The 121,896-nt window shown below is 42.9% G+C and overlaps 1 protein-coding gene across 1 annotated transcript; it reads left to right on the top strand.

Moving 5' to 3' along the window:
- Positions 1–260: 260 nt before the first annotated feature.
- On the top strand, positions 261–78,780 carry B4GALT5 (beta-1,4-galactosyltransferase 5). Its single transcript, XM_063146118.1, has 9 exons — positions 261–385; positions 52,241–52,375; positions 62,899–63,012; positions 65,045–65,169; positions 66,371–66,487; positions 69,090–69,277; positions 69,472–69,594; positions 70,362–70,463; positions 75,766–78,780. Exons 1-9 carry the CDS (start codon positions 262–264, stop codon positions 75,911–75,913), a joined length of 1,176 nt encoding a protein of 391 aa, XP_063002188.1. The 5' UTR covers position 261; the 3' UTR covers positions 75,914–78,780.
- The last annotated feature ends 43,116 nt before the right edge of the window (positions 78,781–121,896 follow it).

Below are 121,896 nucleotides of genomic sequence, written 5' to 3'. Positions count from 1 at the left end.
GGGGACGGAAAAAGGAAAGCGAAAAGGAGGGTTTGGCTGAGCACCGCCGGCGGCCGGCTCCTCATTCATGCAGCGCCGGCGGAGCATCCGAGGAGGCAGGCGCGGCGAGGAAGAAAGGCAGGCGCGAGCGAGCGGGTAACCGAGGGAGGAGCCGCGCTCCGGAGCCAGCCGCCGCCTCAGCCAGCTGCCACCACCACCGCCGCGGCGTCCTCCTCCTCAGTCGGGTCGCCTGGAACGCCGGCGGCGAGGAGGGGCCGGACCATGCGGTGGAAGCGAAGCCCTCGGAGGCCCTGGCGGCTTCCCCGGCGCTCGCTGCTGGCCGCCCTTTTCTTCTTCTCGCTCTCCTCTTCCTTCCTCTACTTCGTCTATGTGGCGCCCGGCATTGGTAAGGGGGGCTCGTCTCTGTCTCTGTGTGTCTGTGTGTGTGAGGAGAGCGAGAGAGAAGGCAGCCGTGGCGAGTCGCTCGCCTCAGGGAGCCCCGTGAGGAGATTGCTGAGCGAGGTGGCGCCGCTCTCTGAGGGGAACGTGCGCGCGCTTTTATGTGTGTGTGTGTGTGTGTGTGAGGGGGGGGATTTCTCCTTCACGCCTGAGGGGGGAGGGGCGCGCGTATTTTGGGTTGGGGGGGAGGGTTTCCCCCTCAGCCTAACGGTCGACGGAGGGGAGCGGATGTTGAGGGAGGGGAGGGGAGGGGAGGGGATGAGTTGCGGTGAGCCCCTCACTTGGGCCTGAGGCCCGGCTGCTTTTTCTTCCCCTGCTGCCGGCGCTTCGCACTGCCCCTCTCTCCTTGCCGCCAGCCCGCCCTCCGTTGCCGCAGCCTTGGGGCGGGCTCGACGTCTCTCTGGCTCTCGCTCTTTCAACCCCCTCGGTCCAAATCACCGCCAAAGCAGCAGCAGCGGCGGCAGGGGGGTGGGGGTGGGGGTGGAAGGGCATCGTCCGCGTCTCTTCGTAGCCTCCCACTTCCTCCCCCCCCCCCCAATAGTGTTTGCATACGTAGAAGCGTCGAGAGAGGCTGCCCGGCCAGTGTCCTCCTCTTCCCACCCCCGCTCTCCCTTTTCGCTTCCGCGCCCCGTTCTAAGAACCTGGGATGTTGCTCACCATTCTCTCCCCTCCCCTCGAAAGCAGCACCTCTAGCCTATCAGGGCGTTTCGTTTCATCTCAGCTGCATTGTGGCACACCTGTAGTGTCGCTATTTATAACACATATCATTTGTTAGTTGGCGTAGGTATGTGCGCCTCTAGATATGTGCGCCTCTAGATATGTGCATACCTATTTAAGTATAGAGCTCTTCTATAATGGTACCTCTATACTTATAAAGCAGGAAATGTGCATCGTTTGGGTACACACACACACACACATATATATATCGACAGATATGAGAATTGGTTGTCTGGCTATTTGTTTTATAAATAGATAAGAGAGTTCCCTGACACCAACAGGGCCACTTCCTCCCACCAAGGCGTGATCTCTTCCCTTCCTCAGCGTTCTCCATTGCTTTCTGCATGTCTCTTGTATTGATGACCTTGACTAATTCACCACTTTATCCTCTCTAGTTCTAGGTACACAAGGGAGGGGAGAAATTAAGGGTTTACATGGGAGTTGTGGAGGGTGAGTGAGAGGGTGTAAATCCCCCCAATCCAGGTGTTTGTGCAGGTGTCATGGACAGAATTATTCTGCTGGTTGATGGGGAGAGTAGACTTGCTTCTGAGTAATCCTCAAAAGGGTACTTCTTAAAAAAACAGAAGAATGCATTGAAACCTGTAGATTAGCGCTGCAGGTTGTGATCAGCAATAGGATCAAATGCTGGATGGTAGTTAAAAGCAATGAATGGATTGATCAGTGATGCTTGTTGCTCTCATCTTTCCCCACCCTTCCAAATCCCACGATGTACCAGTATTTTATACTTAGGTTTGCTTAATCAGGATGTTCTGCAAGGCATCTTTTGAAAGAGACTTCTGTTTACTGAAAGCAAGAAGCCTGGGCTTACTGTATTTGTTTTCTGACAGATCTCGCTTTCTGTAACGATGGTATTTGCATATATCTTCTGAGGAACGTAATGGAGTTTTCGATAAGCTTTCTCCTTTACACCTGCTAGTTCATTATTGCTAAATGTGATTTAGGACTACATCATTCTGCCTGGGAATAAAAGTATTTAAGCCTTGATGGTTGTTGTATATAAGGTATGGTTAAATGCTTTGGATTGTCTCTGACTGTTTTCACACTGGGAAAGCTTTCATAGGTAATAGAGCTTATTCAGTGTTAAAGTAATGGACTGAAATGGATCAGTACTGAACATGGCTACTTGAGTGTGTGAATGTTGCTGTGTAAAAATCTATAGGATAACAGTTGGTCTTACTTCAGATATACAAAGGTCTGTTATCTAAACAGTTACTGCAAGGCAGTAAAGTGCTTACGTTGCTTTGTACTTTTTGCTATTCTCATGGTAGTACAGGGCATATCTGGACTGATAAGAAATGGCTTCTAACTCAGGGTAAATGCCTTTAAAACTTTCTCACTCCTTATTGATGCAATGCTTCCCCACAGATATGCAGGATACTTCCCTCTAAAAAATAGATGCAAAATTAATCCATGCAAAGTAATATTTAAAGTTTAATGCTGCTGAATACTATTTTCAGTACTTCTACAGTATGAATCTTGCTGTTTGTAATATTCATTTACTTTATTTAGCTTTATTTAGCTTTTGTTGATACATCGCACAATAAGACACCAGATCTATACACCTGTCCATTTAAAATGAAAGTCTCTGATACTTAGCTAACTTCTATGCAGAGTAGTCTAATTGGTCCTATAGTCATTGGTTACTTCTACTAAATGTAGCATTGCTGCAATTGTAAAACATAAAGGTGGATTTAGTGCTCTTTAAGGAGTTAGAGTGGTTGGCCTATGAAACTTTGTAGTGGACAATGCAGCTTAGCAACATTGTTGTTGATTTTTCTTTATTTGTACTTGTTATATAATACTTAGCAGATATGTGAAACAAGCTGTCTGTTTCTTGTAACAGCTAAGAATTTATCCATGGTCAGTTCATATGCACTGAAAACAATTATAAAAGCTTAATCATACAAGTAAAAAAGTAAAATGAAGTAAAAATAAAAAGTACATAATAATTAGCAGAGGAAATAACCAACCAGTACAATATCTGATAGAAACCAATACTTTTAGCAATTATGCACCTGCTTATAAGACACACTTCTAAAATGGCCACAAGATGTAGTGATGGCCACATTTGGATGGCTTTAAAAGGGGGTTGGATAAATTCCTGGAGGAGAAGGCTATCAATGGCTACTAGTCATGATGGTTAAGTGGAACCTCCAGTATCAGAGTCAGTAAGCCTGTATACACTAGTTGTTGGGTAACATGAGTGGGAGGGTGCTGTTGCACCATTTCCTGCTTGTGGTTTCCTGGTTGACAGTTGGTTGGCCACTGTGTGAACAGAGTAGATGGACTAGATGGACCTTTGGTCTGATCCAGCATGGCTCTTCTTACATTCTGATGGCCAAATGGTGTTTATACTAGGGGTGTGCACGGACCCCCCGCTCCGCTTCATTTAGAGATTCGCCATTTTCGGAGCGGCCCGCTTCGCCCCGCCCCCGCTCCGCCCACTTCCGCTCCGCTCCGCTCGGAGCTCCGGATCCGGAGCTCCGTTTTTCCCCCCCATAGGGTTGCATTGAAAGCTAAAAAAGTATACAACTTTTTTTCTGTTCAAGTTAGAAACCTCACGTTTGGCACCATGACACCTCATGGACGTATACATACGCACGCCAAGTTTCAAGCAAATCCCATCATCCCCTGATTTTTGGGGAATTTTTGAAAATCGGGCACCCCATTCACACCCCTTGGGATAGCTCCGTCAGTTTGGATGTTAGAAACCTCAAACTCGGCACCATGAAAGCTTATCCATGTGTCCACATGGACGCCCAGACTCAAGGCAGTCCCATCATCCCCTGATTTTTGGTGCGGCTCTAACCTCTAACGCACCACCCATAACCCTAATTCACACCCCTTTCGATAGCTCCGTCAATTTGCACGTTAGAAACCTCAAACTCGGCACCATGATAGCTTATCCACGTGTCCACATGGACGCCAAGTTTCAAGCAAATCCCATCATCCCCTGATTTTTGGGGAATTTTTGAAAATCGGGCACCCCATTCACACCCCTTGGGATAGCTCCGTCAATTTGCATGTTAGAAACCTCAAACTCGGCACCAGGACAGCTTATCTATGTGTCCACATGGACGCCCAGACTCAAGGCAATCCCATCATCCCCTGATTTTTGGCACCCCAAATCAAGTCCCATTCTACAGCTACGTCAATTTGCACGTTAGAAACCTCAAACTCGGCACCAGGACAGCTTACCCATGTGTCCACATGGATGCCAAGTTTCAAGGCAATCCCATCATCCCCTGATGTTAGGGGAAGTTTTGAAAATCGGGCACTCCAGTATGTCAGGGATTTAAAGTTGCAATGCAGACAGCTCAATGGGGCCAGTTCAAAGGAAATCCCAACATGCCATGAGATAACCCTAAATCTTCTTCCACACTTGAAAAATGGATTATTGAACTTGATAAAGTCTAAGTGAGCGCAGGAAGGACTTCTCCCCTGAGTCAAAGCAAGACACATACACCATCCCTGCAAGGCGGGAAGGGGAGAAGGGAGGGAAGGCAGGCAGGCAGGCAGGCAGGCAGCATGCATTGTAGTGCCGCAAGGATGGCTTGAGCACTAACGCATAGCAAACCAACCCGTAAGCGGGCGCAAGGAGCAAGTGAGGCAAAGATGGCTGGTTGTTTCTTTCTAAGCCAGCAGTTACGCATTGAGGGGCACAGAGGAGGATGACTGGGAGCAAGCGTGCCGGAGGGTGCTGGGCACGAACCGCAAAGCCCATCTCCCAGGCACCAGGCGGGCAGAGAGGCAGACAGAGCAGGCGAGGAGTCAGTCCTGGCAGATGCCCCACCACAGCAGCACCCTGGGGGAGGCGGGCAGGCAGGCAGGCTGCGGGCATTTCTTGGGGCACAAGGAAGTGAGGCAAGGATGGCTGGTTTCTAAGCCAGCACTGCAGTTAGTCACGCATTGCAAACGCAAACCATCCCAGCGAGTCGGTCACCGAAGAGGACAGGCTAGCAGAGGGGCAGGCAGAGTGAAATGTCATAGATCTAGCATTGGGGAGGAGTCAGTCCCGGCAGATGCCCCACCTCAGTAGCACCCTGGGTGGGCGTTGGAAAACGCCATCTTGTGGGTCCATACTTCCCCCACCCCATTTCCGGCAGGGTTGCCTGCCTAACCCTTGTGGGGATGGGAGATGGAGAGCTTAGAGTGGCAGTGCCAGCAGCAGTCTTCGGCTTTCCCCTGGAACCAGTCGCCTTGCCCGCCTCTTTCCCCAGCAAGATCGCCTGGTGCTGCCTATGAAGATGCATCTTCATGCTGCTGGTTCCATAATGCCCTGTAGATGAACCCCTGCTTAGGCTGAGTTTGCAGTGGCGACAGACAGCAAAGCGGGGATCCGCTCCCAACTCAAAGTGGTCCCACACTATACTTGTCTTTCGCTTCCGTGGTGACACCACCAATTGCTCGCCTGAGCTCTCTGGTGTTGCCACAGAAACAGGGGTGGCAGCGGAAGAGGTGTGGGATGAGACTGGGGAGAGAGCCTCGGCCTGCTGCTGCTCCTCCTCAGCCCCCACATCCTGGAGGACCACCGCCGCCTCCTCCTCCCCCTCCACTGTGCTGAGGACCTCGTCTAGGTCCATCAGCGGGCTCATGGGCTCAAAGGATAATGAAGGAGATACTCCTCCTCCTCCTCTAATGACACTGCTGCCACCTGCCTCTTGCCACCTGCCTGCTTACTGGTGCCAGCCTGAGCCTTGCTGCTTTCAGCACGCCTGCTCCCTCTTCTCATGATGACTAATAAAATATTAATACTACTAATAATATGTATGAGAATATACTAATATATATACTACTAAGAATATGTAAAAGAATATAATAATATGTTTAAGAATATTACTAATAAATGTAGGGAAATGGGACAAGAAGTGTGTGTATGCTTTCAAAAGAAAGCTTTCACAAAAGCAGAAGGAACACAGTCAGGCTTTAAGAAAGGGAAGGGGGGGGGACAACCAACCAAACAAACAAACACATACTCCAAAATTTAAAAATAAAGTTTATATTAAGTCAAAGTAAGGGAAAAACACAGGGCAAACTAAGCTATAAGTCAGAAAGAAGCAAACAAACACACACACACGCGCCAAGCAAAATCCTAATCTATCTCCAAAGTCCAGCAGCACTAAACTAAGTCTTCCCTCCACGAACGCCAACCCACAAAGAGACACAAAGCAGAAAGCTCTCAGGTGGGTCTGCCTTAGTCCCCCCTCCAACGCTGGGATTGGAGGATGATGGTTCATGAGGTGATCAATTCTCATCAGGATTGGGAGTTGAATGTGCCTGTCATCGCTTCAAAAAAAAAAAAAAAAAAAACCCAAACCCCGATTTTCAAAAAAATATTGCACATGAACCACAGGACGCAGAAAGTTGAGAGTAGTCTCAAAATGACCCCCATCCACGACTGTCTAAGCACAAGAATTTTCAGAACGATAGCTTAACCCCCCCCCCCCCAGTTATCCCCAATTCTTTCCCGCAATGCAATCCTATGGGCGAAAAGCCGAAAATCACCGTTTGAGCCGCGCTGTTGACCCGATTTTTTAAAAATTCTAGCACGTGACCCGCACGACGCAGAGAGGTGAGAGTAGTCTCAAAATGACTCCCATCCACGACTCTCTGTGCACAAGAATTTCCAGAACGATAGCTTCAAAAACAACGTAGTTATCCGCGATTATTTGCCACAATGCAATCCTATGGGCAAAATGTTTTCAAGATGGCGACCGGAGCGCTCCGCCTGAACTAGGAGCTCCGAAAAATGGTCGCTTCTCTTCACCTTGCTTCTAGGGGTCCGCGGCCCGCTTCTACTCCGCCTCTGGGTAAGGCGGAGCAGGCCAATCCGCTACTGCTTCTCCGCTCCTAATCGGAGCGGAGCACATGCCTAGTTCTCATCACCATGCTCCCAAGGAGAGTCTAAAGATACTGACAGCTGTGTTGATCTTTCTCTCTCTCTCTCTCTCTCTCTCTCTCTCTCTCTCTCTCTGAGTATATTTTTGTACAGCTTATGGGTCTTAATTGCCCATTCAAGATCAAACCACCCCAAAATAGTTTGCATTGCAACAAGGATCGTTCACAACCATATACTGTTGCTGGAAGAATCCCTCCCTTCCCATCCCCAACTATTAACTGGGTTTGCACAATCATAGCACCCCACCCTGGCACCCCACCCTAATCGGAGCGGAGCACATGCCTAGTTTATACAATAATAACTTTTAGCAACAGGTTAACTCAATTTGATACACACAGTTAGAAACTCACATAAAAATGTTCAAAACATGACATCTATATGTAGAATTTGAAAGGAGTCAAAGAAGAATAACTTCCACTAAGATTGGATATTCTGTAGTTAAAGCAGAGCTGTACAACCTATGACTACCAATTGAAGCACAGCCCAGAACTGTATTGTGGCTTGCTGGGTGCAATCCCAGCTAGCAATGAAACACATGAAACTTTTGTCTCTATAAGGCAACTTCTATGTCCAGGCTAGTTTAAAGCATCCCTGAAAAATGTCTGTTCCGTTTGTAGTTATTGATTCTCCCCACAATTACATACCCCAGTCCTTTAGATCTTTGTCAGTGGACTTTTTTTTGGTGCCCTGGCCAGGTGGCTCTGAGTGAAAGAGCCCTCTTGGTAGTGGGATCTCAGTAACAGAATGCTCTCCCCAGAGAGGCCTACCTAGTGACTAATGTGATTTCTTTTTTTCAGTAAGCAAAGATCTTTTATTTTTTTATTTTTTCAGGCCTTCCAAATGCTGTAGCATTTAATAATCTAATTTATCTCTTAATGTTTTATTCTCGGCTCTTCATGTTTGATCTTCATGTTTGATCTTGTTTTTTATTTTAATTTTTTGTATGATTTAATGCTGCATCATTTTTTGGCACATTGAGTTCTAGAACATTTAGCTTGATTCATGAGGGGTAGATGGTCCTGAGTTGCAGCTCGAGATTGGTCCACATAGCTCTCTGTTTTCTCTTAGACTATAATCCTTGTGCATCCCTTGTGAATTATTCCAAGCTATTACTTTATACTGCAGACTTTATACTGTTAGTTTTACCCTACCCTGTGCCTGCTTACCCTACCCTGTGCCTGTTGGCATTCTCTTCCCCTCCTTATTGTTTTACTATGATTTTATTAGATTGTTAGCCTATGCGGCAGGGCCTTGCTATTTACTGTTTTACTCTGTACAGCACCATGTACATTGATGGTGCTATATAAATAAATAATAATAATAATAATACTCCTTGAACTATAATAACATTAAGTTAGCACAGTCACAAAATGTAGTCAATGGCTAACTAGAAATGATTACAATGACTTCATAACTGCGTGTAGATCATAGGGAATATTATTGTATCCATTTCATATTTGTATAACATTGTCTTTTATACAATACATGTCTAGATTATAGTTTCAGAAACCCTGCTTTAAATTTGATTAGCTACCAAATGTCACCTTTTGGAACAGAAAGCTGATTAAGCATCAGGGGACAGCTCTTCAGCTTTCTTTAGTAACACAGCAACTCTGTATGCTTATTGGAGCAAACTCACTAAGTGAAATCTCCATGTACTAGCCTCACATTTTATTTGCGTCCATGCAAATATTGCCCCATAATATGTATCCTCTTACAAAAACTGTCTATGCAACTAGCATAGCCATAATCTGAGGAAGCCGACATTGACTGCACCAACATCATTGATAATCTGTTATTTTAAGACAAGCTGCAGTCAGTTGTACACACTAATTTTTATTATTTTGATTAGTCCAAATTACTGTTAATCAGAACAAATTTATTCCATTGCTACTTTTCTCACTGTATAAACCTAGAGCCAAGCTGCGAAACGTGGTGGCTTCAGCACTACATAAATACACATCTGTTTCACGTATTCTAGTTTTATGACCATCAGAGCTGTCAGACTAGTTTTATGTGTATGTTGTTACATACAATATTCTTAAACTTTCAGCCTTTTGAAAAATCTTATGAAACAAATAATCATGTAATGTGTTACATCTTTATTTCCTTACTGCATGATACTCAACCCTGAAATCCTATAATCACTTACTTGGGCATAGCCCCCCATTGAGCTTACTGAGACTTACTTCTGAATAGATATGTATTGGCTTGCCCTGTTAAATGTCTTTTTCTGATGCATTTTTCAAAGTACTTTCTGCTATTGTTGAAGCTAGAAGTAGAAACTTTAAAAAAAAATCCATGTTGGTATTCAGAGGCTTTTAAGAAGAGGTAAAAGACAACAAGACATGTATGGGAAGCTGTCTTTATCCCACAGAGTATGTTGCCTACTCTTTCCTGTTTCTAGGGATGGGTGAGAGATTTGTTTAGTTTGCATTTAGGAATGTAGGAGCTGTGGCCTCAGTACTACGGACCACTGAGCTATGGTCTCAGTGTGAACTTAGGAAATTCATGCTTCACAAACCTAAACATGAACCGTAACACAATTTGTTGAAGAAATCCATACATTTCTGATGTTTGTGATACAGTTCCAAAAAAGTGTTGGAAAAATGAGAATTAATGAAATCCAGCTTGAAAGATTCACCCAACCCTACCTCTTTCAAGATATGAAGAAAAGCAACTAACCAGTGTGTACTATCCTTATTCTGCATTAATATGGGAGATGTCCAATAGACTGGTTTACAGATTTTATTTCTGGGTTGTTGGGTTAGTTGACAAGCCTGTGGGTTTTGGGTGGCTTGTCAACCACCCAAACAACCCACCCTTGCCGGATTTGCATATAACGGCAAGCTATGATGCACCCCTGCCACGGCTCGAATATTTAAAATGGCAGTGGTTGCCACAGTGAGGAAATCCATCTACAGTGGCTTCTTGTTACATGTGAACCAGGTCAAAGAGAGAAAAGCATGCACCTCTCTCTCAAAAAAAAGCATTTTGCTTCCTCTAGGAAAAGTAATGTATCAGTATTAAAATACTGTGGGCCCAAGATTGAACAGCCCACTGTGGCTGTGGTGTGTCAAAAACTGCCCAGCAAGTCATATAAATGTTGTCAGTATATGCTTTATGGATCTTTAGGGGCAGCCCCTAGTGGGAGAGCAGTCTGTGGAGAGGCAAGCCCAAAAGGCCAGAGAAAGTTCTGAAAGTAAGAAGGCCTATGTTTGTATGCTGTTTAAAAATACATAAAGCATGCATTGTCTTCATTATGTTACTTATCTTGGTAGGATCTTAGAAGTTCTGTATCTTTGAAACTTTAAAAGGTAGAATTATTTGTATAATTTGAATTCAGAAAGATGAAATATCTACAGGTTGAATTGCCATATCCTCTTCTCTCTTGCTCTGTATTGGCTTATATCCTTGGCTATTTTTTCTCTTTGTAGTGCTACCTGGCTACTGAATAATGCCCTTCCTTGATTTCTACTTGAATTGAAGCCTACTCCTATTCTTTCCCACTCCTCAGCATATTTCAGTAATCAAAATTCTTTCTTGGGTCAAAGTTCTCTTTCCAAGGCTTTACTGCCCAACATTTTGCTTATGATAAGAACAGTGAGAAGGATATACTGTGGTAGATTAAGTTGTATAAATACTGTACTTTGTATAATGAGCAGTTTTACCTTGAGGCAAGATCAAAACTAGTCTTTAAGGAGTCAGTATTTGGATTTTTCAAGGAAAGAATGTTAGAGGATGGTAAAGCTTTTATCCAAATGACATACCATCCATCTGAGTAACTGTTTCTTTGCGGCTAAGGAATCTTACTATGTGCAAAATAAATCTTTATCATGATAGTATTGAAAGACAAAGAATTTATTATATCTACATAAACAAGTTATCAGTGCTATGGCGGGATGGGGGCTGTTGCAAAGGATCACTGAATGACCTTGGGCAGGCTTGTCTTAGTTACCATTGAACTGAGGAATGTTAGCCCTATTTAACTTCAATGCTAAGTCTGAAACCTGGTTAGAAGCAGGTTTCACTGTGCAGCCTGGTGTTTTTCAGCCTGGGTTGCACTGAAAAGGGATTGGGGAGAGGATGAATTCAGATAGGAGAGGAGTGCATATATAGGAAGAGTGCATGAGTCTGAGGGGCATAACCAATCTCTTTAATTACAAATAAGAGATTGGGAAATATTAAAATTAGACTAAGCTGTATTAAGTGGTCAATATATACTCTTTACCCCACCTGAAAGACAATTGTTGAAATAAAATGGGCAGGTAAATTATAAAGATCTCAAATAGTAGGTTTTGTTGGAAGTCCTCAAATTATTGGAAGTGGTGTGTATGTTTAAATTGGTTGCAGTTTGTTTATTACCTGTGGTATTTGGCAGGCTAACACCCACCCACCCCAAATAAAATACTACTATAAGAAGTTGTGTTCAAGGTAGGAGGCAACTGCTTTTTTTCTGGGAAGAATCAGTGAAGTTCTTGAAAACAAATAGATATGTTTGCTCCTTCCTTTCTCCTCTATTCAGCTGGAATTTTAACTTTCAACTCTGTGGGAGCAGTTACAATACATTGATGGGATTAATTTAAATGTCTGCTAATGTTGCATATCTAGTCTGCAGCCATGGGCCTGATTCACATATGCAAGCAGTTACATGAGACACTACTTGAAAACAACCATGTGGGTGCATTCATACATGACAAGTTGCTGTTGTGGCAATTATAAAGATGACATCGGACCTGGCAGCTACAACTGTATGCCAAATCCCTCTATAAGTCACCATGTGGAGCTATATCTATATGAATAGGAATTCTGACTGCAGTCCTTGCTTTATACTTCCAGAGGCAACAGTTTGAGCATTTAAGCCATAATTCCCATTGAAAACAAATGAAGCAGGAATCAAAAAGTACAGTAAAGCATTGTTTGTATTTGGACTCTTCTTTAGAATGAATCTGCTTTATCTCATATTTCCATGTGACCCTCAATGACCTTTGTTCTGCAGAAACAAAGCTGCCCTTAAATGCTGGAAATGAGTAGAGAGCTATGTGTGGATTACTGTGAAGCGCAGTAATTGGGACAATTTAGCATGGCTTGTGCATGTTGTTGATCCTGTTTATATGTGTGATGATGATTATTAATTTCATTCCTGTACCGCCCAATAGCTGGGGCTCTCTGGGTGGTTCACAAAAACACAGACACACCAGAAACCACGTTATAAACACTCTACAACACTGCATAATACAATTTTATAATTAAACATAGTCTAAAAATTGTTAACATACAAAACTTAAAACAATCTAAATAGCTAAAAACAATTTCAGTATACAGTTTCAATAACAGATCTGCTCAAGACAGCTGACCTAAGTGCCCCATCATATAAATACCCGGGAGTAGAAAGCAGTCTTAACCTGGTGCAGAAAAGATGACCATGTTGGCACCAGGCAGGCCTTAATGGGGAGCTCACTTCAGTGGGGAGCTCATTCCCTATACAGTTATGGAACAGAGAATGGTCAGTCATTGTGGGGTTTTTTTTTATGTATACAAATATTGAGGGGAAGTATGTGTAATTATTTCAGTTACACATACTTTGGTTTAGTTACAATAAAGTAAAGGGAAAAGAGAAATGACCCAAAAGCTTCTCAGAAAAGATGAGTTTTGAGCAGGAATATAAAGGAAATAATGTCTGTGACTGCAATGAGACATTGTGGGAGGCAGTTCAAGGCATGACAGGCAGCAAGAGAAGAATGGGTGGAGTTTTTTCACTGAGTACTAGGTTTTTGGATGGTGGAGCTGGATGAGAAAAGGTCGCAAGCTTCTGCAGGAACTGGGAGTGCACAGGAAGCCAGTATAGGGATTTAAGATGTGGGGCTACATGGTCAGAACAATGAAAGAGATGAGTAATGTTGGTAGGACAGTGATGGATGGGATTAGACAACGATAAGACAACAGAAGATCAGAGAAGAAAAGATTGCAGTAGTCAAGATAAGATGATTAGGGCAGAGAAAAGAGTTTTCACTGAAGGGATATAGAAAGAGCCATATTATTATTGTTGTAACAGGAGATTTGGGAACAGGCTAAATTTGAGGGGGCAAAGAAAAGAAAAACTCCAAAGAGAACCAAAGCTTTAGGATGGATATTGATGTCTGTGAATAAGAAGAATGTTTTAAGGATGTTTTAAAGATGTTTTAATCATGTGTGGTATGTTTTTAATCACTTTTTAACATGTATTTTATATCATGTTTTTATACTGTTTATTTTATTCTTTGAATGGTTTTAGTTTTTGTGAACCACCCAGGGAGCTTCGGCTGTTGGGCAGTATAAACATGCAATAAATACATAATAAAATAACAAGGAGATGGTTATTTGGAAGGAAAGTTTGGACTTGAACCCATTGAGCTTGAAATGATGAGGAAGCTTCCAAACAGAAATATCAGACAGGCAATTGAAGATGCAGGATTGGATGGAGGATGAAAGATATGAGGTAAAGAGGCTGGGTTTCATTGGTACATAGGTGGTACTGAAAGTTAAGGGATGTGATGAGGCTAGGGACAACTGTATCAAAGGCAGCAAAATGGTTGAGTAGAATGAGGTTTGAGGAATTTGGGTATAGCAGTGGGGAGGTCATCAGTTATTTTTGAATGCATTATGATCTGATTGGACTTTTACTTGGACACCAAAAACATACTGATGGAATTTTGACATTGCAAAGACGATTGCCAAGAGTTCCTTTTCTATTTGTGCATAATTTTGCTCTGCCTTGGATAAGGCGCGAGAGGCATATGCAATTCGCCTCTTTTTCTGGAACAGGCATGCCCCCAAACCATCCTTGGATGCATCAGCTTGGACCCTTAGTTGCTCCTTAGGGTCAAAATACTGCAAGACTGGTGCAGTTGTAATGGCTTGTTTTAGTCCATCAAGAGCTGCCTGCTGTTCAGGACCCCATTGCCACATAATATCATTTCGCAGAAAAGTCCTGAGGGGAGCTGTTAGACTGGACTCATTAGGTATGTATTGGGCCAAGTATTGAATGGTGCCCAGAATTCTTTGGAGACCTTTCTTATCTTCAGGGGGAGATAATCGGATGATTGCTTCCACCTTGCTGTCATCTGGATGTACACCATCCTTAGAGAAGATGTGGCCCATATACTTGACAGTATCCACCAATAATTGAATTTTGTCCTTATTAAACTTGACACCCTTTTTCCGCGCTCTGTCAAGTACCTGTTTAAGTATCTTATCATGCTCCTCCTTGCTGGATGCTGCAATTATCATGTCATCGGCAATGATGTGGATGTCAGGAATGTCCCCAAAGCACTCATAATTTTTCTGTTGGAAGACTTCATTTGTTGACTTAATGCCGAAGGGCAGTCTATTAAAATGATACCTCCCCACGGGGTGTTAAACGTACATAGTTCCGCTAACGCCTTGTCTAGGGCCACTTGCCAGTAGCCATCCTTCTCATCTAAGATGGTAAACAACTTTTTGCCAGCAAGTTCTCTCTGCATATCCTCAACTGTAGGGATTGAAAAATGTTGTCGCTTCACTGCCTTGTTGAGATCCCTGGGATCAAGGCACAGCCTGAGTGAACCATTCTTTTTTCTTTTTCTTTTTTCTTTTTTGCGTTATCACCATGCTGTTGACCCATGCTGTTGGATTAGTCACCTTTGTAATGACTGCCTTTGTCTCTAGGTCTTCCAGTGTTGTTTTCAAAGGGGCAATGACTGCATATGGAATCTTTCTGCATCCATTTATTTATTTATTACATTTTTATACCACCCAATAGCCGAAACTCTCTGGGCAGTTCACAAAAATTAAAACCATAATAAAACAACCAACATGTTAAAAGCACAATTATAAAATACAGTATAAAAAGCACAACCAGGATATAACCACGTAGCAAAATTGATATAAGATTAAAATACAGAGTTAAAACAGTAAAATTTAAATTTAAGTTAAAATTAAGTGTTAAAATACTGAGAGAATAAAAAGGTCTTCAGCTGGCGACGAAAGCAGTACAGTGTAGGGCCAGGCGGACCTCTCTGGGGAGCTCATTCCACAGCCAGGGTGCCACAGCAGAGAAGGCCCTCCTCCTCCATGCACCACAGGTGATACTGTGAGATCCACATGAATATGATGCACACCTGGGAAACAACCCAGGCCTTCAAAAACATCAGAATAGTGTGAGGAGATCCTCCATCTTGGTAGGAGAATGTACTGGTAATACGTGCACATGTCTGATCAAGTCAAGGGCTACACAAGCTGACCGACCCAAAAGTGGTGGATCTCCAGTTTCTGTGACATAGAAGGTTAGATTTAGATTCTTAAGACCATTTTTGCAAGGAGCTACAATGGTACTTCTTGGTTTGACCTTTGCTCTACCAAAGGCAACTAGTGTCACATTTGTCATTGCTGTATGCACTTTATCCTGCAAGCACTCTGCAATGTCTTTTGGAATTGTGTTAGCATCAGCTCCAGAAACTAACTTGAAAACAACTGGAAGTCCTGCCACACTGCTGTGCTATACCAGGCTTCTGGGCTTCCCATGAGCCTTGCTTGATGGCACGTAGTCCTTACTACCATGAATAAGGCATTTACAGCTTTGGTGAGACTGGAAGGCTCAGATTGTGTCCTACACATTTTAGCAAAGTGATTCCTTCCTGCACACCTATTGCAGGTCTCTCCAAAAGCTGGACACTGCCTGGGCCTGTGAACATAACCGCATGTACTGCAGGAATTGCCCCTTGCTGCTGTTGGTTTAACTGTTGCAAAGGACTGCCTTGGGGCCTTTTTACTTTCTTGGTAGCTTATGATGCTTCCACTCTTACGTTGGATGGCTAAGATGTTTGTTTCTGAAGTCATTGCTGTTGCCTGAGCCCTGATAAGAGCCTTTGCTCTGCAGATAGTAATAGCTTGCTCTAGAGTCAACTTAGGGTCTTCGAGAAGCTTTTCTTTAAGCTTGCTGTCTGAGATGCTAAAAACAATTTTGTCTCTAAGCATCAGGTCTGTGGACGCCCCAAATTCACAATGCTGAGATTTTTCTCTGAGGGCTGTAACAAAACAGTCTATGCCTGCTTCCTCATTATAAGGAAGCTGCCAGAACTGGTACCGTTCAAAAACAGGGTTTCTCCTGGGCTCACAATAATTTTTGAATGCAGCAAGGGCTTCTTCAAGTGTCTTACTTTCAGGATCTGCATAGATATTAGGAATGTTGTTGTAAATTTCTAAAGCCTTTTCTCCTATGCAGTGCAACATTACAGCAATTTTGTAGTCTTCTGACTCTTTCTCAGCTTTTGTAACTGTAAGGCAGAACTTTCCAAACTGTGTGTCTCGACACATTAGTGTGTCGGCTGCAGCGTGTAGGTGTGTCTCGTGAACATATTACAATTTATGTATGTGTCCGTATCTCTTATAAGGGGTTAGTTTAACCTCCGGTTTGCTAGTAAAACTGAATTACTGTGTCGCGAAATGATGCATGTCTAAAAAGTGTGTCACCAACATGAAAACTTTGGAAAACTCTGCTGTAAGGTATACATGTAGTCTCTGTTCCCATTTCCTTCAATTTTCTCCTTAAGTTCCCAATAAAGCTTAGCTCAGAAGGAGGTTTAAAATGCTCCATTTTTTCTTCTAATATGGCAGCGGGCACTAAAAACCCTTCTTCAAGTGGTTTTCTGAAGGGGATAGTCCACTTCTGACACCATGTAGTATCCCTCAGGCATAGGGGCCATACGGGTGAGCTTACCTGCTCAGCCTGCCACCTGCCCCTAGACTACCAGGCAATAACTTCAGAGCCTTTTCCTTGCTGGATTCCTTTATTATTGAAACCTCCTGGAACAGTGACACACCAAACTCCCTGCAGCAAGGCTCAAGCCACCAAGTAGATGAAACAGGCCCCGTCCAGGCCTTCGATGAGGACCTGGAGACTAGCAGCCTCAGGCCTCTTAAAGGTACATACATCCACATATCACAGGTACATAGGTGGTACTGAAAGTTAAGGGATGTGATGAGGCTAGGGACAACTGTATCAAAGGCAGCAAAATGGTTGAGTAAAATGAGGCTTGAGGAATTTGGGTATAGCAGTGGGGAGGTCATCAGTTATTTTTGAATGCATTTTCAGTAAAGTGCAGGACTAGATTGGAGGGTGTTGAAAGAGTCAGATGACAGAGAACTTTAAGCTAAAATATGCTGGTATTTTGGGCGTTTTGTCCCCAACCCTTTAACCTGTGGTTCTGCTCCTTTTGCCTACAACCCCACCCACCACTAGAATGCGGCCTTTGAGAGCTTCTTTAGTCTTTGTGTTGAAAGAGTTTCAGCAACTCTGTTGTACTGGATCAGACTTTCCTCAGACTCCATGGAAAAGCAAGGAGCCCCAAATTAACACACCAAGCCAGGGAAATGCAGATTTACCCACTTCCTCTTTATCTGCCTTTTCTTCTTCCACACAGGCATAGCTGCCTTTCCTTGGTCTTTTCCTCTTCTTTCCTTAGCAGGCATCTCTCCTCCAATCAAAATGATAGAAGGACCTTACAGAGAGTCGAGGAAGTGGCCATGTTTCTTCAACTTTGTACTCATAATTTGGTGAAGAACAGAGCATTATAGATACCTGTAGGCACTTTGTTGGGAAACTCTGTGAAAGGGCAAGGGGGAAAGTGTGCTGTGAAGGCAGCATGTGAACTGGGAAAATGCTGCTTTCATATCCTCTTGGGCTGGAAGGAGTATCCTAGCATTCTCTCCAACTTTAGGAAAGCTTATTGAGCCAGTCAAGAGGTACTCCACTTCTCTGCTTGCTCAGGAAAAATGGCTTACTTGCTTCAAGTGAGAGGCAAATTATACCTCTTGATTGGCAGTAAAATACTAATTTCGGTATTTCTTTTTTTCAGTGCAGCCAATCCCTAGCATGCTTCCAGATGGAATATCCTCTAGTGGATAGAGTGCCAACACAGGAAGTGAAACAACAGGAATAACCTTAGAATTGAAACTTTGTACTCCATTTTATTGACTAACACTTGCATGACTGGGAAATGTGTAGCACAATATTACATCACATAAACATTACCAGGCCGGTTGGGGAGGGCTTGGGGAGTATAAGGAGACATGGGGTGTCTGTTTTGGTTGCAGCCTTTTGATACAATGTCTGCTTCTGGCTTAACTTTGCTAACTCAGATAACCCCTGCAGCCATGCAAGCAAGTTTCAAGTTGAGAAAACAAGGGCCAAGAGAAAAGGAGTTTAAATATATATACTTCACAGGCTGGTAATTTTTGAGTACATACTTACAAGGCTGTGTTAATTGGATTTGTGTGGGGAGAGGTATGGTTTATCTCTAAGAAGTTTTGTTTGGGAAAAGAGTTTTGTGTTCTCTGAATTGCAACCAAATATGATTAGAGGTAATATGCAGTGTTTCTTCCCCCCCCCCCACTGATTGCTCTGAATCTCAGATAAATCTGTGTATCAAATACAGCCCATTTTCTCAATGATTGGTGCTCCCTTGTAAACTGTGTTGCTTTTGAGAAAAAGCTATACCACACTTCTCTGTTTAGATTTATCTTCCCAGCAGAGATATCTCTGGAGAAATATAGGCATGATCATCTTTACTAGCATAGTCCCAGGAGCAATTAAAGGTTTCCATGTACTGCAGACTCCCTGTAGGAGAAATCTCTGGAGTGTAGATACTGTGGATAATAGCAGGCTGCAAAATAATAACTCTACTTGGAAATGGAGGAAACTCTGAATTTTATTTTGTGTGTTTTAGTTAATATCAAAATGTCTCTTTCAAATATGCCAAAGAAAAATTGCAGACAACATCACATCAAGCATTTTGTGTCACTAAATTTGCCAAATTAACAGAGGAAATAGCTAAGAGCTGTGTTTTCTAGGACTATCATTTATTCTTGAAACTGGTGCAGTTTCAGTGTAGTGCAGAATATGGAATAAGGTATGGGATGAACTTTGAAAAGGATCCCAAGAGCCTCAGTGTTTTCAACATATGTACTGGTAGAGAAACTTTGAATGTGTTGGTAGTTTGTTAATTACCTCCTTGTTGAAAGAATGGATGTGGATTGCAGTAGTCCTGCACTGATCCAGTCTTCTGCCAACCACTTTCCATGTCCCCTATTGCCATTATCTATCCAACTTTCCATGTCCCCTATTGCCATTATCTGTCTCTGTATATAGAAGCCCAGAATGCTCCTCCAAGCCAGTTATAGTTTTTGCCCTCTGGCACCATCTATGGACGTTCCTCGGAACAGCGGCCTTCTATGGAACTTCCAAGTTCTGAGAAATTGTTTTCATCTAGTGACATTTCTTGGAACTGCAGCCTTCTATGGAAGTTCCGAGAAATAGTTTTTGCCCTCTGGCACCATCTAGTGATGATTCTCGGAACTGCGGCCTTCTATGGAAGTTCCAAGTTCCGAGAAAGATAACTGCCAGGAGCTTCCAGCCTAGTAGAGGGGCCAAAACCCACTAACCTCCTCACCAGACTGCTCCTCTACACTTGTCGTATGACAGGCTTTTTTGCTAGTCTATCCATAATTTCCAATATGTTTCCCACTTCCAAGTTCTTTTCTATTTCAAAATTGAACACAGTATTTCAAATTTTGTGGGGAAAACTTCACCAAAACCATTGTTCACCTATATGCAAACTGTACAGTTGAAGCACATTTGAGTGTAGTTGGCCTCCACCCATGGGAATAAGTATTTAATTTATTAGCATAATTCCTATGTACTTGTTTATGCTATAACTCTGGAAACCTAACTTCCCATCTTAGTATTGCCAAATGCTTTGTTTTATAGAATACACAAGGCTCCACTAATGTCAACACCAGGGTTAACTGTCTCCCCACAGGACTGGAAGCCCAGCAACTCATCTCACACTGAGGTTTTGAGAGGGAAACAGTGTAACACACTCCAAAGGCAAGGCCTCTCTCCAGCCCTCTGCTTTTCAGAGGATTCAGCAGAAGGATGAGTGGAGGTCTCATCATGCTGGTTTTTGGAGTAGTCAGAAGCAGAATGAGTTTCCCCAGTACTCTGCATAAAATGAGATCCTATCCATTCATTTTATTTTAGTAGTTTTTACCCTCCCTTTAACAATAAAAAGGCTCATATCATTTAAATAACTTAAATCATTTGTTAAATAACAAAATAAGCCTTATAATAATAAAATAAAAGACAACATTATATAAAAATTAAAATATCAGGATCAGCTCTTAAAAAACAAACCGTGCAAAGGAAAAATGCTTTTTTTGAGTAATAAAATAGCTCTTAACTAGGCGGCAGAATATAGGCAGGGAGCTAAATGGGCCCCCAAGGAAAAGAATTCCACAGCCTGGGGGAGGCCACAGAGAGGTTGCATGTGCCAGAAGGTTCAGGGAGGGGTTAGTGGTGACAGCAAATAATGACTGGCTACAGAGTCAAGCCAAAATTTGTAGACCCTTGAAAAGATGTAAAATTCAGGTTTGGAGAGTTTCCAGTTGCATCTTTCTTTCAGTACCCATATGAGAAAGCTACTTTTAGATCTAATGGATCTTGGCAACATGGATGGATGATTTGGCCCATTGTCACAACCATCAGGAGTGCAAATTGGGGTCAGAGCTGGAAGGATGTTAACAGATTCTGTGCAGTCTCTCAAGGAAAATTCAATGGAAATAGCTAGGACTAAGTACATGTGGTCTAACTTACTTAATTTATTTTTTCCCTCTAAGCAAGTTGTAGACAGGCAAAATACTTAGGCTGCAATCTTATTGACCCTCAGATGGTATCCCAGAGGCCATAGCATAGATTAGAAACCCCCCTCAATGGTCAGAGACAGAGCTCCAATGTTGGAGGAGAGGATCAACACCTGTGTCAGATGCTCCAATGCCATCTATAGGATTGCTCTGCCTGATGTGTGTATTACAAAACCTTGATGTAAAAATGTAATGTATGCTGAAACTCACTTTATAGTAATACACTTAAAATTCTTTACATGCTTCTTGCCCAATGTTTCATGTTTGTAGGGAGCATGAATTTAAGTTTTTGGACAACTTAATGACTATTTAGTTCAGATGGTTCTATTAATTCTTTCTAAATACACTCCAAAGATGATGATTGCAGTGTTAAATCATCTTGCAGCACAGCATACTGTGGTGTTACCCACATTTCTATTCCCTTAGGTATGTCCGCATGAGTATATGGAATGTTGGACTGAGTGGGTGTGGCTGGTGATGCTGTGGAAAGGGGGAGGAGTATATATATGGGGGAGCTGAGTGGTCTGAGGTGTTCGCTTGGTGATTGGGTTTGGAGGGTAGATGTGTTTAGCTGTGTGATTTCTTGTCAGGAGATGTGTGAGGAGTGAGTGAAAATAAGATCATAGGGACTAAGGATTGTTATTATTAGATTTGTTTCTACCAGTATTCTTAAGAATAGGCAGGAGTTGAATAGAATTTGAAGGAACTAAGAACTGTAAACAACAATAAACATTTTCTTTATTTTGCTACCATAAAACTATGTGTCAGTTTGGCTGTGTCTACTGCTCTATTAGTTCATCAATAATCACATTACATTAAACCTTCAGCCTGCTATATTCACAGCCTTTTCCAAATTTTACCTTTCCCCTCTGCTATAAGGGAAAGGTTATACTTTTCTTTTTACCCCTTCCTCAGGTATTTAAGTGGTGGTGCTTAGCCTGAGGGAGGTGTGCGAGTCAAAGCCTTGTGTGTGAGGTGGTGGCGTTGCACATACCTGTATGTTCATTCAAGATTGCTTTGTTACACAAAAACAATGGCTTACAAACAATTCTTCACTCCTATATGATGCTGATTAAAGTCCACCTTTGATTCTTCTCTTGATACAGTAAATGTACTGTAAAGTACATCTCGGTAGAGAACTCAAGCACTAGTTTATTCTAGAAAAGAGTGGGTAATATAACTGGTTGAAATCATGCTTCCACAATAAATTCACTGTTGCCTTAGACAAGTCATTATTCATTTTGTCCATTATATTTCTACAACATCCATTAGCCAAAGCTCTCTGGGCAGTTTACAAAGATTAAAATCCTTAAAAATATAATATTTTACGTAATATAAAAACCATTTACATATTAACATATAAGCACACAACACACATACACATATACAAGCAATTTTAACACTCCAGAATAAGAAATTCCAGAACCCAATTAAAAACGTTATCATATACTGCCAAATACCTGAGAATTGAGGAAAATCTTAACTTGATGCCAAAAAAATGACCATGTTGGCAATTTATGAGCCTCTCTGTTGAGAAATTAGGGGCCATCGCGCAGAAAGCCCTTTCCATTATTGCCACCTTCCAGGCATTCTTCAGAGGAGGGTCTCAGATGATGAGCATACTATTCAGTTAGGTTCATTACCTCAGATTCAAACGCATTCTTTTGATCTGTAACATGGGGATTTATTTATTTAAATTTATTTATTTATTTAAAACATTTATAGCCCGCCCTATATCAATAAGATCTCAGGGCGGCATACAGATGCTAGTAGCACCTTGCACGGCAGCTAAACAGATTGCCGAGAGTGTAGCAAAGGCACTCTTAAAATTAATTAGGAAGTATAGAGTTCTTGTGATCTTAAACCAAACAATGCCAAGTTAAACTACAGTAGATCACCTAAGGAATGTCTTCTCAGGAACAAGTTAGAAGTACATGGTTTCCTATCTCTTTTATTTCATGGAAGCTTTGTTTGAATTTCTCCATGGGAAGATTATTAATGCAGACAAGCTTCCCAATAACAACAACAACAATAATAATAATATTTCTTACCCGCCGCTCCATTCTGATCGAGGCGGGGAACAACAATAAGCGATAAAATACATAATACTCAATTAAAACATAATATACATTGTTAAAAAAATCCTATAGGACAGTTTGTTCACCAGTATTGATCTGCCACCAGAATATGCAGTTGCATGTGGACGTTGGGTGTGTTCTAGGTTAGAGTATGCTCCCAATTCACGTAGGATGATGGCAACACCCAACAGGCTGAACTTAATGAATGCCTTGGAACATAGCACATTTCAAAACATCTGTAGCGAAACTTAATTTGATAGCTTTTTACCTGTGAATCCATTTGTTGCTGTGTGCTTCAAGGTTGAGTAGAATTGACTCTGAAGTCTTATCTTTTGATAATATGATGCTCTAACATCTCATCACATTTATCCTTTCAGTAGCCCTGTGGGACAGATCATTACTATACTCATTCTACAAACAGCATAGAATGATTTAAGTGAGCTACCTGTGAGTTAATGAATTGGAGTCCTGAATTGGGATACTTGTTTCTTTATTTTTCTTCTACCCCACCCCTCAAACTATCAGGGTGTCTCATAAGAACATAAGAATCGCAACTTTTAAAGCTCAGCTAAAAACTTTTCTTTTTCCTAAAGCTTTTAAAACTTGATGTTGCTCGGACTTTATACTGTTAGTTTGACCCTACCCTGTGCCTGTTTACCCTACCCAGTGCCTGTTTGCATTCCCTTCCCCTCCTTATTGCTTTACTATGATTTTAGTAGAATGTAAGCCTATGCGGCAGGGTCTTGCTATTTACTGTTTTACGCTGTACAGCACCATGTATATTGTTGGTGCTATATAAATAAATAATAATAAGAAGAAGAAGTGCCATGCTGGATCAGACAAAGGGTCCATCTAATTCAGCACTCTGTTCATACAGCGGCCAAACAGTCATCGGCCAGAGATGAACAAGCTGGACATGGTACAACAGCACTCTCCCACCCATGTTCCCCAGCAACTGGTGCACACAGGCTTACTGCCTCAAATACTGGAGATAGCACACAACCATCAGGGCTAGTAGCCATTGATAGCCTTTGCCTCCAGGAATTTATCCAACCCCCTTTTAAAGCCATCCAAATTGGTGGCCATCACTACATCTTGTGGTAGTAAGTTCCATAATTTAACTATGCACTGTGTGAAGAAATACTTCCTTTTATTTGTCCCGGATCTCCCACCAATCAGCTTCATGGGATGACCCCATTGGGTTCTAGTATTTTGAGGGCAGGAGAAAATGTCTCCCTTTCCACATTCTCCATACCATGCATAATTTTGTACACCTCTATCCTGTCTCCCCTTAGCCTCCTTTTTCCCAAACTAAACAATCCCAGTTGATGTAACCTTCCCTCATAGAGAAAATGCTCCAGCCCCTTAATCATTTTAGTTGCCCCTTTCTGCACTTTTTCCAGTCCTCCTTTTTAGGTGTGGTGATTTATTGTTGTATGTGGCAGACAGGTACTTTTAGTATGCTATTTGGTAGTCTGAGACTTATTAGCCAGGGCCCTTGAAAATGAAGACCTTGAACCGGTCTGTCATTTATACTTTTGTAATTAATCTTTGACCATAACTGCAAGATTCAGAGCTATATACACTAGTAACACTATTGAGAGAGTAGAACCAGTGAACAAAGTCATATGCAGATTTATTGCATCATTTGATTAGGATACCTCGGTTATTCTTCCTTGGGCTAAATGCCTTTGGAAAAGTTAGGTCTTTTATAAGGGAACAAAAACAATATCAGCAGTGTCTAAAGTAAAGTTATAGGTACAAAGCCATATGGCTTTTGGCAAAATCCTAGTAGCTAGAAGACCGATCCATACATGATTCAGATGGTTAATCTATCCATGATACAGGGACAATGCACTTGCCCCCACCACATGAATAACCCCTGAGGAGAAATGGGGCCTTCACATGCAACTGCCAGTGTATGTAGGTCTTGGCTCTCAGTAAACACACTGTGAGGGAGGGTACATATTCACATTCCACTGCATGGATAACCTATGCTCCCAGGTTGTCTCTGACCCAGCCTAGTTAGAATATAGATAACTTCAGGATTCTGTCCTCAGTGGAGATAGGCAAAAGAACAGAGTCAAAGTATATGTTAAAGTCATGGTGTAAGACTGTAATCGGGCACTCAGTAAAGCTGTTAAAACAATTTTGTGTTGCTGGCAGGCACTTAAGAGACAATCTAAATACCAAATGTAGATGTAGCCTAAAACCATCTTCTGTTCATAACGTGCATATTAGCTCTGGAGATGAAGCTGACTTCAGTGTGGTTTAACACCTTCCTTCAGCCAGAAATGTAATGCAACTTGTCAAGTGGGACTGGAAGGGGAGTGGAGTCCAGAGTTGAAGACAATTGTTTAGGCAGATTAGTATACGGAGAAATAAAATTACAATGCCCTTATTTACCGCTGAAGAGCCCTATAGTTAGAACTAAACCATAAAACAGCATATGAACATAAGAAGAAACATCCCAAATGAATAAGTTAGTGAATGTAAGAAGGGGAAAATGATCCATTTTTACTGCTGCCCTTCAACCAGAGAAAGAAGCTGAGTCAAATGCTTCAGGAGGAATCCGATTTCACACACCACCAGGTACTCTTAACAGTGAAGATGCAGATCATGTGCAGTTTGAAACACATTGACAGGAGCTCTTAAACCCAGGCAGTGTTGTTTATTCTCTGAAGTCTTTCCCTTCCTTCCCTCCTCCCTGCCTGCTGCAGATTTGGCCAGTGCTTCAGACAACTGTGAAGTGCAGCCTGAATCTAAATGGGAAATGTAAACAGAATTGTGTGAAAAGCTTAACTAGGCAAAGGCCAGCCTGCCTCTCCATCCACAATCATGTTTTCCTCAGTGTTTTTCCAACTTGTGGCTGACTGCCAGCATCCACATTAATAATGTATGCCGTTTTTATGGTGCTCCCTTCCCAGCATTCCTTTCAGCTGCTGAGTCAGAAAAGATTGTTATAGCAGCAACCTCCAAAGCAGCAGAGAGCAGAGAAATCCCCCTGCAATGCTGTCATCTATTATGCATGTTTGCTCTGCAGGAAAGTCTTTGCTAGAGATACCCAGGCTTGGGAAACCCGAAGGATTGGAATTGTTTAATCTGCTAGTGACTAAAGAACTTTTTATATATTTAGGGTGGATGATTTTACTTTAATCTTTCCTTCTAGAATCTGACTGGGGGCGGGGGGAGAACGTTTCTGCAGATTGCTGCTATTTTAAGAAACCTTTAGAGGAAAACTTGTCTATTCAATTGCCCATATTAGCTATTTTACTGTCTGATTTGTTCAAGGTAATTGAGATTACAGACCTCACTTAACTGTAGAAAGGAGCTAAATTGATCAAAATTTAAGGCAGCTGGAATGTGTCTGGTTAATAGTAGCAACCAGTATGTTGTGTGCATGTGTGGGGGAGGAGAGAAACTACAATGAGAACATTTTTTTCTTCCAAAGGGAATGTTGTGTTAGTCTGTTGCATCAAAAAACTTCTGGTACCTTGAAGACTTAACATATTTATTATGAGTATGAAAATATGTCTGACTGTACTGGCCAGCCAACAATTTGTTATCTCCAGAACCCCCTTCCTACAAGGATCAGGGTCATGTCCATGCCCTCATGCAATAACTCTGAAATGCAGTCAGGGGGAAAATCTCTTCCTATCTCCTGGTCTGGGGCAGGGTAGAGACAACAAGCCCCTGCCCTCTGTCCACAGTCAGAACTAGGAATAGGGAGCAAAGCCTTTCCCCCCCTCTGTGCTCAGTGGCTGCTCCATTGTCTAGCTCACTGGTGTTCAGAGCCTCTGGGTCCAGAAACCAGCCGACATGCCTCCACCTCCCGCCTCTAGCTCTGAATTTGAGATTGGAGGTGAGGCCTTGTTACAGCATTGTGCTATTGTCTGATAAGTAAAGGGCCCAAGCTTCAGACGAAGTTTGGCAGTTGGTAGGGGTGGGAGGCATCCACTCTTTTCTTCAGAAGAAGGCTTGCCTTCCGCTATAGTGAGGGGGTGAGTTAAATTATTCAGTCCTGATTCTGGCATAAACATTCATGGACTAGAGTCTGCCATTAGATGCATTGTGGCAGGTACCTATATTGCACGGGTAGAGAAAAAAGTTAATGGTGGGGTAACTGCACATGAAATGACAATTAGGTAAAGTCTAAATGAATACAGGATAAACAACAGTTCACAATGCCAGTATTTTCTTTATATTCTGCCTTCAGATATATTTTTTTACAGGGTCAGCATGCCGCCACCCCCACCCCCCACCCCCAACACAGTTCACCAACAGACATTTAAAGCATCAAATAAACATAGCACAAGATCAATCATATTTCAGGGTTGAAAGTGCTTTTTAAAAATCTAGGTGGGGGATGTCTCTGCTTAGTGCTGAAAAGGTAGCTGTACAGGCCATTAGGGCAGGTGAGCCATTCTGTGGAGTGCATTCTACAAACAGGACACCATTACCAAGAAAGCCAGTCACCACCTGTTGCACCTCAGTCAGTGGGTACACCTGGAGAAGACCTCTAAAGATGATAGGTTTTTTTTAATATTTATTACATTTATATCCTGCTTTCCCACCAAAAATGGCACTGCATATGGACGTTTCTTCCCCACCCCCAGTCTTTTTATCTATAGTTAGCTGTTTTTCATCTATGTCCACACAACCATGATGGATGAAAATAGATATACAACAGGCTTGTGTGTTCCCTATGGCACAGGCGACCGGACTGCTGCTCATAGGAGATAAATATGCAATTTCTGCTGTTTTTTTTGAGACATTTAAAAATGTGCTTAATCTGCAACAGTACAAAATGGGGACATTAATCAAGTTGTCCATTACTTTTACTTGGGCCTTTTCTAATGACTTTTCATAGAAATTGTATATTTATCAAATTGCATATTTTGTGTCAGTTTTGCTGAGCCAATACAATTGACTAATTATGTTTCTTCCAGTGCACCAATGTTTGTTGACTAGGTTTCAGCCTGTTATGCCTCTGTGAATTTGTAGGTGGTGGTGAAGGTTACTTTGGCTGACAGAAACAGCCATTGTGCTGGGTTAAAAGAAAACACATGTGGCTCTCCTTTGCAGGGACTAAAAAAATCACCTAGTTAGGCATATGAGCTCACACTTCTTCTGAACCCCGCAATATGATCAACAACATGATCAACATAAAAATCCAAGCACCTACTATACATAGTGTGGCTGGAATCTAATACTGTAGTTCTGCTCATGGAACAGTTTTTGATCCAGTGGATGCCAGTTCTAATGGAAGGGGAGGGAAGGCAATTTTCTCTAGTTCACTTGATCTACCCTGTTCTGGAGGCACCCCAGGTTGGGGGGTGAAAATCACCCCCCTTGCCATTAAGATGCATCCAGTGGATCAAAAGCTGTTCTGTAAGCAAAATGGTAGCATTGGATTCCACCCCTATTATTCATTCAGTAAATTTTTATGCAACCCTCCAATATGAACCTCCCAAGGCAGTTTAGAATAAATGTGTTTATTTAAACCAAATAAACACATTTATAAATAAACCAAATAAATACATTTGCTGATTAGGTTCCATTACATTAAGACTGGGTTTAGACAACATAATAACCAATGGTGGTTTAAATAGCTGATAGTTGGTTATTTAACCCATGCGAAAAGAAGGAAAACCCCGTAGGGGAGTAAAAAATAAGCCAAATGCAAGAGCGGAACCAAGGAATTTTCTACAATAATATTATTAGTAAAAGGTTTATTAAAGTGCCAGGTGCCTACGTGTTTTGAACGCGGTTGCATTTTAGGCTTTATCTAATATATATATATATATATATATATATATATATATTACGCGTAGGTACCTGGCACTTTAATAAACCTTTTACTAATAATATTATTGTAGAAGATTCCTTGGTTCCGCCCTTGCCTTTGGCTTATTTTTCACGCCTCTAACTGGTTATTTAACCCACCATGGATTATCATGTTGTATGGAGGGAATTTTTTAACAAACGGTTCGTTATTTGGTCAAATAACCAACACTGTGCAGAGTTGACAATTTGAACCACCATTGGTCATCCTGTTGTATGGAGGGCACCATTGGTTATTTTCTCGGCCACCATTGGCTATTTTTGTCAGCCACAGAGTCGCAAGGCAAGAGAAGTCAAAGCAGTGGCTGCTGCTCTAGTCCAGCTGGCAGGACAGATTTTTAGCAGCAATGGCTAATGGGAAACTAGTGAGAGAGGGCAGGGGATGAGGCAACTCAGTGTGGACTAATAGTCAACAACACTGATCCTAACCCACACCATGGCTGATTATTATCATGTTGTGTTGGGAGTACCACCTAAATAAACTGTTGAGTTGATTACCCTACTGTTGACTTAACATGTTGTCTGAATGCAGCCTAAGGGTGGGCAGACTTCAAGCTATATATATTTAGAACCCTGACCAAACCCTCGTGCAAGAGATACTTAGAACTAAACAATTCTGAGCCCAGAAATTTATTTTGTTTACTAGAACTGAACTGAGCTTGCTCTCTTTTCACACAAAAACTGATTCCTTGTTACCCCTAGCTTTCTTCATTTCAGCAGTATAATTAGGGTGTTGCTGTTTTTTTATTATTATTATTATTAATATTAATATTTATTTATATCCCGCCTTTTTCCCACTACTGTTTAAAAAAATGGAGTCAGAAATCCTTGCTGATCTACTGCAAATCATTTAGAGATCTACCTTCTGTTCATCCTTGTAATACATTGTGTTCAGAGTTATTGGCAAACAGTATTGAGAGCTTTGTCTTAGTTTAAATCTGTGCTGTGTATGTTTTCTGCATATCATCACTCTATTAGTAAGACAATTATGAATAGTTTGCACAAAATGCTAGCCCATGGTTCTTTTTCGAGTGATCATCTGTGAAATCACATGATGGACTTAGAACTGAGAAGCAGGTAGGAGCCACATCTGAAGCGTGCACAGAGGAGGTGGGTGGGAGTCACACCTAAACTCTGATCAGCTCTAGACTGTCCCGGATGACTGTTCTGTGTAGGTGCATAAGCCATATGTGTGAGTTGACAGATGACCACTTGAAGAACTACAGTAACAGATAAGCAACCTATACTTTATTTAACACATGGTTTGTTGCCCTATGCAGGATTTGTCTAGCAGACTTGAACAAATCACAGTTTGTTTTCTCACTCCCTGCATTGTTTGGTTTTCTTCTCTTCTCCTTTGTCTGCTCCACCTCTGTCCCTCAAATGCCTTTGCAGTGCTGTAGTACTGGGATGTGGAGCAGCAGGGTTTTTAGCCTGGCAAAATAATCCATGAACAAGCCAGAGTTCTGGATTCACATGTAGCAACAACCTATGGAGTATACAGCCCAGAGTTTACAACCCAACAATAAGCCATGGGTTCTCTTTCTGGGTTGTTCATGCCTAACAAATCATGGTTTGTTAGGGCAACCATGTTCACACATCACATCAGCCCAGAATTCAGCAACCCAAACCATGGCCTAGTGTTATGTTTGAAACCAACCTACATATTTTTGTAGTAACAGCTGCATTTTGTACATCTAATTTACAGTTTCAAGTTGTAGAAGAGAAAGTACAGAACCAAATCCTGAAATATTTTTTCCTATTGCACTTACATTGAATAATTATTGCTAATTCAGCCCTTGTTAGATCCTTAGTTTGGAACAATTGTTTGCGTGGTCAGCACTTCCTTCATTGTGTCAACATGCAGGTAACTTTCTCAGGTGTGATTTCAGCCAAGGAAACCAAGCGACCCCAACTCCCCCACATACCAGCAAAGTACATGCTGGGATAGTTATATACCTATAACTACAGTCAAGGGACTTAGTTCCTAGCTAACAAGATTTAAGTGGATTATGCTCTGTATTTAATCAAAGGATAAGCTCACTGCCTTACTTAAAATGAATCAGCCCTTCTCACCATTCAAAAATAGAAGCTTTCAGATATGAACATGTGATGGTATGACTCTTTTAACAAAGGGGAAGGGGAGAGGGGAGTTGGTTTCAGTATTTTTTAAAAAAACGTTTTAAGATAGGTGGTATAAGAAACTGTCTCCTACTAAGTGAAATCAGTGGGCCATTTAGCTGAGTAGTGGTTAACGTTTCCAATGTGTTGAGGGTAATCCAGTGTATGAGAGTATGCTGCGTAAGTATGCACCCTTCCCCCAGTGCCTTGGTATGGTTTTTCCTCTTCCCTACCAGTGGACTGATTTAATCAAGTTTCCAATATTGTAATTCATGCATTTCCAGAACAAAAACATACATTGACCTTGTCTGTATGACATGATGCAGCTTGTTGTGGGTTATTTAACCCATGATGAGCTGTGGTGCCTGCAGGTTCCACTTTGCATATCCAACCCCTGCTCACTGTTTTTCATATCTTGTGAACCCAGTGAGCGTGGGTTATGTGAGGGTTAAACAACTCTTGCATAACACTTGGGGTTTGCTGGAATTATTCGAGTGTTGTTTAACTTTCGCATAACCCTTGCTCAATGGATTCAGCTGCAACAACAATCTCCGAGTGTGGGTTGGATATGCAAAATGGTGGCTGCACAATACCCCACATGCACTGCAATCTCACTGTGGATTAAATAATTCACAATGGGCTGACATGTAGTGTGAAACATCCTATTAGTTGATTGCCTTAACAATATTTATGACTGAAAGGCTTTGTACTATCTAAGAAAATAATCCAAGGCAGGAGTCTATAATTGTTGGCTAGCTTTACCTTCTATGATATCTGTATATTGTACTGGTATGTCTAGTGTTCTTACAAGTGTAACAACTCTTCATCACTTCTCCAAAAAGATGTAAATATTTATTCAGGAGATAACAGCTGATCATTGACCCTGACAAAAAGTTGTTAAATTTGAAATGTGTTAAGGCATAGCAATAGAAAATTGGATTGCTTTCGTTAATTATATCATTGCCTTCAGCACTTTGTGAGGTTTACCTGCATCTTTTTTTCTTGCCTGAAATTAGTGCTGCCCTCCTTCAATGCCTTCTTAATCATTCAGACTCAGCTTAAAGAAGCAGTAGGCAATCGATGTGCCTCCAGACACCTTCCCTGATGCCCACCCTATTTTTCCCAATTTTTATTTAAAATATTTTAAAATTTTCTTACTGGAAGCTGGAATTGCTTCAAAGTGATGCCTCAGACCAGGCTGAAGCCTTTTATGCATTGGCACCGAGAGCCCCCCTGCCTCAGATGCCCCTCCTGCCTTGCAAAATAGAAGGCCTTAAAGGGGCATGCCTCTGGCCTGGAGCCTAACACTCCTTTGTCTCTCCAAGAGCTCATGCCAGGTGTACTGCATTGGTGCACCATGGACTGTAGAACTTTTAAAGGTTGGTGTGTCTCTAGTGTCAGGCTTGGTGCCTGCTCCACTGGCACCACTGTTTTCTCAGCCCCTGAATAGTGTCCAACTGTGCCTTATCACTAGTCATGAACATTGCTATTTTCCGGTGAGCGCATGGCCCCTCCCATCAGCACTGGTGATGTAGCACTTCTGGGCCCAGCCCCCAAATGAAAATGCTAGTTTCTGGAAGGCTCAATTTGCCCCTTCCGGAAACTTGGGTGCTTGCCCCAGAAGTGCTACATTACTGTTGGTGGAAGGGGCCGCACATTCACTGCTGGGGCTGGCTGTGCGCGCACCAGGAACCAGCGGTGGTCACCACTAGCAGTAGGGCACCATTGGATCCTACCCATAGTGTCCATGCCTAGGTTGTTACTAAACTGTGGGTTCATGGCATATACGTTGCTGTTACTCAGTTTTTTCTTGATTCTTTCTGAAATGGTGTTGGCTAGATTTCTAGAATTTGAATCTTTACAATGACAGCAATGACAGCATTTGACATGGATTTGGCTTTGACATGAATTTGGCTTTATAACTCAACTAGAACCTCTTGTAGCACTTATATGAGAAAATAGGGTTCAAATATTAGTGACAAATTTATTCCTGCTGCTCACATCAGAAAGACAAGGTTGCAAGGATGCTTTTAATATTCTTCTAGAAGCTCCTATCTAGCTTTTATTTTTGCATCATGCAGAGCTGTGCCAGAGTGAGCAAACACGCTGCCACCCACGCTCTTCCACTTTGCATCCGCTTTCATCAGTGACCCAGATATGCCTCATCCCTAGGTTATTTGATGCGATATGTGGTTCCCAGAACTTTGGGCTGTTGAGGGATGAACAACCCAGAGTTTAACCCAACAACAAACCATGGGTTCAAACTCTGCGTTTGTTTCTCAAAAGAGTTTTGGGTTTTCACATTACATCAACTGGATGCAAGGCTTATCATGCCTCCTAATGTCTGGGATATTCCTCCTCCTCCTTGCCAGCTCATCTACCTCGCTTGTCACTTTCATCAGCCAGTATTGTCTGACTTGACCAAGAATATTCAGGACCAATTTGTTCCATCAACAAAACCAAGTAGCAAAGCTTTGCCTGGTCTGTACCACTTCTGGATGCAGGGGGGATTACATTTATTTATTTATTACATTTCTATACCGCCCAATAGCCGGAGCTCTCTGGGCGGTTCACAAAAATTAAAAACATTCAAATTATAAAACAACAGTATAAAACTGTTTGAATTACATGCTTGAATCTTATATATATGCTTTTAATATGACTTTTTTTGTTTTTGAATATTTTGTAAATCATGTTCAAATTATCTCTTTAAAAAGTGGTATAGAAGTTTGATTATTATTCCATTTACTTTCTCACATTTTTGCAAGAAGATTGGGTTTTTATTTTTAGAGGAACAGCAAACTGATAGGTTCCTACAAAAGCACCACTGAGTAGTAACTTGTATTACTCATTCCAGATAAAAAGCTATAGTTGAGAAACCTAAAAAGTGAGACATTTGTTTCCCCGCAGTCTCCATTCTTTTTAAGGCAGGGGAGGGCAACTTGTAGCTCTCCAGATGTTTTGGCCTACAATTCGCAAAATCCCTCACCATTGGCTATGCTGGCTAGGGCGAATGAGGTTTATAGGCCAAAACTAGGGGTGTGCACGGACCCCCCGCTCCGCTTCATTTCCAGATCCGCAATTTTCGGATCGGCCCGCTTCACTCTGCCCATGTCCGCTCCGCTCCGCTGCGGAGCTCCGGATCCGGATCGGAGCTCCGTTTCCCCCCCCCCCATAAGCTTGCATTAAGCTAAAAAAGTATACAACTTTTTTTCTGTGAAAGTTAGAAACCTCACGTTTGGCACCATGACACCTCATGGAGGTATACACACGCACGCCAAGACTCAAGGCAATCGCTCCAATTTCATCTCTCCCAACTTAGTTCCTATTCGGTGTCTCCCCCCTTCCCAGCTGCCTTTCTCGTGTTCCTTATGGAACTGTCGCTCTATTGCTTCCAAGGCCCCTGTCATCCAGGACTTGTTTTTCTCTAGATCTCTTCACCTCCTTGCTCTAACTGAAACCTGGCTTCCTGCCCATGATACTGCCATCTCAGCTGCCCTCTCTCTTGGAGGACTCTCTTTCTCTCACTCGAGTCGCCCAGAGGGTCGAGGTGGTGGTGTGGGTCTTTTATTATCGAGTTTGTGCCAGTTCCAGCCTCTTTCCATTCCACCTTCACACTGTTTCTCCTCCTTTGAGGCACATGTGGTGAGACTCTTCGCTCCGCTGCGACTGCGGGTTGCAGTTCTGTACCACCCCCCTGGCTCATCCTCTAAATTTCTCTCTGATCTCGACTCGTGGCTGTCCTTTCTCCTCTCTGACAACTCTCCTACTCTGATCTTGGGTGACTTCAATATCCATGTAGATGACCCTCACGATGCTGCAGCTCTACGATTTCGCTCCTTATCATCCTCTTACGATCTTAAGCTCTGGTCTGAAGCACCCACACATTCCCTTGGACACTGTCTGGATCTTGTCCTCACTCGGAACTGCTCTGTCCTGGACTTTTCTATTGTTGACTTTCCTCTGTCAGATCATCATCTTGTCTCTTTCAATATTACTCACAATCCCCCTCCTTCACGTCCCGCTTCACGCCCTTGTCGTGACTTGCATTCTATCAACTATGAGGCTTTCTCTCAGTCTCTAGCCTCCTCTCTTCCTTCTGTCTTCACAGCCGTCTCCTTGGACTCAGCCGTCTCCTCCTTTAACTCCTCCTTATCTTCAACTCTTGATAATCTTGCTCCATCTACAACTCGGATAGTTCGCCCCTCTCAACCCCAACCGTGGCTCACCTCTTTCCTCTGCTACCTTCGCTCTTGTTCCCGGGCAGCCGAACGCCTGTGGCGTAAGACCAAGGACTGGGCGGACTTTGTCCATTACAAATTTGTTCTCTCCTCCTTCTCTTCTGCCATTTCACTGGCCAAACAACAGCACTACTCAACGTTGATCCAGTCAAATGCTAGGCACCCTCAGCGGCTCTTCGAGTCCTTCAATTCTCTTCTGAAGCCTAATCCACCATCTCTCCCTGCCTCTCTGTCTGCCAATGACTTTGCCTCTTTCTTCAATACTAAAATCCAAACTATTCGCTCCAATCTGGCCAGCTCTGACCCGCTTCCAGCTCCTGTTCCTCACCTGTCAGTTCCTCCTGCAACTCTCTCGGCATTCCCTTCGGTCACAGCTGATGAACTGTCTAAAATACTGCGCTCGTCGAAGCCTTCCACTTGTTCCTGTGATCCGATTCCCTCTCGCGTCTTTATTAATCTTATCCCCGCTATCCTCCCGTCCTTGCTTCACATCATTAATTCTTCTCTGTCCTCTGGTTCATTTCCTTCTGCTTTTAAACATGCTACAGTCTCTCCCATTCTCAAAAAACCCACTCTTGATCGACTATCTCTGTCTAACTACCGACCTGTCTCTCTGTTGCCCCTTGTCTCAAAGATTCTGGAACGTGTGGTCTACTCTCGTTGTCTTGACTTTCTCTCTAGTAACTCTGCTCTGGATCCCTTTCAATCTGGATTCCGTCCTTTGCATTCCACTGAAACAGCCCTTACCAAGATCACCAATGATTTTCTTACTGCCAAGTCTAAAGGCCATTATTCCGTTCTTATTCTTCTTGATCTAACTGCAGCCTTTGACACGGTTGATCACGATCTTCTCTTAGATTCCCTCCATGACCTTGGACTCTGTGGCTCTGTCTATAACTGGTTCGCCTCCTATCTAGAGGGTCGCTCTTTCAGCGTGTCGGCTTTCAGTAGGGGTTCCGCAAGGCTCGGTGCTTGGCCCGTTGTTGTTTTCTCTATACATGCTGCCCTTGGGTAAGCTTATTCAATCTCACGGCCTCCAATATCACCTGTATGCCGATGATACCCAATTATTTCTCTCATCTCCGGAACTCTCTCCTGATGTTCGCGATCGTATCTCGGCATGTCTTTCAGATATCTCGGCCTGGCTGCTTCATCGTCGTTTGAAACTTAATATGGCAAAAACTGAAATGCTTGTTTTCCCTCCTAAACCTTCTCCTCACCTCTCATTCTCTCTTACTGTCAACGATGTCACGCTCTCTCCGGTCAAGGAAGCTCGTAGTCTCGGCTTTATATTTGATTCCTCGCTCTCCTTTATTCCTCATATCGAGGCAGTAGGTAAATCCTGTCGTTTCTTCCTGTATAATATTGCCAGGATTCGACCATTTTTGTCTGTCTCTTCTGCCAAGACTCTCGTTCACGCACTGGTTATCTCTCGGTTGGACTACTGCAACCTTCTTCTCTCTGGCCTTCCTTCGTCTCACATCAGTCCGCTGGTCTCTGTCCACCACTCTGCCGCTAAGATCATCTTCCTGGCCCGCCGCTCTGACCATGTCACTCCACTTCTGAAATCTCTTCATTGGCTTCCAATTCACTCCAGAATCCAATATAAACTTCTCCTGCTGACCTTCAAAGCTCTTCACGGTCTAGCCCCTGCCTATCTCTCCTCTCTCATCTCACACTATCGCCCCGCTCGGGCTCTCCGCTCCTCTGATGCCATGCTTCTCGCCTGCCCAAGGACCTCCACTTCCCTTACTCAGCTTCGTCCTTTTTCTTCTGCTGCCCCTTACACCTGGAACGCTCTTCCAGAACACTTGAGAACTACAAACTCAATCACTACTTTTAAAACTCAGCTAAAAACTTTTCTTTTCCCTATAGCCTTCAAATATTGAGTTTGTTCTGACTCTATATTGTTAGCTTCACCCTACCCGGTGCCTGTTTACACTTCCCTGTGCCTGTTTGCATTCTCCTTCCCTCTTTATTGTTTACTACAACTTATTAGATTGTAAGCCTATGCGGCAGGGTCTTGCTATTTACTGTGTTATCTGTACAGCACCATGTACATTGATGGTGCTATATAAATAAATAATAATAATAATAATAATAATCTTCTTGGCCCGCCGCTCTGACCATGTCACTCCACTTCTGAAATCTCTTCATTGGCTCCCAATTCACTCCAGAATCCAATATAAACTTCTCCTGTTGACCTTCAAAGCTTTTCACGGTCTAGCTCCTGCCTATCTCTCCTCTCTCATCTCACACTATTCCCCCACTCGTGCTCTCCACTCCTCTGATGCCATGCTTCTCGCCTGCCTAAGGACCTCCACTTCTCTTACTCGGCTTCGTCCTTTTTCTTCTGCTGCCCCTTACGCCTGGAACGCTCTTCCAGAACACTTGAAAACTACCAACTCAATCACAGCTTTTAAAACTCAGCTAAAAACTTTTCTTTTCCCTATAGCTTTTAAATACTGAGTTTGTTCTGACTCTATACTGTTAGCTTCACCCTACCCGGTGCCTGTTTACACTTCCCTGTGCCTGTTTGCATTCTCTTTCCCTCCTTATTGTTTACTACAACTTTATTAGATTGTAAGCCTATGCGGCAGGGTCTTGCTATTTACTGTGTATAATCTGTACAGCACCATGTACATTGATGGTGCTATATAAATAAATAAATAATAATAATAATAATAATAATAATAATAATATTTATTTATTGCATTTTTATACTGCCCAATAGCCGAAGCTCCCTGGGCGGTTCACAAAAATTAAAACCATTCAAAGTATAAAACTAACAGTATAAAAACATTTTATAAATACAATATAAAAGCACAACCAGGATAAAATCAGCAGCAGTGCAGAAATACAAATTTAAAATACAAATTTAAAACAGCAAAGTTAAAATTGAATTTATAGACTGTTAAAATGCTGAGAGAATAAAAAGGTCTTCACCTGGCTTCTGAAAGAATATAGTGTAGATGCTAGTTTAAGCTCCTTAGGGAGCTCATTCCACAGCCGGGGTGCCACAGCAGAGAAGGCCCTCCTCCTGGTAGCCATCTGCCTCACTTCCTTTGGCAGGGGCTCAGGGGCTTACAAGGTTCATTCTTCAAAGAGTTGTGATTCTGAACATATTATATTTTTATGCCGTTTATGTACAGTGTATTATAATAATAATAATAATAATAATAATAATAATAATAATATCATCTTACCCGCCTGTCCCTTTGGATCGACGCAGGGAACAACATTAGTACAACAATACAATATAAATCAAATACATAAAATTAATTAAAAGAGCATATATTAATTAAAAGAGAAAACATAGACACAGCTGAGGGATAAGACGGGCTTTGTAAAATACTATTTTAGGGTGAACCAGCCGTCATACGTGATCTGGTAGAGATGGCTAAGTTCAAAAATTTGGCCACATGCACTATGATTAACTTGTTTGTACCTTGAAGTGATTATGAGAAACTCTGTAGAGCATGCTGCAACGGACTGAAAGATAGGATAAAGAAGATCCTTTCTTGCCCCTTGGTAGTAGCTACATTGGAAAAGAGCATGTGAAATTGACTCCACCTTATCGATGTTCGATGAAATTTTCAGGTATCTTCCAACAAGTAAATTAGAGGTGAGGTCATCGAACCTTGCTAAAGAAAATTCCCTTCTGTATTTTGGAAGGTTTTAGTAGGTATTTGCATTTTTGCATGATATTTGTCTGAAAATAATAGCTGCTGGGATATAAGGTCACTTTTTTCTTTTCTTTAATACCACATAAACTGTGAACCACTTCCATAGCAAGTCACTTTCAGAAAAGGGTTCTTTCCATGTTTGGAACATATTTAAATTGTTTCTTACTAATTTTTGGAATACTTTTACTACTTTTCTCAAGGTGACTTACAATATATTTAAAATATAGTAAAATAAACAAGAATGAACAGGGAGGGCCAAAGCTTACTCTGCTGCTGAATTTCTGGGCCAGGGAAAGAACCATGGGCCAGAAATGAGCGGCCAAAGGTGTTAGTCCATCACAGCCACATTAGGAGCCACTAATTCAATAGTTAACTCCCATGTATTCACAAATCATAAATAATTTATTCGATTTGAATTAAATATATTTTACATGTAAAAATTATATCAAACGATGTTGTGTATGTACTTTTGAGTTTCTGACCCTGCCAATGAAGTTTCAAATTTCTATTCACCTTAACGGCTGGAATGTTATCCTTTCTATTATGAAAACTGGGATTTCCAGGTTTTTATGAAGAGACTGTAAATTACATAAAACCTGTCTTGGTACAGTGTGCTTCCTACTTCATGGCCTCAGAGGGCTAATCATAGTGACAAAAGCAGATTGCATGTGACTTACCAGAACTTTCATAATAATGTTGCTGACACTCTGTGCTTGAATGAAATATTTACCATTTCTTTGTGCATTTCTGAAACCCCCTTCACCATTGACAATCTCCCATTGTGTACAATCCTCTCTTGGGTAGGGAGATATAGGAATAAAATGTTCAATCCTTCATACCAGGTCTAGAAACAAACTTTCCTGGAAGATGAATCTCTTTCTTCAAGGATTTGTAGGAATATAACTACTTTCTGTCTACAGCAAATCCTTACTTTGATAGCTGGTGCACAGGGCTTTTCCACCACATGTTAACTCACTGTTGGGCAAGAGTCTCCAGTCTCAATTACAGGTGCTTTAGAATTCTCACTGCCTTTCCCAGTCACAAACTGCAGTAGAAGCCAAGCCTTTGTGTTCTTTTAGCATTTTCTTATGAGTGAGAAGTCCTTGTGATGAGTCCTTTCTTTCTGGTTTTAAGCAAGAGGATTTTTCTCCCCTTCCTTCCAAATTACTGTTTTGGGTTTGACTCTACTATCTTGCAATCATTCTGAACAACCACAACATTTCCTTGTATTAGCATCAGGTGACTTTATCTTACTTGCAGTGTGGTGACGTTTTCCCCTGTAACTTTGGCTGAGAAGTATGTGCCCTTGTATCCGTGCAGTGTCAGGCAGTTCCCCATCAGTGCTTGTGTAACGTTGTAAATTAGATAAGGTTGTCCACTTCATATTAAATCAGTGAACTTTCCCACTTACTTAGTGATGCTGTTGGTGTGCACTGTGCTTGTCTCCAAGGCTGCTAATGAGGAAATATTATTTTCATGCATGGAATACGATCATTCATAATTATCAAATGCTGGTTACCAGATCCAAAGATACTTGAAAGGTCTGTGATATTTAGTGACTTGCACAGGTACCTCCAGACCTAACAGTCTTATATTTTGTCTTATTGCTTGGCCTTTGACATTTCTTGGATTTGTATTCAAAGAGTTGCTGAAATGTCATCTAAAATGGTGACTACTGTTCAAGGAAGCAAAGATTTTAAGAAGTGATTGCTAATGGATTGTTAATTACTCAAACTTCAAGTTGTGTTAGGAAGGAGTCTAGAAGCTACTATAACTAGACATATTGCTCTGCCAGTTTGATTAGAGCAGTTTCTGCAATCAGTGTTAGCTATACTTTGTTCCATTAGGGAGGACAGGCGTACATAACTCTTTTGGAAATCTGTTGTTACATGTATTAATAACTGCTAAGTGGCCAAACAACCAAATATCTTAAAGAAGAAATGTTCCATGGCTATGTTTAGAGAATGACATGTACAACTTGAACTTCCGGAATAAGAAAACTGACTTTGGATGATAGCCTTTGGAAGGACTTACCTTGTGTGACAATCTAATATTGCTACTAATAGCTTCATGTCTTTAAAGGTTGCTTAGTCACTCTATAGTAAGCTGGATAGAAATTTGCAAAGATAGACTGACACTGGATGCAACCCACTGGATGCACCCCTATTTTTACAAGTCCATTCAAAGGTGAGATATAAATGAAATAAATAAATAAATGGGGACTTTAGTTGGACTGACACTGGATACAATCTTAACTTAGGCCCCCATTTATTTATTTATTAAATTTATATCCCACATTTTTTCCAGATTTGGACCCTTGTCCTGGTATTCAAGTTACCATTATTTGAGAGACCAGTTTTTGTTGGATCCTGCAGGAACAGGAGTCCATGGCTCAGTTCAGACAACACATTTCTCAACTGTGGTTTTAGAACTCCGCAGTGGTTCCGCAGTGAGAAATGTATTGTCTGGCGGGGAATACTCCACGCAGAATATCCACGCTGTGCAGAGAAAAGTTCTTTCACAACTGTGGCGGGCTCCATGCAATTTTCTGTTGCGTTGAGTTGAATTTTCCCACTGGCTACAGAGTTCCCTGGCAAGAGCAGCAAAAGGAGCGAGTGCTGCTCTAGGAGAGCCGCCGGGATTGGTTTTTTGCAGGAATGGCTGATGGGATACCATCAGGAGGACCGGGGAGGAGAGAGGTTGGAGGAACTGTCAATCAAATGTCACAATGGATTTTACTCAACTCCACGGTAGCCCACAGTCACACATGTTGTGTGGGGACTACCCCGTAAAAACTCAACCGTTGAGTGGAGTTTTCACACTTTGTAGACTAATGTGTTGTCTGAACTGAGCCTCCCTCTCATAGTATACAGCTGAAGTGGTCTTCCTGATACATCTGCCAGATGAGGTAAGGCAGGTGGTGTCTGGAGAAAAGGGGTTGATTGTTTTTCACCTGTGGTAATTTGCTTGTAGAATGCTTATGCAGCTATCTTTATATTCATCAGGAAAGGACTTCTTTGTTTTAAATCATGGATGTTTTCCGTGTTTGATACTGCTATTACTTTTTGCTTTGTTTTGTTTTTTATTGCTACGTTGTGAACTGCTTTGATTCTCCCTCTTCCAGTTAAAGTGGGGGCATATAAACTTTTAAATAAACTCTCTTCCAACTATATGAATGCTTATCCTGAGTTGTTGCCTGAAAGTGATTTTCATTCACAGGAAACCAGGCAAATGGATATGTTTTATTAATCTTTGTAAGCTGCTCTGGCAGCCGCCTTTGGCTGAGGAGCAGGGTAAATATGCTTTAAATAAATAATAAATAAATATTTACAGGTTTGGAGTGAAGCCATACATTTAAATTACCTTTATTAGTTTCCGTTTCAAGGAAGGAAAGCTGGATATTGAATCATGCTGGTATTTAAAGAGCCATGCTCTGCCCACCCCCCCATGACCACCCAAAAGCTACTATTGAGGGTTAGGGAACCTCTTGAGCCACATGCACTGTGGAGCTGAAGAGGGGAATTGTCCAACAGTGTCCTATGTGCACATGTAGAAATGCTTTCAGATAACCCACAGAGCTCTTTGCTTAATTTTATAGGCTGGGATTTAATCTTTGTACACTCCCCAAAACAGTCATGCAGATCATGAGCCCTTAAAATATTGCAGTGGTCTCCTGAGTAGAATGAGTGCAAAAGCATTTTCCCTAAAGATTGGTCTAAAGATGACCTGGAACTGGGTTAAATCATTCTGTATTCTGTCAACATTGATAGATAATAATGACTGAAAACTTGAAACAGTTTTTCATTTTTTTGGTACTAGTCCATATAATTCTAAACTTTACTTTTCCTTTGCACATCTGCCTTTTATTAAAGAGACTAGTTACTTCTCTTAGACTACAGTGTTTAGACAGAAAAACATTGTACAACTCCTAGCATTCTCCAAAATAGCCCTCAAGTTGTAGGACTTTTTTCTTTTTAAACATGCATAGGATTGCACCCTTAACAGCTTAGTATGAGTCTCGCAGAATAGTTTCTAATTAAGCACAACTTTATTATCTCCAAGCTTTCTCCTTTAACTCAGCGGTGAGTAAAAATCTTGATTTACTTGGTGCTATACTACAGCTTTTAGCCCAGGTGAGGCTATAAATAACACAACACAGAATTACTTTGATTAATATAACTAAGTCAAAATGTTATTGGAGTGGCATGCTCCTTGAAAATAAAACTAACTTAGATCTCTAAGACTGCTTGTAATGTGCTTAAGTGGAATAGTTTTCCTCTCACCCCAGCTAAGCAGTTTTTTTAATACGATTGTGCTTGCTTCCAAATCCTTGTATATATGTGTATGTGTATTGCTTGTTGCCGTGGGGCACATATGAGGCTTGTATGCATTAAAGTATGTCGTAATGATTTCATTTCATTTACTTTTAATTGTAGTATTCATGTGTTAGAGTAGTCAGCTCTTTCTGTCTTGATTTGCATGGATATAAAAACTAAATTATTGCCAAGGTCCAAAGGATTTGAATTGCAAATTTGATTTTATTAAATTTCCAGCCCATCCATGGGCAGGATTCTCAAGGGCATTATTAAAATACATATAAAATATGAGAGACTTGCACTGGCTTGATAACTGAAAGCATGCTCAAATATTCTAACAAGTCTTCTGGTAATATCCTATTTTTTCGATTCTAAGACACACTTTTCCCCCCATATAAACATCTCTAAAAATGGGGTGCGTCTTAGAATCGTGGGTGTGTCTTAGGGTTTGTTTGTTTTCCTGTTGGTAGTACTGAAATTAGTGTGCTTCTTACAATCGATGGCGTCTTACAATCGAAGAAATACGGTATATGATTGTTGTCCCTCAACCAGGGATTTAAAGGTCCACTACCCCGGCATGTTAATAGCCAATCAAACACACGAGGCTGGAGAATACACTTAATCCATTTACTTCTGATACTGCAGTATGGGGGTGCTCTCTGGTTCCATAAAATGGAGGCACCCCAAACAAAGGAATCTCACAGTATATATTGGCCCTGACTACAAGAGGGTGTTAGTCTCTTTCTAAACTTTCTATTGGTCAGTTCTGGATCAGCAAGTTAAGTTACATTCAATTTTCAAGTTAAGGTGCACAATCTCAATGAGTCATAGGTTACATTCAATGCTCTATTGGTCAAAAGTTTTTCCCTTCGTCTGCTAGGACATGATGTCCACCATGAAGGAATGCAAATCTGGCATGTAGCCACCTGTAGCCACCCTTTGGCAGAGAAGCCATCTTTTAACCCTTGACACATTACATTCATCAGAGAGATGAAATCTCTCCCTGGGGCTATCATGATTATGAAGGATAATGTCTGACCTATGCAAATAAAAACAGCAAGAATCTCTACATATAAAGCGGAAAGTATGTGTGTGTCACATATGTCCAGAAATGTTTACCCACTTCCACATATGCTACTGCCTTAATGCTGTTCACCCAGACAGGTCTTCGTGTACATGGATCAGAAAAAAATTAAAAACATGAATTTTGGGGGTTTCAGTATTTTTAAAGAATTTAATAATGATGGAGCACTTCGCGGATGAGAAGTGTGGGCTGAGGCAGTCACAAAAGGACTTGGCCGGGGTTGTGCGTGTCCACTGACAGCCGCTTACCTCTCCTTCTTGGCGATGCTACTCCTGGATGCTCTGTCAAGGAGCAGCATCAGCCACGAGAAGAGGAAAGTGCCTCTCAGGACATGGGCACCTGAAGGACACCAAAGGCATGCTAGGAGGTGTACTGGCATCATTATCTCTCAGTCCTAGCTCAGCCCCTACTAACTGACTTTTCCCAACTGCCACTAACTCCGCCCACCATTCAATTCTAGCCTTAGCTGTCAGTCATTCTTCCATTCACTCTTCTGTTTCAATAGCCTTGGTTGGGAGGGAAGATTTATCAGGCTGTGGCAGCCATCATCTGGAAGTGGCTTGCCATCCTGGGCCTGAAGGGAGAGCACCTGGGTTGGCTGCCTCAGTTACTAGGCCCCATCAGGAGCAGAAGGGAAGGAGGTTGCAGCTCTGGACAAAAGGCATACTGGTTTTTCTTTTCTGCGTGGACAAGGAAAATCACAACAACAGCTTCACGACCGCCCTGGCCAGGCATTGAGGGCGGGAGAGAGAGAAAAGAAACTAATTTAATTTGTTTAAAAGTTACCTCACAGGCCTAGGACAGGCCTACCTTGCAGGGTTGTTGTGAGGGTAAGAGACGGGGGGAAATTAATTTAATTTGTTTAAAGGTTAACTCATAGGCCTAGCACCGGCCTGCTACTTTAAGATGGTGGATCCGCTTCCCTACTATATGTTACTCAGATATCTGGGCAATGCTGGGTAGATTTTGAAAACATATTTTTAGGTTTGCATCTTTTTTTAGCTGGTGGAAAGGGTGTTGTGTGTCCTGATTGTTTTTGAAGTTTAGACAGCTGCTCTGGCCAAGGTATGATGGGAGGTGTAGGCTTTTAAGGTAAAACAAAAAATGTGGTTTATCACAAAGCTCTAATTTAAAATACAGTTCTTCTTAACACAATTTTACATTTATTCTAACAAAACTATTTACTAACTCAACCAAACTAAAAAAAACAACCAACCTAAAAATCAATAAGTTGCATAGAAAATTATTATATATCAAATAAATGTTATAAACATTATTTGAGCGCCTGGGTTGGCTGCCTCAGTTACTAGGCCCCATCGGGAGTACAAGGGAAGGTGGTCACAGCTCTGGGCATGCTGGGAGTTATAGTTTTTGTTTTCTGTGGGGACAAGGAAAATCATGATGACAACTTCAAGACGGCCCTGGCCAGGCATTGAGAGGGAGAGAGAGAGAGAAGAAACTAATTTGTTTTGAAGTTACCTCACAGGCGTAGGACAGGCTTACCTTGCAGGGCTGACGTGAGGGTAAGAGAGGGGGGAATTTGTTTAAAGGTCGACTCACAGGCCTAGCACCGGCCTGCTACTTTAAGATGGTGGATCTGGTTCTCTACTATATGTTATTCAAATATCTGAGCAATGCTGGGTATATTTTGAAAACAACCTTCCCTGTAGAGCTGGAAAAAGTGCAGAAAAGGTCAGCAAAAATGATCAAGGGACTGGAGCATCTTCCCTGTGAGGGCAGGTTACAACAGCTGGGATTGTTTAGCTTGGGAAAAAGGAGGCTAAGGGGAGACCTGATAGAGGTGTACAAAATTATGCATGGTATGGAGAATGTGGATAGGGAGACATTTTTCTCCCTCTCTCAAAATACAAGAACCCAATGGGGTCATTCCATGAAGCTGATTGGTGGAAGATTCAGGACAGATAAAAGGAAGTATTTCTTTATACCGTGCATAAACTTTGAAATTCACTCGCACAAGATGTAGTGTTGGCCCCCAATTTGGATGATTTTAAAAAGGGGTTGGATAAATTCCTAAAGGCTAAAGTTATTAATGGCTATTAGTCGTGGTAGCTGTATGCTACCTCCAGTATCAGCGGCAGTAAGCCTATATACACCAACTAGCTGTACCTGGCGTAACATACGCCATTGTAGCATATCTTAAAGTTTATTAATTAAATATCGCATTTTATTTATTCATTCGCAGCAGGCAAGCAGCCTCCCACCTGGCCACCAAGGGCCCCGGCCATGCCTCGCTCATGCTCCGCACCGTGGCGCTGCCCCTTTCGTGCGGGGGGGGGAGTGAAAAGGCAGAAAGGGGGGTAGGATTACCTTGGAAAGGCTGCAGCCAGAACGTCTGGAGGGGGCGGTGAGCTGCTTGGAGGCTGCTGATACAGCGCCATCTGGCAGACCTGGGGGTGGGTGGGCAGGGAGGTCAGAGGGAGGGGGAGCAGGTGTCCCCCTCTCCCCGGGGTTCCTGTCAGCCTTGGGCCGCCCGCCCAGCTTGTATGAGATTAGGCCGGGGCCTTGGCTTGCAGCAGGCGAGCGGCCTTCCACCTGGCCACCAAGGGCCCCAGCCGTGCCTCGCTCATGCTCCAGACAGTGGCGCTGCCCCTTTCGTGGGGTGGGGTGGGGAGCGAAGAGGCAGAAAGGGGGGGTAGGATTACCTTGGAAAGCCCGGACGAGTCGGGCAAGGGGCTTAGCAACCTGTATCAGCTGACGTTACACGTTGTTACTGTTGTTTAGCAACCTGTATCAGCTGAAGCCATTCTAGAACTCCTGAAGGCAAAGTGGGCATGGCAAAACGGTAACATAGCGTTTTATATATAGAGAATTGCAGGGGGAAATGGGTGGCAGCATGCTGTTGCACCACGTCTTGCTTGTGGTTCCCTGGTTGACAGTTGGTTGGCCACTGTGTGAACAGAGTGCTTGGTCTGATCCAGCATGGCTCTTCTCTCCTACATACTACTTAAGTTCAGAGATCTGTGAGCACTCCCTTGCTCACCTCATCAAAAACTGGGAAGAACTTAGATAATTTTCCAAGCCAATCTGAACAGTTTCCTGGGGCAGCCCCTAGATAAAGCAATGCTGAACCTTCCCTTTTACTTTGTGTAGGGGGCTGTTTTGAAGGGTTGCTCGAAAAAAACTAGGAGGTGGAATTATTATTATTATTATTTATTATTTATTTATATAGCACCATCAGTGTACATGGTGCTGTACAGAGTAAAACAATAAAATAGCAAAACCCTGCCGCATAGGCTTACATTCTAATAAAATCATAATAAAACAATAAGAAGGGGAAGAGAATGCACCAAACAGGCACAGGGTAGAGTAAAACTAACAGTATAAAAGTCAGATCAAAATCAAGTTTTAAAAGCTTTAGAAAAAAGGAAAGTTTTTAGCTGAGCTTTAAAAGCTGCGATTGAACTTGTAGTTCTCAAATGTTCTGGAAGAGCGTTCCAGGCGTAAGGGGCAGCAGAAGAAAATGGACGAAGCCGAGCAAGGGAAGTAGAGATCCTTGGGCAGGTGAGAAACATGGCATTAGAGGAGCGAAGAGCATGAGCGGGGCAATAGTGTGAGATGAGAGAGGAAAGATAGGAAGGAGCTAGACAGTGAAAAGCTTTGTAGGTCAACAGGAGAAGTTTATATTGGATTCTGAGGTTAATTGGAAGCCAATGAAAAGATTTCAGAAGTGGAGTAACATGGTCAGAGTGGCGAGCCAAGAAGATGATCTTAGCAGCAGAGTGGTGAACAGAAACCAACGAACTGATGTGAGAAGAAGGTTGCAGTAGTCCAACCGAGAAATAACCAATGCATGAACAAGAGTCTTGGCAGAAGAGACAGACAAAAATGATCGAATCCTGGCAATATTATACAGGAAAAAATGACAGGATTTAGCTACTGCCTCAATGTGAGGAACAAAGGAGAGCGAGGAATCAAAAATAAAGCCAAGACTACGAGCTTCCTTGACTGGAGTAAGTGTAACATCATTGACAGTAAGAGAGAATGAGAGATGAGGGGAAGGTTTAGGAGGAAAAACAAGCAATTCAGTCTTCGCCATATTAAGTTTCAAACGACAATGAAGCAACCAAGCTGAGATATCTGAAAGACATGCCGAGATACGATCGTGAACATCAGGAGAAAGTTCCGGAGATGAAAGATATAATTGTGTATCATCGGCATACAGATGATATTGGAGGCCATGAGATTGAATAAGCTTACCCAAGGGCAACACGTATAAAGAAAACAACAACGGGCCAAGCACTGAGCCTTGCGGAACCCCTACTGAAAGGGGAAAAGAAGAAGACGAGCTGCCACTAGCCAACACGTTGAAAGAGTGACCCGCTAGATAGGAGGCAAACCAGTTATAGACGGAGCCACAAAATCCAAGGTCATGAAGGGAATCCAAAAGAAGATCGTGATCAACCGTGTCAAAGGCTGCAGTAAGATCCAGGAGAATAAGAACAGAATAAAGGCCTTTAGACTTGGCAATAAGAAGATCATTGGTAATCTTAGTAAGGGCTGTTTCAGTGGAATGCAAAGGACGGAATCCAGATTGAAAAGGATTCAGAGCAGAGTTACTAGAAAGAAAATCAAGACAACGAGAGTAGACCACACGCTCCAGGATCTTTGAAACAAAAGGCAACAAAAAGACAGGTCGGTAGTTAGACAGAGAAAGCACATCAAGAGTAGGTTTCTTGAGAATAGGAGAGACTGTAGCATGTTTAAAAGCAGAAGGAAATGAACCAGAGGACAAAGAAAAATTAATAATATGAAGCAAGGAAGGGAGGATAGCAGGGATAAGATTAATAAAGTCCCGAGAAGGAATCGGATCACGAGAACAAGTGGAAGGCTTCGAAGAGTGCAGTATTGTAGACAGTTCATCAGCTGAGACCGAAGGGAATGCAGAGAAATTTGCAGGAGGAACTGACAGATGAGGAACAGGAACTGGAAGAGGAGCAGAACTGGCAAGATCAGAGTGAATAGTCTGGATTTTAGCATTGAAAAAAGAGGCAAAGTTATTAGCAGACAGAGAGGCTGGGAGAGATGGTGGATTAGGCTTCAGAAGAGAGTTGAAGGACGCAAAGAGCCGCTGAGGATGCGTAGCATTTGACTGGATCAACAGTGAGTAATACTGCTGTTTGGCCAATGAAATAGCAGAAGAGAAAGAGGAGAGAACAAATTTGTAATGGACAAAGTCCGCCCAGTCCCTGGTCCTACGCCAAAGGCGTTCAGCTGCCCGGGAACAACAACGAAGGTAGTGGATGAAAGAGGTGAGCCATGGTTGGGGTTGAGAAGTGGGGTTGAGAAGTGGGGCCGAAAATCCCGCCCATACTGGAGTCTTGGCATAAGAAGGTCTCCTGCAACGGTGGACTTTTGTTCCCATCCTGTTTTCCTGGGATCAACTTTTTAACAGAGACACAATCCGGGCATTTTTTTTGTTTTATTCTGTTCTGGAGAACAACTTGTGGGCTTCTAATGTTCACATTTGTTGATTGAATTTCTTATCCCTTTAGCATTTCTATTTAGGAGCCATTGCATGACAAGGTGGGAAACTACAAAAGGTGGGAAATAAATGCAATAAATAAAATAAAAATAAATAAAGTAGATGTTTTAGATTCGTAATGTAGTACATTTTTTTCCCTAGCTTCTATTTTCTAAGGTTTAGAAGAGAACCCTGCGTAATGGAATGTGAGGGCAATAGCCTCAAGTAACCTGCCTAACCTTTGTTCTGTCTGTCTAAGTGGGCGTATATATAATGACCCTTGGAGCTTCCTGATACCAGCATGTGTCAATCTTTGTTCTCAAGTATAACAGGCTGAATGCAATGCATGATGCAGCAGCACTGCGTGTTTCCCTCAGGCAGGATACCGTATCACATATTATGCTTATATTAAATGTTACCAGGAAGTTTGGAAGGAGGGAGCGATGAGGGAAGGGCAGTGGGATTTACATCAAGCTGTCTACCCTTACAGTTTTATGAGTACTGCCTTCCTAGCCTCCAAGATTTGAATATCACAGTGGGCCAGTTCAGACATAACATTCCGGGTTAAATAAATAAGTTATGTTTGAAATGAATGTTAGGGCAGTGCACTCCCCTCTCCCTTTGCTCCAGCTTTAGTACTTTAATCCTGGACTCTTTTAAATTATTATTATATTAGTAGTAAGAATAGTGTTTAATTATTTATTCAATTTATGAGTCTCTATAGTTGAAACTCTCCGGGAAACATATGTGATAACAGCAAATATAATTAAGCAGTGATAAAAGCAATAATATATGAAAATATTTTAAAAAAAATGTTTTAAAAGCAGCTACAATAATTTTAAATCATTTTAAAGGGGGTAAATATTTAGGCAGGTAAAAAATGAAATTATTTTAAAACAGCATTAAATTTAATATAAATATTTAAAAGCACAAACAGCAGTAAAGAAGGCAAACTCCATGTTAAGCATTATAACAAAAGGAATTGAGAATAAAACAGCCAGTATCATATTGCCCTTTTACCAATACTATGGTGCGACCACACTGAGGCCTTAGTTAGACCTAAGGTTTATCCTGGGATCATCCCTGGGTCATCCCTGTTCATGTAAATGACACACAGGGGATCCTGGGAGCAGGCAGGGACAACCCTGGGACGATCCTGGGATACTGTGTACTGTTCTGGTCACCACATCTAAAAAATAATATTATAGAGCTGGAAAAAGTGCAGAAAGGGGCAACGAAAATGATTCAGGGGCTGGAGCATCTCCCCTATGAGGGAAGGTTACATCAACTGGGATTGTTTAGCTTGGAAAAAAGGAGGCTAAGGGGAGACATGATAGAAGTGTACAAAATTATGCATGGTATGGAGAATGTGGATAGGGAGACATTTTTTCTCTCTCTCAAAATACAAGAACCCAATGGGGTCATCCCATAAAGCTGATTGGTGGGAGATCCAGGACAAATAAAAGGAAGTACTTCTTCACACAGTGCATAGTTAAATTATGGAACACACTATCACAAAATGTAGTGATGGCCACCAATTTGGATGGCTTTAAATGGGGGTTGGATAAATTCCTGGTTAGCAAAGGATATCAATGGCTGATGGTTGTGTGCTATCTCCAGTATTTGAGACAGTAAGCCTGTGTGCACCAGTTGCTGGGGAATATGGGTGGGAGGGTGCTGTTGCACCATGTCCTGTTTGTTCATCTCTGGCCGATGGCTGGTTGGCCACTGTGTGAACAGAGTGCTGGACTAGATGGACCGTTGGTATGATCCAGTATGGCACTTATTTGCTGAAGATCAAGGATTGAAGCACCAAAGTCACCACATGAAATGAGGGAGGAGAGTCTGAGTCCCACGTGTAATTTTGGTGATCAATCCTTGCTTTCTGGCTCAGGGAACTTTAGCTCCAGTTGACCAGCCTCCTACCAGCTTAATGTTTTAAGCCTCAAAAGATAGAGGAATGGTCACACATTTCTTCTTTGTGCACAGTACTCTGAAAGACTACATTTTTAAAAAAAATAGCACCACCATAATCTAAAGAAAAATTGGGTTCTTGTTTTGAAAATGGCTTCTCTAAGTCCTGGGGAGAGGGGGTAGATGGGCAAAGCAATGAAAACTCATCCTCTGATGACTAATAGAAATCCTCTTGAGGCCACCTTGTATTATATTTTCAGGGTGAAGTCTGGAGTCATAAAGATTAGAAACATTTTTTAAAAAATAAGGTGAAAACTTTCTGGTGGGGAATTCTGTGCCAGATTTGCTATGGACATGTGGGGACCCTTGCATAGTTATTGCAGTTTTTGTGGATTATTTAGTAGCTGCTAAATGTTTCATTAGGCGTTTTCTTCTCCATTGCTGAACATTTTAGATGTGTTGAACAGTCTTCTAAAACTATTCCTTTGAACATAGCTATATAGTGTTTTTTTTGGGGGGGGTTGCTTTGAAATCATTCTGAAATACTGGAAAGACTGCAGTCTTGAAAGGTAGATAGGAAATAACAATAATAATAATGTAGAAGCATTTTCTAAAAGACTTCAGAATTTGTTTTCTCTTTCTACAGAGAGACAGTAACTAATTTAATCTTCATTTTCTTGCAGTGAACACCTACTTCTTCATGATGCAAGCTCAAGGCATCATGATTCGTGAAAACATGAGAACAATAGGAGCTCAGGTTTATGAACAGGTGGTCCGCAGTGCCTATGCCAAGAGGAACAGCAGTGGGAATGACTCAGGTATACTTATAACCCTTGTCACCAATGAGAAAGTCTGAGGGAACTAGCAAGTTTAAATGAGACTTCCCCTTGCCTGGCCCTATCAGAAGCATGGAACAGCTTTCAGCAACTGCAGAATATTAAGAGGCATATCTGGATTCTAAGGGATTCAGTGGATGAAAGATGGCATTTGTAAAGATGCTGAAGTATGTATTTTCCATTTAAAGATAAAAGGCAGAACCTTGCCTCTTAAATCCCGTCTCCCTTCAGATAGTGGGTATCCATGTTCCTGACTCATGTTTTAACCTGAAAAGAATTTACACTAATATGGGATATTTGTCCATTATGTTTGTATGAGAAAATGCACCTGCAGGTACTGAAATGAACTGTGTTAAATCTTAGACCAGACCCTTGGAGGCCACTTCTCTCATTGCTTGTGAAAGAGCCATAATAAAGGCACAAAAGATACAATTAACTGAGCACACATAGTCAAGAGTTCCGTCAAAATGCAATTCCTGAGCTATAATATGTATATCTCATTTTAAAAAAGGTGCATTTAGGAAACAATCCCCAAGTGGTTCTATAATTTATATATAATTCCTATTCGATTGATACAAAAGTCACTTTGTAGTTTTACCAGTAGCCAGTACAGTGATTTTGCTTGCTGATAGTACAATTGACACTGTCTAGTCTATTAGACATAGCTAGATGGTACTGGCAATGCTATGAACAATTGCTTTATGACTAAAGGTGCCCTGAGGGCTAGAGTGGAAGACTCTGTGTGTTTTATTTATTATTTATTATTTATTTAGAATATTTATATACCGCTCCCCATTGAAAAATTTCGGAGCGGTGTTTGAGATAAAATGAAAATAAAAACAGAATAAAACAGTTAAAACAAAATTTAAAAGAAGCAAAAACAGATTCAAGGCTGCATATTAAGGAAAGGCTTCTTGGAATAGAGATGTTTTCAGGAGGCGCCGAAAGGAGTACAAGGTTGGCGCCTGCCTGACCTCCAGAGACAGGGAATTCCACAGGAGGGGCGCCACCATGCTGAAGGCTCTTCCCCTGGTGGATTCCAATCAGAGGATGGATCTATGTGGAACCACCAGGAGCAGGCCCTCAGATGACCTCAGTGACCGAGCAGGTTGGTAAGGAGGAAGATGTTCTCTCAGGTATCCTGGTCCCAAATAGTTTAGGGCTTTGTATACAAGTACAAGAACCTTAAACTTGGCCTGGTAGCAAATAGGCAGCCAGTGAAGTTCCCTCAGCAAAGGAGTTACATGCTGGAAAGGGGCAGCTCCAAACAACAGCCGAGCTGCAGCATTCTGCACTAGCTCCAGCTTCTGGAGCAGCTTCAAGGGCAGCCCGACATAGTTGCAGTAATCCAATCTTGAGATTACCAATGCCTGTACCACAGTGGCCAAGCTATCCCTGTCCAGGAGAGGCTGTAGTTGGCGAACCAACCGAAGATGGTAAAAGGCACTCTGAGCCGTGGTGGCTACTTGAGCCTCCAACGACAGAAATAGGTCTAAGAGTACCCCCAAACTACGAACCTGTTCTTTCAGAGGCAGTGCAACCCCATCCAGAACAGGCAATGAGCCTGTCTCCCGGACTCAGGAACCACTCACCCACAGGGCTTCCGTTTTGCCAGGATTCAGTCTCAGTTTATTGGCCCTCATCCAGCCCATTAATGAGTCTAGGCACTGGTCCAGGACCTGCACAGCCTCACCTGATTCAGTTGTCACAGGGATATAGAGCTGCGTGTCATCAGCATATTGATGGCATTTAGCTCCAAATCCCCTAATGACCGCTCCCAACAGTTTCATATAGATGTTAAATAACATTGGGGACAAGATGGTGCCCTGCAGCACTCCATAGCTCAATTGCCAAGAGGCCGAGGACTGGTCACCCAATGCTACTCTCTGAAAACGACCCCGTAGGTAGGACAGTGCCTCCGATGCCCATCCCATGGAGTTGATCCAGGAGGATACCATGGTCAATGGTATCAAAAGCCGATGAGAGACCGAGCAGGATTAACAGGGTTGCATTCCCCCTGTCCCTCTCTCGATAAAGGTCATCCATCAGGGCGACCAAGGCTGATTCAGTCCCGTAACCAGATCGGAACCCAGACTGGAATGGGTCTAGATAATCAGTATCATCCAAGAGTGCTTGCTGTTGCTCCGCCACAACCCTCTCAAGTACCTTCCCTAAAAAAGGGGTGTTTGCAACTGGGCAGTAGTTGCCTAATCCAGGGTGGGCTTCTTCAGGAGCGGTCGCACTACTGCCTCCTTAAGGACAGCAGGGATCACCCCTTCCTGGAGGGAAGCATTTATCACCCCCTGGACCCACCCAGTCAGACACCCTCGGCTTGCTTTTATAAGCCAGGAGGGACAGGGATCGAGAGGGCAAGTGGTTGGTCGCTTTGCTGCAAGCACCTTGTCCACATCATCAGGCCGCAATAACTGGAACTGATCCCACAAAATCGGGCAGATGGTGGCATAGGACACCTCAACTGGAGCTGCACTAACAATGACGTCAAGCTCATTGCGGAGAGAAGCGATCTTGTCCTCAAAGTGTGATGCAAAAAGGTCACAGCGGGTCCTCGATGGGGCCAGGGCCCCATTTGCTGGGGAGGATGTTAGCAGCCCCCGAACCACCCGGAGTTTTATCCCCTAGTCCAATTGTTCAGGATGGGGCAGTACTCCACCTCCCTTTCAGGTGTTAGGTCTTGAAAGATGGGGAAGATGCAGGAAGAGGGATGCGGAACCTTGAAGATCCAGTCTGATTATGGGGGCAAGCTGTAAGACCTCAAGAGGCTCAGGTAGTTATTCCCTTACCACCCTCGCCGAGACGTACACCGAGGTGTGAATGGGACAGGGCTTCCCAATATTCTGACCCCCATCCTAGACAAGATTATTACGATTGGGATCGTTACCGACCACAAAGACACTTTCAAGGTGATCAGGGCTACCAATACCCACCGGAAGAGTATTATGCTCAGCCTCCACCAACATCGAGGGTCTGCCAGTTGCCGCTAGCGCCACCTTCTGCTCACCAAATGTCCCCAATGTCGACTCATCGACGCCATAGCCACTCTTTGGTGCCGGCCGCTGCTACCGCCACGGTACCGATGCAGCAAGAACAACACCAGCTGCAAGTGGTCACTTTATCCTCACCTGAGGATAATTATCCCTCCGACTCCGATTCGGGACTGTCGCCTACGCCGTCGATACCGTCTCCAGACGATGCTGTTCACGACCAAGACCCCTCATCACTTTCGGACGATATGGTCAGATTTTCCGATCATATGCTCAGGATGGCCCAGGCACTTGGATTGGACATTCGGCAAGCAGACGAACCTGTTGACGACCCAATTTATGATGTTTTCCATGCTAAAACTAACTCGGCAATTGCTATTCCTCTTCCTCCTGCTCTAAAACAAACAGCGCAACTATCATGGAAGACGCCGGCCGTGACACAAGCTACATCAAGGAGGTTAGAAACCCTCTATCGAGTTCAGGAAGGTGATGCAGGATTTTTAGCCCAACACCCAAAACCTAACTCTATCGTTGTGGAGTCAGCTCAAGGCCAGTCACAAAAAGCCCATTCCGCCCCTGTGGATAAAGAGGGCAGGAAGTTAGACCTTACAGGCAGGCGGATTTACTCCTCATCCTCCCTTGGTATCAGGGCCTCGACCTACCAGGCTACCATGGCCCGATACCAACTCTTCCTCTGGGAGAAAGTGGGGTCACTATGTGACTATCTCCCAGAGGACAAGAGAGAGCTGGCTCGGGTCTTTCAAGCTGAAGCCTCTGCTATAGCGAAGCAGCAGCTATCGACCGCTAGGCATCAAGTCGACTGCCACTCAAAGACTATGATGGGGGCCATATCTTTGAGGAGGCATGCCTAGCTAAGATCGGCTAATCTCGCATACGAGACCAAGTCCAGGATCGAAAACATGCCCTTCAATGGCGAGGGCTTGTTTAACAGCAAGACGGACGAGACCTTGGATTCCATCTACAAGGTTCGTACAACGGCGAAGAAGATGGGTTTTTCTGCTCCCCTTGGACAGTATAAGCCGAGACAGTGGACGAGGCCACCTATTCAACAACAACAACAGCGTCCTCATTACCAGGTACAGCCAAGGCAGCAACAACAGCAGCTCCAAAGAAAGCGGCCATACCAAAGCCGTTTCCAACAGGACAAGCATCAGCCTGACTTTAGCAAGAAGCAGCGGGTTTGACTCCTCCATCCCAGATCCACCTCCCTTTGCGAACCGCCTAGCACCATATTACCATCAATGGGAGTCAATAACAGCAGACTCTTGGGTGCTCACTATCGATGTCCTCCCTCCTTCTTCGGGGGTGAAAGTAACAGCGCCATCCCCTCCTCTGCTTCTCGAGGTACAGACCCTCCTAGCGAAGGGAGCCATCTCTCCCGTACCCGCAGAGGAACTCAACCAGGGATTTTTCTCGCGCTACTTCACGGTCCCGAAGAAAGATGGAGGTCTTCGACCGATCATGGACTTAAAGCAATTAAACAAATACGTCACCCCGAAGAAGTTCCGTATGATTACGGTTACTTCCATTCTGCAGCTCCTACGCAAAGGGGTTTGGTTCGCTGTGGTGGATCTGAAGGATGCGTACTTCCATATCTCCATCAGGAAGTCACATCAAGCTTACCTGCGATTCTCAATCGGTGCGTCCCAGTTCCAGTTCACCGTTCTCCCCTTTGGGTTGGCCACGGCACCGAGGGTTTTCACGAAGGTGATGGCGGTGGTCTGCGCCCACCTAAGACAAAAAGGAATTTATGTATACCCGTACTTAGATGATTGGCTTCTGGTAGCGGACAGCAGTTACACGCTCCAGAAGGACATTTTAACCACCCTCAACCTGTTGGACTCCCTAGGTCTATGGGTCAACGAGGAGAAATCCGTCTTGACCCCACATCAGAAACTGGACTTTATAGGGGTAACCTTATCGTCTCGACACGGGAGAGCATACCTGCCCTTGACCAGAGCAAACACTCTTCAAGATTTAGCCATCGCTACCGAAAGCCGTCAAAAGGTCTCGGCATGGACGATCCAGAGACTATTAGGTTTGATGGCAGCAACTACCGTAGTCATCAGATTTGCAAGACTCAGAATGAGGATCTTGCAAGCCTGGTTTCTAAGAACGTTCGATCTTCGACGCGATGCCCGACGAACTTACCTGTCTATCCCAAGGCAAGTAAGAGCATCCCTGAAATGGTGGTTTTCGATGGCGACTCTCCTAGAAGGGGTTCTGTTCCAACAAGAAACCCCTTCGGTAACGATCACGACGGATGCATCATTGACCGGATGGGGAGCACACTGCGATTCTCTCACGGCTCAAGGCCGCTGACCTCCTTCTCAGAGAGAACACCACATCAACCACCTAGAACTCTTAGCGGTGGAGAATGCAATAAAGACCTTCGCACAAATTAACGAGGGCCGAAACATCCTGATCGCGACGGACAACACTACCGTAGTGGCATACATCAACAGACAGGGTGGAACAAGATCACACCCCCTGAACCGATCGGCGCTCAGAATTTGGAACTGGTGCATAAAAAGAAAAACTTACCTGACTGCAATCCATGTAGCGGGGAAGGAGAACACTGTTGCAGACTCCCTCAGCAGGTCCTTCCATGTCGACCACGAGCGGGAGCTCGATACCGAAGTCAGGGACGATCTCTTTCGGTACTGGGGCCGCCCTGCTGTCGATGTCTTCGCTACCGAAGAAAACGCAGCTTGTTGCAAGTTCTGCAGCAGAGCAGGAAGGGGAAGGCACTCTCTAGGAGACGCTTTCACCAGAACTTGGAGAGGAAATCTTCTTTACATCTTCCCACCTTTTCCGCTGTTAACGAAGGTACTAGCCAAGATTCAGACGGACAGGTCGGATTGCATCCTCATCACACCATGGTGGCCTCGACAGACGTGGTTCTCCCACGCCCTTCGATTGTCGAGCGGGAATTACATCAGACTCCCCTCGATACCGACGCTGCTGTCTCGACACCAGGGCAGGGTTCGACACGCAAATCTGTCGACCCTCAAGATGACCGCGTGGAGGATAACATCCACTCCTCCCCTCGTACCAAAAAGTTAACTGTAGACCATATTTTATTAGCATCACTAAAACCTTCAACAAGGAAGTCTTACGCAGCAAAGTGGCAAAGATTCCAAAAGTTTGCCTTAGAGAATAATCAACCATCAGAAGCTTGCCCTATATCATTGATTCTTCAATACTTATTGACGCTTTATCAGCAGGGACTCAAACTCACCTGAATCAGAGTCCACTTAGCTGCTATTACGGCCTATCATCGTGGCATGGATGGTTTTTCACCCTTTACACATCCAACAGCCAGAAAATTCCTAACGGGACTTAAGAATACGATACCGACAGTAAAGTGTATCGTTCCGCCATAGAGCCTGTCAGTTGTATTACAATCGCTGACAGGGAAACCCTTCGAGCCCATGGCCTCAACAGACCTTAGGTTTCTGACATTCAAGACTGTCTTCTTAGTGGCCATCACATCGGCTAGACGTGCAAGTGAGCTTAGAGCGCTTAGGATAGATGCTCCTTACACTATTTTTCACAAGGATAAGGTTGTGTTACGCACAGACCCTGCCTTCCTGCCTAAGGTAGTGTCAACTTTTCATCTGTCCCAGCATATCACTCTGCCTGCTTTCTTCCCGAATCCTACAACACCTGTCGAGTCTTCGTTACATACACTGGATGTAAGGAGAGCTCTTGCCTTTTACAAAGCTAGAACAGAGGATTTTAGGAAAACAAATCAGTTGTTTGTTTGTTATGGAGAGCCTTCTAAGGGACTCCCTGTGTCATGCCAACGGTTATCGCGCTGGATTGTGGAAACAATTGAACTTGCCTACTCTATCTCTAAATTAGACCTCTTAAAGCCTGTGACAGCTCATTCTACTAGAGCCGTCTCAACATCTGTTGCTTTCAGCAGAGGTGTTCCATTGACAGATGTTTGTAGAGCCGCAACGTGGTCCACTCTGTCCACGTTTGTTAAACACTACAGTTTGGACACCCATGCAAGACAAGACTGCTCATTTGGGAGGACAGTGTTGTCAGAGATCCTGAGATGATGCACCAACCCACCTCCAAGGTATGTCAGCTTGCTACTCGCCCATATGTGTGATGCATAGAGACCACGATGAAGAAATGCAGGTTGTTTACCTGTAACTGTAGTTCTTCGAGTGGTCATCTATGCATTCACACAACCCACCCACCATCCCCACTTGGTGGTGTGAAACTTACAAATGACACAGTTGTATGTGGAATGTACTTTATTGAATTTACACTCATGTTTATGGGGGCACAATGTCGGACTCCTGTAAACTGAGGTAAGGGCGGGAACCCCATGGACATGCGCGGTAGCGTGGAGGAGGGGTTCCCGCCAAAAACATTTCCCTAAGCTATAGAAGGTTCCGGTTCGGTCTCTGCGCAGGCGCAAAGCCCATATGTGTGAATGCATAGATGACCACTCGAAGAACTACAGTTACAGGTAAGCAACCTGCATTTTTGCCTAATGCTGAAATCTAACAAACCTCAGTTTCACAACATTCCTAGGATGCTGAGCAAGTGTAGGGAAGGGAAAGGTTCATTATGTCTGCACTAGACACAAAGGAACACACACCATACCTTCTGTTTGTCTTGCATGTCTGTAAAGTACTTGGCCATGTGTATGTTATGAACAGGAATTAATGGTATTGCCTTGGTGTTCTAACTGCTATTTGTGGATATTAAACCCCAAAATAGGTAGATATACTTTCATAGAAACTGTCCTTTCTCAGTGCTAGGAACAAACATAGGAAGATCCCTTATACTTAGTCAGACCACTGGTCTGTCTAGCCCAGTATTGTTGGAACTGACTGGCAGTGGCACTCCAGGGTTTCAGGCAGGAGTTTTTCTTAGCGGTACCTTGAGATACCAGGATTGAATTTGGAACCTTCTGCATGGCACGTTTTCTACCACTGTGCAACAGCCCCTCCCAATAAAGGGATGTGTTGACAAACAACCCTTGATTGCAATATCTGCTTGGTCTCATTTGTTAAGTACTGTGTCCTACAATAGTGTTGCTTAATTTCCCTCTAACCTACCACACCCAGGTAGAGGGAATCCTTTCAGATCCCTGCTCTGTAACACTCAGACTGGCCTCTGAATATGACCTTTGAAAATGTGTCACACTCTTTCAGATTACACAACCAACCCAGTCCTCTTTGGAAATTCCAATTTTCTCAGTTTTTCCTAATACTATTTATAGATGGTTTGAGAAATGGGTTATGAAATTTGGCATCCAGCATAGGCAGTTGTCAAAGGATTATTTACTGTTAGGGTATAGATGGTTATTCAGGTGCATTTGAATGAACCCCTTTAACCTTTTCCTCTTTCTGCCTATGGAAGAGGAACAAACAAACTAAACTTTATATGAGTGGTGGAACTGCAATGTATAGTAACAAATGAATAGAGTGAAGATGTATGATATTTGTGGAAAGAATATCATGATAACTATACTCCATCCAGAGATGCTTCTGCTGCTACTATTACTGGTCTCTCTAGCATTTTCTGGTATGTGAAGCATTTCACCATTCTTAATCTTGTTATCTTTGGACTAACTCTGAGATAAGCACTGGGTTAGCATGATTGTGGAGGTAAGAAGAGCCATCATGCCTTCTAAGCCTGTCCCCGCTGGTATTGCTTGCATGCCTGTAGTTTACGTAATTATGCATACTGCAGCATGGGTTGGTGTGCTATTTGCTGCATGTCATGGGTTGTAGGGTGGGTATGAAGCCATTCCTGCTTTGCCAGTTTCAGATGACATGCCAACCCATGATGTAGTACGGGTAATTTTGTAAACAACAGGCGCGCATGCAGCATCCATAGGGGCGGAGGAAAAGCCACGATGGCTTCTTTTATCCCTGTGATCTTGCAAACCCACCCAATTTAAGCTTAGATAGCAACTTTATCAAGGAAACCCAGAGTCCTTGATAGTGGAGGATTTGAACCTGAGGTGCCCGGACTTAGCCTTATCTTCAGTTACATCGCTTCCACATCAACAACTTTCCTAGTCATTCTTGCATATCTGATATCTTCACAAAGATCAACGTATTTGCCCATTAAATTATCGCCCCACTAATAAGAGTGCAGCAGTGGCATCTGAAGTGGAATAGAAAAGCTATTAATGGGTATTGAAAGTGATTAATTTTTACTTCTATAATAGCTTTTAATGTACGAAGAACAGGAAGTTCATGAACTGAAGTGATTATTGTCCAAATAATTTTTTTTATCCAAACTGGCAGGCATTTAGAATATAGTAATCTTCTTAAAAAGGTTTAAGAGTAGAACAAAATAGTAAAATAAATACTGTATCTGCTACTTGCCTGAGATAAATAGGAATAAATATTGCTATGACATTAACAAGTAGGCATGATAAACTGGCTCATCTAGGTGCTAATGGAATGCACTTGGCTGTCATCTATTTGCAATTCTATATTGCCCTCCCTTACACTGGGGTATGAATAAGCTGCTGCAGTTATTATACCTTATGACTGCTTAACTCCATTAATGGCATGAGTTGGAGTGAAGAAGGGTAACAATATCTGTCTTGTAAATTCTGCATGTCTTTACAGACTTAATTTGCTAGCTTGAGGCCAGTGAATTCTGCATTGCAAATGCAAGGAAGTGCACCCGTCACTTAAAGCATTTTTATAATTAGTGCTTATGTAAATATTTGTAACTGGGTAGAATAAATTGTTCACATTTGTCACAGAACGTATAGTGTTTGAGCAGTGAGCATGGGTAAAGCACTGACTGAGTGGAGCTAGGCAGTGGGGAAAGAGGCTGTATCTATGCTTGTGAACCACATGAAAATCATTGTGACGATAGCATCATAATTTGCACTGATGACGGATGGAGTGCAGCTTCCTGTAGGGTAGATTACTTGTTTGGGCCAGGTACTTGTTGCTGCCTTATAGAATCTTAAACTCTGGTTGTAGTGAGCAAAAGAGTCCAGTTTGGGGTGTATGAAAGCTTCCTCAGTATATTAAGACAGATTAGGATTAAGTCAACAGATTATTGATGAGTTGGTGGGGCTTTGGCAGCAGAAGTGTTACCTTTTAGTTTGAACAGCCCATATTCACTCTGTCTATATTTCCCATTTTTCATAATAAGAATATTTTGTCTTTCATGGCACTGATGTACAAAATATGAGGGATACAGCATGGTAGATTTTAGAAAGTGACTAGAATTTCTCAAATGCATTAGGTGAAAACTCGATTGCTTCTGTGGGAGAACTGTGTGGCTTTATAGGTTTTTAGCCCCTTAATTCCATAATATTTTTTTTAAAATGGAATGAAATTGTATGAAAATGCTTGTTTGAACTGTGTAGCACTATAAATGTGAAAAAAATGTTGATTAGCAGCAGTTATTGGTAATGAAGGGAAATGACTGTAAACACTATAGCCTAAGCAGAACTCTTCTTTTCTCTCTTCTCTCCAGATTATCCTCTTGATTTGAACCACAATGAAACCTTTCTGCAAACCACAACTTTTCTTCCTGAAGATTTTACCTACTTTCCAAACCATACCTGCCCCGAAAGACTCCCTTCTATGAGTGAGTACCGTTGTAACTTATGTGAATGTATGCTTTTCTTTCCCATCATGCCTTGCAGTCAGTATTGAATCCAAGATCAAGTAGATGGGTAAGAAGGAGGTTATTCTTTATCTTGGTTTTCCTTTGAAGTCTTCATTATTATTCATAGTTGCTAGTAGTAAGTATGAAAGCCCTTATTTTCCATCCATATGTGGATGTTCCTTTATTCTTTGATAAGATTTTAACTATTTTCCAGTCCAGTGATAAGGCAGTGTGGTCCCATGTATGGAGTTGGTTTTATTGATAGATTCAGATCCAACCACAACACTGTTGTAGAGAGAAAAAGACAGACAGATAGACAGACAGACAGACAGACAGACAGACAGAGGCCATTCTCTCTCTCTCTCTCTCTCTCACACACACACACACACACACACACGCACACACACACACACACACAGAGAGAGAGAGAGAGAGAGAGAAAGTTTGAGGCTTGCAGAGGCAAGGTAATAAAGTCAGGCTTAGTAGTTTCATTTCCCAGCTAAGTTTCATTTAATTCCAGTTAAATTTAATTTTTTTTCAAGGTTTAAACAGTACTTTCTCTTTTGGGGAAGAGGGTATAAAAAGAGCATAAAGCCAGCCAGAGGGAGAGCAGGTAAAGACAATCACTGAGATATGCATGGCCACAATTCTATAACAAGAATAGAAGCATTGGTTGTATGTTGCTACAGACCCATCTCCATCAGTAATACTGCTGTGAAAAAGGCACATAACGTGTTAGGCATAATTGGAAAGAAATTGAAAAGAAAACTGCTGAGATCATACTCCCCTTATAAAAATCTGTGGTGCTACCACCCTTGGAATACTGTGTAAAGTTCTGGGCATTGCATCTAAAAGAGGATATTGTAGAGTTGAGAAAAGGGGAGAAAAGGGCAACTAAAATGATAAGTGGCTACAGCAAATCTGGGATTGTTTAGCTAAGAAAACGGCGAGTAAGGGGAGACTTGATAGAGATGTACAAAATTATGTATGGTGTGGAAAAAGTGAATAGGGAAACAATCCATGAAACTGATTGGTGGCAGATTTAGGACAGACTGTGCATAGTTAAACCTTGGGATTCACTACCACAAGATGTAGTGATGGCCACCAATTTAGATGCCTTTAAAAGGGTATTGAACAAATTGATAAAGGATAAGGCTATCAATGGCTACTAGTCCTGATGACTATGCTGGGGAACGTAGACAGGAAGGAGGTTGCTCTTGCACTCATATCCTGCTTGTGGATTTCCTGTCCCTGTGTGAACAGAATGCTGAACTAGATGGATCTTTGCTCTGATCCTGCAAGGCTCTTCTAATGTTCTTATGAAGTTTCCAAACCTTAACATAGAGCTTGGTGAAGGTACTAGTTTCTATATTTGCCTCATTGTATGATCACATAAACACAGGATACTTTGGCCTAGCCTTTACATTTGCCAGTTGCTTGCTCATTGAGTAGCAGTTGCCCCCTGGCAAGATTGGCAGATCAGGAAATACAGCACAGTTATGTGAGCTGCATGTGCACATTTTCATTTTCCTCTTTCACACTCCCTGCCACATGGGGTAGTGTTCACAATGAGGGAGTGATGCTGCCATCTTCCCTGAATCTTGCCACCCCCTCAGGGTGGGGGTTCTGAAGCAAGGGGCAAATGCTTGTGCTTCCTTACCCCCTAGGTGAAGTGCCCCATGCGCTGTTGCCTCTGCTGTTTTGACCTAGGAGGCCCCCAAGTCTTAATGCAAACAGTTGTAAGGAGTTGATCCTTCCAGCTTTGTTTGAAAGGCCATGGTACCCCTTCATAATTTGTAGCGTTGTTTGCCCTTGCACTGTACTTCAGAAAGCAAGATCTAAAATGGTAGAGCTTTGAAAGGGAACTGAAAATCAATTGCTGATGACAAACTGTAAGAATTGAAACAGACTGCAATGTAATGTGGTAAGGAAGATCAGTAATTGCAAGATACATATTCTTAGTCAGAGCTATGCTTGTTTCTCACCTTCTGCTGTTTGATTGTGTACACAGAGGGCCCTATTGATGTAAATATGAGTGAAATTAGTATGGAGGAGATTCACCAGTTCTTCTCTCGAGACTCTACTATCAAAGTAGGAGGACACTGGAAGCCTAAAGACTGCCTGCCTCGTTGGAAAGTAAGTTGGAGAGAAGGAAAATTGATTGATAGATTTCATTTCTATGCCACCCAATAGCCAAATCTCTCTGGGCAGTTCACACACACTGCTTATCTTCTACAAATAATACTGCTAAATCCTAAGGGAAACCATGGATTTGCGTAATTAAGGGATTTAGATCTTCATTTTAAAAGCTACCATTTTGAAAGGAGCCATTTCCAAGCAGCCGAAGGATCTCCCACTGGTCTTATCTTCTCCATTCATTGTACAGATAAAAGAACACCATACATCTCTCCTAAGCCTTCCTTGTGTGTTAGAGGATACATTAGGCCAGATTGATGGTGACTACAAGTAATGTTGGGTAGTAAGCCAAGCCAAAATTTGTAGATCCCTGAAGAGCTTTTAGGTGGATTCTTCGGAGTTCATTTTACAGATTTTCATACAATGCAGTCAGAATGTCTCAGCTGTCATAATTTCCATGAATTTCACCTTCATGGAGCCATATTCTTCCAGTACCCTGATTATATGTCCTACCAAGTGAATAAGACTTGTCTCCAAAACACAGATGGGGCTCTGACAGGAATAGTGAAAACCATTGTTAGTCCAAAGGGTAGAAAGGAACATTTCAAAATAAAAGCATCTAACAGATTGTAAAAGAAGTTGGTAAATCTGCTTGTGAAATCTATATGGTGCATCCTTATATAAACTTCCTGAACTCCCAGTCTTGCATACTCCTGGGAGCCCAAGGAATGATCCAGATCAAGCCAGATACTACTTCCTCAGGTTGTGTACTACTCCCGCAGGAGGCTAGGAATCTGGCCTCCTGGTCCATGTCAGTAATAGGTAATTGTCAAGGCTGAGGCTTCTCATTGGTGTGTACAAGACTCGAATATGTTGAGTCCATCCTTCCTTGTAAATTCGAGCTGCCTGGACTTGTCCTGAGCATTCTGAAATCCCTGTTTAGATAGAACTTCTAGCTCTGACTATATAACTGAATCTAAAATCCTAGAAAAGGGCTTTATGAAATCCTAGTTTAATTTCCTAAGATATGGTAGAGGATGTTTGGACCAGCCAGTTGCCATTCTTACTGATTTTATTCTTAAAAGATTATATCCATATGACTGTCACGTACTTGGTATCTTGCATTGGTAGCTTGTGAATTGCTTAGGGTTAGGTTGCTCCCAAGATCTCAGAAGAGCTAATGGTAATTTTGTCCCTCTAGGTAGCAATCCTTATTCCGTTCCGCAATCGTTATGAGCATCTGCCGGTCCTCTTTAGGCACCTTATTCCAATGCTGCAACACCAACATTTACAGTTTGCATTTTATGTTATTGAGCAAGTAAGTAAATTTGTATATATTGTTTTTGTTCCCAAGGTTAATTCCTCTCCAGTGGAAATAAGATGGAGTGGCAATTTTTTTCTTTACAGGATTATGTTGTGTAAGAGAGACAGTTAATTGCTTTTTCCATAGAGTTGTTGCACAACAATATTAAATTAAATCCCCAAAGTGTGCCCAGTGTGTGACTTAGTTAATACCTGCCAACTTGCAAAGCCTTCCAAATCGGGTGCTTAGTGGGGTAGTGGTCTGTTCATGTGACTGGCAATTAGGAACCCAAGAACTACTATAAAGCATCTAGAATAGCTTTCCCCAACCTTTATTATTATTATTATTATTATTATTATTATTATTATTATTATTTATTTATTTATATAGCACCATCAATGTACATGGTGCTGTACAGAGTAAAACAGTAAATAGCAAGACCCTGCCGCATAGGCTTACAATCTAATAAAATCATAGTAAAACAATAAGGAGGGGAAGAGAATGCAAACACTTCCTATCATGTAATTTATTTATAATTCAATTTATATTCTACCTTTTTTCCTCTTGCAAGAAACCTAATATTGTCCTCCTCCTTTCCATTTTATCCTCACAACAACGTTGTGAAGAAGTCTAGATTGAGAGCCAGTGATTGGCCCAAAGTCACCCAGTGAGCTTCATAGCCGAGTGGGGACTAGAACCCAGATCTCCTGAGTCCCAGTGCAATGCTCTAATCATTACACCACACTGACTCTCAAATTCCAAAAGTTTTTTATGGATCTGAAGAAGAAAGAGGAGATGTTTGCCATTTGGGAGGAGGCTCTGTGGAACCTTTCCTAACATGTATCACTAAACAAATTGTTTTCAGGCGTTATACTTTTCTCTTGATTAAGCTGTTGTAATAATCTCATGGGTTTCTGCTGAAATTGCCTGTTTGTCCACGGTTACCCATATCATATCACTTTTGAAGTCAGTTCTTCATGCTATGTAACACGGAGATACTTAATAGGTGCAACTCCTCCTATATCTATGTTTGCCACCCAGTAACTGGAGAAGCCACACCCAACTAACTAATCTTTGCCATGTTGCTGTTTAAAAGACACAGTTGCACTCTTCAGAAACACCCTTTGTTTACGTAGAAGGCAGATATTATTTGTTGGTGGGCAAGAATAGGGCAAAATGTCTGTCATGGGCAAACCTGACAAACTGGAGTAATTTTGGAGTAATAAAAACCTGACAAACGGGGTAAACATTGTATTGGAAAGTCTCCTTTATATATCTATACTATATGTACTCTTAAATTTGTGCTTGTGCAAGACCTCTATAGTTCCTAGTCTCCAGGTGGGGGAAAAGTGACACAACCCCAAAGTGGTCAGTCTATGTAGCCAGATGGGATCTGAGAGAAGCCTAACCTGTTCAAGCAGTGTTGCAAGTAAAACATACATGGATTTAATCTGGAGAGCCTCCCATCCTCAGTGTACCTTCTAGGTTTAGAATGGATTGTTCAAGTCTTTTCTGAAATTAGTTCTAAGGAGCTATGCCACAGCAACATAACAGCACTTTACTTATCCTTAACTACTCATTGTTTTTCTAACAATGTAGGGTTTGGTTTTTATTTGTGAAACTGAGATACATACTGGGCCAGTCCATTGGGCCAGTATTAAGGACCCAAATCGTGCCCATAGTGTGGCTGCAGTTAACAATTGCCAGAATTCTCAAGAGTCTCAGGCAGAAATTTTTACGAACACCTGCTATCTGAAATCTGTAACTGGAGATGACTGGGATTATAACTGGAACCTAGTTATAAAGCATATGTTCTTCCACTTAACTATGGTCTCTCCCTAAATAATGGATAGAACATTGGTAAACAATTGATAAGACATTGTTAAGTAGTGGAACACTTTATTTGCCATCCATAAAGTTCTAGGTTCTATCCCTGGCCAGGCTGGTAAAGACCTTTTGCCTGAAACCAGTCCCAATGAGAGCAGAGAGTAGTGGCCTAGATAGACCAGTGGTGTGAATAAGGCATTTTCATGTGTTTGCTCCAGAACCAGCTAACACAATTTTTTATAGGCATTCTTTTGCAGAGCCTCTCTCCTATCCTACTGAAAAAAATAGCACTTCCCCAGTGTGTCCACTCACAAAGGATCTCCTTGCCTCCCAATCTTTTCTATTGCTGCACTGAAAGGACCAGCTCCTCACAGGAGCTTGCAATTCGCATGGCCATCTAATCGTCACTTGTAAAGCTTCTAGGGCAACCTTAAAAGGCCAGAGAAATGAAAAGTATAGCAACCTCTAATTTCTCTGACCTTTTAAGTTTGCCCTAGAAGCCACCATGGACCTCCTGTATGGCCTTGATCTGTTTGACCTGTCAGAAATGAAGAGCATTGCCAGCTCAGTTTTCACTCTAGCAAAATGCAGAATTTAGTTTTGGAAAGTCTTTCTCACTTTGTGAAACTAATCAGAATATAAGATATCAACCGATGTTCTGAGCAAATGAATAAACAGACATACACAATACACCTATTGCAAGTATATGAATGCAACATGACAGGCAGTATATACAAGCTCTCTTGTAAATAAACGTGAATGTAATTATCATGTTGGGATTCTCTCCCAGGCTGGCAACCAACCCTTTAACCGTGCCATGCTCTTCAATGTTGGCTTTCGGGAAGCAATGAAGGACTTGGACTGGGATTGTATGATCTTCCATGATGTGGACCATATACCTGAAAATGACCGTAACTATTATGGATGTGGGCAGATGCCAAGACACTTTGCAGCAAAGCTGGATAAATATATGTATCTGTAAGTAACTGTAGTCCCCTACTTGTAAAGTTAAGGTATCTAACTATGCAGAGAAATAGAGGTAGACATTGCTATAGCTAAAAATGGACTCTGAAAAACCACTATGTGACAGGCTGTGAACAGGCAGCCAAATCTGCCCTCAATAAGCACTATTCACCACAACCTTGACTAAAACTTCTTTTTTTTAAATATAGCCTCCCTTACAACGAGTTCTTTGGAGGAGTGAGCGGCTTAACAGTGGGACAGTTCAAAAAAATCAATGGCTTTCCAAATGCCTTCTGGGGCTGGGGCGGAGAGGATGACGACCTTTGGAACAGGTACCTTGCATACAGGGAGTGGGGTGGGGATAGATTATGCACAAGTTCTAACTGGTATAGCTCCCCATGTGCTATCAGATTCACACTATACCAGACGAAGAGTGGAAATTGCAGTGTATAATGTAGAATTGTGACAGGATGTTTTTGGCTGGCTTACCTTAGGAATGTTCATGGGCTGGGGACATATCTTCCTGGGCACACATTACACACCCTTCTGGCAGTACAAGCTGCCTGAAGGCTCTGCCTAGTTCTCCGTTGTTGTTACTTGGCTGAGTGCCTGCAACTGCCAGTCTTGCGAAGTAACATTTAGGCAGTTCCCATTTCCACGTGACTTCTAAAGAAGAACTTCCATTACCTGTGATATAATCTTAAACTGTTTCCTCTCCTTCGTCTCTGCGTAATCTTGATTGATTTTGGGAATAGTGTTTGTTTCTGCAAAGTGTGCTTTTTATTCTACAAAGTATGCCTTTTGGGATGTACAGCCAAAAAAATACTAGTTATAGCTCTAGACAAAAGCTGTGAACTGCTATGTCCCAGTGCCTCGTGCTTGTTAGTTTTTTAATCGCTCATTGCATTTCTTACTTAAATTGTGATCAGTGGACAGCTGCTCAACCTGCTTAAAATGGAAAATAATTTAAATACGGTCACTTGGTTGAGCTGGATTTTTTGGAGTGCTCGCTTGTTAAATCTTTTGTTCAGTTTGTACAGTCCTGAAAAATGCTGAAGTCAAAGCAGCTGAATGATTCCTCTCTTCCTTCTTCTTCCAGAGTGCACTATGCAGGCTACTTGGTGACTCGGCCAGAAGGAGACACAGGAAAATACAAGTCAATTCCCCATCATCATAGAGGTGAAGTACAGTTCTTAGGAAGGCAAGTGATTTTTTTTATCATAAATGCTTTGAAATTGCAGACTTCCTAGCACTTCAGATGTGTGCATGTGAGTTGCTAGCCTCTTTCATCCAGAATTCTTAAAATTCTACAATTTTAAAAGCCCAAGATGAGTTCAAATGAGTCTTTAAAGCTTCCGTTGGAGTACCTTTAACCATGTGGGAAGGCTGTTGTCTGTATTCTCCAGCAGTACAGCTCAGCTTGTTAAACTGGCCATCTTTAGAGATCCATGTAGGTCTTAACTTTGTGGGATAAGTTTACACATTATTGTCTATGATTTCTAATGATCCAAATCCATGCATAGCCATCCAATGTTGAAAATGATTTTAGCATATAGCTGATTTGCTCTGTCTCCAGTGGAAATTCATGTATGTATGGTAGGAACTTGTGTTGGAGTAGTTCAGATTGAACAACTTCAAAGAGAGGCTACCAACCCACTCTTTCATGTGCAGTTTCCTTGTCCCTACAATAAAGGAATTCTTGTCTTCAGTCCAGTCCTTGCCCAAACCTTTGGAATGCTGCCAAATCTTCAACTGTTTCAACTGGATAAATGCCAATCTGCATTATTACTTCTGAGTGCAGAGTTTGAGTACTTATACAGAATACAGGCAGGCTTGTCCAAAGTCTTGGTTTTGTTGTCCTTGACCATTTTTAAAACCTCATTTAAACTTTAACCTCTTTTTAAGCAACCCCCGTAGCAGCCCGCCACTTTTTAGTAGGTGGGCACCATGTTTCTAAGAATGCCACTTCAGAGGATGTAGACAATCAGAAACTTTCCTGTGCCAGCTACAATGAAATTAATGGGAGTTGTGAAAGTCCAAAATAGAGCTTCTAACCTCAGACGAGCTGCAGGTAGCCTCTTTGAAATAAATTTATGCCATCATTTTGCAAAACACATTCATTACATGGGGCTTGAACAGAAGAAGCTAAGAGTAAATTGTGTCCAAGAGTAAATGACATTAATTTCTATCTCCCTAAAATCTCTTATCTAGATCAGAGGCAATTGTGTATACCTTACAAAATGACTATAATAGGATTCTCAGAATTGAATGTTACAGCTACTACAGTGACCTCTGCACTTGTTTGTTAGATACTGTTTGCTGTGGCAGAGAGGTGTGTGTGCGTGCATCTGAGTTTATTTGAAATTGCATCACAAATATATTATTCGTGTAGAAGTGATTTGTGACTACTTCTTGACTTATAACAGTTTTTCCTTTGCATTGCTGGTTTTGTAGCTTTGTATCATGTTTTTCACAGTTCAAAGGCAAAAAACAGGATAGTAGTAGAGACATAAATGTAAGATTTTTGGAAGTGTGTTTTTAATGCACATTAATCTTTTGTAATTAGGCACATGAATATTCCAAGCTTCACTTAGTTGGGTTCGTAAACTTAAGTTCCAAAAGTGATAAAATAAGACACTACTTTTACTGTTCTCCAGTTTTTAGAAACTTCCCTCCGGCTTACAGCTTCAGACCTCTTCCCTATAGTTTAGGATTAGCAGATGTTTGTGTGAACATGCCAGTGGCCCAAGTCACTGCAGTGATTAAATTCTAGTCATTGTTCTCCATGGGGATATAAACGTTCCTTAAATCCAATCAGGGGTGGGGTAGCCATATCCTTGCTTGTTTTGGAGGTATGGGGTATTTTGTGGCTGTAGTCTTTTGCTGGTGTTTCTTCCCTTTCAAGGAGCATAGAATCGGCCATATTTAGAGGCCGCTACATTAGCTTTACTTGGAAGAGGTTCATACAATTTTATTTGCTTTAGGAATGCTTACCACAATCAAGAATTGAATAATGTTTTCGTTTTGGAAAATATAGCCTAGGAATGCTGTCCTAACCACTAGACAAAGAAATCTTAAAAATGTATGGATGAGAGACTTCCAACATTCACCATAGATAGATACCTGGATATTTTGCACATCTGTTGTAAGAAGATAATGCTCTCGGTGACTTACCAGTTTTTTTTGAGACAGCTGCAGCAAAATGCCAGTTGCTGTTAATAAACGCCGGATATGACAACAAAGAAGTAACTAAGATTTTTGGAAGTGTGCTTTTAATATAATAGGAATGTATAAATAAAATATAAAAATCGGTACTGCATTGTGCACTCTAAATTAACTGAACACTCAAGCACAGAAAGAGCCTGCAGTATGTAAGGTTCTGGGCTGCTTTCCAATCTCCCCTTTTTTCTTGAGCAGCCATTTAATGGAATGAGATAAAGACTTTCTTCCTCTTTACCTCCCAGCTCTCATTTTGCTGTTGCAGTTGGCAGCCAGAAATTAGGCTTAACTTCTAAAAACAGAGCAATTGTGTCTTGGAACCCTTCCCCCCTCCCAACACCAGATGTTTGTTTTTGATTGTGGCTGGAAGATAGGTACTTGGTGCATGAATCCAGAGCATTGAAAACAGTTTTTTCTGGGCCTAAGCTCTTGGCTGTGTTAAGTCCTCATGAAGAATTTCCCGTTTAGGAAATCTGAAGCATGATCTAAAAAACCATTTTGTAGTAAGGTAGCAAAATTGTACAGTTCCTCTGGAGCACCAAAGGTCAAAAATCTCACAGCGGCAAGAGACTGAGCTATGCCTCCCCTGTTTCAACAGACTGGAGATGGTATCAGCTAAAGGACAGTGCATACCTAGCTTCCCTAAACTGCTATTGTTTATTTGCTGTCATGCCTTAGTGACAGGCACTTGAGGCACAGGGCCTCCTGATACATTCCATTATATTGTGTATTAGCCTTATTATTTGAACTGTTTTCTGTGCTATTTTCAGGTGACAGTGCTTCTCCATCATGATTTAAATAGTTGTTTAGCTACAATAAGTTAAAGGGGTATTGGTCAAACCCTCATAACCTAATGTATCGTGCCATACTGGAAAACTGGAAAGCCACCAGCTCCATAGCTCATGAACAAATAGCTTACATGAAAAGAGGGAGAAAGATACATTTCAAAATATCTGACAGAATTTTTTAGAACTCTTTATGGACTGAGAAGTAGAAGACTGATTCGGTCCCCTTGTATTACCAGCATCATTTTTACAATCTTCCTTTTCCCTTCTTTCTTCTCCCCCCTCTTTACTTTTTTCATAATCTTTCTTCACTTTTATACTTACAGAATAGGCATATCAGTATATGTCTAAGCTACAACTGTTACAGAAAAATCCAATAGTCATATTTCCACCAGAGACAAAGATGAGATGTCAGGGGGATTCTGCTACATCCATAGCATCATCAGCCTGGGGAAAAAAGGGAGGAAACTAAATAAATGCAAAGCTAGAATGGGGTGGAGAACATAATAGTTCTCCACCCCACCCCAACCCCTTAGTGTAAGACTGTAAGCGTGAGGGCAGGGACTGTTTTTTTTTGTTAAGTGTAAGCTGCTCCGAGAGCCTTTTTTGGCTGAGGAGCAGGGTATAAATATGATAAATAAATAAATAATAGTGTAATCCAAAGACCTCCAATTGGGGACTTCTACACCACCCCCATGACACATGGAGATGCTGGCAGCTGATGACATTGTGACAACCAGATTGAACCCCTAGCATTACAGCATGTGCAACATCACAGCACTTGCTCCCACAGCCCCAGAGGTGCGTTCCATAGGGGACTGTTGACAGTTGGAATGAGGTTCCCCTGTTCAAACTCAGTGTTTGTTTTTCACCAAACATAACATTTCTCATTGAAACCAAAAAGTTCTACCTTCAACTCATCTATCCAGAGAACATTGTTCCAGAAATCTTGAGGATCATCTATATAATTTTTAGTGAACTTCAAAAAGGCACCAATGTTCTTTTTAGAGAGCAGTGGTTTCTTCCTGGCTCTTCTCTCATAAACACCATTCTTGTTCAGTTTTTTTCCCTGATTGTTGAGCCATGAACACTCACATTAGCCAAGGTGAAAGTGGCCTGCAGATCCTTGGATGTTACTCTGGGGTTCTTTTTGAATTCCTGAATGATGCACCACTTTGTCCTTGGAGAGATTTTGGTAAGATGACCATTCCTGGGTAGAGTGACAGTTGTCTTGAACCATCTCCATCTGCCTGACAAAAAATCCTTTGAAATGGTTTCATAAGTCTTTCTAGACTGATGAGCAGCAATACCTGCTTCTCTAAGGTCCTGATAGATGTCTTTTGATTGCAGCATGATGCGTTTCCACACAACGTTATGGTGAAGACCAAACTTGCAACGTTTCCGATCCTTTTATATGGTGGAGCCTTCCAAACGCACCCCTGATGATCTACCTAATTACTTAAACACCTGATTCTCATTATTCATTTTAATTGACCTGGTGCAACCAGGAGTACACTCGTTTATTTATTAAAACATTTGTATCCCACCCTATATCATTAGGATCTAAGGGTGGTGTACAGATAAAATTATACAAAGAATATAAAACAATAAATATACACAGCTAAAAACAAATTAAACTGTTAATCAAGCTAAAAGCAGTATAGAATTTAAAAGCGGTAAAAAAAAAATTAAAACAGTTAAAACAATGTGCAAGCTTGGTGAATTTAGCCAGTAAATGCTTTGTTAAAAACCCATGTCTTTACTTGGTGCCGTAATAAAGTCAGTGTTGGTGCCAGTCAGCCGGGGTGCTACGACATAGAAAGCCCTCTCCCATGTCCTACCATAGTGTATGTCTCACGTTGGTGGAGTGTGGAGAAGGGCTCCTCCAACAGATCTCAAGTCTCAGGCAATCATACATAGGGAGAGGTGCTCCCTCAAGTATACCATGACTCATTGTTTGTCTAAATTATATATTGTTTTATTTCACAAGACATGGAATTGGTTAACATAAACATAAACCCTATTGAATAATTAGAAAAGGACTGATTTTAATTCAGGAAGGCTATCATGGTAAAACTATGGAATTTCTGTAATTATCACTAGGGTTCACTTTTTCTCACCACTGTATATATTTTTTAAAACGTAACTTTTATCCACATATGTACAGGATACATGACGTTGTTAAGCAGCCTTGTAGTCCTTTTTCCCAGGAAGTAAGGCATGGAAGGAAATAATATTGTTTTTTTTTACTAAAATATATCTGAGAGTGTCTAGTCCAATGGCACACAAAAATATTTCTTACTGTGCTTATTTTAGATCCTGATCTCTTATGAAGAAGCATTATTTCTAGACTTGGTTGTAATGAATTTAGAGGCCGGAGACAATTAGTCTTAATGGAAAGCATTAATGCCCAGGATGTGTATTCTTATTAGTAGGTCTCTCATCATGAATTTTGATCAGCATTGGCCTTAATGCTCCAACCTTTTTCTTTTCAAATAGGTATGCACTGCTGAGGAAGTCCAAAGAGAGGCAAGAATTGGATGGCCTCAATAACTTGAACTATTTCCCAAATGTTACATACGACGCCTTGTATAAAAACATAACTGTTAACCTGATGCCAGAGCTGGCTCTGGTGAATGAATACTAAGAGAATGTGAAAAGAAGGAAAAAACACACATTGTTTTGTAGGTGTTTCCTGGACAAGAAAAAACTTGTATCTAATGAAGGATCACAGTATTTTGAAAAATAATACTCTAAAGCACGCACACAGATCATCAGACTGTAGACCCACTCAGACTGTGCAGCGAGCTCGGACTTCACTTCCTTTTTGATTTCTTTTTTTAAAGAACAATGGTGTGACCTGCTGCTTTGTCCCAGCATTCCATTTCCTTAAACAATCTCCAACACCAAACTGTGATCAAATGTGCTTTTCTGCTCATAAAACCAGTTTGGCTGCAAAGGACACGATTGGTTTCTTGACTCTGGATGCTGGAAGCTATCCTGTAGGCAACTGCCGAAATGGGAGGTGAACTGCTACCTAACAACGATATCATTCTTCTACATTTGTGTTTGTATTGGTTTTTTAATTGACCTGCTTGAAGAAATATATATATATATATACATACACACACACAACAGAATCGCTTCTTAAAGAAGTGTAGGTGTAAATAAGCTGTATAAATTGCTTTCCTTTCTTTTTTTAAAAAAAGAATTCTTTTACAATTCAAAACTGAAGCTGAAGGTTTACAACTTAAGATAACTCAAGTAAGCCGCCACCTGTGCAAACACTTCAGCACATTATGATACTCATGTGAGTAATTCTCTTCAGGACTATTTGTGTGGTTGTTAGCAGGATTGGGACCTTGTCATAGGTTGTGAAGCTTAAGAAATCGTAGCCATAGCAGAGCTTATTGAGGGAGGGGGAATCTGGCTTTGGGAATAGGAATGCCATTCATAAAAGACCAGTCTCATACATTTTATAGTCATAGCCTTTCCAGATCTTTTTTCTGATCCATCAGATTCTGCTGTATATTCCATAGCCACAACAAAACAGCAGAGAAAATGTCTCCCATCCAGCTTCACCTTCATAAGGGACAGGTTCTCCAAAAGGTTGTTGAAGTCTCCACGTGCCCCTCTTATCCTCACATTTACTGTTCAGTCCAGGTTTGCAAATTGTTCAATCTCTTTTTGGAAAAAAGTCTACAGTGATTCCTGTAACTTGGGGGTGGGTTATGAATAGTATTTTGATATATTTATTGTGTAAATGAAACTGTACTGAACTAATATAGGCTAAAATTGTAGGCTAGCGCTCTTGGTTATGATTATTAACCAGAGAAAGCATTGCACAAGTACAAATACTGGGATAAATATATCCAGACTCCAAATCATAGTTAAAAGAATGAAGGGCATTGTGATTAGTTCAGGAAAAAATGTGAGCATCAGACAGAAGTGCTTGGTCCATATCTTCCATCCAGTTTCACAGACTTCGTTTTCGTTTGAAACTTAGATATGTGCCTTTTTGTTTGTTTGTTTTTCTTTATTCTGGTTTAAAATCAACCCATCTGTTTATACTGTATGTACAAACTTTTTGTTTTTGTTTTTACTAGGGCCTGTAACTCTGGTAAATGTCTTCTTTTATTGTTCTTTAATATATATTTATAGACACAGATTGTGAGAACTTAAAGTGAGAAGTACTTTAATTTCTTTTATTGCATTGTTGCCTTCAATTGCTTTAACTTGCATAGTTTACAGTTAGTTTTCTGGGTTCGGTGGATGTATGACCCCCCATATACATCTGTTGTGGGTGCGACAAACCAGGCCTATTTTCTTGTGTGTCTCAAAAGATTTACGAAAGTGTGTGTGCGTGTGTGTGTGTACAATTGTGTGTGCCTTATCAGCCCATATGAAAGGGCAGCAAGTCTGCTCTTGAGAATGCTGGTAAGTGTGCTTTAAAATACTTCATAAGGGAACCCTTCATGACTGCTGCAGAGGTAAGAAATGTGTGTCTTTTTTTGTTTGTTCTTTAATGGCACATATAGCAATAAAGACTTCTAAATTTTGACATTTTTCAGATGTGGATAACACACCCTTTCCTTCGTCATTTTTTTAACCCCAGAAAGCTGGTAGGAACCAACACTTTTATTTTATGGTGCTTCAGTTGAGGAATGTATTTTAAGCTATCTGAATTCACCATCACATGAACATCTATCCGAACAGACGTTACGCTTGTAGGACCATCCATCTTCACCCTCTCTTCTCAAAAAAGAAAAGTAATTACCTCTGCTCAGAAATGCACTTGTTAAAGATTGGCATGAAAGGGTCAGTTTCTCTTCTTAATCAATGATTTTTGGTTTATTTTGTTTTTCCCAATCACGTTGCTTTCTTTCCCTCTCTTTAAAAATGTGGAATATCTTTAAAATGTGCACTGTTACTCTTATCAGCTAAGTCAAATACTGTATAGTAAATGTAATTGTTGAAAGCATAACTGTCAAGCGCATGTGATGTTATGGTGTTTTAAAAAATCATTTTAAAAACTGTACATTGGCAGCTGAAATTTCAACAAGGCCACTGCTCCCCATCTCCATCAGCACTGTCAGCTCACACTGCTAGGGGGCAGAATGCTATGATAAAATGCATATGTTTTTGTATGAGCCATGTTGGTCTTTATTTGCTAAAACGTTTGTTTAAAATCCACTAGTTCTTGTAAAAGCTCTTCTTCTTGAATGAGTTTACCAGCTGAGCAACCGCCATGCATTTCCAAACGCCTACAGTCAAAAATAGCACCAAACAATATGTAATTTTCTTTAATCCTATTGTTTTGAGCTTGCTCTTTATGTTTTCTATGAGGTGCCAGAGGTACATTTTTGCACTGATATTTAGTGTTTTCAAACACACACAATTTTCAGCAAAGCAATCCTTTGTATCATTACATTTATTTACCCATGTGTTTGTACATTTTTGTATTTGTTAATTTATGAATGATTTTTTTCAGTAAAACCGATACATATTCAGGAACCAAGAGACAGTAGTGATGTTGCTTTATTTACTGAGGAAATTCTTAATATACAAATTGTGTAGCAAACAGCTCGGATTTTTTCACAAGCTTTAAATGTACAACTAAATGAACAACAACTGCTTTTTAAAAGTTGATAACAAAAAATCCACTCTTTTCCTCCTCGTTATATGACATAAGGGCTGAGTTCACACAACATGCTAACCCACCCAGTGTGGGTTGCTATTGAACTGTGGATCATCGTGTTGTCCAAATTCAGTGCTTTTTCTGCAGGGTAGGTTTTGTGTTGCCTGATCACAGTGGGTTTTCTGCAGGGTTGCTCGTTAAACATGCAGTGTGGGTTGCTAACCACCCTAAACAACTCAACAACAAGCTGTGGGTCTTCAAAGTGGCTTGTTTGAGAAAAATAGCTTATTCCCAGACTAGATCTTTCACAAGATACCAATGTTGCTGGAGACACATCTTCTTTTGACTTCACATTCCTTTGCTCGAGCAAATGTTACTTTTTTTTTGAGTCTGATATAATTCCAGAGTCTCTTCAACAAGGCTAACGAGTCTACTGTGTTACAAGGTAGCTTCTGTGAGCAGTATTGACTCCATTTTGAAGCTACCCAAAACCCCACCTCCAGACAGAGCATTCACAGAAGGCCTAGGTCAAGTAATCATTTCCTGATAGAATGCCTTCTCCAAATGCCTTCCTCAGAGACAAAGGTAGAGGTAAAACTAAGCAGAATATGAAAGCTGGATGGCAAGAGTTTTACCTGGTCATACACATGCTAATGTAGCCCTGCTGCTGAACTCCAGGCTGCATCAAGTACAGCCATCATCCCAAATCACCCTCTATTATTATTATTATTATTATTATTATTATTATTATTATTATTATTATTATTATTATTATTATTATTATTATATATAGCACCATCAATGTACATAGTGCTGTACAGAGTAAAACAGTAAATAGCAAGACCCTGCCGCATAGGCTTACATTCTAATAATGTAAATTTTGTTCCCATAGCAAGTAGATCTTTAGATAAGATCATACACACACAAAACCCCCTCAAGTTAGGAGGAAGAAAAAGGCTAGCTCTCTCTCTCTCTCTTTAGAACCAGAAACACAGAACATACTACACTTTCCAGCTTGCAAGTGCAAGCTGCCATGGGTGAGTGCTTTGCCTGGCTGTATTCTTTTCTTCTTCACCTAAGACCAAGAGCTGCAACGCTCCCCAGTTTTGCTCTACAAGAAAGGGCTACAGCCCAAGGAAAGGTATACTGCCTTTAAAGATTCCCTCTACTCTTTCCCCTGTTGTCTGTGTGTGTGTGTGTGTATGCTCTTAAGTCTCAAAAGGTCTATTTTTCAGTCTTGAAACTGCTTCTAAGCCTCTACTTGCTCAGCTAATTTCCCCCAAACTAGCTTGTACCTTTATATTTGTTTCAACCTCAATAAATGTGCCATTGTGGCGTTATCCCCTTCAATGCTGTAAGTTTCTTAAGTAAGAATCGCCTTACTTAGCCACAGACGCTCTATTGCCAATGTCAAAAGATTCCTTATAAGCAGGTGTAAGTCTCATTAGAACGTGTGCAAGTTTGTACACGGGTCTGATGAGAGCACATCACGTAACAACTGTCTGCCATTTACCAATGTACTGCTTTAAATTCATGATTAGGGCTGCAATCCTGTGCACACTTATTTGGGAATAAGCTAATTTCACACATAATCAAAATTTCCAACCCTAACACTTGACCCATTTTAGAAGGTGTGAGGCTCAGAACTGTACATAAGTAATTCAAAATAGCATGAACAATGGCTCAGAGTCACCTAAGCCACCTTGTAAAAGTGATGATAAGTAAGTCAAAGCGTTCAGGAAAATTCATATGTTATTTTTCATCTTTCAAGCCATTCCCTGCTCAATAGATTGATTAAGCTAGTTTTCAGTTTTTAAGGAATAATGTCATCCAGGCAAAGTTTTATCATGATCTCTCCATACTTGAGAGAAGACTGCCTTACAATTCCTTTGGCATATTTCCTGCCCCCAATAAAAATGGATGCAGGGACAAGTTGGTATGTGAACTTGAAATGGAAACTCTGCCCTGATAGTTGTGTGCTATCTCCAGTATTCAAGGCAGAAAGCCTGTGTGCACCATGGGGAACATGGCTGTTGCACAACGTCCTGCTTGTTCATCCCTGGCCAATGGCTGATCGGCCACTGTGAAAACAGTGCTGGACTAGATGGACCGTTCGTCTGATCCAGCAGAGCATTTCTTATGTCCTGCATACCAACTTTCATTCAAGAGACTTTTACTACCAAACTGTTAAGGTATGACTTTGCTCAAGCCCTTTTTGGGATATGGGAAAATATTGAAATGTTCCCCATCTTCACACAAGACCATTTGCTGCTGGGTGGTAGAGGAACAGTTTACCCTACTCTCCACTTCAAAAATAGACATGTAAATTGCTTTTGAATTTGACAAGTAGATTTGCCTTTGAAATGGGTAAAGGAATTCAGTGGCAGCTTGAAACTGGCCAAAGCTTTTGATATCAAGTCAGAACTGTGGTGTTACTGAAATAAATAGCTTCTTGCTCAATCCGGTGCACGTGTTTGGTTTCTTTTCATACTAGGAAACAGTGAATGAGTCAAGGGAGCAGCCTGGGTTCTGTTTAATACCTCAGGAGCTTAACTAATCAGATTACCTAGCGATGCGGGTGTAATTAGAAAGGATCTGTTAGCCTGTTGAGGAAATGTATACATTTTCAATCGTGTCACGTTTTCCTCAGCTGATGACCTTGAGATGCTTTGGGGGTGGGGTAAGAACCACCTTTGGAAAAGAATAGCCTCTTCAGGCCTGCCCGATTAGTTAATGCCAAATACAGCCCCTGTTTAAAAATAAAAACTGAGCAAGATTGGCTCCATCCATTTCTTACTTTCCCCAGTCCAGGTAAAAGGCTGTTTCGTCCCCTCCTGTCCAGTGTGAATGGTAACAAAAGGCGCCCTTATTCTTCACTTCAAGCAAGAGGGAGTTTGAGCCTTTGGACTGCACCTCAGATTATGTGGGAGAAAATTGCCAAGGTGCATAATAATGAGGTCTTTGGGGCTGAAAGCTATGTTGGGGTTAGGATTACTCTTAGGCTGGTGGTTGGTTGCCTATTGTAATGCTAAGTCTGTGATGACCAACTTTAGTGTGTGTCTGTAGGGTGGGCTCTTCCCTGGGACAGCTGATTCAGGGCCAATACAAACTTTAGCCAAGATGTTACTGGTCTTTCCCCCCACCTCAAGTGGCCAGGAAGAGTATAGCCCTCTGCCCGAGCTGAAGAACCTGATAGGTGCTGAGAAAACAAACTACTATTTTGGTTTTAAAAATAATTTTGGTAAAGTGATGAATGACAGCACAGTTAATCTTGAGTAGTGAGAAGTTTGGGCTCTGTTCAGGCCGTAAGACAATGACATGGTGCGTAAGTTCTTTACAGCCTCTGCATGCCCACCCCCAACTTATCTGCAAGTCAAAAGAAGCTCTAAGCAAGTGGATCCATCCTGACAAACTTGTAAGGCAGTGTGGCCAATGGCCAGGAATGCTGAGAGTCGTAGTTCAAAGCATCTAAAGGGTACCAGGTTGGGGAAGACTGCGTTAGGGCATATTGAGCTTGCTATTTTTGTATCCCGTTTTCCTCAGTCGAATCAAATGGTATGTATTTTCTGCTGGGGAAATCATAATCGCTGCATGATCTCCCTGTATCATCACCAACCTAGCTGGAAGTTTATGAATGAGATGCCTAGTAACAGTACTCCTCCATAGGAAGAACATGCTTACTCTTTGCTTTTCCTCCTCTCTATTGGGAGCCCTTTCATAGCCTGCAAAGGTTGTGCTATTAAACCTACTTTAATTCCACATTCCTTTCCGCCCGTGATGACATGCCTAGAGATCTTTTCTGTGCAGCGTGTTTCGCCCTCTGCTTTCAAAACCACTTCCTCTGTCTCTGGTGAGAAATTCTCTAAAGCTGGTGTCATCATTGACTTGTTTTCCTTTCCCTCCCTTAACCTGCCTCTAAGTTTTGAGTTACTATAGGATCCAGAGAGAAAAGCAGCAAGTGCAGCAGCAGCAGAAGTAGAACCCTTGTCGATGACTAATATAGTTGCAGCGAAACTTTCTGTTGTGGCATAGCAAAACAGCTTAGTCAGAATGGATGAAGTGCGTATTTGGCCACCTTGCAACCCACTTCCTGGAAGCTGTATAATATAGTGGTTATTTCTGGGAAGGAGCTTGGAAATCCCCAGTATAAATCTGACACCCACTGTGAGTTCACCTTAAACCAAACCACCATCTCTCAGCCTCCGGATCTTACATGTACTAAGCGAATAAAAATAAGGAGGGATGATGATGATAATGGCCTACTTTACAGGATTGTTATGTGGATTATAGGATGACGTGTGGAGGTGGGACACTAGGGATGACCAGTCAGTCCAAGCTATGGAGGCTGCTGTATAAATCCCATGGGAGAAACAGACAAGAGGGACAGGCAAGAGGTAGAAACCCAAGTGAACATGGGTGGGAGGGTGCTGTTGCACCCAAGTCTTGCTTGTGGCTTCCTGGTCGACAGTTGGTCAGCCACTGTGTGAACAGAGTGCTGGACTAGATGGACCCTTGGTCTGAACCAGCATGGCTCGTGTGTGTGTGTGTGTGTAGGATCCTGTGCAAAGCACAATAGGCTCCATCACTGACCTTTGGGCCTTCCCATCCAATTTCCATCTCAAGGTGATTACTGTTTTCCATCCATATTATTATGGTCATCCTAACTTCCCAGAGTGATGAGAAAATCCGGGAATGAAACATTTAGCTGGGATTGGTTTCCTTTGGAAAGAAATCACTAGAGGCTTATGGTGTGTTCACAGTATTTGATGCTTTGTGTATATTGGATCTACTTCAGCCCTTCAAGATCCTGGCGAAGCACGTGGCTGGCTGGCAGGCACCCTAAGCAGCAGTAGCCACTCCTGTTAGGGATTATGATATACTGCAATGTTTTATTGCAGGCTTCCCTTGTTAACAATAAAAGGCACCTGCTGGGCACTTTCCTTCCCACCCTTCTAGTTCAGAACATGAACACTAAGCTGAAAGTATTGTCTAGATGTACCTTTAGGGCTTGCCTTCCTCACTGATTTTAAATTGGCTTAATCATCAGTCTATTTCCCTGGTTGTGCTGTAGACAGCTTCCTTCCCTAGGGGAGGCTTCAAAGACATGAATAGAAAAATCTGTGGTTTCCTTATAACTGACTGAAACTTTTGAACTCCACTGGCCAAACCCAAGAGTGTTATTTTACTATCTATGAGCAGCAGAAACCTCTATTCTGAGTTGTTTGTAAAGTTCAGAAGGTGGGTTTTTTTTTAAAAAAAAACTTAAAAGTTCCCACTATCTTTAAGTAATAACACCCTTAAGGCTGAAAAATCCTATATGCCATTACCTGGGGCTTATTTCTGAGTCGATTTCACTGTAGGATTTCACTGTGAGTTCTACTTCCCCCTTTAATTAATTACCCTGACATACCAGTCTCTCCCCTGACAAGGATCGCTTGAGCATGATAGGAGGTTCTGTAGCTCAGTGTGGTAGAGCACCTATTTTGCATGCAGAAGGTCCCAGGTTCAATCTCCAGCCTTGAGGCAGTGCTGGATTTAGGAGCAAGCCAAGTAAGCCATGGCTTAGGTTCTCCTATTACGAGGGGGCTTTAAATATGTTGGAGATAACTAAGATGAAATAGCTTTGGCTTAAATATGTTGGGAAATCTGGTGTGACTTACCACAGAGTTGCCTTATATAGAGAAAACGTGGCAATGCAGCATTTAGTATTGGAGGCAATAAGCACAAACTAGTAGGGGTGTGCACGGACCCCCTGCTCCGCTTCATTTCCAGATCCGCCATTTTTGGAGCGGCCTGCTTCGCCCCGCTCCCGCTCCACCCACTTCCGCTCTGCTCCGCTCAGAGCTCCGGATCCGGATCGGAGCTCCGGATCCAGATCGGAGCTCCGTTTTCCCCCCCATAGGGTTGCATTGAAAGCTAAAAAAGTATACAACTTTTTTTCTGTTCAAGTTAGAAACCTCACGTTTGGCACCATGACACCTCATGGGGGTATACACACGCACGCCAAGTTTCAAGGCAATCCCATCATCCCCTGATTTTTGGCGAATTTTTGAAAATCGGGCACCCCATTCACACCCCTTGGGATAGCTCCGTCAATTTGCATGTTAGAAACCTCAAACTCTGCACCAGGACAGCTTATCCATGTGTCCACATGGACGCCCAGACTCAAGGCAATCCCATCATCCCCTGATTTTTGGCGTGGCTCTAACCTCTAACGCACCACCCATCACACCCCTTTCGATAGCTCCGTCAATTTGCACGTTAGAAACCTCAAACTTGGCACCATGATAGCTTATCCATGTGTCCACATGGATGCCAAGTTTCAAGGCAATCCCATCATCCCCTGATTTTTGGGGAATTTTTGAAAATCGGGCACCCCATTCACACCCCTTGGGATAGCTCCGTCAATTTGCACGTTAGAAACCTCAAACTCGGCACCATGATAGCTTATCCACGTGTCCACATGGATGCCAAGTTTCAAGGCAATCCCATCATCCCCTGATTTTTGGGGAATTTTTGAAAATTGGGCACCCCATTCAGACCCCTTGGGATAGCTCCGTCAATTTGCATGTTAGAAACCTCAAACTTGGCACCAGGACAGCTTATCCATGTGTCCACATGGACGCCCAGACTCAAGGCAATCCCATCATCCCCTGATTTTTGGCGCAGCTTAAACTTTTTAACTCACCCCAAATCAAGTCCCATTCTACAACTACGTCAATTTGCATGTTAGAAACCTATCCTTTGGTCCCATGACAGCTTACCCATGTGTCCCCATGGACACCAAGTTTCAAGGCAATCCCATCATCCCCTGTTGTTAGGGGAAGTTTTGAAAATTGGGCACTCCAGTATGTCAGGGATTTAAAGTTGCAATGCAGACAGCTCAATGGGGCCAGTTCCAAGGAAATCCCAACATGCCACGAGATATCCCTAAATCTTCTTGCACATTTGAAAAATGGATTATTGAACTTGATAAAGTCTAAGTGAGCGCAGGAAGGACTTCTCCCCTGAGTCAAAGCAAGACACATACACCATCCCTGCAAGGCGGGAAGGGAAGAAGGGAGGGAGGGCAGGCAGGCAGGCAGGCAACATGCATTGTAGTGCCGCAAGGATGGCTTGAGCACTAACGCATAGCAAACCAACCCGTAAGCGGGCGCAAGGAGCAAGTGAGGCAAAGATGGCTGGTTGTTTCTTTCTAAGCCAGCAGTTACGCCTTGAGGGGCACAGAGGAGGACGACTGGGAGCAAGCGTGCCGGAGGGTGCTGGGCACGAACCGCAAAGCCCATCTCCCAGGCACCAGGCGGGCAGAGAGGCAGGCAGAGCAGGCGAGGAGTCAGTCCTGGCAGATGCCCCACCACAGCAGCACCCCGGGGGAGGTGGGCAGACAGGCAGGCAGGCAGGCTGCAGGCATTTCTTGGGGCACAAGGAAGTGAGGCAAGGATGGCTGGTTTCTAAGCCAGCACTGCAGTTAGTCACGCATTGCAAACGCAAACCATCCCAGCGAGTCGGTCACCGAGGAGGACAGGCTAGCAGAGGGGCAGGCAGAGTGAAATGTCATAGATCTAGCATTGGGGAGGAGTCAGTCCCGGCAGATGCCCCACCACAGTAGCACCCTGGGTGGGCGTTGGAAAACGCCATCTTGTGGGTCCATACTTCCCCCACCCCATTTCCGGCAGGGTTGCCTGCCTAACCCTTGTGGGGATGGGAGATGGAGAGCTTAGAGTGGCAGTGCCAGCAGCAGTCTTCGGCTTTCCCCTGGAACCAGTCGCCTTGCCCGCCTCTTTCCCCAGCAAGACCGACTGGTGCTTCCTCTGAAGATGCATCTTCATGCTGCTGGTTCCATAATGCCCTGTAGATGAACCCCTGCTTAGGCTGAGTTTGCAGTGGCGACAGACAGCAAAGCGGGGATCCGCTCCCAACTCAAAGTGGTCCCACACTATACTTGTCTTTCGCTTCCGTGGTGACACCACCAATTGCTCGCCTGAGCTCTCTGGTGTTGCCACAGAAACAGGGGTGGCAGCGGAAGAGGTGTGGGATGAGACTGGGGAGAGAGCCTCGGCCTGCTGCTGCTCCTCCTCAGCCCCCACATCCTGGAGGACCACCGCCGCCTCCTCCTCCCCCTCCACTGTGCTGAGGACCTCGTCTAGGTCCATCAGCGGGCTCGTGGGCTCAAAGGATAATGAAGGAGTTGGGGATACTCCTCCTCCTCCTCCTCCTCTAATGGCACTGCTGCCACGTGCCTCTTGCAAAGGGGCACTTTTCCCATTCCCACCCTCAAAAAGAGAACGCCGGGCACAAGTTGCAGAAGAGAGTGGCTCTGCCTGCTGCTTGTCCTGCTTCTGTTGCTGAACAGCCAGCCAAGGAGTTGCCCATTTGATTTTCACAGCAGGAGAGGCAGCCTGCTTACTGGTGCCAGCCTGAGCCTTGCTGCTTTCAGCACGGCTGCTCCCTCTTCTCATGATGACTAATAAAATATTAATACTACTAATAATATGTATAAGATACTACTAAGAATATGTATAAGAATATAATATGTTTAAATGTAGGGAAATGGGACAAGAAGTGTGTGTATGCTTTCCACAAAATGCTCAATCTGTGGCTGTTGCACTTCACAAAAGCAGCACACTCACAGTCCAAGTTACACAGAGAAGAAAAAGAGAATAATTTTTTTTTGGTATTTTTTGGTATTTTTTTGTATATAGATAGAAGGAAACACAATCAGGATTTAAGAGAGGTGAGGGGGGAAAAGAACCAACCGAACACTACTAATAATATGTATAAGAAGAATAAAATATTAATACTACTAATAATATGTATGAGAATATACTAATATACTACTAAGAATATGTAAAAGAATATAATAATATGTTTAAGAATATTACTAATAAATGTAGGGAAATGGGACAAGAAGTGTGTGTATGCTTTCAAAAGAAAGCTTTCACAAAAGCAGAAGGAACACAGTCAGGCTTTAAGAAAGGGAAGGGGGGGGACAACCAAACAAACAAACAAACACACACTCCAAAATTTAAAATTAAAGTTTATATTAAGTCAAAGTAAGGGAAAAACACAGGGCAAACTAAGCTAAAAGTCAGAAAGAAGCAAACAAACACACACGCCAAGCTAAAATCCTAATCTATCTCCAAAGTACACAGCAGCAGTTCGCTAAGTAGACCCTCTCCCAACGAACGCTAAACCCACAAGAGGCTGAGAGCTCTCTGACTGTGAGGGTGACTCTGGCTTAGTCCCCGCCTCAAACGCTGGGATTGGAGGATGATGCTTCATGAGGTGATCAATTCTCATCAGGATTGGGAGTTGAATGTGCCTGTCATCGCTTCAATAAACCCCGCCGCACCGCAGCCGGTTTACCCTATCGTTTGTATGTAAATGTACCCGATTTTTTAAAAAAATATTGCACGTGAACCACAGGACGCAGAAAGTTGAGAGTAGTCTCAAAATGACCCCCATCCACGACTGTCTAAGCACAAGAATTTTCAGAACGATAGCTTAAAAAAAAACACCAGTTATCCCCAATTCTTTCCCGCAATGCAATCCTATGGGCGAAAAGCCGAAAACCGCCGTTTGAGCCACGCTGTCCCTGTTTGTTGACCCGATTTTAAAAAAAATATAGCACGCGACCCGCACGACGCAGAGAGGTGAGAGTAGTCTCAAAATGACCCCCATCCACGACTCTCTGTGCACAAGAATTTCCAGAACGATAGCTTCAAAAACAACCTAGTTATCCGCGATTATTTCCCGCAATGCAATCCTATGGCGAAATGTTTTCAAGATGGTGATCGGAGCGCTCCGCCTGAACTAGGAGCTCCGAAAAATGGTCGCTTCTCTTCGCCTTGCTTCTAGGGGTCCGCGGCCCGCTTCTACTCCGCCTCTGGGTAAGGCGGAGCAGGCCAATCCGCTACTGCTTCTCCGCTCCTAATCGGAGCGGAGCACATGCCTAGTTCTCATCACCATGCTCCCAAGGAGAGTCTAAAGATACTGACAGCTGTGTTGATCTCTCTCTCTCTCTCTCTCTCTCTCTCTCTCTCTCTCTGAGTATATTTTTGTACAGCTTATGGGTCTTAATTGCCCATTCAAGATCAAACCACCCCAAAATAGTTTGCATTGCAACAAGGATCGTTCACAACCATATACTGTTGCTGGAAGAATCCCTCCCTTCCCATCCCCAACTATTAACTGGGTTTGCACAATCATAGCACCCCACCCTGGCTTATTTAAGCCACGGTAGGTTGCAACATATGCCAGTAGCCATTTTGCAAGCTGCAGCGGGTGGTTGCCATTGCTTATTGCATCATGCGAACCCATTGAGGGTGGCTTATGTGAGGTTAAACAATCCTCACATAACCCATGTACTTCAGGGTTAGATGAACGTTGTTTAAGCTACGTTGCTGGGTTTACACAACATGCATAAGCCACCCTTGCTGGGTTCACACAACACGATAAGCCACAACAACTGCAACTTGAACATTCAAAAGTTTGCCTGGCATGTGTTGCAGCCTGCTGTGGTTTAAATGAGCCACGGTCAGTTTCAGCAGGAATGCAACTGGCCCATTTTGAATGCAGCTCAACTCAGCAGGAACAAGGAAGCTTGAGGGGGCCCTAGATGACATCCCTTCTAATCAAAAAGTTCTGGTGCTTTGGCCCTGAAGGCCCTGACTCCTCTAAACCACTGATGATCCACTCTGACTGGCCGTGGCTCTTCAGGATCTCCAGCAGAATTCTTTCAGATTACTTTTCTACTTCAATCCTTTTAACTGGAGTCACCAAGGATTGAGCTATGGTGGTGCTGAAGTTAAGGTGGTGCTCTTGTTGGCCTAACCCAGACTTCAGGATGTCAGAGGAATTTGCGATGGAATCAAATGAGTTCGGATTTCTAAACTTTCCAAAATTTTATGCAAATTTAGAAAAATACATTAAAAAAAAACCTGCTGGCTGAAAATGTGCATTTCCCCCATAAAGCATCAAAATGTGCATTTTGAGGGGATTTGCACAAGTGCAAATTTGTGCAGATTTGGAAAATTGGGGGGGGGGAATCTGATTCCACCAATGAGCGTACTACAGAATGAAAGGCATCTGCCAATCTGTGAAAGGTATACAGAACAAATTTTACAAAATCCATCCATCCCTATTAACCTTTGTGGAACGGATTTTGACCCAGTGGGGGGTCCTGCTGGTGGAAGGAGGGAAGGCTTTGTTTATTTGTTTTGCTGATCCCCCTTCCCTATGTAGCCCCACACCACTCCCTGATGTTCTGACCGGTCCTCCAATTTGGGTCACACTTAAGGAATCAGGTGGAAGGGGGGGCAGCCAAAATCAGCTCATGGGAATTCAGGATCCAAGCCAATTTATTTAAGATACTTCTGTACCCCTTTTCAGGTAAGCCTCGCAGAGCAGAATGCATATAAACAGTTCCTAGACTGTCTCCAATCCAGATCCTGGTCCACCCTAGGCCTGCTAGGCTTCAATGAGTTTGTCCATCGTGTTCCTATTATCAACTTCCTTATCAACTTCTTATCAAAAGTAAAACAAAAAACCTTCTTCTATTAAATCAATTTGTGTAAATGAGTCCTGGTTGTCTCCACCTTATCTTAATACTGTGATTAAGGCACTGACTCCGATGGAGAGCATCCAGAACAGGAAGTATCGTGCCTTGCAGCGTGTAATTTCTCCTTGGAACTGGGATCACATGCAGAGTCACAGGATTCTTCTGAGTCCTGTATTCTCATTCTGCCCATCACAAGGTCTGGAAAACATTTCAGTGAATAGTTACCGTATTCAGAACATGTGATATAACCCACCTCTTTCTGAACAATCAGTGTCTTTCTGCTGGGGCTTTCTAGTAGCATGTGATCCTCTTTCTTTACCATTTTCAAAGATCTTTAGAGGACCTTTGAGATTGAGGAGTTCCTGGCTTTGCTGTCTCCAAACACATGATCAGCTTTTCTTCTTGAAAGGCTCAGGATGGATTTGCACTGACCTTTCTTAATTTCTAAGGAGTCTGATGATACTGGACTTCCATACTTTTTGGTGTGTGGGGTGTGTGTGTGTGTTTAAATTAAAGCAAAAGAAAGACTTTTAGAGTGAATCATATACATAGCAATGCTCCTGTTCAGAAGACACCTTAAACCACAGCTTTAACCTCTGTGAATAAGGCAAAAAACCATGGTTTAAGGTGTCTTCTGAACAGGGCCAATGTAACAAAAGCATTATCTTCTTCAATATAACTTTGCCTTAATTTGCTATAATGTAGCCAAACATTTTAATAACATTAAAATATCCCCAAACTTTTCATTATGGTCCTGTTCAGACAACACACAAAGACATGGTTAGACCGCTAACCCTTTTGTGGTAAATGGTTAGTGACACCATTTAAACCATGATTATGATTCAAATGACAAGCTCAAAATGCTTAACCATGGTGGCTTAGCTTGTTGTCTGAACAGGGTCATTAACTGCTTGATCAGCTAAGCTTGTTTGTTGTTGCCCCTGAGTTTTATTCAATATAAGATCTGCCTCCTTCCTTGGGACAAGAACATTTGTTACATTCAATAAACAGTGCCAGCTCCAAGTTTTGGGGCTCTTGAGGCTCCTCCCTCAGAGAATCCACCTTCTCACCACCATTGTCATTAGCTCCTATTCCTCCTCATTCTCTTTCTCATCATTGCTTCCACTTGCTTAGCGGGCAGAGCCAATGAGCAAGAAGGCCATGGCATTTACTGCTCCTCCGTCTCACCACCACTAAGTAAAGGAGATGAGCAAATCCAGGGAGCTCTTGGCAGTGGGCCCCTGCTGGGGTGTACCTTTGATGCCGACCATGCCAATAAAAACAATTTGCTTACATATTGGAATGCGATCCTATGGTCCCTGCAAGGATAAACAAGAGATGAAAGGATACTGTAGGCCTTTCTCCATGGGGAGAGAGGCCGTTCCACGATCAGAGGAGGAGATCAGCCCTAGAGTTCTCATTGTGGTAATGGAAACTTGTACCTGCATCACCCTTATTTCAGAGGTGCTCTGACAACAATAAGGAGAGAAAAGGGACTTGACAGGGGTTGATCAAAGGAAACCTTGGCTCTGCAGGGGAGAGACCCCTCAATTCCCCAGGCATATCCCCTTTTTAGCAGCTCAACAGACTTGGATACAGTGGATCCTCTGGCCTCTGTAAGGGAGTTCTGCCTGTCTTCTTATTGGTATAATTATTCTAACATTACTGGAAATTATGAGGATCACACTCTACTCCCAGAACATATAAATGCTGGTACCTTGCCTTAAAAGGCAATTGTAACATCTCTCCTTATCCGCGCTGCAAATATCCCTTATATTGGCTGGAGTTAAATGCTGGTGAACAAGAATGTTTAAACAACTTGCTTTTAGTGTCCAAATGTGAGAGAACGCAGGTCCTGTCTTCCCAAGATGCTACCACATATTTCAGCTTGTAAACCTTAAATGCCTCTTAAGGATGCTTGATCTAAGATTCCTATTAGCTTCAGAAGCCCCCTTTTAGCATACTTAATTCACTTTTCACATTCTGATAATGGCCTGAGCTCAACGTTTTATCTGGAAGGAAACATAGAATGTAGAAGAATGGCTTCTGTCCAGAAAGCGCAATCAAGCTCTAAGGCTAATGATCTGCTATCTAGATGTTGTAATGAAACTTCTGCTTAGGGTAATAAAAGCTCTACATTCTATTGCAGTACTGCATGGAAAAGGGATGGGGAAATCATTCCATACCTCAGTGTGACGGCCTCTATTGGAAGGGCTGTCTTGGGGCAGGTCTGGTTAAAAGATAAAGGCCCAGGAGAAGCTAGGAGAGCAGGGACCTTGGAGTTGCCCATCAGCAGTTAACCCCTGGACACCAGACTGACAAGCCAGGCACACAGGTCACCTGCTTACAGTCTTCCCCAATGTGACTATGTATTTCTAGTTAAAATATGCTAATTTTTTCTTTGCATTTATATATGTAAATTAGCACAAGCAAATTTTATGCAAATCTCTGCTTGCTTTTGTCTTTTTGGGGGGCGATGCATAAGTAGCCACCCTAACAGAAAAGGGCAACGCAAATGATCAAGGGACAGGAGCAGCTCCACTATGATAGAAGGTTGCAACAGCTGGGATTGTTTAGCCTGGAAAAAGAGAGGGTGAGGGGAGACCTGATAGAGGTGTACAAAATTATGCATGGTGTGGAGAATGTGCATAAGGAGACATTTTTCTCCCTCTCTCAAGGTATTAGAGTGCGGGGTCATCTCATGAAGCTGATGGGTGGGAGATTCAGATCAGATAAATGGAAGTGCTTCTTCACACAGTGCATAGTCAAACTATGGAACACAAGACGCAGTGAAGGCCACCAATATGGATGGCTTTAAATGGGGTTTAGACAAATTCTTGGAGGAGAAGGCTATCATTGGCAACTAGTTCTGATGACTATGTGCTCCCACCAGTATCAAAGGCAGTAAGCCTGTGTACACCAGTTGCTTGGGTTGGGAAAATGGGTGGGAGGGTGCCGTTGAACTTGTGTTCTGCTTGTTGGTTCCTGTTTGACAGCTGGTTGACTACTGTGTGAACAGAATGCTGGACTAGATGGACCCTTGGTCTGATCCAGCAGGGCTCTCATTATGTTCTTATGGTCTTATATTAAGAGCTGCCCTGGAATTTCTCATGGCTTTGGAAATGAGAACCATACAACAACACTATTTAGCCTTCTGTCCTGTAGGTTTGTTCCTTCTGGATGTTTGTCAAATCTAATCGTGTTTCCTACTCATCAAACAACTGAGAATGGATTGTCCTGGAATTAGACTTTGATAAAGGTAGCAAAAAAACAAAACGAAGAACCCAGCCCGCCCCCCTCCCCGCCCCACACCTCCACCCAAGAAGTGCAAAGCATGAAATCCAACTATTCATTGACTGGTGAGCTGAGAACAAGCCATACCTAGCAGCAAATGGGAACTGAGCTATTCATTTACCTCTGTTGACATTATAGAGCAGCCACTGTCTACAATCTTTACTGCTCTATCAACAGCCATACAGCTTTTTATTATTCTAAGGGGTGGGGAAAACTCAATTCCCTTAGTGTGTTATGGGGGTGATTTTGTACACAAAGGTATCTCTGGTAAACAGGTATATCCGGTATGACTCTGAGAGTCCAAGGACAAAATCAAATGCCACTGAGAAAGATTTGAAAACATTATTTTTTGTTTCTGTGTCCTGAGTCATTCTTTGCATAGGGACAATGTAAAAAGGCCTGTCTTGGCTAATCTCATGGATGTCTGGATGACCTTAGCTGACACGTAGGAAAGCAGGTTGCACACAGGAAGGTCATTTGCTTCTGCAACAGGAAGGAAATTTTCTTTCTCAGGAGATATTTTGACATACACCCTTCCTGTTCAGAATCACTGAGTGATAAAGGTAGTAAGGAGTGTCACCGAGATGGGAAAGCATAGTTCAATGGTAAGGCACATACATCTCATCCTTTTGAAACCAGGTTCCGTCTCCAGGAAGTCAAGTGAACAGATTTCAGAAAGGCTGGGAAAGACCTGTGCCAGATGGAAAGCACGGTTGTGAAGAACAACAAATAATAGCTAGACTTCAAGTATATATAATTCAGCCTTCCCCAACCAGGTGTCCTCCAGATGTTATGGTTGCTGGTTGCACCTGGTTGGGGTTGTTATTTTATCATGACATTTTATTTTCTTTCAAAATAAAGGCAACAAAATAAAGGCAACAAAAAGGAGAAGAATGTACATAACATTAAATCAATATCACTAAAGAAACAAAGGAATTCATTGTTTATGAATATGAGGCTAATACTGAAATGCTTATGGAATATCTACAATAAAATGGCCCATATGGTAAAAAAAAGGTGCCAGTTCTACAATATATAAAATGAGCATGTGCGAATGTATGTCGTTTTGTGTGTATGTGTGCATTAATCTGAAAAAATATAGGCCACTATACTTAGTTGGAATTTTATCAAAAGTTTGAAGAGCTTCAACAAAGGAAATAAATGGAAACCATGGTGCCATCGTATTATTTTTGAATTATCATCATCATTTATTTATTTATTTATTGCATTTTTATACCGCCCAATAGCAGAAGCTCCCAGGGTGGTTCACAAAAATTTAAACCATTCAAAGTATAAAACAAACATTATAAAAATGTTATAAAATACAATATAAAAGCACAACCAGGATAAAACAGCTGCAGTGCAGAAATACATATTTAAAATACAAATTTAAAACAGTAAAGTTAAAATTAAATTTATTGACTGTTAATATGCTAAGAGAATAAAAAGGTCTTCACCTGGCATCTGAAAGAATAGAGTGTAGGTGCCAGGCGAACCTCTTTATGGAGCTCATTCCACAGCCAGGGTGCCACAGCAGAGAAGGCCCTCCTCCTGGTAGCCATCTGCCTTACTTCCTTTGGCAGGGGCTCACGGAGGAGGACCCCTGAGGAGGACCTTAGGGTCCGGGCAGGTACATATGGGAAGAGGCATTTCATCATCATTGTCATCATTATCATTTACCTTTATATTCCACCATTTCCTCTTGCAAGGAAGCCAAGGCAGCTTAGATGCCACACACACACCCCGGCCCAATTTTATCATCACAACAACAAAGCTTTAATGAGCCTCATGACTGAGTGGGAACTAGAACCCAGATCACCTGACTCCGTGTCCAATACTCTAACCACTTACACCATAATGCCTCTCCAATACTGCACTGCTGCTCGCTTCATTCCCAGCAGTGTGGCCATTAACCAATACATCTGGAAGCAACCACGCGGAGGAAGGCAGCTATAATGCAACTTTATATGTGAGAGCCCAATATGAGGTCATGATAAGAGCACCCTTCCCCAGCTGGAGTCCTCAGATATTATTATTTATTATTATTATTATTATTATTATTATTATTATTATTATTATTATTTTATATAGCACCATCAATGTACATGGTGCTGTACAGAGTAAAACAGTAAATAGCAAGACCCTGCCGCATAGGCTTACATTCTGATAAAATCATAATAAAACAATAAGGAGGGGAAGAGAATGCACCAAACAGGCACAGGGTAGGGTAAAACTAACAGTATAAAGTCAGAGCAAAATCAAGTTTTAAAAGCTTTAGGAAAAAGAAAGGTTTTTAGCTGAGCTTTAACCCCATGATCCCTCAGAATTGGCTACGCTAGCTGGGGCTGATGGGAGTTGTAAAGCAAAACATCGGGAGGGTCAAAAGTTGCCCACCCTTGATTTAAGCTCTGCCAATTTGTCACATTCTGTAATTGTTGCGTTTCATTACCCACTGCCCTTACTATTTACATTCCTCCCACCAAAAAAGAAAAAGTAAGTGTGGGGAACCTTAAGGAATGAAATATCAATTGGGGGTCACACATGACATTGGGGGTCCTGCATTGAGCAGGGGTTGGACTCGATGGCCTTATAGACCCCTTCCAACTCTACTATTCTATGATTCTGTGAGTATGCATGATTTGTACGTTTTAAATAAACATTGTAAGTGTCCAATATTATGCATGTTTAGACAGAAAAAAGACCTACCACTCCCAGCATTCTCCAGCCATGCATAGAATTCCACTCTAAGTAAATGAAAACCTCATAATACCTAGGTAAATAGTGATGGAATTTTGCCACCGCCAGAAATTCTAGCAACTTAGGTTGGGATCCATTGACGGCTGGTGGCTCAAATGTCAATGGGGCTGTGAATCCGCTCTGGATTTCAGTTAGAACTCTGAAGGAGCTATCCAAGGAGCTGAACTGGTACCTATCCATACCCCCAATATAGGTTCAGCACCTTGGATAGCTCTTTTAGAGTTCTGACTGAACCTCATAATGGATTCACAGCCCCACTGAAATTGGAGCCACCAATCTCCACTGACTGGGAACCGGATGAAATGAAGCAAGGGCCTGCAACCAGCCTTTGGACTGTAGGTTCCCCATGTTTGCAATCTACACCTATATGTATCTATACCCGCCAAATAGGGTAACCATTTGCACATCTCTAAAAAGAAAAGAAAAGAGAGGATACTGATTTGCGTAAAATTTACATGTGCTAATTTATAGAGAGAGAGAAAGATGCAAATTTAGAAAGGATGGCAATCAGTTCAATCGAAATACAATACATTTCATAATAGTGGGGGTCAACTGTGACGAGGTGACCTGTGCACCTGCTCAGTTTGGTATCCAGGCGCTAACTGTGGATGGGCCATTTCAAAGCCCCTGGGCTCTCCCAGCTTCTTAGGATTCTTTAAACCGGACTTGGAGTGGTCCTTCAAACAGCAGACACCTTCAAATATGGGACTGTCCCGTGACAGCCATGAAGTAGAGGACCGTCTTCTATAAAGCAGGACATATGGCCACACTGCTGCCAAGTGAGAATAACACCTCCTGCATCAGAAGATGTGGGCTCTAGTTGAAGAAAATGTTAAGACAGTCTTTCAAGTTCAACAAGGCTCTTTGTTGTTTTTGCTGCACCAGACTAACACAGCGACCTCTCTGGAGCTGAATTCATATGGACTAGCACCCTTGGATTCTCAGCCTAGAAGCCAATTATTTTTCCTTATACAACAGGAAAGGAAAGGAAAGGAACCTCTCGTGCAAGCACTTGAGTCATTGCTGACTCCTAGAGGGACGCCTGCTTTTGCTGACGTTTTCTTGGCAGACTTTGTAGCGGGGTGGTTCCCCAGTCGTGGCTACCTTTCCCCCAGCTAGCTGAGTACTCATTTTACTGACCTCGGAGGGATGGAAGGCTGAGTCGACCTGAGCCGGCTCCCTGAGAACCAGCTTCCACTGGGATCAAACTCAGGCTGTGGGGAGAGTTTCGGCTGCAGTAACTGCCGCTTACCACTCTGCACCACATGAGGCTCTCTTTATACAACAGACATGTTTCTTTTTTTTCTAAACCAGGCATTTGGGGGAAAGGGTAGCTAACTTGGTTTGTCAACTCACCATACCGTTTCACAAACGCACAAACATTTGGCTGCTGTACTTGTGGAAGTTGGAGCGCCACTCCTGTAAGCTAATCGACTAGACTCTGACCTTCTCACTTTGATTGCATTAAGCATTTAATCGGGTTATGTGTGATCACCGAGGGAGAAGCATCACCCTGTGGCTAAAGCATGATAAATCTTTGTCAATGCCTATGTCCCAATAGGCATAATCCCCTTTCATTAGCTGCCATATCTTGTGTTTGCTCTCTTCCAGTTACAGAGCTGAGTGACTGCTAATTATGCAACATGTAGCTAATTATTATCTAATCATGCTTAGCATCGGAGCAGCCAGTAGAGGAAGAAAGAGAGAGTGAGCAAAAGAGATTATGTCTTATAAAAGATTTCTATTCTCAGGGGTTTGATGGGATTAAAATAGAAAGCTAAGAGATTTTTTAAAATAATAATAATAATAATAATAATAATAATAATAATAATAATAATAATAATAATCTTTATTAACAAGTATTGGAAATAACTTGCCTTGGTTCAAAGGCTTTTTAAAGAGTTGATACACACCGTACTTCAACTTCTTTTTAAGAGTTGATACACACTGTTAGGGAAATTCCCCAATCCAGTGGAGAAGGGAACGGAATCTAGGCAGGTCCAGATTCAAAGGCTTTTATTCAAACTATACGTGTAGGAGAAAGCTCATCTCCAGCAAGCCAAAGGCTGAACTCTCTGCCCATCGTCCACACACAGCATACTTTTATACTTTCAAACTTGCTCTGATGAAATCATACTTTCCCTCCTTCCTCCCGTGAGTGATCACAAGTCCCATAAACATTTCCATAAACGAAACTATTCTACATAAAACAATGCTCAACATTTTGGCACCTACAGGACAAATGGAACCTCATGTTCCTGGTAAGCACTCCAAGGGCAATCAGAAAGCTGTGGGGCCTGCTCTGAGGACTTCAAAATGCCAGTCAGGGGTTTTGAGCTGTTTTGACAAAGGAAGGATGTGCCTTCCTGTTTGCACAATATGAAACCTGGGGGGGGGGGGAATCCGCACGTCGCTCCCAGAGCGCTCCATGCCGACGACGAGAAGAGCTCTCCCCCAGTGAGGAGAGCTCGGCAAAAGAAGGAGGGGTGGAGAGCTCTTCACCCCTCCTTCTTTTGCCAAGCTCTCCTCACTGGGGGAGAGCTCTCACTGGGGGAGAGCTCTCCTCGTCAGTGGCGGCGGCGGCGGCGGCATGGACGGCTCTTCCTCGTTTCTTTTACAGGGAAGTCAGAGTATCGTTTTCGGGGTGCACTGGGATCACATAGAAGCGCTCTGGGAGTGACGTGCGGATCCCCCCTTGGTTCAGAAATTCAAGTTTTTCTGATATGGATTCTAGGAAAAGTGACCGGAGGGGCCAGGGCTAGGAGTCAGTGTGTGGGCGAGACTCTAGGGCAGCTTTGGATCGCCTTTAGTTTGGCTTTTCACAATTTATTAATACAGGAAAGGGAGCTAAAGATTTCCGGGGTTCTTGTGTTCTTTACACTTGAGACAGGAACAATGGAGCTTTCCCAGATTTCCCTGTCACACACCATACTTCAACTTATTATGCAAGGAAAAAATGAAGGAAAAAGATCAGTGGAAGAAGACGAACATCGTGGCTAAAGAACTTGAGGGAATGATATAGCTGTACGTCCGTACAATTATTTAGAGCAGTGGCATCAAGACCAAAAATACCTGTAATGATAGCTCACCTGTGATAGGAGAAGGCACCTGAAGAAGAAGACCTGAATTTTTATACATTATTCACCCAACTTTCCGCTTTATCTTACTCCCTCTCCTCCCCTCCCTCCTTTCCCCAATATCAGTTGAGACAAAACTGGGCCAGGAAAATAAAGAGGTCTTTGCCTCTTTTTAAATTTGTTAGAATCTGGTTCAGGATAAAAGACGCTCTAAATCTAAACTCGTCACATCTCAAACTACTCATCCTTGCTCCTGTATCACAGTTAGTTGCTTCAGCAGCTGTTTGTGTTTTTATTTTTGTTTTGTTTTTTGTAGAGAGAATAAAAGCTGAGCACTCCTTTTAAGAAATGATGAATGCAATGAGGACTAGAACCAAGGCTAGGTGCAGCGGTGTTTTGGAGGGCAAAACAGAGCTTTGGGACTTTTTTTTCAGAGCAGGAGTGGTAGTGGCGCCATCTGCTGGACCTCAAGGGTAATTGACTGGCCCTCTTTGCTGTGGCAGGTGAATAAGGAAGCATTCGCCGGAAGGATGCGCCTTTCTGTTTGCACAATATGAAACCTGGTTCAGAAATTCAAGATTTTCTGATATGGATTCTAGGAAAAGTGACCGGAGGGGGCAGGGCTAGGAGTCAGTGTGTGGGCGAGAATCTAGGGCAGCCTTGGATCGCCTTTAGTTTGGCTTTTTTTTGCAAGGTTGTTCACATTTCTAATTAAAACCTAAAGGTTGCATTTTAGCTGGCTGAAAGGCTTTTCTTAATGCACAAATTGTTTTCCAGGTAACTTGTGCATAAGATTGGAGTCAGGCTGATCCCAGTGAAGTGAGCTTTATGCTAAGTACTGGTGCTCTTTGCTGAATGTGTGTATATGTATATACCCAGGGCGTTACTAGACGAGGCTGTAGCGCGCGTTACCTTCCGCAGTCGTGTCGAGGCTTCCAGATGACGTTCACCAGGATCCGTCGTTATCCTGCGGTGAAGCCTCTTTATCCCGTCTTTAAAAAAGTGAGTTCTGGTGCGCCTTTTCCTGCCGGCCCGCGCTAATTCGGAGTAGGTGTGGGAGGATGTGAGGTCACTGCAGTCCGCACTGGGCAGGAAAAGGCGTGCTAAGGGGAGTGGCCAGCGGCTTCGGTCAAGCCGCCTCCGCCATTTGCGCCCAGTCCGCCAGCTGGGGCAGCGCAGCTGAGCGGCTTTTTTTTTTATTCCCACAGTGACCGTTTGCGCAGGAACGGAGGACTGGAAAAGTGGCTGGTGTGCTGGGGGTGTGTGGGGGATGTGCACCTGTTTTTTCTAGTTCAACCTCTGCGTGGGTCACTTTTCGGAAAGGCGGGCATCCCACAGTAATGGGAAGTTGGTGACTCCTCGTGGTGGGCAGCCACAGCGGCCGCATAATGGCAGTGCTGTACGCTGCGCCGAAGATGTAAAGGCTAGCGGGGACTGAGGGGGACGGTCCAGGCATGAAGGGCTGTGTGCCTGTTGGTGTGGGTACGCGGCTGGAAGAGGGCACAGCTGTTTCTGGGCTGCTGCCATGCCTATGCCCAGATGTGGGTTGGGTCCGTGGGATGGGGGGGAGGGCACAGAGGCGGTCATCGCCACCGACACTTCAGAGGCATGATGGGAGATGTAGGCACAGAGTGCCCATGCAGATGACTGACCTCGGGTCATATTACACCCGCCATGACCCCCATCAGGAAGTGACCGCATCAATGTTGACCCTCAGCACCGACACTCGCTGGCCGCGCCCCCTGTGAGCCATCCACCAATGGCAACTGGATCCCCTCCGCCCAGCCTGAGGGGGCTGGTACGCAGCAGCAGCAGCAGCAGCACTTCAGCTGGCACTGCCACTGCCGGTGCCGCCGCCGGTGCCGTGGCGGCATCGCTGATGGCTGCGCAAGCGATCTACGCTGTTTGCGGTCTTTCGGACTTGCGCAAACCATGTGGCGAGCGGAAAAAAACCCCCACGGAAATCAGGCCGGTGTGGCTGCGCAACCGTGCTCGAGGCGGCAGCAGCACAAACGGCACAAACTTCCACCACAAATCTAAGGAAAGTGTGGATCATGAGGCTTCACAGCTGAACGGGAAAATCCGCTTTCACCGCTCCTCAACGACGGAACACCCAGTAGGTCTAGCAAAGCCCACAGTTTCTTTAAATGAGCGTTTCATTGCACGCTCTTTATTGGCCATTCACAGATGTTCTCAGCCTCCTGCGTGTCTCCTGCTCCATTTCCTGGTTTTAGCGCTAAAAATAAAACTTCAGAAAATCTGACTGTTCTGGGATATATCGACATTTGTCGAGTTTTCCTGCCATGTGCAAACGAAGTTGTGCTATACAATGCCCACTAGAGGGCGCTGTCCATTCAACTGCATTGAGCTGTTCAAGATATGTGGTCGCTGCTCTCTTGTGTAAATACAGCTTGTTGCAAATGTGGAAGAGAAGCTGGAAGCAGAGCCACGGTAAGGGAACTCCATCTCCCACCCTGGTTGTGGGCACTTACTTGACCCTTAAAACACACATACAAATCACGCAATTTGGGTCTCTTGGTCATCTAAATTCGCTGCCCCCCCCCAAAAAAAAAGAAAGAGAAAAGAAACCTGTGATACCATAAGTTATGCAGATTTCAATCATTTGCGTAATTTATTAAATTTCTACTGTATCTCTATGGGAGGGGGAAATGAGTTACACAGAGCACTGAAGGCTCTGGAAATCCCATTAAGCCCCATTAAGACTTTGGATAATTTCAGCAGGCATTGTCCCCATGTATGAGACAGGCCTTCACAGCTGTAAAGTACTGAGGGCTAGGAACTTGCTTTTTAAAACAAAGAAAAGAAAGCCTAGCTTTTTGGGATGCGGAATTCTGCAGCTGCGCTGGATTTGTAAGGGCTGTAGAGCAAAGAGGGGACAAAGCTGGATAGTAGAGCACAAACTCTTAATGCCAAAGGTCTCATGTGAAGCACCTTGCAGCTGCAGTAGAGGACGTACTTCCAAAATAAAAAAGTGCCCTTTTTCATTGTAGTTACATGTCTCTAATCTGTAAATATATATTTGCATGTAACTTCACCAGGCTGAGTAGAGTGATTTGGAAATGCCAATCTCCACAGTGCATGCATGATTGAGACGGCTGAAATCATGAGACCCCATTTATTTTCATTCATCGGGTAGGCTGTGTGGTTCACCTGAGAGCTTTTGATGACAATGTTTCAAATCTCCACTTAATCATAAGTTCACTCGGTGGCAATGTACAAGGCAGCATCTCCATGTGTTGTTCTCCAGCTATACCCTTCATTCCAGACTTCGACAAACTTGGAGTAAACCAGTTGGTTGTAATGGATTGACTTTAAATAGGACTAAGGCCAAACCAGAATAAGGCACCAGCTGTACAAGGAACAAAAACAAAATAATGCTAGCGAAGCACACAACTGGAAATTAATCCAAGTCACAAAAAAGTTGTTTATAATTAGGTGACATTCAAAAGAACAAAAAGCAATATGCTAATAAAATATTACAATATACTAAACAATCATAAGTAGAGAGTTAGAATAATCAAACTTACAACATAAAGAATATAAAGATGTACATAATATATACAAAGAAGTAACAATAAACTGAATGGAAAAGGAACTGAGAAGCTTGCTATGAACATAGATCAAGATGTCAGTTTGAGCGCAGTTTATTTATTCTAATTCCCTACTCATGTTTGTTATGCAATAGTTTAGTATATTGCTTTTTGTTCTTTTGAGTGTCCTCTAATTATAAACAACTGGTTTTTTGTGACTTAGATTAATTTCCAATTGTGTGCTTCATTACCATTGTTATGTTTTAAATCTGGATCCAGCCATTAAGTAGTAATCATAAATAGGAAATAAGTGGATTCGTTGTAATGAGAAGCAGAGAAAACCTTTGCTATTGCGATTGGGCAAATATTTCTTCCTTCTTATTTTTAATAACATGTTCTTGTCAGGGAGCAGCTGGCCACGGATGCTCATCTTATTATTTTTAATATTTCCTACAACAAAAATGGTGCTTATTCCCAAGTAAGTATGTTTAGCAGCAGGGCAGCAGAAGCTGTTGTCATGATGATTTAAGCAAGTTTAAAATGCGGAATTGCTGGTACTCGTACTGCCAGGATTTCCCCAGATTTCCCTGGGGTTTTGTTCTATCCCGGGTGCCAGGTGGGATTTTCTGTAATTTCTTATAATGTCTGGGAATGACATGTTTTCCCCTTTAAGGCCGCAATTAGCATGGTGGTGGTGGGGAATGATGTGTTTTTTGGAGGCACATCATTCCCACACACACACTGCCCCAATTGGAGCAGTGGGAAGCAGGTGGGAATGACATGCTTTTCTGTCCTCCACTCCCTTTGACGCCCTGATTGGAGTGAAGGAGAAGAAAGTGTGCTTTCCAGGGCCTCTGGACAGTGCATCGTCCTTCCCCACCCCCCCGCCCATGCTAATGGTAGTCACCATTAATGTGGCGGGGGAAATGATGCACTTCTGGAGGCCCTAGATAGTGTGCTTTCCCACTGCCCCCTCCCCCCCCCCACTGGGTGCCCTCTCTCAAAATACTAGAACCCGGGGTCATCCCATGAAGCTGATTGGTGGCAGATTCAGGACAAATAAAAGGAAGGACTTCTTCACACAGCGCATAGTTAAATTATGGAACTCACTACCACAAGATGTAGTGATGGCCACCAATTTGGATGGCTTTAAAAGGGGGTTGGATAAATTCCTGGAGGAGAAGGCTAACAATGGCTACTAGCCCTGATGGTTGTGTGCTATCTCCAGTAACCGAGGCAGTAAGCCTGTGTGCACCAGTTGCTGGGGAACATGGGTGGGAGGGTGCTGTTGCACCATGTCCTGTTTGTTGGTCCCTGGTTGACAGCTGGTTGGCCATTGTGTGAACAGAGTGCTGGACTAGATGGATCCTTGGTCTGATCCAGCATGGCAGTTCTTAAGTTCCCAGATATGGTTACCCTAGAATTAGCAAACAGTTTTATTTATTATTTTATTTATTTATTACATTTACCCTCCAAGGAGCCCAAGACAGCGTACATAATCCTCCTCCTCTCTATGTTATCCTCACAACAACCCTGTGAGGTAGATTGGGCTGAGAGTCTGTGACTGGCCCAAAGTCACCCAGTGGGTTTCCATGGTTGAGTGGGGCCTAGGACACGGATCTCCCGACTCCCAGTTCGACACCTTAGCCATTACCCCACACTGGCTCTTTTGTTTGTTTGCTCTAAATGTATCAGGGATGTAGAAGCAGTTGATAAGCATGGAATAGCAGGGGCAGTTGTGTGCCTCAAAACTGAAGCAATGCTTGTAGCTGTTCAAAGAGAGCCTTCAGTAAGACCAATGAATGCAGGTGGGCAGCCATTTCCCCCCCCCCATCTAGGGCCATATTCCCTTATAGGTCATTTGTTGATGGCTGAATGTCAGTGATGAGTGAAGCCAGCTGTAGGAACAGAGCCAAAAGTTAGTGGATGCCTACTTTTCTCTTTTTTCTCTGTTTTCGTCTTCCTTCCCATGCAGAGCTGCCAAGAAAGAGACAGATTGCTCTTGCCGGAGTGAGTACAAAAGCTTTGGGATGCCTCAGCCTGATCTGGGGAAGTGGTGAGTTGCTGCCCCCATGCTGCGAGGTTGACTGGGAGTCCATTGTCTGTCTCTCCTCACCCCCTCTTCCCCTCTCTCTGCCTCCCTCACTGCTCACCTCCAGAACCCAGAGCTGCTGCCTCCACCGCCCATGGGACTTAGCTTAGGTGCATGTCTTTGATTAGAGCCGCCATTTTACACAAAGATGGGAGCTCTGTAGTTTTCCTTAATCCATAGTCGCAAACCACAGCAGCCGTAAAGAGCCCTTTGGCCAGATCTACACGTCGTTGCGAAGGCGCCTTTTTTAAAGACGTACCTAAAAGAAGCGCCTCTTTCTTTACTGTGTGTACTGTGAGCTAGGCAGCACTGCCTGCAGAAGAATCTCTACCCCATTCAAAGACGCTGCTCTGCTCTGGCCGCTTCCCCCTTGCGTGTTCTTCCATTCGAATAATCCCCCCTCCCACCCGGCGGCTCTTCTGGCACGTCCCGGTGGCGGCGGCTCCTCCTGCGAAACACTTTTCTCCCTCGGTGTGTTTGTATTTGTGTTTGCATGCGCGCGGCGGACGAGTTCAGCTCCTGCCTCTCGCTCTCCCCTGCGGTGTCATCTCCCCGGGACTCTCTTTGGTGTGAGCGCAGGAAGGACTTCTCCCCTGAGTCAAAGCGAGACACAAACCATCCCTGCGAGGCGGGCAGGGGAGGAGGGAGGGAAGGCAGGCAGGCAGCAGACATTTCTGGGGGCATAAGGAAGTGAGCCAAGGATAAGTCCCCCATCGTAGTAGTGATGGGGGACTTCAATTACCCTGATATCTGTTGGGAGACCATTACTGCCAAAAGCGGCCCTTCCAAGAAATTCCTGACATGTATGGGTGATAACTTTCTCCTACAGAAAGTGGTGGAAGGAACTAGAGGATCGGCAATCCTTGACTTGTTATTGACCAATAGGGATGACTTAGTGGATAAAGTGGCAGTTACGGGAACTCTGGGGGAAAGTGACCATGTCATACTTGAATTCTTGATTATGAAGGAGACAAAAGTCGAGCGTAGCCATACACGTACTCTGGATTTTAGGAAAGCTGATTTTAATAAACTCAGAACTATAATAAGTAAGGTCCCGTGGCAAGGAAGCCTAAAGAGAAAAGGAGTGCAGGATGGGTGGGAGTATCTAAAAAATGAAATTTTAAAGGCACAGTTACAAACAATTCCAACAAGGAGAAAAGATAGAAGACAACAGAGGAAACCAATGTGGCTCCACAAAAAGCTTATTGATGAACTGAAAACAAAAAGGGATACATATAGGAAGTGGAAGGAAGGCCAGGCTACAAAAGAAGAGTACAGACAAGTGGCGCAGAAGTGCCGAAATGGCGTCAGGAAGGCTAAAGCTCAGAATGAGCTGAGATTAGCGAGGGATGCTAAAAACAATAAAAAGGCCTTCTTCAGATACGTGAGTAGTAAAAGACAGAGGAAAGAAATGGTGGTTCAACTGCTTAATGAGGATGGCAAATTGATAACAGATGACAAAGAAAAGGCTGAAGTGCTCAATTCCTACTTTGCCTCGGTCTTCTCCCAAAAGCGGGTCTATGACCCCCCTGGAAAAAGTGAAGCAGAAGTTGAGGGGGCAGGATTGCAGTTTGAGATTGATAAACAAATGGTCAAAGAACACCTAATTTCCTTGAATGAGTTCAAATCTCCAGGGCCCGATGAACTGCATCCAAGAGTAATGAAGGAGCTAGCGGAAGAACTCTCAGAACCTTTGTCTATTATCTTTGCAAAATCATGGAAGACGGGTGAGGTGCCGGATGACTGGAGGAGGGCTAACGTTGTCCCTATCTTCAAAAAGGGCAAAAAGGAGGAACCTGGGAACTACAGACCAGTCAGTCTGACATCCATCCCTGGGAAAATTCTGGAGCAGATTATAAAGAAGTCAATCTGTAAACACCTTGAAATCAATGCAGTGATTACTAGAAGCCAACATGGATTTGTCAGGAACAAATCCTGTCAGACTAATTTGATCTCATTTTTTGATAGGATAACCTCCCTTGTGGACTGTGGGAATGCTGTGGACGTCATATATCTTGACTTCAGCAAAGCTTTTGACAAAGTACCACATGACATTCTGATTAACAAACTAGCTAAAAGTGGGCTAGATGGAACAACTATTAGGTGGATCCACAGTTGGCTACAGAATCGGACTCAAAGAATACTTATCAATGGAACCTTCTCAAACTGGGGAGAGGCAACGAGTGGGGTGCCGCAGGGCTCAGTCCTGGGCCCAGTGCTCTTCAACATTTTTATTAATGATTTGGACGAGGAGGTGCAGGGAACGCTGATCAAATTTGCAGATGACACAAAATTGGGTGGGATAGCTAATACCCTGGAAGACAGAAACAAACTTCAAAGTGATCTTGATAGACTGGAGTGCTGGGCTGAAAACAACAGAATGAAATTTAATAGGGACAAATGCCAAGTTCTACATTTAGGGAATAGAAACCAAATGCACAGTTACAAGATGGGGGACACTTGGCTCAGCAATACTACAAACGAGAAAGATCTTGGAATTGTTGTAGATCACAAGCTGAATATGAGCCAACAGTGCGATATGGCTGCAAGAAAGGCAAATGCTATTTTGGGCTGCATTAATAGAAGTATAGCTTCCAAATCACGTGAGGTACTGGTTCCTCTCTATTCGGCCCTGGTTAGGCCTCATCTAGAGTATTGCGTCCAGTTCTGGGCTCCACAATTCAAGAAGGACGCAGACAAGCTGGAGCGTGTTCAGAAGAGGGCAACCAGGATGATCAGAGGTCTAGAAACAAAGCCCTATGAAGAGAGACTGAAAGAACTGGGCATGTTTAGCCTGGAGAAGAGAAGATTGAGGGGAGACATGATAGCACTCTTCAAATACTTAAAAGGTTGTCACACAGAGGAGGGCCAGGATCTCTTCTCGATCCTCCCAGAGTGCAGGACACGGAATAACGGGCTCAAGTTAAAGGAAGCCAGATTCCGGCTGGACATCAGGAAAAACTTCCTGAATGTTAGAGCAGTGCGACAATGGAATCAGCTACCTAGGGAGGTTGTGGGCTCTCCCACACTAGAGGCATTCAAGAGGCAGCTGGACAACCATCTGTCAGGGATGCTTTAGGTGGATTCCTGCATTGAGCAGGGGGTTGGACTCGATGGCCTTGTAGGCCCCTTCCAACTCTGCTATTCTATGATTCTATGATTCTATGATTCTATGATAAGCCAGTAATGCATATAAAATGGAATAAATCAATCAATAAATAAATAAACGAAGGAGGGGTGGAATTAAAAGCAGCAGTGTTGCTGAATAAACAACAAGAAGAACTTTTTAAAAAAGGCTATATCTGTCTTTTACCAGTAAGAGGGGGACGTGCCCAGGGGAGGGGGAAGCAGCTGCTAATTTGACTGGTCCTAGTAGTGACCAGTCTTTTAAGAAGCAACGCTCTCAGTTCAACTCATGAAAGGCATTGCTCCACCAGGCTACTCTCTTTGGAGGGCTCTGAGACCCAGTCTTTTAAGAAGCAATGCTCTCACTTCAACTCATGAAAGGCATTGCTCCACCGGGTTACTCTCTTTGGAGGGCTCTGATGGCCCTCCAAGTACAGGAGAGAGTGAGGGCACGTCCACATGGCATGCCCTAGGGGAGCTCATCCCCTTGCACCACATCTTTTCAGTTGTTCCCCAAAGTTAGGGTAGGTAGCAGTGCTCTCTTATTATTGGCTTAGTATATGATTTCAGGTTGTGTTTGTGCATTTGGTGGGGCTACTGTTTTAAAAAACACTGGGAAAAGTCCATTCAGAATAAGAAAGAGAAGTTCCCAGAATCCCAACTTACCCATTTTGCCTATCCCCTCCTCCAACTTTGGGATCATGTGATCATGACCAGGAGTTGACTCTGCCCCTCAGCCCTTCGGAAAAGGTATTTTTCCCTCCGGTTTTTAAAAAAATTCTAGCAAGCGAACCACACCACACAGAGAGCTGAGAGTAGGCTCAAAATGACCCCCATCCATGACTCTCTAAGCACAAGAAGTTTCAGAAAGATAGCTTCAAAAACAACAGAGTTATCCCCTTTTCTTTTCCGCAATGCAATCCTATGGGCGAAATGTTTCAAAATGGCGATCGGATCGGTCTGCGGAAAGAGAAGTGCTCTGAAAATGGGCGCTTCTCTTCGCCTTGCTTCTAGGGGTCCGCGGTCCACTTCTACTCCGCCTCTGGGCAAGGTGGAGCAAGCCAATTCACTCCTGCTTCTACACTTCTAATCGGAGCAGAGCACATGCCTATAAAATAGATTCACAATGTACTCTCTTTACCTCTTCCCTCCTGAACTCCTTTTCCTTGTGTGTCATGTCTTTATTAGACTGTAAGCCTGAGGGCAGGGACTGTCTTTTTTGCTAAGTGTAAGCCGCTCCGAGAGCCTTTTTTGGCTGAGGAGCGGGGTATAAATATGATAAATAAATAATAAATAAATAAATAATAAATACTTAGGTATTTCTCTTTGGTTATTGTATCGCCCTATTGCTCATACATTTTGTGTGTGCGTGTGCGCACTGTGTGTGTGTGTATCCATTCATATTTTAAACCTTGATCCCATTAACATTTTTCTTCAGTAAAATATAAAATTTTGTTATGAGAAACTTTGCGGTCTCTTTTCTTGTTGAGTCACCCAACCCATGTGGTGTGTGTGTGTGTGGTGGGGGAGATTTCCACCTGATGGCAGTGGAAAATGCCACAGGAAAGGAAGGAAGGAGAGAAAAGGGGTGTGACAGTCAATTTTGCCTGTTTTCCCTTTTACTCATGGAACAAGGCTTTGCCAGTCTGTGACCAAGATTGAATAATAAAGTTTTATAATCCAACACTTCAACTCTAAGCATTACATTTTACAACTCTTCATCTCTCAAATATGCTTTGGCTTTGAGTGATGTCTTTAATTCAGCATTCTCTCTCCAGATGTTATCCAGAGCACCTTGCCAACTAGGGCACATAGCTAGCTGGGAGTTGTAGGCCTTGTTCTGTCCAAATGTACATAGGGTTGTGCCTTTAGTTTTAATATCAGTTACCCAGAATTCATTGGGACCCAACTTGTTTTGTGTCATTGGGTATATTCTCTTTTAGACAGTCATTTTTCTATTTATTTACATCCCCATATTCTTCCTCGTGTGGCACAGAGCGGTAAAGCAGCAGTTTCTGCAGCTGAAACTCTCCCCACGGCCTGAGTTCAATCCCAGCCAGCTCGGGTCAACTCAGCCTTCCATCCTCCCGAGGTCGGTAAAATGAATACCCAGTTAGCTGGGGGAAAGGTAATAACGGTCAGGGAAGGCAACGGCAAACCACCCCACTATAAGGCCTGCCAAGAAAATGTCAGCGAAAGCTGTTGTCCCTCCAAGAGTCAGTAATGACGCAGTGCTTGCACGAGAGGTTCCTTTCCCTTCTTTCCACATTCTTATGAATTAGTTCAAGCATTTTTTGTTGCCCTTCACTTGACATTTTATAACAAGACTTCATATATAACATTGAGAGAAGTGGGTCAGCAATTTCAACCATCCTCTTAAAATCTGCAAAGATACCCTGCTTGTGAGCTTTCCACAGGCAGCTGACTCGCTCATGTGGGAACATAACCCTGGTCTAGATAGGCCTGTGGTCTGATCCAGCATTTGACTGCTGAATGAGTGATGTCATTGACCTTTGTTTGTAGAGTAAGTTGTCACCCCAACTTTATTATTTACTTATACAGCATAATCAACATTCATGGTGCTTTATGAGTTTCATAGGCCAAAAAGAAGGTTCCAAGGACCATGCAATCTAGTAGATTTTCTAAATGAGGCTGTTAAGCTGCTGTATCTATTTCCAATTTCATTGCAGAATTGAGATCGGATCTCTACCCAAAAAGCATTTCCTTTGCTGCCTTTTTCTCCCTAGAACCAGGGGTCATCTCATGAAGCTGATTGGTGGGAGATTCAGGACAGATAAAGGGATTGGTGGGAGATTCAGGACAGATAAAGGGAGTACTTTTCTTCACACAGTTACCACAAACCCATCAATTTAGATGGCTTTAAAATGGGGTTAGACAAATTCCTGGAGGAAAGGCTATCAATGGCTACTAGTCCTGATGGTTATATCCTACCTCCAATATCAAAGTCTGTGTGCCTATATTCACTGGTTTCTGGGAATACAGGTGGGAGGGTGCTGTTGAACTCATGTCCTACTTGTGGGTTTCCTGTGGGCAGCTGCTTCGCCACTGTGCGAACAGAATACTGGATTAGAAGGACCCTTGGTCTGATCCAGCAGGGCTCTTCTTATGTTCCTATGCCTTACTGTACTTTCCGCTACATCATGCAATTACACATATAGAGACTTGCATTTTGTTTCAGAATGAAAAAACAATACTGGATTTTCCCCACCCCCAAACTGAAAGCAAAAGAGCTCTTAAAACGCAAATTAAAACTGGGGGGTCACAACTTCATCTAACTGTGAGTGAGGAATGATAAACACAATAAATGCCTTGTATAGAAAAGCCCTATATTTCAACAGGGTAGGAGATCACAAAGGAGAGCCAATTGTAACAGAAAGAGAGAGAGAGAGAGAGAGAGAGAGAGAGAGAGAGAGAGAGAGAGAGAGCTAATAAGCAACCAGTTGAAGTAAATCTAGTTGTAGGTACTTAGTGTTTGTCTTTAGCAGGAGTGGACAACTTATGGCCCTTCCAGATGTTTTAGCCTACAACTCCCTTCAGTCCTAGTCAGCTTAGCCAATGGTGAGGGATCATGGGAGTTGTAGGCTAAAACAAGCGGAGGGCCAGTAAATTGCTCAGCCCCGGCTAAAGGATGAAGAATAAGTCAATAGTGTCACAGAAATCCAATGTAAGGAGTATATGATACACTTGGAAGTGTGCTAAATAAATGCTTATTATTCCAAGAAGCATTCACACTATCTCCCATGCAGCTTTCTTTCTTTTTTAATCAGATTTTGGAAAGCACAACTTCTTTCCATTAAATTCGGAGACAGTGTACGTGCACCATCTGCTGGTAAGTTTGAGTTATGAAAGTCTAGGTAAAAGTAAGAGAGTTTAAATTCTGAGCTGAAGCCAATCCAATTCCTGTTTTCCTTAGGACGATGCTGTGGTTTCCCTAAAGACTGTGACTTAGCGTATGCCTACAAATCGTAGACTGAGTGAGGGACCTAGCAGCTTGCAATCTGCACTCATGGAGAATCTAGAGTTGGGGATGCCTGTATAACTTCTCATGTGGGTTCTATGGGGCTCAATTAGAATAAACTTGCAAAAAAAAAAATAACTTGAACAAAATATATCTTTAATAAACATCCATTTATTAAAGACATATTAGTCCTTCTATTTCATATATATATATATATTATATATGGATCTCTTGCTTGTAGCCCAGTCCCACGTGGTTCTGTATCTCCAGGCACTGAGTATTTCAGAAGTCCCTTTTGCAGATTTTTCTTAACTTTACTTTCAGTAAATCAGTAACTCAACATTGTCGTTCAAAGTATTAGCCCTGCAATAATAGGGTGACCATATGTAAAGGAGGACAGGGCTCTTGTATCTTTAACAGTTGTATTGAATGAGAATTTCAGAAGGTGTCGTTTGTATGCATGCAATACATGGAGAAATCCCCTCTTCGTCACAACAGTTAAAGCTGCAGGAGCCCTGCCCTCCTTTGTATCTGGTCACTCTAGTTTAGCTCTTGCAGCTTTAACTGTTGTGATGAAGAGGGAATTTCACCAGGTGCTGCATGCATACAAATGACACCTGCTGAAATGCCATTTTCTATACAACATTTAAAGATACAGGAGCCCTGTCCTCCTTTCCATAGGGTCACCCTATGCAATAATATAATTAGGACAAATATCAAGGATGCAAAAAGATTGTTCCCCATCCCCTTGAAATTGTACTCTACACAATTAACAGTTCAATTTACCTTATACAAGGTGATAAGAGCCCATAATTAAACTGCAATCTTCTAACATTCAGCTTTCAGAAGAACTGACTCTCTTTTTTAGTTGTTTCTTCTCTAGCCTGCCTTCTGTGTTTGGGCCCAATACACTCCACAGCTATGTGAGGAACTCAACAGGTCAAGCTTTCCCCTTCATGGTATTCACTTCCAGATAACAAGTTTTCTGAGCATGCCTGTCAGCTCTTTAGTTTACACTGAGCTCCATTACGATTTCACATACATTGTTCAACATAGCAAATTCCATAGTGGTCTTTATGTGAAATCATAATGTTGCTCAGTGTATACTAAAGAACTGACAGGCATGCTCAGAAAACTTGTTATCTGGAAGTAACAGAACACAGGTTCCTAATCTAAAGGATGAGTTCAAAAGTGCATTTAGCTAGTTCTCACAGACAAGAGACATGCGCACTGAGATTGTTTACTCTGCTTTAACTATTCTTGGGGCTTTCCCTCTCCTATTGGGGTTCAGCCCACATAGATGTGCTAACTCTGTTTTGCTGCTTAATAAAGCTGTTGCTAGTGTGTCTCACTGGTCTCTTAGAAACCAGTGCCTTAGAAATCCATGACAATAACTGCATGTGTGGAAGAGTTTTAATTGCTGGATTTCTGCTTGCTATGCAACTGCAAAAATTACAGAAGCCCTGCAAGAAAGGGAAAGATGCTAGCAGAGCAGATGTGCGTGCAGGGCCAGTTTCACATGTCCAGCTGTGGGCTAGACACAGCCAGTTAACTGTGCCCCTTTGCCTATGTTCCACCTAAGTTACAGACTCTGCCTAAGTTGGCCAGTTCCACATCACCACAAAAGAGGAATCGCATCATCCCCCCGCAAAAAAGAGGACGAACGTGGAGACCAATTTGCATAATACCTGATTAACATTTGCACATGTCAGTTTCTAATTTATTTATTTATTTATTTATTTCATTTCATTTCTATACCGCCCAATAGCCGGATCTCTTGTATAGATGCAAATGTAGAAATAGCAACTATGGACTCAACAGCCCTTCAAATAGAGGACTGAAAAATAGGACACCTGGCCATCACACTTTAGGCCTGTGTTAAGTGTCCTGCCAGGATGATGTATACAATCCTGTTGATAAACCAGCTAAGGGTGCAATCCTGTGCGTGTTTAGACTGAAAAAAATCCTACAAGTCCCAGAACTCCCCAGGCAACTGCCTGGGGGAATTCTGGGACTTGTAGGACCTTCCCCCACCATGTCTGAACGTGCACACAGGCTCTCACCCTTAGAGACAGACACATGCATGAACCTTGAATTCAGTTGTCAAGGTTCAACAGACAACATGACGTAGAGGCTGCTCTACTCTTCAGCTGAGCCAAGTTCGTCCCCTATGGGATTGGCCATTTTGATCTTTGCTAACTGCAAAGAGGAAGAGGAAGAATATTTTCAATAGTTTGATGAAAAATTCTGGAATCATGCGGAGAAACACTTCACAGGGGCAGTGGCTACGTATTCACCTTTACAGAGGAAAGTCCTTTATTTGAAGGAGTCCTTTGTTTGAAGGGATGTCTAGGAAACCAAACGAAGGCCCTGAAAGTGTACATTATAAACTCACAACAGCTTTCTTCATTTCTGAACTGACAGTTTTTAAATTACTAAGCGTGTCCTCTGTTGGAAGGAAATAGCTGAAGCTTCTCTCGACATCCTGGAGTTTAGCCATCTCTATAAAAGAGAGTGTAGCGAGTAAGTTCTGAAGTGCAGGCACTCACTTGATAATTCTCCAAGCCACATACCCCCCAAAGAGTTGTGATTTACAGACGTATAGCTTTGAAAGAATCTGCCTTAGCTCTTGAAGGAAACCCAAGTGGAACCTGTCACCTTCTTAGTGTTGGGTTTGGGATGAGATTCTGTGCTACGCAGCTCCACAGAAGTTAATGTTTGTTCGTATATTGTAGAAATAATGAACCCTGAAGGATTCTGGAATCTATTGTTAGAGTGACCATATGGAAAGGAGGACAGAGCTCCTGTATCTTTAACAGTTGTATTGAAAAAGGAATTTCAGCAGGTGTCATTTGTATGCAGGCAGCACCTGGTGAAATTCCTTCTTCATCACAACAGGTAAAGCTGCATGAGCCCTGGCCTCTTGACCAGATCAAAAGAGGGCAGGGCTCCTGCAGATTTCCAAACATGCTCCTCATGTATGATCTTCTTTGATCTAAGGCGAGATCTGAGGACTTGGGGGCGGAGGGAGAGAAACTTGTGGGCACTGGTGGGGAAAGCTATACCTGTCTTCTCCTCCTCTACAATAGTGAAATGCACAGGACCATCAACCCCCTTTGGAGTTTCCCACCTTAGAGAGTGATATATGTATGTGACGGCCATATTCACAGCTCTCTGCAGAAAATACCCTGGAAAAGAATTAGGTGCTGCTGATGCATGCACCCACCGCTAGGTAGAGCCAAAAGACAAGAATAGTGAGCTGAACTCATCAAGCTCAGAATGTGAGTTTCATTGGAAAGTTTGTGAGTGCGGTGAGACGAAGGAACAGATTCCGGAAATAATGTGCTGTCAGGTGAGAATAAAAACCTTTCCCATTGTTACAATCAATGATTACAAGCAAAACAACTTGAAAATACACCTGAGAAATCACACCGTGAAATAGGTTGACCATATGAAAAGGAGGACAGGTCTCCTGTATCTTTAACAGTTGTATAGAAAAAGGGATTTCAGCAGGTGTCATTTGCGTGCTTGCAGCACCTGGTGAAATTCCCTCTTCATCACAACAGTAAAGCTGCAGGAGCTATACTAGCATGGCCAGATACAAAAGAGGGCAAGGCAACTTTAACTGTTCTGATGAAGAGGGAATTTCACCAGGTGCTGCATGCATACAAATGACACCTGCTGAAATTCCTTTTTCTATGCAACTGTTAAAGATATAGGAGCCCTGTCCTCCTTTTCATATTTATTTGTTTAAAACATTTGCTTCCCACCCCATATCACTAGGATCACAGGGTCACCCTATCTTCACTGTTGTCGCATGACAACCTAGAAAGCCGAGGGTGATGGCAGAGCTGACTGCCCTGCTCCTGTCCTCCCCTTCTCTTTTCCTGCCACTTACTCAGGCCAGGGAGCGACGGTGAATTTGGTCTTTATGGACTAGCTCAGGGCTGCCCAGCAAACTTGCTGCCAAGGCTCAGGAGCTTCCCTGACCTATTGTTCGGTGGGTAGTCTATAGGGTGGCCGCTTACAGATCACCCCACAAAGGGGAAATGCATTGCCAAAAAAGAGGACACAAATTTGCACAACATTTGCACCTGCTAATTTCTTACCATGCAAATTTAGAAAGAACTTCTATCATCTAAATAGAAATACAGTGCATTTCACCACAGCAGGGAAGACTGATTCAGGGGTGAGCACCACTGGTGGCAGCGAGGGGGCCAAATGCGGGCACATCAGTCCATGGCCCTGACCAGGAATTGCAATGTACTATAGTATTTTAGGAAAGGTGCCCTTCTAATATCACCTACTAGCTCCAGTCTTTCCGATTTGCCACAGGAAGACTTCCATGTGATATTAAGAGATTTACTTGTAGCTCAGTTTGTCCCAAGCTGGTGCCCGACAGACATTTTGCACTTCAACTCCCATCAGCCCCATCTAGCATGGCCAATGGTCCATAATTCTTGGGGGTTGTAATCCAAAACATCTGGAGGGCACCAGCTTGCAGAAAGCTGGAGCTGATGCTGCAAATGGATTGTCTGTGATGAAAGCTTACTTATCAGGAAAGATAACAATAATATTTAGTTCTGACAAAGCTAACCTTATTCTGATGGATTCCAAGTCCAACCGACACAGCTGAGTACTGCCTAGTGCCTGGGTCCAGCTCTTCTCCTATTTAATTGCTGGAACATCTCTGATCCTCCCCCACGGCAAAGAGTTTAGGAGGGCAGCCCAAAACATAAACGATTGAGGACCTATGGTTGCTGACAGCCAAGCAGTCACGGAAACCTTCCAAGTCAGAAAGTGGGGGAGGATGAAAAAGTTTCTATGGCAAAACCTGAGGGCTATTTAAGGCCCATTTGTTTTTCTCCTGGCAGACTTCTTGTCCTCAACTGTTTCGATCTGTTGCTAGTGGTGATTGCCCTGAAGCTGCCTTCAGTGGTGATATTGCCAGATCTCAGGATGGAACTTATTTTTTAGGGAGGAAAATTAGATCAGCGTTAAGACAACAAGTGTCTTAGAACTCAAGTGATATATTTGAGGGAGAGAGAGAGGGAGAGAAAGAGCAGAGCTATCTCAACATCACAGGAGGTCAGAAAAAACGTTTAAAGGAATTTCTAGCCCTTATGGGTGGGCAGATACATTTGGAAGTATGAGGACAAAGCCTGCTAAAAATCTCTGAAGTCAGAAGGGTAGTTGAATTAGATTTGGGTGCAGGACCTTGAGTTCCTTGAATAATTCCTTGCCCTTTCCGAGAATGAATTATGCTACATAGTAGAAAATGCAGAATAAATTATGCAAATTAAGAAAAGGCATGCAAATTCATTCATATTGCATATTTATTACAGTAGAGATAGGGAACTACATTGGGGGATGACCACCAGCCCCATCTGGCTGGCCAGATGATGTCAGGGAGTGTGTCTAGACCCCCAAGTTCATCCTGTTCATCCTGGCCAAAGAGGCGACAGGCACACAGGCACTGATCATGGACACAGGTCACCTGGTCACAGTCTTTCCCACTAGAGTGAAATATACTGTATTGTATTTCAAAATTGGCACATGCATATGCAAGTTTTTATTTTATTTATGTCATTTTATATCCTGCTGTTTTTCGTCCAAGAAGCCCAAGGCAGTGTTCATAATCCTCCTCCTGTACATTTCTTATCCTCACAACAACAACCCTGTGAGGTAGATTGGGCTGAGAGTCTGTGACAGACCCAAAGTCACCCAGCGGGTTTCCATGGCTGAGCAGGGACTAGAACCCGGATCTCCTGACTCCAAGTTCAACACTCTAACCACTACACCACACTGGCAATGCAAAACTGTACCCTCTGTTGCTCTCATTTTTGGTGATCCATTTCTTCTCTATTTTGTCAATGGACAAGTGGTCAGCCTATGTATTGGGCAGCCTCCTCCTTCTAATTGAATGGAACAGAGAAGTGGTCCACTATGTGCTTCTGGCAGCAACACTGCCCCAGTGTTTCTGAAATAACAACACAAGTCTAGAGTAAATTATCCTAGTACTAATGATAGCCAGATGAAAAGTATTACATATCTGGGCATATTGCAATGCTTCCCCACTAAACCCTTTTTTTCGAGAAACAAACTCAGTAACATACTGATGATCACCCATTAGATCTCCTCTGTTCTGAGAGAGACTAATAAGCAGACACTGCAAAACCTAAGTTCCATTCATTTCAATGGGTCTACTCCAAGAGGTCTAACATTGCATACAACCCCAATCAGCTTCTTCCACCACCACCCGACTCCCATCCCTAGTACCAATAAGAGGCTCTGTACTGCAGGTTTTGCAGCCTGTAATTGGAATTGCTATGTGAAATGCCGTATAAATCAATTGCAGGCTTTACTAAGCCTTTATGACAGTTTCTTGGCTTGCTCATGGTTTTGAGCAGCTGCACAGTCTTTTCTCAATATGTTGGAGGTTATGTCCTGATGCTTGGGTATTGGAAGTACATTACAGCTCTCGCTGTATTCACTCAGCACCAGGCAATTTTGTAAGACTCAGATGGACCGACAACCCAGTAGGGTGACCATATGGAAAGAAGGACCGAGCTCCTGTATCTTTAACAGTTGTATCAAATAGAGAATTTCAGCAGGTGTCATTTGTATGCATGTAGCACCTGGTGAAATTCCCTCCATCAAAGCAGTTAAAGCTGAAGAAGCCCTGCCTAGTGTGACCAGGGCCTTGTGCCCCTCCATACTTTGCGCCCTCACGTACTCAGGCTGAATGCCTGAATAAGGCTTTTATTAGCTGTACATCTCTTTGCCCAAATCCCACGCTCAACTAAACTGCAGACTGTGTTAATTTCCAACAACAGGAGGGTCAAATATGGGAAGTGACTCTTCACTTAGGGTGACCATATGGAAAGAGGGACAGGGCTCCTGTATCTTTAACTGTTGTATCGAAAAGAGAATTTTTGTATGCAGGAAGCACCTGCTGAAATTCCCTCTTCATCACAGCAGTTAAAGCTGCAGGAGCTATACTAGCATGACCAGATACAAAAGAGGGCTGGGCTCCTGCAGCTTAAACTGTTGTGATGAAGAGGGAATTTCACCAGATGCTGCATGCATATAAATGATACCTGCCAAAATTCTATGCAACTGTTAAAGATACAGGAGCCCTGTCCTCCTTTCTATATGGTCACCCTAGGCAACCCCCCAGTACAGGAGAGTAGGCAGGAACTGCAAGAACACCTTTTCCTATACCTGCCACCCCATGACTTCAGAACTTCTGGGAAGGCTCTTTTCAAGTGCCTTTTACTCACTGTGCAACAACTAGGGAAGGAGCTGTCCTTGTGAAGTGTACAGCAGAAGCAGACATTATTTATTACATTTATATACCGCCCCATAGCCGAAGCTCTCTAGGTGGTTTACAAAAGTTAAAAACAATGAACATTAAAAACAGATATACAAAATTTTAAACCACCAAAAGTATATTAAAAAAACACCAATATCCATTTAAAACAACTATTCTCGGGTCAGTTAAAAACATTGTAATCATAGAATCATAGAATAGTAGAGTTGGAAGGGGCCTAAAGGTGATCAAGTCCAACCCCCTGCTCAATGCAGGAATCCACCCTAAAGCATACCTGACAGATGGTTGTCCAATTGCCTCTTGAATGCCTCTAGAGTGGGAGAGTTTAAATCCAACGTTGTCTGCTAGCACAATGGGACTTTCTTTCCCAACCTGTAGCCCTCTGTGCTGCCCAAAGATCTGCTCCGGAGTGTTCCCCAGCACACTGGAGCAGATTTTGTGGGCGTACAGGAGCTGTAGGGGAAAAGGGGTATCACTCCTCTCCTGGGCCTAATCTACACCAAGCAGGATATAGCACTATGAAAGTGGTATATGGTATGTGTCAATGGGCCCCAACAGTTGTCAGTGCACCTCAATGCTGCTATAAAGCGTTAGTATGGCTCCTGCCTTTTATAAACCGCTTTCATACTGCTTTCACAGTGCAATATCCTGCTTGGTGTAGATTAGGCCCTGGTTCTTCTGATGGAACTGTCAGTGAAATGACACCATCTCTCTATTACATCCCACAAAGGATTCCAGATGTTTAGGAGAAGAAGAAGAAAGTCTATCTTATTATCATTAAATTGACCAAAATAGGGGAGAAAATGGAGCAAAATGAGATTGAGAAATTCATTCAAAAACCCGTTATGTTGTGGAATAATAGGTTGGTCAGGGTTCAAGAGTTCTGAGCTCTGTTCAGGCTTCATCTTAACTAGGGTTTTACCCTCTGTATAATCAGGCACAGAGAGCTTCAGCTATGGGGTGGTATATAAATGTAATAAATAATAAATAGACATTAAAAGTCTCTGGTGCCAGAGAAATGTCAGGCTGTTAAAGAGCTGCAGAAATTAAAAGAGATGATGAAAGATCACAAGCCTTGCATAATTGTAGCTCAAAGATGTCTCCTTCTGCAGTAGCTACTAAAGGACCCATCCCCGTAGTCCACCTTGTGGGGAAGACAATCACCAGGTGACCTGTGCACCAAGCTATTCAGTCTGCTGCCCAGGTGCAAACTGTTGTTAGCCAAATTTCTTATGGTTCTTATCTTTAATTGGACAGGAGAGACTTTCAAATGGAGGACACCTTCAAACAGTGGGAGGCCCTCTACATAAGAGGCCACCTGGACACCGTACCTTTTCCCTGATAGCCAAATAGATGGCAGTGGCCAGAGAAGCTTGTTCCAAAGCGGCTTACATTTCACCTTATGCCTCTCAACCACCCAGAAAGAAAAATGGGCATGAGAACAATAAGATTTAATAGTGTGGTTGGGCTATGCCCTGTATCAAATCTGATTGCCAAAAGTTACCAGACAATTCAGTCTGCTCAAGCTGGAATGTCGAATGGAAATGCAGCTAGAGAAAGTGCACCTCTAAGGCCAAAGGCACCAAGGGTGTGTCTCTTCCTGTGCTCCTTACGCAGTTCTTAAGATTTCAGGCCACCTTTGGGGATACTTTGTTAATTTACTCCAGCTGATAATGATGGAGGAGGTGGCAGAAGGATGGATCAAGATGGGAGCAGCAATGCTCTTTGCTGCAGGGCTGGCAGCAAGGGTAGGCCTGGTTGGGCATTTGCCAAGAGTCTACACCCCAATAGGGGGCCACTGACAAGAGCCGCCTGGACATGCTCCTCCAGTTCATTGTTGCACCCTGTTTGCCATCCTCCCAGGCTTCCTTAGAATAGGCACTCAGAGGAGGGCTTCAGATGACTATCAGAGTCATCTCTGGAGAGGCAATCCATCAGCAGTTCTGAGCCATGTAATCAGCATCTTGAATTGGGCTCAGAAATGTACTAGCAGCCAATGCAAGCTGGTGCTATATGTTCAGACCTCCTGGTCCCTTCTATCAATCTGGACACTGCATTTTGCTCAAGCTGCAACTCCCAATCCGTCTTCAACAGCAGCTCCATGTAGAGCACATTGCAGAAATCTAATGTGGAGGTTATCAGAGCATAGATTACTGAAACCAGGTTATCCCTGTCCATTTAGGGGCATGGCTGGGCTGTGAGCCAAAACTGGTAGAAGGCACT

The sequence above is a fragment of the Elgaria multicarinata genome, chromosome 1 (assembly GCF_023053635.1).
Source record: "Elgaria multicarinata webbii isolate HBS135686 ecotype San Diego chromosome 1, rElgMul1.1.pri, whole genome shotgun sequence".
Taxonomy (NCBI): domain Eukaryota; kingdom Metazoa; phylum Chordata; class Lepidosauria; order Squamata; family Anguidae; genus Elgaria; species Elgaria multicarinata.
The sequence above is the reverse complement of the archived record's forward strand: the minus strand, read 5'-3'. Positions and strand labels throughout refer to the sequence as shown.

Bases quoted from the DNA above. Each gene is read 5' to 3' on its own strand.
- B4GALT5 (XM_063146118.1), top strand. From the start codon at position 262: ATGCGGTGGAAGCGAAGCCCTCGGAGGCCCTGGCGGCTTCCCCGGCGC. The intron at 52,376-62,898 runs GTATACTTATAA...TCTTCTCTCCAG, and splicing joins CAGCAGTGGGAATGACTCAG to ATTATCCTCTTGATTTGAAC. The intron at 70,464-75,765 runs GCAAGTGATTTT...CTTTTCAAATAG, and splicing joins GAAGTACAGTTCTTAGGAAG to GTATGCACTGCTGAGGAAGT.